At 50.3% G+C, this 128343-nt stretch overlaps 5 protein-coding genes and 1 long non-coding RNA gene across 19 annotated transcripts in view; 3 read left to right on the top strand and 3 right to left on the bottom strand.

Moving 5' to 3' along the window:
* Positions 1–7684, bottom strand: part of PRPF19 (pre-mRNA processing factor 19) — a 9631-nt gene extending 1947 nt beyond the window's left edge. Inside the window, exons 1-15 of the mRNA XM_010986992.3 lie at positions 7448–7684; positions 5600–5749; positions 5351–5427; positions 4467–4608; positions 4310–4383; positions 4131–4193; positions 3215–3256; positions 3013–3087; positions 2610–2685; positions 2344–2453; positions 1771–1926; positions 1474–1543; positions 1155–1240; positions 739–909; positions 506–611 (exon numbers count right to left, since the gene is read on the bottom strand). Coding sequence (XP_010985294.1) covers positions 506–611; positions 739–909; positions 1155–1240; positions 1474–1543; positions 1771–1926; positions 2344–2453; positions 2610–2685; positions 3013–3087; positions 3215–3256; positions 4131–4193; positions 4310–4383; positions 4467–4608; positions 5351–5427; positions 5600–5749; positions 7448–7466 — 1417 coding nt within the window. The 5' untranslated portion in view covers positions 7467–7684. The remainder of the gene's footprint in view (positions 1–505; positions 612–738; positions 910–1154; positions 1241–1473; positions 1544–1770; positions 1927–2343; positions 2454–2609; positions 2686–3012; positions 3088–3214; positions 3257–4130; positions 4194–4309; positions 4384–4466; positions 4609–5350; positions 5428–5599; positions 5750–7447) is intronic.
* A 197-nt stretch (positions 7685–7881) lies between these two features.
* LOC135322643 (uncharacterized) lies at positions 7882–18958 on the bottom strand. The gene is made up of 4 exons (XR_010383331.1): positions 18922–18958; positions 14984–15042; positions 9779–9837; positions 7882–9252 (listed from the first exon to the last, which is right to left on the bottom strand). It is a non-coding gene; the product is annotated as an uncharacterized LOC135322643 (long non-coding RNA).
* On the top strand, positions 16703–23657 carry TMEM109 (transmembrane protein 109). 3 transcript variants are annotated; one of them, XM_031459519.2, is made up of 4 exons: positions 16703–16850; positions 21353–21597; positions 22508–22610; positions 23068–23657. In XM_031459519.2, the coding sequence occupies exons 2-4, from the start codon at positions 21361–21363 to the stop codon at positions 23457–23459; spliced, it is 732 nt and encodes a 243-aa protein (XP_031315379.1). In that variant the 5' UTR covers positions 16703–16850; positions 21353–21360; the 3' UTR covers positions 23460–23657. The 3 variants fall into 3 exon arrangements, with proteins under 3 accessions (XP_031315379.1, XP_010985293.1, XP_031315380.1); XM_010986991.3 differs by having other exon boundaries at positions 16722–16879; XM_031459520.2 differs by lacking the exon at positions 16703–16850 and adding an exon at positions 17614–20721.
* Positions 23658–25606: 1949 nt separating this feature from the next.
* On the top strand, positions 25607–37541 carry TMEM132A (transmembrane protein 132A). Of its 2 annotated transcripts, none has more exons than XM_031459517.2 (11): positions 25607–25948; positions 28397–28611; positions 28824–29042; positions 29775–30106; positions 31411–31560; positions 32578–32773; positions 32858–33001; positions 34062–34264; positions 34968–35244; positions 35653–35844; positions 36263–37541. In XM_031459517.2, exons 1-11 carry the CDS (start codon positions 25849–25851, stop codon positions 37301–37303), a joined length of 3069 nt encoding a protein of 1022 aa, XP_031315377.1. In that variant the 5' UTR covers positions 25607–25848; the 3' UTR covers positions 37304–37541. The 2 variants fall into 2 exon arrangements, with proteins under 2 accessions (XP_031315377.1, XP_031315376.1); XM_031459516.2 differs by having other exon boundaries at positions 32575–32773.
* On the bottom strand, positions 37542–49297 carry SLC15A3 (solute carrier family 15 member 3). Its single transcript, XM_031459518.2, has 8 exons — positions 48719–49297; positions 45243–45532; positions 43188–43335; positions 41719–41829; positions 40840–41008; positions 39217–39375; positions 38246–38401; positions 37542–37756 (listed from the first exon to the last, which is right to left on the bottom strand). The coding sequence occupies exons 1-8, from the start codon at positions 49280–49282 to the stop codon at positions 37602–37604; spliced, it is 1752 nt and encodes a 583-aa protein (XP_031315378.2). The 5' UTR covers positions 49283–49297; the 3' UTR covers positions 37542–37601.
* Positions 49298–60710: 11413 nt separating this feature from the next.
* Positions 60711–105720, top strand: CD6 (CD6 molecule). 11 transcript variants are annotated; one of them, XM_064492296.1, is made up of 14 exons: positions 60713–60948; positions 85961–86029; positions 86914–87264; positions 87869–88180; positions 88891–89193; positions 90395–90460; positions 92973–93113; positions 93454–93552; positions 94616–94738; positions 96542–96613; positions 96835–97089; positions 97379–97480; positions 104192–104311; positions 105484–105720. In XM_064492296.1, exons 1-13 carry the CDS (start codon positions 60888–60890, stop codon positions 104266–104268), a joined length of 2031 nt encoding a protein of 676 aa, XP_064348366.1. In that variant the 5' UTR covers positions 60713–60887; the 3' UTR covers positions 104269–104311; positions 105484–105720. The 11 variants fall into 11 exon arrangements, with proteins under 11 accessions (XP_064348370.1, XP_064348369.1, XP_064348371.1 ...); XM_064492295.1 differs by having other exon boundaries at positions 105375–105720; XM_064492298.1 differs by having other exon boundaries at positions 96895–97089; positions 104192–105720.
* Positions 105721–128343: the final 22623 nt, after the last annotated feature.

Here is a 128343-nt window from a genome sequence, read left to right as displayed (position 1 = left end):
TGTAAAATAATGGCATACTCGCATGTAACTTACACACATTCTCCCATACACTTTAAGTTACCCCTAGATAACTTACAAAATCTTACAGAATGTAAATTCTATGTAGAGTTGTAAATACAATGTAAACGTTATATAAATAGTTGCCAGTGTGCGGCCAATTCATGGTTTGCTTTTCTGGATTTTTTTCTCCCCCAGATATTTTTGATCCACAGTTGGTTGAGTCTGTTGGGGACCGACTGTACTATCATCATTCTCCAGAGAGTTAAGTAACTTGCCCAGTGTCATAGAGCTTCAAGTGGTAAAGCTTGTATTCAAAGTCAGGCAGTCAGATCCTTGACATCACCCTGAGTTCATCTTCTTAGCCACTAAACTCTGCCACCTCAGGTAGTGATTAAAAGCTGCAAATTTGCACCTACCCCTAGAAATTCCTAACCCAGTGAGATTCTCCCACTTTCCTCTGGGCCAGGGCACCTGGAGACCTCAGGATCCCAGGGCCAGCCTCTACCTGTAAAGTGAAGAATCTCCGTCCACTGTTTGCAGATGTAGATCTGGACGTCTGTGCCCCCAAGGGCCAGGTAAGTACCGCTCTGGTCAAAGATCAGTGACTTCACCTGCCAGAGTCAGGAGAGGGCACATGAGAGCAGAGACTAGGGGTGCTGGGCAGTTTAGAGTAATTCCATGAATAGACAAATGAGGAGGAGAGGCAATCGAGAGAGATGGGGGGAGGGAGGGGCGCACCTCAAAGTTGTTATCCAGCTGCAATGTCTTAAAGTTCTTAAGTTTGCGCAGATCCCAGAGCTTGACAGAGGAGTCGTCGGCCGCTGTAGCCAGGTAGTAGCCATTCTCGGAGAAGGCAATGCTGGTGATGGGGCCCGAGTGGCCAGGGAAGTTGGCCACATTGGTGCGCTCCTACAGTGGGGGGCGGGGAGTCAAATGTCACCCACTGGTCATGAGGAAGGACAACCAGCAGGAATAGCAGGGATGGACAGCCCAGCCCAGGGCCCCCAGAACACACCTATCACCATGTCACACACACATGGCCACCGTCTCTTCACTCTTGGGATACCCCGGGGCCCGGTGCCACAAGCACTTAGCCACATGGCAGTCACAAGAGTGCCCGCTCTGGGTCACAGATGGAGGCTGCCAAGTCCTACCTTCAAGTCCCAGATCTTGATCTGAGAGTCCATAGTTCCTGTTCCGAAAATGAGTCCATCGGGGTGGAACTGCGCACAGGTGAGAGCTGTGGAGTAGAGGGGTGGACACGTGGTCAGAGCCCACAGGGGAAGACTGAGCTCAGCCAAGGCAGGCTCCTTCTCCTCGCACTGCTCACCGTGCCCAGCACAGGGCCTGGCTCTCAGCAGGTGCTGGCAGCAAGTGCATTTTTAGAAGAACAAATGAGCCAACGACTAAATAAAACATAAAAATTAACGATATGCGGCAAATGAAGAGCCCAGTGCCTGGGAGGCAACTTACAGCAGCCAGAGGTCTCATCGGTCACCTTGGTGAGCACACGCCCTGTCTGGATGTCAGAGAAGGCCCAGTACTGAAAAGACAGAGACAACAGAGCCAGTAAGACAGTGGGCCCCAGGTTCTGGCAGCCCCGCAGGAAGGCAGGCCCCGGTTAGGCAGACCCCGCTAGGCTAGCCTTTCTTGGCAGAGGAAACACTCTCCCCCAGATTCTGGGGAACCAGCTGGGTCTGGTAAGATGTTCCCTCCTCCCAATGTCTGAGCTTCCCCGGGGCCTCTTCAGGGCCCCGGCTGGGACCACACCTGGTCATCAGAGGAGCTCAGGAGATAGTCACCAGTGGCGTGGAGGCTGAGGCCGGTCACCGCACTCTCATGGGCCCGAACAACCTGTACACAAGAGGCATTCGGGACCGACCAAATCCTGATAGTGGCATCTGGGGAGGCAGAAAACACCAGCTCCTAAAAGAAAAGCAAAGATGCAGGTTATCAGAGCCAAAGAACCATCCTACAAAAGGGGACTAGGGACAACTGCTCCTCTTCTCAGTCCCACCCTGCCTGGAACCACCCATCCACTCAAAAATGCCTAAGAGGATAAATGCTATCAGAATGAGAAATCAAACAGCATTTGGCCAAGAAGAGGCCCCGCCATCTAGTGGTAAAAAGGATAACTGCAGCAGAGGGAAACATCCCAAGCGGTTTCCAGGACCAGAGAAAAAGGTGGCTAGCGCAATTGAGAAACTAGAGAGTCAGTGCGGTTTCTCAGGCCCACATAACTTCACCAAGGAGACAGGAGGGGTGGGAGACTGGTTCTGGGACCCTAAACCACTGCTACAGGGCTCAGGAATGAGGGGCTGAGGGTACGAGGAGACCCCTTACCTGCGAAGGGTGAAACACCACACTGGTGACTTTCTTGGTATGGCCTTTGAGGGTGGCCAGGATTTGCTCAGAACTCTTGTCAAAGACAACAACATTTTTATCCGCCCCACCTGGAGAGAACCAAAGTGAGATCCAAAAATAAGTCAGGCCCCCCAGGTCCCTCTGCTGGAGAAGATCCTTTTGTTTCCAGGCTCACAGAGGACAGGAGCATGCACTTTCCTCGCTGCCCTCCCTGCCCCGGCCTGCAGGGCCAAGCCGGCTCTCACCAGTGAGGATCTTGTTGGTGTCAGATGGGCAGAGGTCCAGGGCGAGGATCCCGGGAATGCTGGCACTGTGCAAGCCCTGTGCAGAGAGTGCCACGTTAAATCCTGTCACGGCTGAATCAAGGCCACCACAAAGCCACATGAACCCCCCAGCCCTGGCCTCGGCAAACAAGGGTGACTTCTGTTCCGCATCCGCTGCGCTTGGCTTTCTGCCTGGATGCAGTAACCCCCTCACTGCACTATCAGGAAAGCCAGAGCTGGGCAGGAAGAGAAGCCCTGACAAGTCAGCAGCCAAGGCTAGAAACGGGGCCAGAGGCCCTGGACGGCACCCCGTGCTGGCCCCCTCCACCACAGAAACAGCCGGGGAGGGCCCTGTCTCCAAGTCAGCGGGGGCCCGGCCACTCACCACATGAGATGCCACCTGACGGTATTTGCTGAGCTCTTCTGGCTTCACCAGCTCCTCAGGCACCGTCTTCCCTCTCTGAGAAAAAGAAAGAGACCCCCATGAAAAGGGGCAGTGAGTGCAGGGTTCAGCCATCTCCCTTCCTCCTAAGGGGCTGACCACCTCCCCCAGGCCCACTCTCGCCCCCGGCTCTAGGAGGACTCACCTTCTTACGCTCCGTGGTGAGCACAGTGGCCTTGTCTTGCAGCTGAGGAAAGAGCCGGGAACAGGCTCAATGTCAGACAAATTATTTTGCCAGGAAAACAGCCCGGGGGCTGCCGGTCACACTCTGCTCTCACAAGCATCACCAAGGACTCATCACCTGCCAGGCGCTGTGCTCAAGGCTAATGTGCGTATCTCGCTTTACTTTCACTCCAACCTTATGAGGTGGGTGTTGATGACCTCATTTCAGGGGAGGAAACTGAGAAGTGAAGTCACTCGCCCAAGGTCACAGAGGAGATAAATGGCAGCGCTCCCAGACCGTGGCCGCGCCGCTGAGATCCCAGATGCGTGCGGACGACCTCAACTGCTCGGAAGAGACACAAACTAGCCATTCCCACTAAGGAGGATGCTGTGACTACAACAGAGCGCCAGCCCTGGGCTCAGGGGCCAGCTCCACCTCCTGTGAGCTGGGCCTCTGAGTCTGAGTCTCAGGTTCTTTACAGATTCTTCATCTGTAAAATGTGAACAATGACTCCTGCCCTGTCTCCCTCAGCAGAAAAACCATGAAAACGTGTAACAAAACGTTCTAGTGTCTGCAAAGAACCCTCATGAGAGCTGCAAGTTGTTGCACTTCACAGAATTAAAATCCTTAAAATCCCCACAAGTTTATAAAGTAGGTACTATTATCCTCACTCTACAAGCCAGGGAATTAAGACACAGGATTGGCTGAGCCCACCCAAGGTCATAAAGCTCAGCAGTGGTGACATGAGAACACAAACCCAGGCAGTCTGGTCCAAGTCTGTGCTCTGCACCACGGCTCCACCTCCAAGTGGATACGACCAGCATTCCTACTGGACTCAAGGCAGGTAGTGAAAGGGGAGGGCCCATCAGCCCTCCAGCCGAGTGAGAGAGCGACGTACCTTCTGAATAATCTCGGGGGTCATTCCCACGAGCTCGCCCAAATCCATTGGCTCGCCTGCACCCTGAAGGGAAGGAAGGGGAAGGTGAGAGGAGCACAGAATGCCGGAGACTCTCACAGAAGGGCAACAGGCGCCTCCTCACACAAACGGGCGGCTGGCAGGGCCAGGGGGACACTCACCACAACGCTCGGCTGGGAGCTTGGCACAGCCTGGGGCACGATGAGACCAGCCTGTGGTTTCAGGGTCGCCAGAGCTGCACGAGAAAGGGACATTAGAAACGGGGTGCTGTAAAACAGGCCCAGCCCGGAGTGAGGGATGGCAGGGGAGAGGCTGGACCTTCTCGAGCAGCAGTGACTTCCTTGGTGAGACGGGCAATGACCCGGCAGGCGGCATCGTGCTGGTACAGGGCATGGGACAGCTCCTGGCGAGTGGTCTGCAGCTGCTGGCGCAGGGTGAAGCTGTGGAGCATGACTGCATCCTGGGAGAGGGAGACACTGCTGTGAGGGCCGGGAGGAGGAGGGAGCACCCAGCAAGAGAGTCAGCCCTTGATAAGAGGAGGCTGCCTCCCATCCCATGGCCTAGACCAGTATCCATGACCCGGGATGCAATACAGACACTCCCGGGCTCCCAGCCGGCACCAAACACTGGGCACACAGACGAGAGTGGGAGCCAGCTCCTTCCCTTCCCCATCCTCTCGAATTTGCCAGTGAATCTCAGGAGTTATGCGGTCACCTCACCAAAAGGGAATACAAATGCTACTGTTGCTGTTCACTGGTGGCCCTGGATGTGTCAGGCACTGGCCAGCCAGGCCCCGGATGTACTCATCCCTTCACATTTCAGAGCACCCACTAGGCATGGGCACTGCTCTCGATGCTGGGGCTGTACCGATGAGTAACACAAGGCCCTGACCCCATGAAGCTTATACTCTAATCTTACTCAAATTCTCCCCAAACCCTGATTGACAGGCACTAACGTGTGTCCTCCAGTTGGGAAAATCAAGACTCAGATGCAAGCACCCTGCCCAGGGTGACATGGCAAGCGGGCATCGGAGCTAAGTGTGCAACCGGGATCTGTGTGGCTTCAACCACCAGGCTCCTCTTCTGCCCTCACCCACCCCGCAGAACAGAAAACAATGCTCCATCCTTCTCAACCCCACATCCTGGTCCAATGACCCACTCTTTTCAAGTGGGGAAAACACCACTTCTCTTCCAGGGACTCACCCACTCATCCTGCAAGGCTTTTAGGATGGCTGGGATGCTGGTGGCTGAGGGAGGCTTGGGCCGGATTGGGTGAGCAACTGCCAAGAGAGGGAAAGTGGGTCTGAAAAACCATAACCTGGGGTGTGCTACCCCTCCCCACTCTTCCCCTCCACCTGCACTAACAGACCACCGCCTCCTCCCCTGGTGCACTGGCCCCCCTCTCCGGCTCTGAGCTAGGAGCGCCTCAGACTGCAGCCAGCCAGTGGGCACCTTTGATGTCAATGAGCTGCTCCTCGGACAGAGGCTGGTTGTTGATGGGGTCTGTGCCGTTCTCTGCAATGTACTTCTCAATGAGCCGCCGCTCATAGACATGATTAGAGACTGGGGACACACATGGGTGCTCTGGCACTTCATTGGAGACTGCGGAGAAAAGGCAGGCAGTCAGCTTGGCGGGTGAAAGGGACCTTGGGCCAAGGAGATGTTTCCCTGCCTACTGGCCTCAACAAGACCACGCGTCCCTACACTAACAGGAATCAAGACATGACACTAAGCCAGTTTTGGACTGTACCCAGAACGTTGTCCAGCAACCTAACTAGCTTCTCCATCAGTCTCCCATCAGTCCATCAACAAATAATTATTGCACAACTACCATCCACCGGGCGCTTGAGAGCGGTCAGTAATCCTTGCCCATCTCATTTCTGAATGAAGGTGCTTAGGCACCCATTATACTGGACGACAGGGAGATACACACGAAGCCACTCAAATCTCGGGCTAGAGCCTAGATGGATTCTCAGACCAAGAAATTACAAAGCAATATAACAAATGCTGTAATAACAAAAAGCATTTACACAGTGTTTACTAGATGCCAAGCACGACTATAAACACTTCCGCAGATTAACTCATCCTCACAACCACCCTCAACAGAGCTATCGTTTATACCCCTTGAGGACAGGGATTATAGCTGGTCTCTGACTTCCAGAACAATGCAGATGCCCAGCAGGCAGTCAGTAAACATCTAACAGATGAGCGAATGAGAGGAAGGATGGTGCTGGGGAACACGTAAAAGGGGTTCCTCAAGACTGAAAGGAAACAGTAAATGTGAAAATACTCTGCACATTGTAATTTCTTTAAATGTGAAAAGTTCTTTTTTCTAGCCACGTTCTCTTCCCTCCTTCTTCTCTTTGTTTGGATTTATGGAGAGGTTCTCAGAAGACTAAAGGGCTTGAGAGTTAGGAAGCAAGGAGAGAAAAAGCTGAGAAATTAATAACCTGATGAACAATGAGAATGGAAAACATCTCCATGCCTCAATGAAACACCAAAAGGAAAGACAGTACAAGGCATTTGAAAAAAGCATGGATTCAGGGTCAGAGAACCTGGCTCCATCACCCAGCTTCGCCAGTTAATTAGCTATTCTGTTTGACAAAAGCCACATTTTCCTTGGGCATTACATCCTTATCTGTAAAATCGGACCTTTATTTCTGCTTTGGAGCATTCTTGTGAGGATATAATGAGATCACAGACTTGCAAGTGCACTGTAAACCAATAAAAGCTTTATAAATGTGCGCTGTTTTTACTAGTCCTACAGCGTGAGGCTGGGAGCCAGAGACCTGGCTTTCAGCCCTGTCACTGCCTCCAACTCACTGTGTGACCTTCGCAAATTACAGAAGCTCTGCCGACCCGAGCAGGGCCTCAGACAACATCCAGTGCCAAGGCCTTCATTTTGCAGATGGGTAAACAGAGGCCCGCATCCTCCTGCCAGATCACAAAGCCAACTGGGGGAGGATCCTGCACAAGCCTTCGGGCTTCCCGATTCCTACACCAGAGCTGTTTCCCCTGCATCAGCTCTCTCTATGCAGGCCTCAGTTCCACTGCGCAAAAGAGATGGATGGCCTCAGTGCCTGCGACAATACGTTTGAGGCTTTAGGTAAACTATGAAGCGCTGCGCAAATGCACCCCACGCTTGAGGAGGAAGACCCCCGGGCTGACAGGCAGCCCCCCTGCCTCCCAGGAGCCCTGTTTTCACCTCCGCCCCCACCCTTGCGCCGCAGCGGCTCGTAGATCCTCCTGCTCGGCTCTCCGGCCTCCTGCGACCCGCGATCGGCCTTAGCCCATACTCACTAGAGCAGATCAGGGACATGGCGCCGTCGCTACGCTCCGAGGCGTCTCACACCGAGCTCCGGGATCGGCTTCTCAGCCCCCTCGGGCCACTTCCGGTTCCTCGCTGCTTCCGGGACGCTCCGCGGCGAGCGGGGAGCGACCCCGCCGAGCGAAGCCCGCCTAGCGCTTCACGTGGAACCACGGCTGGTCGCGCGCCTCAGCCTCCAGCACTTAACGGAAACTGCCCTTTCCCAGAATGCAACCGTGCAGGAAAGGGAGCGCCAGGTCATACTCGGCTATTTCCGGGCCCACTCGGTTCCTTCCGTAACGCGCCCCTGGAGGAGGAGAGGAGGCCCGAAACTACATTTCCCATGATGCAGTGGGCCTTTTTAAAAAGCCAATCAATTCGGCAACACACTTGAGAACAGAGCTTGTTGGGGCCGTGGGATCGTAGTCTTCCAAACTTTGGCGTGCGAGAATCTCTTAAAATGCATCTTCCTGGGGTCTGCTTAAGAGAGCCTGCGTTTTCAGTGCGTGCCCCACGTGATTCCCGGGCAAGCGTTTCTCGGACTACCCTTAGAAAGACCCAGTGAAGAAGCCGTGGATGCAGATGGGTGAAGAAAACTAACGCTGGCCAAGCAACTGTTCTGGTCCTACCTTTTCTACCAATTTGCTCTGTGATTTTGGCCGAGTCATCAACTTCTCTTCGGCCACACTGGCATTTCAGGTCCTCAAACTTACCCTCTCTGGCTGGTTCCAGTGCTTTTGCCTGGAATACTTTCGTCAACTCGGACTGTCCCTCCTTCCCTTCCCGCCTATCCCCTCCAAAGGAAACTTCAGTCTCACCTTAAATGGTACTTCCTCTGGAGTCTTGTTCTTGACTTCTGAATTTTAGTCCGCACAGCACTCTGTAATTCTCCTCTGAACCATTCTGAATAACTATAATCATTTAATTATGTACAAGTAAATGTTTGATGTCTGGATACTCCGCTAGACTGTAAACTCCGAGATGACAGGGATCATCATTGTTGTGGTCACTGTTGCTTCGCAGAGTCTAACGCAGTGCCTGACACATAGCGGGAAAGTCATAACTATTGGTTGAACGACAGACTGCCTGCCAGGCCAGGCAGCTTAAGTACTTGGATGTGGTAGGAAATAAAGTGGAACCATTTAGATGGGACCTTGAACCAGAGTTGGTTAGACTTGACTGGGCTAGCAGTGGAACAGCAGTTCAGCTGTGAAGTGATAACCATGTTTCTAGAAGATTCCTCTGGAAGACATTTACTGAATGGGTTGGGAGGGGACAGACTGGAGGGAGAGGGACACAAAAATTTATTTATTGGACAAATCTTTGTTGAGTGCCCACTGTGGCCAGTCAGGAGGCACTGTACTTGGCATTGGGGATAGGACTCTGAGTGAAACAGAGTTGTCCCTATGTGGGGGAGCTTATGGCTGTGATGGAAGAATGGAGGAAAGGGGGAGTCTCTTCAAGGCTTTTGAGTTTTAAAAGCCAGCTCTTCAGGGAATAGAAAGGATTCAGGGCAATTGATTTTGGAGTAAATATTACAGGTGAGAACTTGATCTCAGATTACTCACCACTCCTCCCAATCTCAGCCTCCCCACAGAGGAGATAAAGATTATCTAAGGCTGGGAAGGGACACGTTGGGGAAGGGATATATACATGCATAGCTGTCAGTGGGTCCTTGAGACAGGAACTCTATGTCCTGCTTCCCCAGGCCAGGGCTGCTGTTACTTGGGAAGCAAGGCAACATATTGGGCAAATAATCCAGAAGAAGCTCCATTTCCCATATAGATTTAGTTGCAACCTATGTGGACAAGAGACAGACAATTAAGAAGGACAATGCAGCTCAAAGAGGTTTAGATGAATTCTTCTCGTTCCCCCCTCCAACTCTATGTTAATTTTCCAAAAGGTGTGTACAACCTGAGAAACAAGGATAGAAAGAACCCTGAACTGTCTGAGGATGTTTCTACCACTCAGCTGGAAGAGAGTTGAAAAGAAATTAACTTGTCATAGGAAAAAAAAAAAAAGAAAAGTTACATTTCTTGCATGGGAAAGTCCACGACATGAGGTTGGTAGTTCTACAAATAAGAAACGATCTCACAAGCACATGTGAGGTTCCAACTGTGCAACTGTTAGAAAGGCTGGAAGGTGAGGCCCAGGATGCTGCTAGAGCCCGTTCTGGAAGAAAGAGACCCTTAGCCAAGGCAGGAAGTGATAAGGGGCCAGAGGAAGATGGGTATGTCTGGGAAACATCTGAAGGAAAGAAACAACTTGACATGATGGCAGACTGGTGGCTACTCATGTGTAGTCTGTGTGAAACAAGGACTCACCATATGGTCCTCCAAGGATGAAGTCATTAGCCACTACAGTCGCTGCCCTACAGCACACCCTGAAAAGAATTCAGAATGAAGAACGGGATGAGCCACTCTGTGCTTTGGCAAAACAGGTCCTTACATAGTTAGATATAACAGGAAAAAAATTTAATGAACCCCAACTTTCCACTGAGACGTATGCTGGATCGCTGATGCTTCTTAGCCAAAATCACAGGTACACTGGCCTCTCCCCAAACCTCTTCTGAGCAGTTTCTCAGACTATCTGAGAGGCTGTCTCCTGGGCTAGAGTCCTCAGTAAGACACTGCATAAAACTCAACTCATAACTCTTATGTTGTGCACTTTTTTTCAATTGACAGTTTTGGTGACCATGAAAGGACCCAGAGCAACCTCTCTCCTTTGCCTGAACTCTAATAGGATCCAGAACCATGGTACCAGCAAGGGCCCCTTGTGCCTGTCTGCCTCCTTGGTGTGCCCAGATGAATTTAGGTGAGTCACTCCTGGTCTTGCTCTAGCATCTTGGTTGACAATCCTGAGTTTTATTCAGAGATTGTTAAACTCCTCACTATGAGGAGCAAGTTACCCTTGAACTTAGGATTCAAGAACAGGTGCCTTTATTTCCCAGTTGACAGACACTGGGAAGATTTTGCTCAGTTGAAAGACAGTGAGGAGATTGGGACTGGGTGATTAGGGAGGAGGCTGACCTGATATCTTTCCTCAAATCGGCTTCACAGACTTTAACAGAATTTGTTAAAGAATTTATTTCACAAAAATAACTAAATTTCCTTGACAATTGCATTGTAATCACGTCTTTAACCATGCCTTTTAAAGTCTTTTTTCATTTATAGACAGCTAGTGTTTTGCTCTGATGCTTTTTGAAAAGTACAGGTTTCTGATAAGTTTCAGATTATACTTCTAAACTGGGTAAGAAATTAAAGAATTCTGTTGGAAAAACTGATGTCTTTATAAAACTAACAGAGTATCAATATCAACAAGTATAACTTTTTATCTGAAATGTTTTTGGCTTTTAATCTTCGTTTTCCAGATATAAGGAAACCTTTTCCCTTAAGCTGTGACTTACAGCAATTTGGTAAATTATACCTTTGTAAGCAGAATTGAAATGTTTATCTTTTCTCTCTACCTGATACCTTCAGAATTTGTAAACTCTTTGTGAGTATTCTTAGTCTCACGGCAATATAGTTATTCGTGTAAGTTCAGTAAGAAACTGTTCCCCTTGAGCCCTCCTACACTGTTAGTGGGAATATAGTTTGGTGCAGCCATTATGGAAAACAGTATGGAGATTCCTCAAAAGACTAAAAATGGAGTTACCATATGATCCAGCAATCCCACTCCTGGGCATATATCAGGAGGAAACTCTAATTCGAAAAGATACATGTACGCCAATGTTCATGGCAGCACTATATACAATAGCCAAGTCATGGAACCAACCTAAATGTCCATCAACAGATGACTGGATAAAGAAGTTGTGGTACATTTATACAATAGAATACTACTCAGCCATAAGAAAAGAATAAAATAATGCCATTTGCAGCAACATGGATGGATCTGGAGATTGTCATTCTAAGTGAAGTAGGCCAGAAAGAGAAAGTAAAATATCATATGATATCACTCATACGTGGAATCTAAAAAAAGAAAAAAGAAGACTAATGAACTCATCTACAAAACAGAAACAGACTCACAGACATAGTAAACAATCTTATGGTTACCAGGGGAAAGGAGGGTGGGAAGGGATAAATTTAGGAGTTGGAGATTTGCAAATATTAACTACTATATATAAAATAGATTTAAAAAAATTTCTTCTGTATAGCACAGGGAACTGTATTCAATATCTTGTAATGACCTTTAATGAAAAAAAGTATGGAAATGAATATATGTATATATATGTATGACTGGGACATTATATTGTACACCAGAAATTGATACCTTGTAACCAACTATACTTCAATTTTAAAAAGACAAAAAAACAAATAAACAAAAAGAATCTGTTCCCCTTATAACAGCGTACAATTGGGAATAGTAGTTATACTATCAAGGCTTTGACTGGAATGTCGTATTTGACAGAGACATACACAGACTCAGATATGGCCAGACAGCTTTAAGGAACTAAGACTGACTTTATGGAGCTATAAGCCCCTTGAAAAAATAGTCTGATACCTTGTATACAGGGTTCCCAGCAGCCTTAACAGATGAATAAAGAAAGCCACCTCCTAAAGGACCTAAACAGACATTTCTCCAGTGAAGATATACAGATGGCCAATAGGCACATGAAAAGGTGCTCAGTATCACTAATTATCAGAGAAATGCAAACCTAAACTGCAATGAGGTATCATCTCACACCAGTCAGAATGGCCATCATTTAACAGTCCACAAGTGACAAACGCTGGAGAGAGTGTGGAGAAAAGGAAAGCCTCCTACACTGTTGGTGAGATTGTAAATTAGTGCTGCCACTATGGAAAACAGTATGGAGATTCCTTAAAAAACTAAAAATAGTTTTAGTTACTGAATGAGAAAACTAATTCAAAAAGATACAGACACCCCAATGTTCATAGCAGCACTATTTACAGTAACCAAATCATGGAAATAACCTAAATGTCCATCAATAGATGACTGGATAAAGAAGATGTGGTCTATATATACAATGAAATATTACTCAGCCATAAAAAAGAATGAAATAATGCCAATTGCAGCAACTTAGATGGTCCTAGAGATTATCATATTAAGTGAGGTAAGTCAGACAGAGAAAGACAAATAGCATTTGATGTCATTTATTTGTGGAATCTAAAAAAAAAAAAGGCACAAATGAACTTATTTACAAAACAGGAACAGACTCACAGACATAGAAAACAAACTTAGGGTTACCAAAGGGGAAAGGGGGACGAAGGGATAAATTAGGAGTTTGGAATGAACTACTATATATAAAATTGATAAACAGCAAGTTCCAACTGTGTAGAACAGGGAACTATATTAAATTGCTTGTAATAACCTATAATGAGAAAGAATATGAAAAAGAATATATATGTATGTATAACTGAATTATTATGCTGTACACCAGAAACTAAGACAACATTGTAAATCCACTATACTTCAATTTAAAAAAAAAAGAAAAGAAAGCCACTTCCTGGCAGATGCAAAAACCTCAAGATATTTTCGACTTCAAGAAGAGAGTAATTCATCCAAATTTATAGGTATTCAAGACAGAATCTGATGGCAAATCCTTGGCATGCATTTCCTGGCCTTGAGAGGACTTTTAAAGTTCAGTTTGAGAATTCTTATGAAAAGTCCCAGCAAAGTCAATTTAAAAGAGCGTATATGATCTATTACACTTATATGAATAATGAAGCCAAGTTTATTGAAACCAGACTTATTCTGCAAACAAATTAGTCTTAATTTTGGCTATATTTGGTAGAGATGAGGGTGGTTTTGGAGAGAAGAATTAGGTTTCAGTAATACACCTTTGTGGATATTAAGTTCTAGTGTTGTTAATTATCTTTGAGTTTTGGTATTTACTGCCTAAGACTCACTTCCTAGATGGTCCCTTTTACTATGTTGCATTATTGTAAAGCTTAATTGAATTATTAAAAGGACATTCTAAGCTAGTTTCTGAAGCTTATCATAGTAATCTGTCTTGGGATAAAGATCAGATGCCCCATGACCTGCAACCAGGGGATTACGCATACTGGAAAAGACATCATTTAAAGGACTCTCTCCAACCTAAATCAAAGGATACTTATCAGGTACTCTTAACTAGATCCTGTGAAGTGAAACTGAAGGGAACTCTGACTCTTGGATTCATATCTCCCACTTTAAAAGGCCCTCCTGTACCAAACTGGTCTATGGAGAGGACTGCTGACCTAAAATCACCTTAAAACAACACTCAGAGGAGAAACTACAACTGCACCAGGATGAGGAGAAGGTGACATCAAAAAAAATTTAAAATAAAAGAATAAATTTAAAAAATTTGTTAAGGGGAGGGTAATAGCTCAGTGGTAGAGCACATGCTTAGCATGCATGAGGTCCTGGGTTCAAACCCCAGTACCTCCACCGGAAAAAAAAAAAAAAGAAAGAAAGAAAGAAGAAGATGACATCAGAAGTAGACAGCTATCCCAAGATACTGGGCCTGACCTGTGTGATTATTTATAATGTTTTCTTGATTTCAATTGCAAGTACAAATCCTGTGCAGTTTAAAAGTCAATCCAATTGTCAAGTTATGGTCAATTAGTCATGCCCAGTATTTCTGGTTTACCTTGGTGGATTTCTCCACTCCAAGACTTTGATTGGGTAGCCCTTAGGAAATTTATTCTAGAAGAAAGAAGTTATATAGTTCTGTTCAGGCCATTACTGAAATTACTAAATGGGACCCCCCCCCTCACTTGGCTAATCAATCATACCTGCTCTGACTCTGGTCATAAATAAAAATTTTCTTTAAAGTTTACTCCATCAGAACAATGAGCTAAATTTCAGTCAAAAACCATAACTTCTTGCTTATTCGGCGAGATCCTCCCTCAGTTATGGATGGTTATATATGGTTAACACCAGGCTATGGTCATTTTAGTTTAAAGGCCCCATTATGTTGGGAATAATTAAATTATACTAGGAATAATCAGCCTAATTACATTAGGAAATTGGGCTGAGTGTCTTATGAATAATGCCAATATATCATTACCCTTAAAGACAGCAATTGACTAGGTCAGATGACTGGGGATATATTGGGCTGCACCAAATGGAAGTTCTTGGTTTAACTTCTTCCTTATGACCTTATTCATGCTTCTAGGTGTCTTACTGGCATTCTGCCTCTTCTATGACATTGTCATTTCTTTCATTACCCAGCATGTCACTGAGCCTCTGACAAAAATAATGTTGACTAAACAACTTGAAACCATTGATCAAATATATAATTCTATATAAGATTAAAATGATTGTAATAGTGTAATTCTAGACATGGGAGGAAGCAACAAGAGGGAATCATTTCCTGGACCAGCAAGATAGGTGGTCCAGAGACTTTTATGGCTACCTAACAGGAAGTCCAGCAATAGCGCACTGAGTGGCATATCAACGAAATCCTCACCTGACCTAGGAATAAGCCTTACTAGCACCATGTGACAAACTACTTACAAAAGGCCTCCCAAACCTTGGTCAAATTTATGACCACAAGGGGGCAGTGTAAAACAAGGAATGTCACTCACCATCCAGTTCCACAAGTCAATAAATCAAGCCACTGGCAGCTGCTGATATGCAATATACCCTGAAAGGAATTCAGAATGAACAGGATAAATCACTCTGTGCTTTGGGAAAACGGGTAAAACGAGCCCTTAGATAATTATATATAACAGGAAACATTTTTATGAACACTGATTCTTTCATCTTCCCATACTTAGAAAAGCACTAGGATCATTAACTGAGATATCTGTTCCTCTTGACTAGCAGTAACCTTCTTCTGAGATGTATGCTGGATTGCTGATACTTCTTAGCCAAAATCACGGATATACCGGCCTCTCCCCCTACCTCTTCTGAGTAGTCCCTCAGAGCTATCTAAGAGGCTGTCTCTGGACTATAGTTCTCAGTAAGACACTGCACAAAACTCAATTCACAGCTCTTACGTAGTGTGTTTTTCTTTCAGTCAACATCTTGGAAGAAGGCAGAATTAGAAAACTGATAACAGCAGGGAGAAAAAAAAGGAGTTCTGTTTTACAGTTTTGAGTTTCAGAAACTGTTTTAACATCAAGAGGGAGCTTGCTTATGGTACCCAATGGGATAAAGCATTTGGACAGCAACCATGTTTTTAAAATAAATGTTCACTCTCCTCTCGTCATTGAATCTCTTGTTGTGCAGTGGAGTGGTATTTTTAGGACCTTCTAATACTTCATAGAGTCAAACAATAAAATTCAGTCTAGCAAATTTCCAAGATCTTATTGGCTATAAAAGATTCATCAATCAGGCAGCATCCCATCTCCAAAGGGCTACAGTAGGGAAAGGCTTTTAAGGCAGGACATGGGACTGAGAAACAGAAAAAAAAGATTATTTCGGGCACAGGTAATCTATCTATGGGGAACATAAGGGGTCAGTGTATCAGATTATGTCATCTTCCTTTGGGGGCTAGAGAGAGCCCATATGACAGGTTGCCTCATTGGTGCTGACCAAAAAATCTCCTGACTGACTGGTTAAGTCTACATTTCTAGGGGAGACTGAAACTTCATTTAGGTTAGGTATTAAGCCCGGGTTTGAGGGCTTGTCCTAGCATAATTAACCCCATTTCAAACCTATGGTTTTCTTTTTAACAACATTGAAGTTGAAACAAGAATATCCAGAGAGCTGAAGCGATTTGCCTAGAATCACAAAGCAGGCAAAAAAAAAATCACTTCATTCCAAATCTGTTGTTCAAATGTCCTTCATAACGCCGCCTTTTTGCTACAAATGGGCTCTGGGAGTTGGTACCTTTATTTCTCTAAAACTGAGAGAACATTTGGGAGCCATCTGCAGGGTTTGAATGTAGAAATGCCCTCAGAGGGAGAGGATGCATTTTCTCACTTTTGCGCCTCTTACTGCTTTTCTAACAACCTTTCCCTTTGTGCCTTTTTAGCGCGAAAAGTTTCTCAGAACAGGTGCATTCAGGAGCCTCTCCCTTAGAACTACATTTCCCACAATGCCTCAGGAGAGACCACATAGCTGAGAACTACATTGCCCGAAATGCCAAGGGTTTTTTTTTTTTTAGAGGCAGATAAGCTTCCCCTCTGAATTCAAAGATCCAGTTTACCCACTCTATAGCCCAGATATAGTCACTTCTTTCCTTTTTCCTGCCAGAAAATTCCGTTCCCAGCTCGAACTTCGACCCCATTCTCTGGATGGGAACGCATGGGGCAAAACATAGTCCTAGAATAGGGCGCATGCGCTGACCGGCACCGGGCTTGGGCCCGAAGGGAGGCAGGCAGGTCCCCGGGCTCATCCCGCCTTGCGCGTGCGCAGACGATACACCAACGCCCCAGTGTGGAGGCGCGGGTTTAGTGGCGCGTTTTAGTGAAGTCGCACGTGAAGGGCAGCGGGGGCCGTAGCCCGGTGAGTGCGAGCCGAGACCAGGACTCGAGGTCAGCATGCGGGACCGGGAGGTGACAGCCGCTGCAGGCGGGAGCAGGGCGGAACCGGGAGGCCTGGCGAGCAGCAGTGGGGAGGGGTCCGACGTCGCGCGGTGGGGGAAACCAACTGGGGAAACCAACTGGGGATCCGACTCACCGTTGCTAAGCAACAGGGGGCGTCGTTACTAGGTAACACGGGAGGCACGCGTTTCCGGGGAGAAGAGCGTTCCGATAGCTGCTCCGAGGTCCGGCCGAGACCTGGCGGCTGTCAGGCTGGGGGGCGAGGCTAGTGCTGAGCCCCTCACCCCTGACTCTTGCCTACGGCCTAGCATCCCACGGCCTCGCTCCGAGCCCTTTGGGATACTCCCAACCCCCGGGCCGCAGCGCGTCCCTTGCCGGCGACGCCACAAAGCAGGGCTTGGCAGGGGACACGCTGTTCGAAATAGCACATACATGCCACTGACACCCTGTCTCAGAGAGACTGGGTCCTGGAGAGGGCGCGGTGCGCCTGGGAAGCTGCCCCTTTGCCTGTCGCCCTGCCCCCAAACAGTTGCCGGGCAGCAGCTGTCCGGGGCTTAGCGGGGGCTGCCCTCACCTGCCAGGACGCTGACTTCATTCTCAGTGGCAGCTTCGCCCGGTCTAGGAGCTTCCTTTCAACTCAGCTGTGCTTTTCGGTGGCCGCTACATATTTGGATCAACTTAAAAATAGCCTCCTCTCCGCATCTCTCCATGGCTCTGCATTGCTACCGTCACCGCTTCTTGGCGGGCTTCTAATACTCACTTATTAGTCATTGTTCTGTGCTAGGCGCTGGGCTTCCAAGAAAAGTTAGCTGTGAAGTCTGAAGGGGAGGAGGTACTCAAAGTAATGGCGGAAGCAGGCATATAAACTGCTAAATTATGCGACAGTGTAATAAGAGATATCTTGGCAATTTGTGTACTGCAATGCTTCTGTAGATGTTTACAGAGTTCTTGCAGAAACATGTTAACTCCTTGCAATAACTCTTAACCTCGCTTGACCCCGTTTTACATTCGAGGAGACGAAAACTCAGGTTAAGTAATAGGCATAAGGTAGTGCTTGTAGTGTGTGACAGAGATGAGCCTGGGACAGAAGGAAGTCTAGCGTCCTTTGTGCACTGCTACACTTTGGGGGTTTTGCCTACAGTAGACTTCCGTGCTGCTGATCATTTGTGGCAGTTGTCTGGTTATGCATCAGAAATCTCTGAGGAGCTCTAGAAACCAAAGCCTGAACCCATCTATGGGAGAGTATGAGTAAGGCAGCCCCGCAAGGAGGCAGACACCTTTGCTTGAAAAGACTCTACGGGCTGAGAACCGGTGCTCCCTAGGGACAGCTCCAGCAATGATGGAGAAATCAGGGCCGGCAGAGGGCACTAAGTCAGCTGCCCCTCCTGCCATGTAGTGATTCATAGTGTGGAAGGAAGCTAATGGGAGGAAGAAGACTTGGCAGGGGATGTGTGGACCGCCACACCCTGCCTGCCCTCAGCAAACCACAGCTAAACATATGCTGCCTTCTCATACCGTAGTTCAGTGAAGCAGTTTCCTCAGCTCAGCAGGGTTCTCCTGGCCCTGCCTGAGCCATATTGCAGCTGTCTGAACAGAAGTGGCAGGTCTAGTCCCATATTTTTGCTGGCCTCATACGTCTTGGTGCAAACCCATGACGTGTAAGCCCAGCAGGTGTTTCATCCTCTGGGGTGTGATCCCGTTGCAGGGTCTAGGTGTTCTCTCACTTTGAGTTGGTTGACTTGGAGCAGGACTTTAAGCACCTTGAGGACAGGGACCATATCTTACTAAGGCAGTGTGAGGATGTGGAACGAACCACAGGGTAAGGTTTAGATCCTGGCTTCTGGAGTCAAGTCCCAGTTCTGCTGTGTGAACCTAAACAAGTCACTTGATCTCTGAGCCATAGTTTTCTGAGCAATATGTGTAGAGTAGCAGGACCTTATAAGATTGTTATAAGAGTTAAATGCAGTGGTGAGATAACAAGCACTTAATTATAAAACAACACACACTATACATACCACACACACTATACATACCACACACACAGTTTATCATGGTTGTGTGCCTCCTGTTTGGCTGCGGTCTAGCATTACAGGAGATGAAGATGGTTAAGACATACTTCTGCTCAGAGCTCAAGACTGCTTCAGCTCTTGACTGCCATGGCTTCTCTTTATTCCAAGTATTTGATTGGGCCAAAGTGAGGAGGCATCATGGCCATGGGTCAGATTCTTGCTGAAGAAGAAAGGAGAAGGAATGCTGTGAACGCAGTCTGAAGAAGGGGACCAGACAGCTATCTGCACTCTTACATGCAAATGGCCCACTCCAGACTCCTGTTCGATTTGGTTTCTGGTACCCTTCAGAAGGTCAGCTGGCGGGGCAATGCCAGCCTCATCGTGGAGTTTATTTCATGGTCCTCCAGCTCCTTTCAGCTGGAACATAGGGACGCCTGAAAGTTGAGGATGGCACAGAACCCAGGAGGCTGCCATGGAGGGAGCAGCTCACATCATCCTGACCTTCTAGAACTGAGGAGATGACATCTGATCCCTCCTGGTGGAGGCCCTTGGATATAGAATCCAACCCAGGATAGCAGCCCTGTTCTTTCAGTCCGCAGTCATGACCCAGATAGACCAGGAACTGACCTGAGTGATCCTCATCTCCGACCACTGGTGGCAGGGACCGTCTGTTTCCTGATTTGTGCCAAGAAGAATAGAAGGCTTCCCCGTTTGAGGTTGTTGTATATGAACTGCATGTTTGGCAGCCCTGCTTGATCCTCCAGGTCTCAGGAGGGACTTACAGCAGCTGTTTCTGGGCCAAAAGTTGCCCTGAAAGTGATATTTTTATAACCTCTTCTTGGACCCTCCTCCTTCCCACTAAACAAGAATGAGAATATCTTCTCTTCCATCTCGTCCATCCTGACAGCTCCAGATTTCTGGCCAACTCCCTGAGTGCCCTGGTAACTGCACAAACTTCGAAAACCTGGTTGCTTCTGCCTCGGGGGCATGGCCTAGCCTCTGCTCATCAGGGCTGAATCATGGAAACTCCCTGGAGCCACAGGTTCATTTCTGAGCCTGGAAGAGAACAGGGGATTTGCTGGTAGGGTTTGACTTTTCTCAAGCATGGTGGCAAGTAGAAGTTGGAACTGAAAACGTTTTTCTTGGCTGCATCCACACATATTTCAATGAGTTGGTACTTGTTGGGTCTTAACCTGCCTATAGCATCACGTTACAGACGAGATCAGAGCACAAAATACAAAGTGGCTAAGTGAATTGTCACCAGTAATTCATAGAGTTGACTGGTAGATGCCAAGACTATTTTACTACTTTGGCTCATGAATAAGCCTATTGTTTGACTTTCCAAATCACTTCTGAGACTTAAGTTGGAGAGGATACAGCACGGTGGTGTGTGTGAGGGGATCTGATGTCAGATGCCCCTGGATTCAAATCCTGGCTTCCCCACTAACTACTTATCCTTCCTCGGTTTCTTCATCAGTGAAGAGGGGGATAATAACAGTACCTACCTGCTGGGTTGTTGTTGGATTAAATGTAATTGGTGGTGCATGGTTAACTTTTTATTAATCATAATATCTTGACTTCGGAGTTGTGCTTTCACTCTGCCTACGTTGGGGGCTGGGGAGTTGAGGTCATTCTGTGTCAGGGGGGTTCAACTTTGCCCAGTGGAATCCCTTGGGGAGCCTTTGCAGATCTAGGATCAGGCCACACCAGACGGTGACATCAGAACCTCTGGGCTTGGGACAGAGGCCTCAGTACTTGGTGTAGCTTCCAGGTGATTCCAGTGAGCAACTGCAGTTGACACCCGCTGTGTTACCTTCACCACCGGTGAGTGTGCGATTTGGAAGCAGAACCTTAGGTTCAAATCCTGGCCTTTCTACTTAGCCCAGCAACCTTGGGCAAATGCTTAACTCCTAAGTCTCAGCTTCTTCTCCTCTGTATCGGTAGTGGCAGGAGGCTAACACCCACCTCACATGAGAGCAGATGGCCTGTGTGCAGTATGTTCTTATTTGAGCATGTAACTGATCACTTTTCCTTATGTCATTTATTTGTGTGCTGTTTTTCAATTTTTTGAAAAAATCAGCTTTATCTTCAGTAGTCTGTAATCTCCTTGGGAACAGAACCTTATGGTCTTTTTTTTTTTTTAATGCCCAAAGCACCTAAGATGCAGAGATAGGCCTTCAGAGTTTAGAACTGGAATAAGCCTTAGAGAGATCTTGTCATCCACTTAAGGCCCGGAATGATACTTGCTGGTTAATTAATATGCAGGTGGTAAAGAATGTGAAAGAGGAACCTGTGAATCAGATCGTTGTGCCCAGCTTAAGTCGAAAGTCCCAGTTCTGCCTTTCTCAGCGAACAGGGTGGGGTGGAGGAGGGAGATGGGGCATGTCATGCCTGGGACAGTGGGTGTCTCTGCTCATTCGGGCTCTCTGCTCACCCTGAGCTTCTCTCCCGGCAGACCCAGCCATGGCAGGCACAGGGAGCAGTTTGCCATGGGGCAAGCATCTGTTCAAAGTCATCCTGGTGGTCCTCGTGGCCTTCCTCCTCCTCCACTCAGCATCATCCCAGTCCCATCGAGACTTTGTGTCATCAGACCAGCAGAAGAGGGAGGTCCCAGTTGATCTCCTGAGCCAGATAGGTCTATCTGTGCGGGGAACACTGGATGCCTGGATTGGCCCAGAAACCACCCACCTGATTTCTGAGGTAAGGAAGGCATTCCCTGCCGTGATTCCATGAACTGAGGAAAGAGGAGATGTCCATGGCCACTGTCTTGGCTCCACATCCTCTGTGTGTCGTAATCCCTGGGGCAGAGAGCCCCAGATTCCACAGGATGAAGCCAGACAGTTCCTGCCTTTTGCACTCCCTTTGTTTGATTCCTACCCAACGGCCTTTAGCTCCACCCCCAGTTTTCCCTTTTTCCTGCCCTTCCCTGCCAGAAAGGCTAGGAAATGAGCCATCTTTATAAACCTGTGTCACGGGTGACTGCAGAGTGTGACTTTGGTCTAAATCTGACCCGAAATCTAAAATTGGCAAACTGGCAAGACCTGAGTCCATTCCTTCACCTGGAGAGGTCGGGGTGGGGATGACACAGGGCCTTAAGGCCGGGCTGTCTCTTCCACCTAATGGATCCCAAGCTTGTCGCATACCTTTGATAGGTCGTACTAAACAAGTCACTTGTAAAATCTGTAATACAGAAGAGCTGATTGTCTCCTTTTCCATGGAAAGATCCTAGCCCTTTACAGGTCTTACTTCACACACCTTCATGATTCCCTGGGAGAGTCGGAGTGCCCCAGTTTTATGGGGTGACTACTCCAGGGACTTGATGAGCACCCCCATGCCCATGTTCCCCTGCAACTACCACCGCAGTATTCCTGCCAATCAGTTGAATTAGGGCCCAGATGTCCTGGGTTCCATTTCAGAAAGGAGAAATGGCCTGGTGTCCAAGCCTGTGCACTAGAAAGTGGCTGTGGAAGGGACCCCTCAGTCAGGCCCAGGCAGGCAAACCTCTGGCAAGAGGCGGGGTGGGGGAGATGTTCGTGGGAGGTGCTGGTGAGGCTCGAAGGAGGGGTGATCATGACTTCTGGACTCATCTCCTGCCTGGCTCTTCCTGCAGACCTTGGCCCAGGTGATGTGGGCCGTCTCATCCGCCATCTCTGTGGCCTTCTTCGCTCTGTCTGGGATCGCCGCACAGCTGCTGAGTGCCTTGGGGCTCGAAGGTGAGTGGCAGAGAACTGGTTAGGTCAGCTGGAGCTCAGCCTGTCTCTTCTTGTTTAGGGGAGTTTATCTTTTCAGGGTCTAGACTTTTTCCCCAGGAACACCTCCCGGGTTCCCCCAGAGGCCAGCATAAGAGCAGGCTAATATTGTCACCACCTGCCGGGTCATTGTTTGCTTCACGCCAGGTGAAGCATGATGCTCAGACATAGCACCTCATCTGTCACCCACAGCCCAGAGAATTACTCCCATTTCATAGATGCAACAGGCTTGACCAAGAGAAGTAACGTCCTCCCAGCCAGCGGGAACTGGAGCTGAGGTCCAAGCTCATGTCTCTGACCCTATGAAAGAGGATTTTCCCTTTGCAGAGGGGTTTAGCTCCTCCCCTTTTTGGGGTTCTTGACCACCCCCCTCCCCTCACCACTCCAGGCTGGCTGATTCTGTGACTCTCTCCCCTTCCAGGAGATCACCTCACCCAGGGCCTGAAGCTCAGCCCGGGCCAGGTCCAGACCTTCCTGCTGTGGGGAGCAGGGGCCCTGGTGGCCTATTGGCTGCTGTCCCTGCTCCTCGGCTTGGTCTTGGCCTTGCTGGGGCGAATCCTGTGGGGCCTGAAGCTGGTCCTCTTCCTGGCTGCCTTTGTGGCCCTGGTGAGGTCGGTACCCGACCCGTCCACCCGGGCCTTGCTCCTCCTGGCCTTGCTCACCCTCTACGCCCTGCTGAGCCGCCTCACTGGCACCCGGGCCTCGGGCGCCCAGCTGGAGGCCAAGGTGCGGGGGCTGGAGCGCCAGGTGGAGGAGCTGCGCTGGCGGCAGAGGCGAGTGGCCAAAGGGCCCCGAAGTGTGGAGGAGGAGTGAGGAGGACGCTGGACACCGCCACCTTCATCGTACCAAAGAGCTGAGCTGCTTCTGGGTTTCACAGCCCTCCTCCAGCCCCCTGCCCCTCCCTTGCCCTGTCTCTGAACCTTCCGAACCTTGATCTGGGCACCACACCCCTTAGCCGAGAGAGAGGAAGACCATTCTGCTGGTCCTCAGGGGCCCTGTCTTCTGAGGTTCTCTGCCTGGGGTTGGTTCTCTTAACCCTCTCTCTGCTCCCAGCCTGTCTTAGCCAGGGCCGGTTGGGGGGCCTCCTTGCCAGCTTCTGCACCTGCTCTCAGCGAACATCACTGCTGTTGGCCTCCCGTGACTCAGTTACCACCTTGCCTTCCTCCTGATGCCCTGGCGCTCCTGTCCTTCTCGGGCTCTTCCTTTGCTAAGTCCCCAGCTTCCTTCCCATTTGTCTTCTTCCAGCTCAGTCTTCCAGCCAGACCACGGTCCCTCAAGGCATGCTCCTGTTCCTTCATTGCCCTGTGTGGGGAAGAAGCGGGGCAGATGGGGCTTGAGGGGAAGGGAAATGGGGGAGTTCCCCTGAGGGGCTGGGGCTGGGATGTACATGAGTCTGTTACAAGTGCCTTAATCCGAGCCAGTGGGGCCTTTTGCCTGCCCGCTGCCGTACTGTATGTAGGAAGGTGCACTGTGGCTGCTTTGTGTCCAGAGGAGAGTGGTTCCTCTCAGAATCTTGATTCCCCTTCAGCCAAAGCAAAAGATGACTGCTTCATAGGCTTGTGCCTGCAAGTAGGACCCTGCAGTGGCCACCAGATCCCCTGTGGGGACTTCAGAGACCCTGAAGGAGGAAAGAGGGGTCATCTCCTTGTCTGTACCATGCCAGGCGGCTCTCCATCTCTCTCTCTCCATCACTGCCACCAAGGAGTTGCTGATCAGCGGCCGCCAGCAGCCTGGGAGGAACACAGAACAAACAGTAGAGATGCCCCCACAACCCCTTTCCCGTGTCATGCTCTGGGGGAGCCGGGGGAGCCGAGCCCTCCCCACGGGGCTCTCCTCTGGTGGAGGTGGGCATCCTCCTCTGCCAGACCCAGCACATGATGTGAAGAGTAAAGACATGCCCAGGTCTGTTGAGGTTTGATGTGGAATCACAGCTGCAGTGATATATATTTTTATCAGCGCTTGGTTGGTTTTAAATAAAGTGCACGCTATTTTATTATCTTGTTCTGGATAAAACGTATTTACTCAGTCTGGCTGGCTTTGATTGTTCCCTCTCCAGCTAAACCTGTTTCCGTGGAGCTGCTCCATTCTGCTCCCTGCAGGAGCAGTGGGAAGCTTGTGGAAAGGGAGGGAGCACAGAAGAAGGCTGGTACCAGGTACCCTTCCCTCCAAGAGTGTGAGGAATGAGGAGGGCATGCCCCTGTTACCAAACTTCCAGGAACTGACCAGCTCTGTTGGAATCGTGTGCCTGTGGGGGGAGGTGGAGGGAAGTACCCCTTCCACCCCTGTGTGCAGGAGCCATGAAGGCTGGCCCCCAGCCAGAGAGAGGCCTGCCTGCCCTCCCTGCTTCCCCATCAGACAGGAGTTTCTACACCATGGTTCTCAAGCCAGCCTACAGATAGGAGCAGTCTTTTTGTGGAGTGGCCCAAGCGTGGTTTTCCTTGTTAAGCAGCACCAGGAGAGGCTAATGTGCAGCCAGATGCCCCACTCAGCGCCTCTCCCAACACTGCCTGGCGGGCAAGGCTGGGACCTAGGAGGCAGGCCTTTGGTCAGGAGCAGAAACCAGCCCTCACCCTTTCTAGACCCACATGCTTCTCCCAGGAAGGGGGCTGGACACGAAACTCCCGCTGCTGCACCTGGAGTCCTTCCTCTTTCAGGGCAGGCCTAGACAGTTGTCACCTGGCTCTACTGGCCCCCTTTCATCCCCTTTCCACCTCTCAGCTCGGTGCCCTCTGTCGCTGAATTCTGGTTCTGATTCAAGTGTCAGATCCCTTTATAGGTGAGCCGCTTGTAGGGTGGGGGTGAGGCAGAGGAAGAGGCTTTTTTCTCCTTGGTCGGGAGCTTCCGAGAGGCAGTGAATAGAACACGTCGCCATCCCTCTTGGCAGAGGCGTTCAGTCCCCTGCTGTTCAGTCCCCAGGGAAGCGGCATTCTTCCTGACCTCTAGCACGGGGGCGCTCGGGGGCTCCGGATCCGTAGGGCACTAGGACCCGGTGGGGCGGAGGGCAGCCCGTGTGCCGCGTTCGCTCCCTCCCACCCTCCTGCTCCAGCTCCCGCTCCATTGTCTGGGAACTGCGGCCGCGGGGCGGGCGGACCATCGGGGACCCAGTCGCCTGGGTCGGGCCGGCGCGGAGCTGGCGCGGGAGATGCCCGGCTGACCGCGGCCACCTGAGCCGCCCGCCTAGTCCCCTCCTTCCGTGGGAAGGATGTGCGCCCGGATGGCGGGGCGCGCGGCAGCGGCTCCCCGGGGGCCCTGCGGCCCCTGGCTCTGCCTCCTGGTGGCCCTCGCCCTGGACGTCGTGAGAGGTCAGCGGGAGGGGAGGGCGGGGCGGGGCGAGGGGCAGCTGGGCCCGGGCCGAGGCCGGGCGCGAGGGATGCCCGGGAGCCGGGAACCTGCGAGTTCTCGGATTAAACCCTGAGCGGGGTCGCCCCGCAGCATGCCCTGAGGGTTGGAGAGGTCTCACCCCCACGGGATCGTGCCTCCAGCCACGCGCCTCTGTTGCCTCCCTCACTTGCATAACCAGGCAACTCATTCTCGACCCAGAACTAGCCGGGTCTCCCGGCTCTCACCGCCGTCCCGCCAATCTCGCCGCGAGCTTCCCCTCCAACTGGGACGCTTAACCTGGCTGCCCGCTGACCCGCAAACACCAACTCCCTAATCTGCCGTCCAGAGAGCTGCAGCCCCGTGGCTCCTAGCCTGCTCCTGCCACCATCAACCCAGCTCCCACGGAACGGGAAGCAGCCTCTTTGCCTAGGACCTGCGACATCCACAGCTGCTTTCCCCCTGCCCCACGGAGCTCTCTGACCTTGGAGTCTCCAGGGAATTCCCCATCCGTACCCTCCTGAGTCCTTATGGGGATCACTGGAAGAAGGGGCAGCGCCTCCCCTGTGCCATCCCCCTCCCCATGGGAGTCAGACTGCCCTTGGCATGAGCTGAGGCTGCTAGGTGGATGATTCCACAGAGTGGGGGATAGTGAAGCATTCTCTGCCCCTCCCCTCTGGACAGGAGAGCCGAGCTCTGGCAGATGGGAGTCCGTGGGAGTCAGGCCACAGAGCATCCTGTAATTATTCAGGCAATGGGGTAGGAAGTGGACCAGAAGCCAGGGTCTGCCCCCAGGGAGCCATAGTCACTCACCTGTTACATTTGGGGAGGGGGGGGTGGAGCTTCTCAGCCACATGCTCCTGGGTGGGGAGGGTCTTGAAGGAGGTTGAAACCATCAAGTTCCCCTGCCCAGCAGTGGAGAGAGATCGAACTGGTTCTAGGGCTGCTTTCAGCCACCTGCTCCCCTCCCCAGGGGACCCAGCAGGAGCCCTAATAACCCCTTACACAGGGCGATGAGGAAAGCCTTGTCACATCCATTATGCAGCAGCAATAACCCCTCCTCCAGACAGCGTGCCACCGTTTACAAAGCCCTCCCTCCCCCATCCACTGTGTCACTAAATGCTCATCCTACAGGTGAGGAAGCGGAGGCTCCAGGGTGTTAAATGACTGACCCAAGCTTCATCGAGGGAGAGTTAGGAAGTAAACACAGGTCTCCAGCCTCCCAGAACATCCTCTCCAAGGGTGAGGGATTCTGTTATGAGTAAGACAAGGCTCCTGGCTGATAGACAGCAAGATAACTCATTCAGAGGAGGCAATCAGGGTTGCAAAAGGCAGGGGACTGGTGGGAGGGCAAGCAATCAAGGAGGGTTTCCTTAGGAAGGAGGTGACATTCACTCATGGCCTTAAAGGTGGAGGGAGGCGCCACCTAGCAAAGGAGGGGAGACCCAGTCTAGGGAGCAAGGCCCAAAGCAAGCAGTTGGAAAGCAAGAAGGGTGGAGAGAGGGGTGGAGGGTGGAGGGGTATGGTAGCCTAGTGCTTGCTGCCTGGGCTCTGACTCCCAGCTCCACCACGCTCCTGCTGTGAGACCCCAGGCAAGTCCTTGAACCTCTTAGCTTCATTTCCTACAACCATAAAATGGGATTAATAGTAATAGTAGCTAGTTTTCAGAGCTGTTACAAAACCTGGAAGAGTTCATACAGGTAAAGTGTTTAAAATAGTAGCTTGCATACAGTTAGCTTTCAAAAAATATTAATTATTGTTATTAGACTAATAGTCTGTTGGTACAAACCAAATATGGTCTTAGGGGTCCTTTGCCCTTCTGATTGTTGAATACTCCCCAGGCTCATGTTCCCATGCCCCTCCCTCATCCCAGTCTTGCACTCCAATATGCTGTTGGGATGAAGCGAGTAAGTCTGGGAAACCAGTGCAAGTTGCCATGGTGATGACGTGGAGGGAGGATGGCTGCCCAGCCAAGTCTGGCCAAGGACCTAGGGGCAGAGAAAGGGTCTCTACTTCTACAAAGCTCACCTCGTCACCATCTTTTATCACACAGACCCTGCCTGGGGAGTGCTGAACCCCACAAATGCCTCGGTGTCGAGGCAGGTAGGTAGGGGGCAGGAATGGGGGAGAAGGAGACTTTGAGAGGGTTCTGCAGTTCTGCTGGAGGGAGGAAGGTTTGGGTCTGTGGAAGGCAGAAGAAAGAACAGCTCCAAAGCTGGCAGTCAGTCCTGGATGTAGATTCAAATCCTGGCCCCAGTTACCTCATCTGTGCAATGGGGAGATTCCCCTCCCCCACCACATCCTGGGAGGATGGGACATTTTTAACCCCTTTCTTCCTCCACTGCCCACGACTACCAGCCCTGGGACAAAGCTCAGTTCAGTCCCTGCCTGTTCTGAATCTGTCACCATCTCTACCCCTTCTCCCTCTGCAGTGGCCTGTGACCAGGACCCCTTGGACCCAGTCTACCTGCCAGCAGCCCTGGAGCTCCTGGATGCCCCAGAGCACTTCCGCGTGCAGCAGGTGGGCCACTACCCACCTGCCAACTCCTCTCTGGGCTCCAGATCTGAGACCTTTCTGCTCCTCCAGCCCTGGCCCAGGGCCCAGCCACTTCTCCGGGCCTCCTACCCACCTTTTGCCACCCAGCAGGTAAGGAGGGGTCCCCAGAGTCTCCTGGGCTCTCAGGACTCAGAAATGCAGTCTGCTGGGGTCTCAGGGCCCTTCCCAGCCCTGGCTGTGCTCCCCCTTTTCCAGAGGGGAAAAGGAGGCCCATAAAGTCTCTCCTGCCAGCCTGGGATATGAAGCCTGGAGTCCTGTCTTCCCCAACCACTGCTTTGTTGAGCACCCTCTTCTCCCTCCAGGTGGTCCCTCCTCGGGTCACTGAACCACACCAACGGCCAGTCCCATGGGACGTGCGAGCCGTGTCAGTGGAAGCGGCCGTGACCCCAGCGGAGCCCCACGCCCGCGTCCTCTTCCACCTCAAAGGGCAAGATTGGCCACCAGGACACGGCAGCCTGCCCTGTGCCCGGCTTCACGCCACACACCCGGCAGGCACGGCTCACCGAGCCTGCCGCTTCCAGGTGAGCGGGAGGGCCCACCTGGGCTGGCCCTGTCACCATGCCAGCCACAGGGTGGTCCCGGCATAGGGAAGAGAGGGCTCACCACTCCTGGGAAGTTTGGAGGTCACGGACCACTTGACTCCACTCCTGCTCTGCGAGCTTTCACGGGGTCCTGTGAAAGGGTTATTTAGGGCCCCATAAGGGGTTCAGTCCATTGTGACTTTGGGCAAGTAACTTAATCTCTCTGAAACTCAGTTTCCTCATCAGTAAAATGGGGTAATAATTCTTCCCTTCTATGGAGTTGGAATAAAGAATAATTGAAATGGATGCAAGAATGGCTTTTAGCACAAGGCCAGGCACCAGGGCAGGCCCTCAGTGAGGGTGTATAATATTGTTAGCATTACTTTTATTATTGTAGTTTCCGCTATTTTGGAGTCTTGCCCAGGAGTCCACCGGAGAGAGGTGTTCTGTGGGCTCTGGGATTCTGAGAAGCCTGCGTTGTAGTCAGGGCGGTCCTGGAGCATGTTTAGGGGGAGGCGTTGGGATTGGCTCACTTTGGAATGAGATTATTCCTAAAGAGAAGAGAGGCCAGCGGATGCATTCTGAGACCCAGCCCGTCATGTCACTGGTTGGCTGTGTCACCTGGGATGCATCTCTGGCCCATGCTGGCCTTGCTTTCATGGACCCCTCCAGCTCTGGGGCCTAGGACTCCCCTCCCCCAACACACTGACCATGGCCCTTTTGTGTTTGCAGCCAACCCTGGGCGCCTGCGTGGTGGAGCTGGAGTTCCCCTCACACTGGTTCTCCCAGGGCTCAGCCACGCGGGCCGAGCTGGCCTACACCCTGGAGCCTGCATCCGAGGGCCCTGGGGACTGTGGCCCTGGCGGGGAGGAGGACCCCAGGGAGCAGGCCCTCCCAGTGGGCAGCGTGGAGCTGCACCCAGCAGACCCCCCACAGTACCAAGAGGTGCCCCTGGATGAGGCAGTGACCCTGCGGGTGCCTGACATGCCCGTGCGGCCTGGCCAGCTCTTCAGTGCCACCCTCCTGCTTCGGCACAACTTCACAGCCAGTGTCCTGACCCTGCGGTGAGCAATGGGCCCGGGGTCGGGAGGCGGGGGTCAGAGACAGGAACCTCTGCAGGAAGACCTGGCAGGTGCCTCCTCCTCTTGGACTCCTTACTAGAATCCTTGACGGCTGCAAATCATGGGTCCGCAAACTCCCCTCCAGCCCATGTGCTGTGATTGCCCTGGCAGCTGGCAGGACCCAGCCATTGGGCACAGCCCTTAACTTGCACTCAGAGGTAGGAAGCTCCCCTCCCTCTGGCACTACCCTAAGACTCCTTTGTTCAGTGGGGCTGATGTTGCCTGCCTCACAGGGAGGCACAGCTCCAGGGAGGGGAAACAGGAGAGGGCTTAGAGACTGTAAAGTGCAGTGCCTGGGTATGGTTAATGCTCTGATGCCCCAGGAGAGGTAATTGCCCCAGTCCCATTCATCTGCATCTTCTCCCGATGGACCATGGGTCCTTAGTCTTTGGACAGAGCTGGCTCCTCCCCATAGGAAGGCCCTCCTTTTCCTGCCCATTCTGCAGGGAGTCCCCCTAAAGCAGTCTCCCTCCTCAATCTCACTGACAAAGATTTGCAAAGTATGACTTGTCTGTCCCATAATCAGGTTTGTGTATGTCCCATCCCTCTCTCTCGCAGGTGTCCGTCCCTTCTCTCTGTCTCTCATGCCCTCCTATGCTCTCTTGTACTATTGTTAGATCTTTCCTAGACATTTAAAATACCCCAAGCCCTGTGTCTCCACTCTGGAGCTTCAGAGAGGAGCAAGGCCCAGTCCCCTCCAGTGGTATAGAGCAGGGCTGGATGGGCAGGGACTGGATTATATGCTCTAATGAAACTATGAAGTGCTGCAGGGGCTTGGGTTGAGGGGTGGAGGAAGGGGAAATTCATTCTGCTGCAGGGAAAGCTTTCTAAGGGAGATGGTGTTTGTGTCACTGGAGACTTGACGAATGAGCGGGTGAAGAAAGGCAGGGCAGACCAGGCTGAAAGCACAGCCTGAGCAAAGGCTTAGAGGCAAAAGTGGCATCATGTATGTGTACTCTGGGTACCACTGAAGCTACGACTGCATGGAGAGATGTCACAGCTGAAGAAGAAACTGGACCAGACCCTAGAGGGCCTCTAATGCCAGGCTGAGACTTGACCTTGTGGGCAGTGGGGAGTCAGGTAGAGCTGTTTGGCATGACCTGTGTTGAGATGGGGTCCTTCTGGGTTGGAGGATGGCAAGTAGGTCATTCAGACCAGAGCCCCTTGTCTTCCCCCACCTGCTCCCACTGATCCAGTCCGCACTTCAGCACCCCCTCAACAAACTGGACCTGTGTCCTCTCCCCTAGAATCAAGGTAAAGAAGGGGCTGCATGTGACGGCTGCCCGCCCTGCCCAACCCACACTTTGGGCTGCCAAGCTGGACCGCTTCAAGGGCTCCAAGCATCACACCACCCTCATCACCTGTCACCGTGCCGGGCCCTCGGGGCCAGACTCCAGGTAGGTACTTCCCTCCTCCAAGGGGCAGAGTGGAGAGGGTTGGTCCCAGAGGTCTAGTGGGCAGATTTCTGGTGCCCAAGGGGAGGGGGCTGCCATGCCCATGTAGGCTGACCCAAGAGGGAGCAGCACAAAGCAGACACATCTTTCGTTCATTCACTCAGCTCTTGTTTATCAGTTATCAGCCACATGCCAGGTATGGTGAGTGTGAGTCCCATTCCAGGTGATAGTGACCTGTCCTGGCCATCCAGTCACAGCCCTCACTGCCACTACCCTGCCTCCCACCACCAAACAGGTCCTTCTTTCTGGGTAACTAATATTCCCCCAAAAGCCTAGTTGCAGTTCTCAGCACTTATGAACGCTTCTTATTCATGCCCTGGGTCTTGGCAAGGCCATGGGTTTTGTAGCCCCTGTTTGAATCCTGGTTCTGATACTTTTTGGATAAATAACTTAGGCAAGCCACTTAACCACCCCACCCCCCGCCTCCCTACCACCAGAGCCTCTGTTTCCTTACTTGTCAATGGGGATAATAATGCACCCCTTAAGGTTTGTGAAATAAGATACTGCATAGCAAGCATCCAGGCCAGCTTCTGGCACATAGTAGGTGCTTGATCTAAAGAAACTGCAAGGTTATTATTCAGGGTCAAGTGCCAGTCCTGGGGCTTGGAAGCGAATCTTCCTCCTTGGTAAAAATTGACATCAGGTGCTTTATGTGGAAGGCAGAGAGGTCTGAATGGAGCAGGGTCTAGGAAGGCACGAAAGCCAGCAGGCATCCAAGATGTGGTAATAGGCCAAGAGCCAATAAGAACTTTGGCTCTGGAGCCAGGATGCTTCGGTTTGATCCCAGTCCTGCCACCTTTCACGGTGTGACCTTGGGCAAGTTATATAACCTCTGTGCCTCAGTTTCCTCATCTGTAAAATGGGGATAATCATAGGACATACCACATGAATTCAGGATGTGCTCACAACAGTGGCTGGCCGCCTAGCCCGCTCTCAGATTTTCTCTCTTCTGGCCAGCAGCCCCCTTGAACTGTCCGAGTTCCTGTGGGTGGACTTTTTGGTGGAGAATGGCACTAGTGGGGGCGTGTCAGTCACTCGCCCTGTCACATGGCAGCTGGAGTACCCAGGCCAGGCCCCTGAAGCAGAAAAGGACAAAATGGTGTGGGAGATCCTGGTGTCGGAGCGGGACATAAGAGCCCTCATCCCACTGGCCAAGGTAAGGGGTCCCCACCTCTACCTGGCCTGGCTGGGGGCCAAGTGGGGTGAGGAGCTTGGGGCTGAGTGCCTATTGCACCCCCAGGCCGAGGAGCTGGTGAACACGGCACCATTGACTGGAGTGCCACGGCGGGTCCCCGTGCGCCTTGTCACCGTGGACAGTGGGGGAGCTTTGGTGGAGGTGACAGAGCACATCGGCTGCGAGTCAGCCAACACACAGGTGCTGCAGGTGAGTGGCATGTGCCATCCGTGTGTGACTATGCATTTGTGCATGTGTGATGCACACACAGCTTTCCTTCCCCATTCAGGTCCCCAAGAGAACAGCTGCCTCTTGAGGCCAGTAACCTCACAAGGGGAACCACAGCTTTTATCCCCACCACCTCTCTCCAGAGTCAAGTGGGAGCTGTGTGACCCCAGCAGCCCCCAATTCAATCTGCACTGGCAGATGAACTGATGTGGAAGAGTTAAGAGCATGTACTTTGGGATGGGAAAGTCTTCGTCTGAAACCAGTCTTTGTTATCAGCTAGCATGTGATTGCGAACAAGTATCTTAACCTCTCTGTGCCTCAGTCTCCTACGCTTCAAAATGGGAATATATTTTAGGGACGTTGTCAGAATGAAAAGCACTCTAAGTCAGTATCCAGCAGACAGCAGGAGCTGAAACAGCGGCAGCTACTGCCGTTATCATAATCGGGCAATAAAATCATTATAGAATGCTAAAAAAGAGTGAACTATTATTGAAGCCCTGTAATGACCCATGAGGTAAAAAAAAAAAAAAAAAAAAAAAAAAGAGGGCAGGGCAACTTTCCCTATTTAGAAGGGAAGCCCAGAGCTTGAGTTTCCTAAATCCTGGCTGCCCAAATGGAAGTGTCTTTTGCTACCTGGACCAGCATTTTGCTTCTGGGTACATGGTTCTCTGGTGGATGAGGCTGCCTTGCCCTCAGCCTCTGCCTACTCACTTGTAGCTGGTGGCTCTAGCATCAAAGCCAGAGGCCAGCATGAATGAGGAGCCAAAGGTGTAGATTCAAACCCTCTTCTGCAGAGGGTGTGTGTGTGTTTGGGGGGGGGGTGGATTCTGTTATCTGCAAATAGCCAGTTTCCCCAGCTGAGCCCCAGGTGAACTCAGGGAAGTCCTGGTTCCTCCTCAGGGAGCGGATATTGGCTGCCTGGTGAAATCTTAATCCAAGGACATGCATTATAGTAAAATATAGAGTGAATTTCAGCTGTACCCCTCTGGTCCACACCTGTCTGCCCTGGCTTAGCCCATCCCCTACCTTCTGCTTCCCACAGGTGTCAGAGGCCTGTGATGCTGTGTTTGTGGCTGGCAAGGAGAGCCGGGGCGCTCGAGGGTTGCGGGTGGACTTCTGGTGGCGCCGGCTGCGGGCCTCACTGCGGCTGACCGTGTGGGCCCCGCTGCTGCCCCTGCGCATTGAGCTGACCGACACCACCCTCGAGCAGGTCCGAGGCTGGAGGGTACCTGGCCCAGCGGAAGGGTGAGTAGAGGCCTGAGGAAACTGGCAGGCCTTGGCGAAGTCACTCTGGGATTGAGGGAGGGTGCAGGGGACACAGCCAGAAGCCCGAGCTGGGGTCTTCACCGAGCCTCTGACCGCTATTTGTGACTGCCGAGCTCCCTTCCCCCACCTCCTGCCCTGCCTCATTTCTCTATAGTACGTATCACTTTCTAATATACCACCTGATCGGATTAATCTTGTTTGCGGTCCACCTACCCTGTCCGCACTCCTCCCCTAGGATGTAAGCCCTCGAAGGCAGGGGTTTTGTCTGTTTTGTTCACTGCTGTGTCCTCTGAGCCTAAGATGCTAGCTAGCTCAGTAAACATTGAGGGGATCCTACCAGAGCCCCAGGGTGAGGTGGCCTCAGGCCTCTGTAATCTGACCCTCCAAAGAGTGAGCACTCGTAGATCTATCTCCCCCGTAAGAGGGTCTCCTCACCTCCCCCTTGGCCAGAGTTCCAATAAGGAGCAAGAGGAGGGCAAGAGTGGCTTGATGGATAGGCACAGGCACCAATCAGGAACCGAACTGGGGCGCGGCGTCTGCAGGTGGAAGGGCCTGGCCACAGAGGTGCGGCTGTGGGCGGAGCGTGAAGAACGTGCTCCCATTAGGAGTGTGGGTGGGGCCCCGGCGGGCTGGGGGCGGAGCCCGCACTGACGCCCCGCCCCCGGGCCGCCCCTCACCGCAGGGCGCCGGAGCCCGAGGCTACGGGCGCGGAGGAGGCCGAGCGGCGCGCCCGCGGCTGCCGCCTGCAGTACCAGCGCGCCGGCGTGCGCTTCCTCGTCCCCTTCGCCGCCCACCCGCTGGACAGCGGCCGCCGCCTCACCCACCTGCTCGGCCCTGACTGGCTGCTGGACGTGTCCCACCTCGTAGCGCCCCACGCCCGCGTGCAGGACCCGCGCGTGGCCTCGCTGGAGGGAGGCCGCGTCCTGGTGGGCCGGGAGCCCGGTGTTACCTCCATTGAGGTGAGCAGATGCCCTGAGAAGAGTGTGGGTGCCTCCCAGCATGCTCGTGGGCAGGTGCGAAGAATGTCGGAGGGGCCCGGGCTGTACCTGGGGTGGTATGAGCTCAGTGGGATTAGGGATTGGGTGAGACTTTGGTGGCTCGTGTAATGGGCGAAGTCCTCAAAGTAAGAAGGACTGAGGTTGGGTATGTGAGAGACTCTTGAGAGAGGAAGGAACTGTCCCCTCGGTGTGGCATGGGGGTCCAGGTGTGTATAAGGTGTGTGGTTGGGGTGCAGTGGGTGGGAAGGCAGCCTGTTTGGATGCTGGGAGTACAAACCAGATCCCTTTGTGGGGGTGCTGGGCTCTCAGAGCAGAGAAGCTGTCTGTGTATGAGGCCCCCCTCAACTTCCAGCTCCCTCTCACCCTCAGGTGCGTTCCCCGCTGTCTGACTCCATCCTGGGGGAGCAGGCGCTGGCCGTGACGGACGACAAGGTCTCAGTGCTGGAGCTGCGGGTGCAGCCGGTGATGGGCATCTCACTGGCCCTGAGCCGGGGCACTGCCCACCCCGGGGAGGTCACAGCCACGTGCTGGGCACAGTCAGCCCTTCCCGCCCCAAAGCAGGTGACAGCTGTGGGTTAGGGGGAGGAGGTCAACATCTCCAGCTGGGGACTGATAACAGAGGGATGGGAGGTACCTCCACCCTTCACCTTAGGGTTTTCAGAATGAGGACGGACTCCCTGTAAGTAAGGTAGTGAGCTCTCTGCAGCTGGAGAGGATCAAGCAGTGGCTGGCTGAAATGTGGCAGTGGGAGGTTGATTAGATGGCTCTAACTGAGGCCCCTCCCGATGACTCAGACCCCAGGGCTGAGTGGCAGACAGGTGATTGACACACGTCCCCTCTCTCCCTGTGTTTTGTCCCTCTGCCTGTGTCTGTTTTCTCTCTGGTCTCTCCTCCGTGTGGCCTGTCTCTGTGGGAGTGGTCTCTGTGTGCATGCGTGCGTGCCCTCGCGTGTCTCTGCCTGTGTCCGTGTGCCCCACAGGAGGTGGCCCTTTCCCTGTGGCTGTCCTTCTCTGACCATACCCTGGCCCCTGCTGAGCTCTACGACCACCATGACCTGGGACTGTCCGTCTCGGCCGAGGAACCCGGTGCTGTCCTGCCAGCCGAGGAGCGGGGTGCCCAACTCGGGGTGGTGGTGAGTGGGGCAGGTGCTGAGGGGCTGCCCCTGCATGTGGCTCTGCACCCGCCTGAGCCCTGCCGCCGGGGCCGCCACCGTGTGCCCCTGGCCTCTGGCACCGCGTGGCTAGGGCTGCCCCCTGCTCCCACCCCTGCCCCTGCCCTCCCATCCAGCCCTGCTCGGAGCTCACCAGCCCCGGAGGCCAGTGTGGGTGGAGAACGGCAGGCAGCAGGCAGCTTGGGGGGCAGCAGAGATGTGAGGGGCAAGTTTGAGCAGGCAGAGGAGGAGGCCAGAAAGGAGGAGGCAGACGCTAGGGAGGAGGAGGAGGAACAGGAGGAGATGGTTCCTGCCCCACAGCGGGTCACCGACCTAGAGCTGGGCATGTACGCCCTGCTGGGCATCTTCTGTCTGGCCATCCTCATCTTCCTGGTCAATGGTGTGGTCTTCGTGCTGCGCTACCAGCGCAAAGAGCCTCCTGACAGTGCCACCGACCCTGCCTCCCCCCAGCCCCACAACTGGGTCTGGCTGGGCACTGACCAGGAGGAACTGAGCCGCCAGCTGGACCGGCAGTCCCCTGGCCTGCCCAAAGGGGAGGGAAGCTGCCCCTGCGAGAGTGGGGGAGGAGGGGAGGCCCCCACCCCAGCCCAGGCACCTGCTGGGGGCACCACCAGCTCTTTGAGCACCTTGGCCAGGAAGGAAGCTGGGGGGCGGCGGAAGCGCGTAGAGTTTGTGACGTTCGCACCAGCACCCCCAGTCCAGCTGCCTGAGGAGCCCGTGGGGGCCCCTGCTGTGCAGTCCATCCTGGTGGCGGGCGAGGAGGACATCCGCTGGGTGTGTGAGGACATGGGGCTGAAAGACCCCGAGGAGCTGCGCAGCTACATGGAGAGGATCCGGGGCAGCTCCTGACCCTCCCGGCCTCGCCTGGCCCGGCGCTGTCAGCTTCCAGCCCGGTAGCCTCCTGCTCCTCCTCCAGTGCTTGTTAATCTGAGTCCTTTGCCTGGCTCCTCGCAGGGAGTCCCCCCAGGCCCCCTCCACCCAGCCCTTTGTCATGGACCGCAGTTGTGAGGAAGGGCTCATGGCCCTTACTTATGAGACCCATTTCATCCTGATGTTGGGTACGGAATAAACTGAAAAGGAAACCCTAGCGGACTGCTGCAGTCTATGTTGGGGGGAGAGAAGTGAGGGACTAGGGTCGGGGGTGTGTTCAGCCACTGTCCCTCTTGGGACAGCTTTGGGAGGCTCGGCTCTGGGCCGCCCTCTCATAGCGACCAGTGATCCCAATAAACAGGATGGTCGTGGCAGCCTGAATGCCAGCCAGCAGGAAGAAGTAGAGGTCCATTCGGCATTTGTTGATGTTCCCTGGGGAAAGGAGGGGTTGGCATTTGGGTCAGGGCAGGGCTCCCCTGGGGATGGCAGCTGAAGCCAGAGTGGGCAGTGGAGGGGATCTGAAAACACTGGGCAGATGGCCCTCTGGCATCTGGCTGCTCTGGGTGTCCCCTGTGGCGTCTACAATGCCCTGTTAGCTGGTTCTTCTTTGAGGGGCTTAAAACATTAAGGACCACAGAGAAAGGTGACCCTTCAACCAGAATGGCAGAGTTCCAGAAGCAGGCAGGCCCCTTGGAGGTCTGCTGCATTCAGTGATCCCTTTTTGATGGTCAGGGTAATCGAGGCCCAGGAGGGGAGGCCACGCTGTGGGCAGTGGGCCAAGTTTGGGCTCAAACTCTGTTCTCCTGAGTCTAGTGTGCCACTTCCTTCTGCCTAGGGTCAAGCACACAGCAGTTGCCACCACCTTTCCTTTCCCAGCCTCCCTCCACCTATGTCCCATTCCCAGGAGGCCCCCACACTCACCAGAGTCCTGGGGGCAGTGCAGCCAGCCTCCCGGCAGTGACAGCAGTGCCACCAGGCTGGAGCCCAACAGCGAGCCCACTCCCGACAGGCAGAAGAAGATGCCCATGATGGCACCCTGCATGGAGCGTGGGGCCTCTGAGTACGCAAACTCCAAGCCTGCAGAGGGAGGGAGGAAAACCCAAGGGGCCAGTGGAGGAGCAGAAAGCGGGCTCAGGCCCCACAACGCTCACCCCACCCCCACCAAGCCTCCACCCTGGCCTCCCTGAATGACTGCTGTGATGACGACACCCAAGCACCAATAACCCTCTGCCCTGCTCATCCCCTCATCTGAACACCTCCACCTGGATGCTCCACATTGCTCTGTCTCCCCTGTTCTCCTTTCTCCCCGGTCTCCCATTTCAGTGATGGCACCACTGAGCCAGCCCTGTCTTCACTGTAACCCCCACTCTCTCTGCCTTCCTTCAACATCATCACCATATCATTGTGATTCAACCTCGGAAATCTGCTCCCAACGTCTTTCCCCGGCTCTGTTCCCTCTACCCTGGGCCAAATGAACAAAGGGAGGACAGAGGGGACCCCGACTACCTAGGGGCCTTGGAGAGAGCCTCATGGAGGAGACAGCATTTAGACTGGGAATTGAAGGGGAAGTGGGAGTTCACTTCTGATCAGAGGCAGGGGGAACACCAAGGTCAAAGACACAGAGGGTGGGAAACACAGCAGCAGGGGGGCTGTGTGAGAAGTTGGTATGGGAAGTGTCTCATTCACCTCCAGAGCCCCCATGTCTGTCACGGTGCCTGGCACAAACCAGATGCTGACAAGTCCCAACTGGGTGAATGCAGCCCTGCTCAGAAAACCCTGCCTTTCTCCATTCAGACAAGCTCCAGAGGCTGTGCCCGTGAGACCTCTGACATTAAGGCACCACCAGGCAGAGCCCATCACTGGTATGAGAGCTGGGGAGGGGTCCAAGGTACCTGGGATGCTGGCAAAGATCTCACTGATCCCGATGAGCAGGTACTGAGGGATCTGCCACCAGATGGACAGTGGTGCTGCATAGTATATGTTCTGCCCGATCTGCTGGGACACCGTCTGGTTGTGACTGATGTATTCTAAACGCTCCATCTCCAGGACTCCTGGTGAGGGAGAGAGGGAGACTACAGCCAGGCCCACTCTAGGCAGCTTTGCCCATGACAGAGCTTGACATGTAGTGGATATTCACTAAGTAGCCAGTGATTGACTAGGCAGCAGGTAAAGAAAAGAACAGTGGCCCTCCAACCCTTCCCTTTTTGCCTTGGCTGCTAGGAAGCTCAGAACTAGGTTTTGCACTCTATAACAATAACAACTCTCATTAATTGAGAACCTGTTATGAGCTAGGTATTTAATATGCATTCTTGCAAATGCAAAAGAGAAATCTGGATTAAACAACCAGCCCAGAGTCACACAGCTGATAAGTAGTTGGGGCTGGATTTGCACCCCAGTGTGTCTGGTTTCAAAGCTGGCCCAGTTTCCATGATATCACATGACTCCTCTACTGCAGCATCAAGTAGTACAGGAGGCTTTCTAACCTGACTTTCAAGTTTATTTTCTCTCTTTCCCCTTCATTGCTTAGGAGACAGCTGTGCGCTAGTGGAATGAACACTGAATATGGAATTAGGTGATTTGGGTTCCAATCCTGAGCCTGCCACTGGCTAGCTGTGTGACCTTGGGCCAATCACTTAGCCTCTTTGAGACTCAGTTCGCTTATGCAACAGGAGGGAATAAAAATCCCAGGACCATCGTGAGAATGAAATAGGGTGAAACGCACTAAAGCACGTAGCTGAAAAAGAATCTAGTTTGCTTTTTCATCCTTGTAACACAGTACTGTTTATTGACCTTCATTTCCTCTGGCTCCTCCCTGTGATCCAGGCACAGTGCTGGATGCTTTACCGGATTCATCTCATTTAATCCTCACAACAATCTTGCTAGACCACATTCCACGAGGACTGAGCCCGGGCCCTGCACAGGGTCTGAATGAATTTCTCTCCCCATGTTAAAGCTCAGAGACTCGAAGTAACTTCAGGATCATTAAGTCATGTAGTGAAAAGGGCCGAGGTTTGTGCAGTAGCATCATACAAAGCCTCTTTACCAGACCCCTTTCTTGTAAGTGGATTCAAATCCTTTTCAAATGTTAGAAGGAAGAGAATAAATAATATGTACTCTTCTGAAAAAAGCCCCCAAACCAGTAAGTGGCTGTGTGTCTTTGGAAAACAAATTCGACACATTACTGAGCACCTATGTGCGTTATTCGTAGCAGTGAATAGCCAAAAAGAAACAAACAGCCTGCCTTCATGGAGCTTACATCCCACTGGGGAGAATCTTTTCCTCTCTTGGCCTGAGTTTTCTCATCTGTCAAAATGAGGTGGGGGCTGGCTGGACTCAAGGAGGAGGGTCTCCTTCAGCTCACACATTCCCAGAAGCCAAGACTGGCACCCATGGGTGGAGGGTGTACTTGCCCCAGGCCCATGGCTTCAGCATCAGCCTGGAGTGGAGCCAGCCTTCCCCTGGCCATAGACAAAGGCCAGCCCCCTCCCCAAGGCCCTCCACTCCGGCCCACACACCTGCCACAATGACGGAGGTGAAACCAAAGAACATCCCCAGTGCCATCTTCTGCAGAGCCGAGGGAAGCAGCTTGCACCGTAGCAGTAAAGGGTCGAGCAGGTGGTCCTTTACTGGCACCAGAATCAGCAAGACCACGACGTTGGCCAGGAGGAGCCAGGCTTCTGGGATCTGGGCAAGAAGGGACCAAGAGAGGCAGGCTGGCAGAGCAGAAGGTGCTCTGGGCTGGAGACCTGGACTCCATCCAGACTGTCCCTGGGTGACCCAGCATCAGTCCTTTCTCCTCTCCGGAATGCAAACTCTTAAGCCATGTAACTAGGGGCCAGATTGGATCGGGGTGGCAAATAAGTTTCCTCTAACATCTATCAATTGGTAGTGGCTGCCTGGAACATTCCAGGGCTCAGCATGAAAAAATGTCATGATTGATTAGTGATGTCTGCCATGGGCAAGGAAGGGAGGTCTAGTAGCAAGTATGTCATTTATCTGCCAGCTCTGAAGATCTTTGATTTTAAGAGTCTCTGAAATGCCAGGGATCTGGTCAGGAAAGTCTTGGTGAAAGGTATCAGTCTGGGCATCCAGGTATCCCAGAGAGGGAGGGAGCCAGGTCGAGTTGAGGAACACCCTGCATGTGCCTGATCTGAGGGTGGGGTGCAAGCTGGGCAGTGGGACCCACTTCAGAGCAGCAGCGGGTGGGAGCAAAGCTAGCCTGAATTCTTTCAAGGAGTTGAGCTTTGTGGCAGGATGTCTGGGCCTCCAGGTGCTTTTCCTGTATCCTGAGGATGCCCTGCGGCTGGGGGTGGTGGTGAGGGTGGCAGCTTCATTTCCTCCTTTTCTCAGAGGAAGCCCCCAGCCTGTGGATTGAACACGCACATTTCTCTCACCTTGTAGCTGCTGCCCTGGGCTCTCAGAGCCACAGAGCTGTTGGCAGGGTAGTTTGGGAAGATGTTCGGGATGTGGAGGTGAAGACCTTGCAGGACATAGGTGGACTGCATCTGCCGAGAGAGAGACAGAGGCGAGGCTGGAACAGATCTGGCCCCTCGCCTCCACCCCAGGAGGCTCCCAGCGCCCAGTCAGGCATTTCCAGCAGTAGCACAGGGCAGCTGGGCAGCTGTCCCCTCTCCCAGCCTCCTCCCTCCGCAGGAGTTTCCTCCACTCTGCTCCCAGGCCTGAGGACTGTGCGGGCAACTTTACTCCAGAGCCCAGCACAGCTGCTCTGGCTCATATTCGTGTCTCTAGGGCCTGGCACGGAGTAGGCGTGGATAAATGTTTGTTGACAAGGGGAAGATAATGACATGGCTGTCCCTGCGGAGAGCTCTCATCTGACACTGAGGCCAAGCTGAGTCCCACAGGTTGACATCTGGGAACTGTATAGGCACTGACCCACCAGAATGGCCCTGAAGGGCTGGGGGCAGGGGAGGGCACTTGGGCTACTAGGGGCAGCAGCTGTTTGCCAACTGGTATGAAAGGATGTCGTTATTCTGACAACTGGTATGACTGGGGATCAGCCATAAATACACATTCTGCCCCCTATGTCCCTGTCCCATCATGGATACCTTCTGCTTCTGTGCCACCCCCACTCCCCTCTCCCAGTAGCTGGCTGGCCTTGCATAACCCCCATCTCCTGCAGCTTGAAACCAGGTCCCTATGATGGGGGTGCGGGAGGCAGTGACCTTGTGGTCTAGGGATTAGAGGCTGGGGTTAGGCTGCTGCCCACCCCACACACGCACACCCACACACATACACCCCAATAACCTTCCCCTTGGGGAGCGGGGGGAAGCAGTGGTTCTCAAACCAGGCTGCCTGTCAGCATCATCTGAGAGGTTTATTACACTACAGACTCCCCCCAGCAAGTCCCTTTCAGTCATCTCGGGTGGGACTTGGGAATCTGTATTTTTTAAAATCTCTGCAGGTGACTCTGAGGCACAGCCAGGGTGGGGAACCGCTTTTGTAAAGCTCAATGCACCGAGCTTGCCCCTAAATTGCTGGAGGCCCTCGGGCAACTGACACACCTTCTCTGAGCCTCTGTTGCCAAGTTGGAGAATCTGAATGTTGCAGAGCTGTTCGAGCCTCTCGTCTAACATGAGGAAACCGAGGCCCAGAGAGATGGGGTGATGTATCCAAGTCACTGGGCCTCAGCCTGGTCTCCAGAGTTCCCTGTGCTATACCACCTGGGCGGTTAATTACTGGGATGGCTTTGCCCCAGGCCCCACTCCAGCTGCTATGTAGCAGCTGTTCACTTGGTGAACCCCTCCCCACTTGTCATATGCCCTGGGCTTCTACGATGGGAGATGAGACCAGTGAGGGGACTGGAGAAACAGTCCCCCCAGAGTGAAAGGGCAGGGGTGGTCACCTGGAAGTACACCATCCAGTAGGGCACCAAGGTCACCATGACAGGCAAGATCTTCACCAGCACCTGGAAGTTGGCGATGTCCTCTTGGGGGGAAGGGCCAGGCTGCTGAGACCTCTGGTCAGGCAGCAGATGGGCGCCTGGAGAGTCTCTGTGGGGCCGTAGAGGCAGCAGATAAAACAGCAGCTGTCATCACTGCCACCACGGCCACCTTTCCACCTCCACCATTATCCCCTACTTCAATCCCACTCCCCTGTCACCAGTTATCAGAGCCGTCACCTCCCCAATCACCGCCCTCACCTCCTCCACTCCACCATTACATCGCCTTCGTCATCATCACTATCATCACCAATGCCAGCATCCCCACCACCATCACTTAGTAAGGTGATCCCCGTCACCAAAGCCATCCGCTGCATGGAGTTTTCACTACCATCACCATCAGTTTTTCAGTGCTGGCACTGCCACTGTCAATACTATCCCTATCATCTCTGTAGCAAAGGCATCGATCAAGACCCATTCCATCCTAGAGCTGTGGCCCCTTAGGTCCTGGGGGGAAGTAAGACCAGAGACTGTGGCCAGCAGAGTCTTGGGGGATTTTTTGGCTTGGAGTGCCAGTTTGCCATGGGAACCCGGGAAGCCCCCATCCATGCCTGATTCAGAGAGAGAAGCTGTCCCAATTTGAGATACCCAAATTCCCCCAGTGCTGGCTCCAAGTTCATCCTCCTCAGGAGGCAGCATGGTAGCCCTCTCCCTACAGAACAAGAAATGGAGAGGGAGGGATGGAGGCAACATAATTAGGAGACAGGAAAGATCAACCTTTATCCTTTATCCTTTACCCTTTGTCCTTTGTCCTTTGTCCTTTGTCCTAAGAGGCTTCTAATCCCTTCTTGCCCAAGAGCCTTGCCTCATCTTTTGAGATTCCAAAAAGGACGATACCGGTGTGGTTTTTTTTCCAAAGATGGCCAGCATCAGCTTCTCCCCTCCCAGTATGTGACGCCACTCCTCTGCTAACAGGTGGGGTTTATTTGCCCTGCCCTTGAATCTGGGCTGGCCTGTGGCTGTGCTGACCAAGAGAGTGAGGAAGAAGTGATGCTCTGGCACTACCAAACCTCCAAAGGGCCTTAAGGGACCAACAGCCTCCACTTTCTGCCCTTTGGAACATTCCCTCTTGGAATGCTCCCTCCCTTCACAGCCCGGACACCCTGCTGTAAGGAGCTCCAGCCACCTGGGGGTGAGCCAACTTCGACTGCCACCCAGATAAGTGAGCCGAACAGGGTGCTCTAGCCTTTTCAAGTCCCCAAATGATTGCAGCCCCTCTGTAACATCACAAGAAGCAGAACTGCTCAGCTGAGCCCCTCACCTACAGAATCGTGAGAGATCATTAAAAAAAAAAAAAGTGGTTGCTTAGACCACTAAATTCTGGGGTGGTTTGCTAGGCAGCAATGGGCCATTAAAACAAAACCCTACAGAAATACACCAGGTTAGATCTAGATCCCACTGACAGGAACTGTAACTGGGCCCAAGGTCTGGGGGCAGGTTTGCTTAGCGTAAGTAGTCAATTAACTTAGGGAAGAGAGGGGCAAAAGGAAGTCATTACGCACATGCAAGGGCATTCAGAACCTTCCTCCCTTCGATGCCAGCTAATGGGAAAGGGAGCTAGTCTGGCTGACTTCTTAGACTTTCTTATACTTAATATGGAGATAGTGTAGAATTCTATCCCAGCAAGCTCCACTGGTGCCATCATTTCCATAATCCAGCTGCCTCACCATTACCAGCATCTGTCATCACCGGAGCTAACAACACCATCATCCCTATCTTCATCACCGCCATCACTATCAAGACCATTAACGTCCTCATACTTTCCACAGTTAGTCCACTGCCACCTTGACCTCCGTCCCCATCCTCAGTCACAGCAGGCAGTGCTGGCCCAGTGGAGAGCTGGTCATCATACAGGGCCACCACCGGACCTGATCCAGAATGTCTTTAAACTGGACTGTACCTCCCCAGGAGAAGCTTCTCCAGGCTCAGTGGCCCCTTCACCCCGACCCCCCTCCTTACCTAGCAGAGTGTCGGTGCCACAGCCGGGGACAGCAGTTTTGGAGAGCAAGTTTAAGCATGGAAGACACTTGGCTGCCTGTGGGGGGCTTGGTAACAAAGCTTGGGGTGGCAAAGAGGAAGATGAAGAAGGCCAGGCCCACACAGCCCACAGGGATGCAGTAGCCCACCAGGAAGCTGATGTTCTGTTGGATAAAAGCCACCACCAGCAGCGACAGCACCGCACCCAGGTTGATGCTCCAATAAAACCAGTTGAAGAAGCGCTGGTTGGCATGGCGACCGAGATCCATCACCTGGCAGGCAGGGGTAAGAGTGAGGGCCAAGGAGGTGCGGGAACACCCTGCCACGATGTGCTCTCCGTACCTGCACCCTCTCTCCCACAGAGACACTTCTTGGGTCAGCGTGTGGGCATCCTAGCACTTTCTTAATCCCTGATCACTAAATAAATCCCTGATCACTTAATAAATATTTGTTGAATGAATGAATAGATCCTTCTTTCAGAAGTCACTTGTAAATGATCAGGACATTTTGACACAGCTGTTTCTTCATGCCTTTGACACACATTGCTTTGTTATTGTCACTAAGTAGCACACACAACAGATGTCTCTGATGCCATTTTGTTCATTTCTAGTTGATTTATCCCTTTGTCTTTGAGCAACCTACAGCATGTGTCACCTTCATAAGCAGAAAAAAAGCCAGGAAAGAGCTCAGGTCTGTTGCACATTATTAAATATGATTTGTGCATGTTACTGAAAAAACAGGTAGAAGTGCAATTGAGAGTTTCCTCTGCAATTTGGAGATACAGAGCTTTCTATTGTGCCCCACCCCAACTTGCCTCCCAGTCAAACAAATTTGGCGTAATCAGGGAAAGCAGAAGTAGTCCCGGACACAGCCGGGGTCTGGCCTGATGAAAATTAAAAAAATTCAGCGCCCCCCCCCCCAGCAAGGGCAGAAGGGCTGAAAATCTTTACCCAGGATTTGGATCGATCTGCAACAGCCAGGCCCCAGGCCCCCTTTCCGGTCTGCTGACTTGGGTCAGCTGCACTGACTGCCCCACCTCTCCCACACCCTGATCCCAGATTCTGAATCAGCAAGTCTGGGCAGGGCCTGGGCATCTGCACTTTTAAAAAGCAGTGAGGTCTGGAGGTCACTTCTCTGGACAAATGACTCTGTACCCACCACCCTTTCAATAACTCCCCAAACCTCAGACCCCATTGCTTTCCTTCCACCCAGAGATACACGTACCCATTAGCTAAGAAGATTTTGTCAAGCTTCATTGACTGCACCGGGGAAAAGGTTAGTAGATATTTTGTTCCTTTTCCAAATGTAAACTTATAGTCCCTACAGATGTGTTTAAAACTGCATCCTCTTGGAGATTCTGAGGGGTCCTCTTGGCAACAGGGAGGGAGGGGCCTGAACACTCACTGAGAATCCTTGCTGTCGACTTTCAAGCAGAAAATTGAATAAGTCCCATTATGAGCAGCCACTCCATTTATTAATTGGATGTAAATGAATATGACAATTGCAACTCTAAGGGGAAGACCAGACAGCCCGTTCAGGATATAAATGAGTTCTCGCCAAATGAGCGGCCACGTTGTTGAGAGTGATGGATGGCCCTTTCTGAAATCAGCAAGTGTGTTGAACACCCAGCTCCTGGGTGTAGCTGTCTGCCAGATGGTGCCAACCCCTCCCACCCATGCTCATCGTCCGACTGCCGTCCGGAATTCCACCGCAGCCCCCTCAGTGCTCTGGTGTGCCCACTCCTTACCCCCATCCACCCTCTACACTGTAGCCAGAGCTATTTTTTTAACAGCATCTTCATCCAGTGATGTCCATCCCTGCCTCAAGGCATTTTAGTGTTTCTGTACTGTCCCAGGGATCAGGCCCAAACCCCTAAGGCAGCCTTCCAGCCTGGCCTCACCCTGCTTCGCCTGAAATCCATGCTCAGTAAACAGCAGGGTGCAGGGAAGCTGTTATCAGTGTGATGCCACCAGAGGTCGGCCCAGTGGTCCTCTGAGAGGCCAATTCTGCCACCAAGAGGAGGGAGAGACAGGAGGCAGTAGATGGCTGAGGCCCTCTGGAGGTCAGTGAGGTCAAGGGCACAGGTTAAGAGCACCTGGGGGTGTGGTGGGATATCAATGAAAGAGCAGAATTAAGGGAAGATGAGAGATTCACACTGGCAGATGTTAGGGATCTCTTGGTCTGAAGGAAAATCAATGTTGGCTGAGAAATAAACAGGGCTGTCCTGGGGGCACCAAGCTCCCCATCGTCAAAGGGATCCAAACAGGCCAGGTGAGCAACTCCTTGGCAAGGATACTAGAGACTGTTGGATACTGGATGCAAAGATTCCCTGAAAAATGTCCCCTTTATACTTGTAATACTTACGATTAAGGAACATTTGAAAACAGAGACAATTAGGAAAACAGTACTAGTCCAGGGACCTGAATACTCTACCGTTAGAATTTTTTCCACCTTCCCCCCTGCAACTCTGTACCCATCACCCTTTCAATAACTCCCCAAACCTCAGACCCCATTGCTTTCCTTCCACCCAGAGATACACGTACCCATTAGCTAAGAAGATTTTGTCAAGCTTCATTGACTGCACTGGGGAAAAGGTAAATAGGTATCTTGTTCCTTTTCCAAGTGTAAACTTACAGTCCCTACAGATGTGTTTAAAACTGCATCCTCTTGGAGATGAACCTGGTCTTTTCACGCGGCTGTGATCATGTTCTGTGTGCAATTCTGCATTGCTTTTGCTCATTAACATCATATGTGGTTTTTTAAAAATCATGTTACATATTATTTAAATTCCTGTCTAATATCCCACTGAGTCGAGCTATCAAAACAGAGCCATGTTGTTAGGTGTTTACTCATTCATGTAGCAAATATCTATCTATTGAATTTCTCCTCTGTGCCATGCTCTGGCCACACGGTACAGAGAGAGGCTCAGAAGTGAAGCTACTGGCCCAGTCTGGCTGGTGAGTGGCAGAGCTGGGATCTGAACAACCTCTGGCCCAGCTGGCAGGAAGAGGCTTGCTCCCACCCTAGCCCCCAGATCCCCAAAGCTCATAAAGATGAGGCTCCGGCTGGGGCCGGAAGTCCAGCTTCATTTACGCTGCTCTTTGACCCGCTCTCTATGAGACCTTGGACTGGTTGATTAATGTCCTGAAACCTCAGTGTCCTCATCTGTAAAATGGACATAATAACACTACCTACCTCCTAAGTAGTTAAGAGGATGAAATGAGTTGAAACACTGAAAGTGGCACGTACAGAAGGCTAACTATGGTTATGACCACTGGTGCCATCCTTATTGTTGGAGTTAGCACCCCCTCTTCATTGAAATAAGGAAACTGGATTCGGGAGAGGGGAAGTGGTTGTCCGAGGTCACGCTGACAGCCGGAACCTCCTGACTCCCAGGCCATCCCCTTCCTTCCTCACGCCCTGGGCCTTCCGAAGGGGCGGGCCCTCCTGCCACTCACCTGGTCGGCTCCGAAAGAGGTGAGGTTGCTCCGGACGGAGCTGGCGGCCAGACCGAGCAGCAGCAGCGCGGCGTAGAGGGTGGGCGCGCAGTAGGGGCTGGGCGAGGTGTGCAGGCAGTCCGGCGGGTGGCAGGAGGGCTCCAGCGGCAAGGCGGGCCTCTCGCCGCAGAAGGAGCGGCGGCCGTCAGGGAAGGCGGTGGCGGCCAGCAGGCCGGTGGCGGCCAGGTAGAGCAGCAGGCTGAGCGCGATGGCTTGGTAGCGGCCCAGGTACACGTCGGCCAGCCAGCCGCCCACGGGCGCCAGCAGGTAGGACGCGCCCAGGAAGACGAGAGCGGCGCGGGACGCCTGCTCGCCGGCCCACTGCAGGTCGGCGCTGTTGAGGTAGAGCACGAGGTTGCCCGCGACGCCGAAGAAGGCAGCGCGCTCCAGCGTCTCCACCAGCAGCACCGCGGCCGCCGCCGCCCGCCACCACCGACGGGGCCTCCGCGGCCCGCGCGCCAGCAGCGGCCGGCGCTCCCTGGGCGCGGGCTCGCGGGGCTCCCCCGGGACGCGCGGCCCGGGCATCCTGGGCCTCCGCTGCGCTTCTCTGACCCCGACTCCCGAGCCCTCCGCACCCCCCTCCACCACCAACCCCCAGCCCTACTCTTCTCCTCCCCTCCCCCAAATGGCTGCCCTCCTTTCTCACCCCTTTAAGTCCCCCTTCTTGTCCCTTTCCCCTCTGCTCCCCTGCCCCCTCTGCCTGACTTTCTCGGCCCCTTCGGCCTCTGATGCTACCCAGATTCTACCTCCCACTCCCTAATTCTCAACTCTCTCCTTTCCCTGCCTCCCACCCCTAACTCTTCCACCTTCCTCCACCCGGACTCTGTCTTCTTCTCCTCTCTGTCCTCACTGCTCACCCTTCCTCTCCCCACTTCTCTGCCCCTCCCCCCCTTTCCTGTTGGTCTCCCTGGTTGGTCGCCTTTTCTTAACCCAGGTGACACCTGGCCAGCTCTGGGGAGAGGGGTCCTGCCACATGGGCTCCCTCTGCCCCCTGCTGCCTCCTCCACCTCCTCCCTCTCCAGCGACTGCCTCCCCTGCCGCCCCTGGTGTCCCTCTGGCTCCTGGTTGTGGCTCAGCCTCTGTCCACCTCTCTGCTTCTTGAGAAACTCTGGGAGTCCCTAGCTTCCCCTTTCACTGCCTCTGTGGCCGGGGCTGCGTCACATGGTGCCGTGGAGTGTTTAGGAGAAACGAAAGCCCGGGTCACAGGGTCTCTGCCCGCTCAGCTTTCTAAAACCCTCCCCTCTCCTCCCACCCATTGCTCTTGCCCCAATCTCTGCCTGCCTTCCTGGAGGCTGGAGGAATATTTTCCACCTTTCACTTTCATTTCTCCCTAGATCCTACTTTTGCTTGCATCCTCTTCTAATCGCCATCCAAATCTGGAATGATAGAACTGGAAAGGATATACGCAACATTTTGTCCTACCCACCCACTTAGTGGATGCACACCGAGGCCCAGTGGAGTAGGGAGGAGGGGAGGCTGGGGGGTGACTGGTTCATGGTAACTGAACTAGGGGTAAACCACTGCCTGGGCACCTGAGTGACAGAGGAAGCTCTCAAATGCAATTCAGATTGTGCAACACTATTGTTGGGAAGGAAGTGGGGGCACCTTCCAGAAGCTTGTGGCACCATAGAGGGCCCACAAGGGAGTCGAGATTGAAGGAGACTGACCTCAGACTAAATCAAAATGAAGCCTCAGCCCTCCCCTCCTTGGGGCGCCGCAGTGCCCGTGGATTAAGAGCCAGCCCTCACCTTGATCTCCAAGCCCCAAGGGATCTGGCCCCTGGCCTCCTCCATCCACTCAAGTCCAGCCACACTGGCCTCCTCCTGTTCCCTCCCGTGCTGAGCCCCCTTCCTGCCTCTGGACCTTGGTCTCTACTGTTTCCTCTGCCAGAACTTCTCTTCCTCCAGATCTTTGCATGACTGGCCTCTTCCCTGTATTTTGGTTTCAGCTGGAATGTCTCCTCTTCATGAAGACCTTCCCTGATCATCCCATCTAAGTGGTTGCCTACTGGATTTTCAGCATCCTCTTTCTGCCACCTTGTCCTTTTTCAATGTCTTCAAGCACATGATGCTCATTCAATTACTGGTTATGTCCTCCAGCAGAGAAGTTCCATTGGGTCAAGGACCTCGTCTATTTATTTTTAAAAGATTTTATTTATTTTTTAAGAGCAGCTTTAGGTTTATAACAAAATCAAGAGGGTGGTATGCAGACTCAGCTGCCTCTGCTACTCCTCGGTGGAAGTTCAGGATCACTGGGGTGTGGGGACAAAGTGCATGTCACATTCAAACTCTGTCCTCTCTTGGCGAGGTCACTAGGGTGGCAGATGTCACCTTGCCAAGAAGCCATCTCAGAGGGCTGAGCCTTGCAATGAGAGTGTATACATGTGCCGGTGACCTTCGGGGGTGGTGGATAATAGGAAAGGTCCTGGAAACAATGTGGATGGCAGGAAAAAAGCAGGAGAGGAACACATCAAAGAGAACAGAAGTGCAGTTTCTTCCTTGTTGTCCAGTCTGCGCCCCCGAAGTGTGTGGGGACCAGGAACTGGAGGCCTAGGGAAAGTCCTGGGGCCAAGTACCCCCTGCCCCCCGCCCTGTCCCCAGTCTAGGGCAGCAGTGGCCCTGCAGATGCCTCAGTTGGAGGCTGCTGAAAGGAGCCTTTTTACTGTACACATTGAGCTGCCACTACTGGAGAACATGAGAAAGGCGGAGACTGCCCTGTCAGCAGGCTGGGGATGTCTGGTGCATGTGGCTTCTCCCAGGTCCTGCTGGCAGCCCTCTGCCAGGCCAGGTGAAAGATGCCAGGTTGTGAGAGGTCCTAAAGTGGGATTCACCGAAACTCTTAGACCCCAACCCACCTTCTAAAACTAAAACTAAACCAGATCTAACTTCTAATTTCCAGGTCCCGTTTCTTGGTAACACCCAGCGTTGTTCTGCTACATCGCACACAGGTGATACAGTCACTGGTGAGCATCATATATACGCAGCCTCACTGCAACTCTGTAACGATGGCCAGGATGCCGCCCCCGCAGCGGGGCAAGCTTATCTCCCAGGCTGATGCAAGGCCTGCTGCACATGCAGGACAATTTGAGTCTCTCTTGTGCCTGGCCAACCAGCTCCCTGAACCTGTAGGGGATCCTGGGTTTGAGGACAGGTGCATGGAACAAAAAATAGAGCTGAGTGAAAGTGGAGTGAGGAGAGGCAGAGCAGAGAGGAGGACATGACAGCCCAGGGCAATTTCTAGACAGCTGTCCTTCCCTTCCTGGACCTCTGCGGTGGCACCTTCCAGTTCATGGTCAGCCCTGAGGTCAGAGTGCTTGAAACCCTGCAAGGGCTCCCCCCACCCCCTGCCAACTCCTGAGCCTCAGCTCTTATAGCTCCCTCTCCATGCCCCCTGCCCCTGCTCTGCCCTCAGCTTCCAGTCCTGTCCCTCATTGGGAACTTGGCACCTGCTGCCCACACCCCTGCCCCCCTAGCCTAGAACCTCCCATGACTAATGAATCCTGGTCCCTTGGGACTTGCCTGAGATGTCACCGCTTCCAAGAAGTATCCCCTGATTTCCCAAGGTTGGGTTAGCCCTCAGAGCCCTCTGCAGTGACTCGTGTCATAACCGCTTGCTTACTTGCCCGTTTGTCCCACTGGACTAGAGACTTGGGGACAGGGATTGTGTCTTCTTCATCTCTGTGTTCCAGGGCCTGGCACCCTGCCTGGCACATCATAGGCACATCCTTTCCAAGAGAATAAACTTGGGGGTTGGACACCTGAGCAGGGGCCCTGTCTTGATCAGTTAAGGGCTATGTGATCTTCAGCAAGCTACTTAACCACTTAAGTTTCTTCATCAGAAAAAATGGAGGAGATTAATACTTGTTACCTTGCAGGGCTTTTTTGTGAGCATCAAACTGAGCTAACCCAGCACTGTGGCTGGTGTACAGTAAGATCTCAGGAAATACCCGCACCTTAATGAACTAATAAATACATTAAATAAATGTTTAGAGATTGTTTATTATGTGCTGGGCATTGTTAAAGGGGCTGAAGATACAACAGTGAACAAAATGGACACAAATCTTTGCCCTCATTGAGCTGACATGTTGGAAGAGACAGACAACAAACAAATGAATAGACTAGAGGAGAGAATAAAATAAAAGCGAGTAGGATGTACTTAGCATCACATATAATAAAGTCTATAATTAAAAATAAAGTTGGATAAAGAGATGGAGATGACTGTGGAGGCGTCTTAGGTTGAGTATAATAGAATAACAACTTATTATAAATCAGGATTTCTCAACTATGACACTGTTGACAGTTTGGCACAGATAATTCTTGTTTGTTTTTTTTTTTTAAGTGAAAGCAAATTTATTTAGAGAGATACACATTCCATAGACAGAGTGCAGTCTGTCTCTCACAAGGAAAAACAGCTTAGGAGCTGCACACTCCATAGGCAGAATGTGGGCCACCTCAGAAAGGTGAGAGGGAGAGAGACAGAGAGGTGTGGGGTGTTTAAAGTAAACGTAGATACGCGCTCCATAGGCAGAGCGCAGGCCGTCTCAGAAGGTGAGCGCAACAGAGCGTGGGTGGCTGGATAATTCTTTGTCGCAGGGCTGTCCTGTGCAGTGTTGGGCATTCAGCAATATCATAATGTCTATTAACAAGATGCTAGCTGCATCCCTTCCTGTCAGGTGTGACAACCAAAATGTCACCAGAAGTTACCAAATGTCCCTGGGGGGTAAAATCATCCCTGGTTGAGAGCTACTGCTGTAAATAAACGTCTGCTGTGAGAGGATGTAGTGGGCTGAATGGTGCCCGCCTCCTAAGGATCTGTCCACGTCCTAGTCCCTGGAACCTATGACTGTTATCTGACAGGGCAAACGATGTGATTAAATTAAAAATCTTGAGTGGAGGAGCTTATCCTGGATAATCTCAGTGAGCTCTAGTGCCCTCACATGCTTATAAGAGAAAAGTGAGGACAAGCGCTCACAAGTACTGGTGGGGATGTGGAGAACGGAAGCCCTCACGCACTGCTGGTGGGAAAGTAAATTGGTGCCGTCACAATGGAAAACAGTATGGAGGATTCTCAAAAAGTAAAAAATAGAGCTGTTTGATGATCCAGCAATCCCACTCCTGGGTATCCATCCAAAGGAAATGCACTCACTATCTCAAAGAGGTATCTGCACCCCCGTGTTCACCGCAGCATTATTCACAATAGCCAAGACGTGGAAACAGCCTAACTGTTCTTTGATGGGTGAATGGATAAGGAAAATGTGGTATATGTTTACAGTGAGTATTACTCCATAAAAAAGAAGGAAATGCTGCCATTTGCAACAAAGGATAGACCTCGAGGGCGTTGTGCTAAGCAAAGTAAGTCAGCCAGAGAAAGATAAGTGCTGTACGATTGCACTTATATGTGGAATCTGAAAAAAACAGAATTCATAGAAACCAAGCACAGATTGGTGGTTGCCAGAAGCAGGAGCTGGGGAGTCGGGGGAATGGGTGGAGGTGGTCAATTAAAAAGAGAGAGAGAGAAAGGCAGAAAGGCAGAGGGAGGGGAGGCGGACCCATGCAGCAGAGAAGGCTCTGTGAAGATAGCGGCAAAGATTGGAGCTATGCTACAACAAGCAGGGATGCCGTGGAACCCCTGTTGTCACAAGGAGGTAGAAAAGGCAAGGGACAGCTTCTTCCCTAGGGCCTCTGGAGGAACTGTGGCCCTGCAGATACCTGGATGTCAGATTTCTGCCTTCCAGCACTGTGAGCAAATAAATTTCTGTTGTTTAGTTGGTTTTTTTTTTTAGGGAAATAATAATTTTTTATTACCAGAAAGAATTTTGCACATTGTCTTGGTAACATTGTGTCTTTTTAGAAAATGGACATCTGGTAGGGAGGGTATAGCTCAGTGGTAGCAGGCATGGTTAGCAATCACGAAGTCCTGGGTTCAATCCCCAGTACTTCCATTTAAAAAAAAAATTGGACTTCTCCAAAAACAAATGAAAATACATTTCTCAGGTGACCAAAACCGAAAACCATTATTTCCATATTTCATTGATCAAAATAAAAGATACAATTAAAGAAAAATATTTTACATTAAAATCTTGGCTTTGTATGTTTTTTAGAAGGAAAATACTTGGGGGTGGAAATTAGCAGTGATTTCTGTGTTCGTTTTTATTTCTCAAACCCTTAGGCCATGCAATACATATGAAAATGGAATTATAAACACATCTATGTCCAGAAAAGTCACTCTATTCCATAGCGTATTAGAACAGCACATTGACATTATTTGTATCATATTCTTTTATCTTAAATTTTGCAATATATATTTTTTAAAAACATAAGCCACAGGAAACCAGTATGGAACAGTATGACTTCAGTGAGTGTGGTTTCACTATTAAACATTATAATCCAAGATTCACACTCCCACAGGGGAATTGACAAAGAGGCCCTTGACATGGATGAGGGTGACCCCATTTGCAGATCACACAAAACTGGAAGGATTAGTAAAAACTCTGGCCAGGGGGCTCCAGACACCTGAAGCTGTCCACAGGGCAGCTCTACGTGGGTTAAGTGGGCAGCTTTGAATGCCAGCCTCTCTTCTTGGGGCCCCAAGCTCAATGAGAAAGGGCCCGGGTGACATGGCTTGGCAGCAGCAGAGCAACAACAAAAAAGCCTTGGGGATTTTCATCAGTGGCAAATTCAGGATGAGTCAACATTGTTTGGGGATCCCGCTTGGCCAGAGCAGAATAGTGGTTGTCAGGGTGATGAGATTATAGTGATTTTGTTGTCTCTTTTCTTAATTTTCCAGAGTTCCTCTAATGTGGTTCTAAGGCTTTGATTATTACACAAAGGTCAAATTTGGTACTGAGGTTATCACTCTGCTTGACTCTAGGCTGATCAGGCCCAATATGAGACATTGAGTTCAGGGGTACCACATTTTTTTTAGTAGGGGGAAGTAAAGATTGGTGAAGCCCTTTTATTTTTATTTTAAACGTTTTTATTGTTGTTGTTGTTGTTGTTTTTAACGCCTTTATTGTGGTATGGTTCCTGTAGAGTAAACAGCACATATTTCAAATGTACAATTTGATGAATTTTGATAGATGTACACACCAGTGACACCACTACCACAAACAAGATAGCTAACACTTCCATCACTCCCCAAGAGGTGCAGTTTTTGAAGGGGTACCACATTTAAAGGTTCCCTGTAAACTGATTAGGAGCAGGAAAGGTGGGGAAGTCCTGCCTGTGGGAGAGGGCAGACAATGGGGCAACGTGTCCCTGCTGTCAAACCTCCACTCCTGCAGAGCCAGCAGTTCTCAAAGTGAGGTCCGTGGAACTCTAATGGGTTCCTGAGACCCTTTCAGGAATTTCTGAGGTCAAAACACTTTTATTTTCATAAAATATATTAAGACATAACTTGCCTTTCTACTGACCTATCTTGTCTGGTACAAATGCAATGATGGATAAAACTGAGGGCCGTAGCATGAATCAAAGCTGAGGCATTAAATTCTGCTAGGAGCCATTGAATTCTTCACCCCCGTGCACTCAGAGTGAAAAACAGAAAAAAAAATTTTTGCTAGTTTTACGTAAGAATATCCCCAATGAAGCAGTTAAAATGATTAATGTTATTAAATCACAATTCTTGTGTACACCAATTTGGAACATTCTATGCGACAGAATGAGACGTAGGCATAAAGTGCCTTGTTAGATATTGCAGGGCAGTGCCCGCTTCCAGGAAGAGCGATTCTGCTGTTGTTGGATCTGCCAGTCGAACTACATATCTGTTTGCTTGTTTGATTTTTTTTTAAATACAGAACACCATCTTAACTTGAAATGATGATGATTCAGACTTAAGCATTTGTGCAGACAATGTTTTGAAAATTAATGAAGTGAACCTGACTGTATTTGTTGCCAGTGATGAAACCCTGAAGCTTTAGAGTAAGAACTGCAATTTTAGAAGACTTGTACTTGCACCATGACCTTGACAGCCTCCCAGTACTTAAATGGGATTGGAGAGGAGAGTAATGAATGGGATTTTTTTTTTGATGCTATCTAATGAAATATGTCAGCATTTGGAAGATCTATGTAACTCTGTGAACCAGTATGCTCCAGAATGACTGGTGCATGTTATTGCAAAATCATGCATGGATGAAAGATCTATTCAAAGTGCAAGACAGACCAATGGATTTTAATTTAACAGTACATTCAAGTCCACTGATACGATTTCAGATTCCATATTACAACTAACCTTTAGAAACCATCACATGTCAAGTTCTGCAGTAGTATCAGAGAAGACTATCTAAAATTACCTAAAAAGGCTATAAAAATATTCCTTCTTTTTCCAGCTGCATATCATGAAGCCAGATGTTTTCCCATGTACTTCAATCAAAAAAGCATAACTCAGCAGATTGAATGAAGAAGCAGATACGAGAATCCAAATGTCTTCTATAAAGTAGAGAGATTTGTAAATGTGTAATACAATGCTACTCTTCCCAATAATTTTTTGTTTGAAATAGATATTAATTTTTCATACAAAGTATTAGGTTGACATGTAATGAATTTATTGTTGCTTTTTTTTGAATGAATTACATAAATATTTTAACTTTCTCAATTTAATTCCTAATATGGTAAATATGGATAGATATAAGCCACATAAACAAAAAGGTCTTTGAGGTCCTTGATAATTTTCAAGAAAATCAAGAGGTCTCGAAACCAAAAAGGTTGAGAGCTGTTGTCCTGTCTGTGCTGAAAGATGGGAGATGAATCCCACAAAGATTTAGGTGGCTGCCATAGTGAGGAAGATTTGGGGAACCCGAAGGTCAGGGCACATTGCCCCCAGGGTCAAGAACAAGATTTGCACCTTGCATCCCCTACCACTCAGAATAGCACAGTACATGGTGGGCCTCTTTGGATTTTGGAACATATATCACCTTTGGGGATTCTGTTCTTTTTTTTTTTTTAATTGAAGTCTGGTCAATTACAATGTGTCAATTTCTGGTATAAAGCATAATGTTTCAGTCAAACATATACATACATATATTCGTTTTCATATTCTTTTTCACTAAAGGTTATTACATGATATTGAATACAGTTCCCTGTGCTATACAGAAGAAATCTGGTTTTTTAATCTATTTTTATATATAGTAGTTGATATCTGCAAATCTCCAACTCCCAAATCTATCCCTTCCCACCCTCTCCCTGGTAACCAAAAGACTGTTTACTAGTTCTGCAAGTCTGTTTCTGTTTTGTAGATGAGTTCATTAGTGTCTTCTTTTTCCTTTTTTTTAGATTCCACATATGAGTGATATCATATGGTAATTTTCTTTTTCCTCCTGGCTTACTTCACTTAGAATGATGGCCTCCAGATCTATCTATGTTGCTGCAAATGATATTATTTTATTCTTTTCTTATTGCTGATTAGTATTCCATTGTATAAATACACTACAACTTCTTTATCCAGTCATCTGTTGATGGACACTTAGGTTGCTTCCATGTTTTGGCTACTGTATACAGTGCTGCTATGAACACTGTGGGTGCATGCATCTCTGTTAGGACTACATATCATGTAGTTTGGCGGGGCTGCCCATTCTGAGTGGGGCTCAGAACAAGAGAAACTCCTGTAGCAAGTCTAGGCAGTGGTGCAAGATACTGTGCCCTGCTGGCCACAAGACCCAGACTGTTTAGCCTCCAAAATTCCATTATCCAATCCTTATAATAAATCATACACACACACACACACACGTATATATAACTAGTTCTGTTTCTCTGAAGAACCTTAACTAATACACTTGTGTCTTGCATTTTATAATTTTTTTCCCTGAACAGAGGTACTAGGGATTGAACCCAGGACCTCATGCATGCCAAACAAGCACCCTGCCACTGAGCTGTATACCCTCCATGCTGATTTTTTTTTTTTTTTTCATGTGAACTCATGTTTCTGGGAACCTTTTCTGTGGGGATTCTTTGAGGCTTGAGTTTAAGGTGAGTTACTCCAGAGAGGATTGTCCCATTTGTTTCTGTCAAGTGCCTAAGGAACTACCATCTACTTTTCTTTAAATTTGTTTGTTAGTTTATGTTTATTGTGTTGTGGCCACATAAGGGCTGTGAATGCCACCTCCAGGCCCATTTAGGGGTGGACGGGTGGTTAGGAGAATTCAGGGCTGATGCTCCTTTTTCTTCCACTCAGAGTCCAGGCTGAGCCTAGCAAGTTCTGCATCAGCTCCCCCTGCACAAGTTTTTCTGTCCTAGGTCATCCACTGAGGGTGCTGTTTTTCATTACTTAGCATTAGATGGGAGGTTCCTGATTCTGCTGGTCACGTTGCTCCAGCTCTAGGTTTTGTCCTACTCAGCTGAAGTTCTTGGCCACCTGGGATCAGCAGGTACTGCAGGGCACCCTCTGCTTCCATTCTCAATGGTCTCTTTGGATTTGTGCTTTCTTGTCATTTTTGGCCTCTGATAATTAGCCTTAACTTCTTGCCACCTCCACTAGGCATTTCTAAAAATGTTTTAAAATATTTTGATCCAGCTTTTTTTTGTGTGTGTGGGTGGTTGCTTCAGGAGAACTTTTCAGCACTTGCTGTCTCCTGTATCACCGGGAACGGAAGTCTAGCCATCTCTCTTGTTCCATCAAACATGTGACTCCCAGGGCGCTGCTCGTCCACAGGAGACCTCCCATTGTGTTCCTCTTACTCTGGCCTGCAGTTGATCACCTGAGTTTGTGAACCACCTGTTCCTTGAGGGCAGGGATGTGGTTTCCCTCTTCATCCAGAGTTCCCCACATGGAGGTCTCTCTGTCAGTTGAATGGAACTGAAAATGAAAACTAGAGGCACCCGCATCTGCTGCCTGTGCTACCAGAACCTTCCACAAGAGGGCAGCCTCAGCTGGTGCCAGAGGTCGGTCCACCTGGCCGGGCTGGGCAGGGTTGGGGCGGGCAGGGATTCCCTGTGGAATCTTCAGTTTCAGATGTCCCCTCCCCATTCCACAGGTGGGGAGATGATGACAAGTAAGGATGAGGGAAGTGTCAAGCCAGGCCAGGTGAATCTGAGATGAGGTCATAAGGGGACAGACCACGATGGACCCAATCTTCTCTGGACTCAACTTCTTCAAGGGTTCCGCTTGGACAACCCAATCAAATTATCTGTTCCTTCGTTCACTCAACAACAATTATTTAGCACCTGCTGTGCCCGACAGGGGGCACAGTGGTGAGTGCAACACACTTGGTCCCTGCCTCCTTCCCAGTATCCACTGCAGCTCAACCAGACCACTCAGTTTCTCAAACAGCCCTGGGCTACCTGCCTCTGCCCCTGCGAAGCCTCTGCCCTTTGTTCCTGCTGCGTCTTCTGGCCCTGTGGCCTCCCCTCATGGCTGTCTGTTGAAATCCTGCTCATCCTTCTGGGCCCGGCTCCTGTGCCTGCCTCCCACAGAGGAATGAACCCAGCCCAGGATCCCACAGCGGGGGGACTGGAGCATCTGTGTCATCTCTAGGGGTGGCTCCAGACTGAAGTAGGAGGTGGGGGACAAACCGTCTCTCAGGGCCTTCTCGATTTACGACTCCCTACGGGGAGGCGGACGCTTTTCCTCTAGAATCTACAAGACCCCGCCCTCCTTCTTCCCAGCCATCCTAGCACCTGTGAATGAGGGAAACCTTGGGATACCATCCTATAAGAGCCAGATTCCATGGACTAGGACAGAAATGGGTCGCTCATTCACTCTTCCCATATTGACTGGGCATCTATTTATTGTGTACCAGGTCTCCAGAAATGAGGCGTGCCCCTCCGCTTCCCTCTTCTGTGGACACCCTTGGGCTCCTGTGTGTGCGTGTGTGTGCGTGTGTGTGTGTGTGTGTCTCACTCTGTGATTCCAGGGGTCCAGCCAGGCTCGGCGGGCCCACGGCAGAGGCAGCTGGGCTCTCCTCAGCTGTATTACCAGCCTAGCTTCCTGGAAACCAAAACCACAAGCAGAGCACAGAGGCGTGAGACACTCACAGGCTGGGTTTGGCCGCATGCGTGCAAAGGAGAACTCTCTCCGGCAGAGAAAGAGAGACAAACAGGAGCAGTCGAGGGCAGAGCAGGCCAAGGGGCACTGGGCCGCCTGTCCACCTGCTGGCCCTAGGATGGTGCCTCCCACTGGCAGGCACACATAGCGGTCAGAGATGGCACCAGACATGAGGCTCCTCTTCTTGGTCGCTGGATGGCTGACGGCAGCCCTCTCAGGTACCCCCTCCGCATCTCCTGGGATCTGCCCTCTTGGCCCCATTCCTGGTGGTTCTCTCAGGCTCACCTTTCCAGAGCCTTTTAGCCAAGACCATACTCTGGTCCCAAAGTGGTCCCCGCTGGGCCAACAGCAGTCAGGGCCCAGAGAGGGTATAGGAACCACCACAAGGGGCTGAAGCTGTGCCTGGATGGTGCTAAGAGGACTCCAGAGGGTCAGACAACGCGGGCAGTCTGCGGGGTGTCTTACCAATGGGTTCCCAGGGTCTGAGATGCCTTCCACCCACAGGCTCAGGAACCACCCCCCACCCCATTGCTATTTCTTGCCAACTGTCAGGAAGTTAGCCTCGCAGAGAGGTAGGACCACTGACGATTGTGTTTTCAACCCCAAAGTTGAGGCTCTGGGTTCACCAGGCTTATACCACTCATGGCAGAGCTGAACTGAAACAGAACTCCCAAGGGAAGTTGCGGACAGCTGGCCGCTGGTGGCTCCAGCCTAGTCAGCTGGGGAAGTTTAGGGCACAAATGAACAGAAAGGTTTTTGAGGACCAGATAGAGTCTTCCTGATCCTGAGCCGCCCCTGGGTACCAGGGCCCATCAGGGTGCCGGGCGGTCTGGAGCTGTGCTCGCCAGATGCTTGTGGGTTCCTGCAGATTGTGGGGTCCAGGTGGTGGGGTCTGGGCAGGAGATCTTGCTGCTCTGGGCCCTCATGTCTAGGGGCTAGAAAGACCGGTGTGGAAAGAGAATTCTGGGCTGGAGAGTCTGGGTCCACCTGGCAGTGGAGATGCCAAGTGCTTTCAGTTTGTTGTGAGGGAGACCGAGGAAGGCCCTGTTGGGAGGGGCACTGAGCTCACCAGGAGGACTGGGAGCATTCAGGGAGCTACAGGGGTCCTCTTCTCACCGCCTCTATTGAGAGGCACATGCTTCGAGCCTCCTGCCTCACACTGGTCCAGGGAAAGCCATTTAGCTCTGGGAGTGGGAATGGGTGTGCCATTGGCCCCGTGTGGGACCCCGGGAGAGAGGCTTTGCATCTGTCACACTACCGGGAGCACATGGCTCTCAGCTACTTTCTGCTCCTGAGCAGAAACAGACAGATAATCAGAAAGCGGGCCCTTCACTCTGCATCTCCACCCTCTGCTCTCCGTGGGGCCGGGCCGCAGCCTCAGCTCAGAACTAAGTCTGAGTCTGAGAGGTCTGCTGGCTGGCCCCCGGGCCTGGGGATCTGGCTTTGACCGGTGCCTAAAAGGAGGTGGGAACCCGAGCCTGGGCGGAGGAGGTGCCCCTGGGGCCAAGTTCCCTAACCTTTACCTTGTCTCTGCCGGACTCACTCCACTCCCAAGATAGTAACTTACTTCGTGTTTTCAAAACGGCATGGAGAGGCACTTGACTCACGTGTTACTGATCCAAGTTTAGTTTTGAAAGGAAAATTGATGTCATGATTGCAAATGGAAAACTGACATCATTTGCCACAAATAAAAGAGAAATGGAGTCCTAAAAATAAATGGAGGTAAAAACCAATTTCTCTTACGTGTTAGCAAAAAGTTAAAAGAATGTAACGGCCCTTAGCCTGAAGGCTTCACCTGCCCTCTCAGTTAAAGGGGAGATGAGGGGGTGAGAAACACATCCTGCCTCCAAATTGCTAGTTTCTTCTTGATTTTTCAGGGAACCGAAAGCCCTAGGAGTGGGGATAGTTTCTTTGTGATGCGATTTAATAGCATTAAATACAGCCCCCTTGGGCCCTCCTAAGGGTGCCGGGTGGCACATGTCCTGGTGCTGAGAAATGTGGCCGGGCAGAAGAGGCTCCAGGCAGAAGGGAACTTGAGAAAGAAAAGGAAAGAAAGAAAAACAGTGGGGAAGAGGGAGGAAGGGGAACTGGGAGAGCGAGGCCCATGAGGAAGTTCCAAGGCCTTCATGCGAGGGCTCGAGGGACCAGGCTGTGCCCTGGGACCACAGGCCTGCGGGGTCTGGGCCTCCCGGTGCTGGGCGCTCTCAGCGTTCGGCAGGCCTCCCATCTCCTGATCCATTTGCAGTCCCAGCTCCATCCTGGGCCTCACCCAGCTATTTCTCTGGCCAAGCTGGCCTTAGTTTGTGCTGTTGAATGACCAGACCTGGGATGGGGACCTAGAGAACCATGCTTCCCAATTCTCTGTTCCCCGGGGTCCTGGGTCCAGGACCAGATTGTCCACCTATCTTTCAGTTCTGCCTCAGTTTCCTGATCAGTCAAGTGGGGATGAAGAGGCAGAGAGAATGAACTAGAAGCCCCTGACTGTTGTTGGGGTAGGTCGGGGGGGATTATGAGACCAGTGGATGGCCACGGCCCTGCCTCTATTTCACCTACTGGCTGTGCTCCTTCTCCTCTCTGGACCTCAGTTTCAGTGGGATGGGGTGCTCTGGGCGGATGGTCCTCAAGGGCTGGCTCAGATCTGACATTCTGCGTTTGATGCGGTAACCAAGGACCAGGCCATTCCCACCAGGGCATGGGCCGAGGTCGCTGACTCGAATTTGATCTGGATTGTGGTTGGTGAGGTCCTCAAGGGCCGCTGCTGTGTACTGAAAAGGCTCTTTGTTTTTTTGTTTTTTGTTTTTTGTTTTTTTTTTAAAAAAAAGGTTTCTTAAATTACCAAAGTTCAAAAAATCTATTTTCCCCTTACCTTGTAAGTTTAATATACAAATCTCATTTATAAATCCAGTCATGTTTAACAATGGCTCTCAGGGGTCTTTGATTAATATTTCAGCAAGTTGGGTTGAACGGTATAAGCCTCCTTAAATCATAAATACCACTTACAAATGTAGCTGATTAAATTCCTTTAGATCTGTGATGTCCCATCTAGCAGCCACTAGCATGTACCATTTGGAATGTGGTCGTCCAAACGGAGATGTGTTAGGAATGAGAAATACACGGCAGATTGTAAGATGTGTTCCAAAAAAGAATGTAAAATATCTCGTTAATAACTTTTATATGACTTACCTGTTGAAATGATAGTATTTTGGATAGGTTGGGTTAAGTAAATGTTATTATTACAATTAAATTTGCCTACTCCTTTTTACTTTTTGAAAATGTGGCTACTGGAAAATTTAAAATGACGTGTATAGCTTGTGTTACATTTATATTGGATGGCACTGCCTTTGATATTCTAAACTGCACTTACAAATTTGATGAATTTCTTACAAATGTTTCAAATACCTTTAAGAAGCGCAACTTTCCCAAGGATTTCAAAGAATGCTTGTAAAAAAACTAACTTACAAACAAAGTGATTATCAAGTTCTCTTAAGTAGTCTGCTCTTGTTTACAGACATTATCAAATTCACTTAGATTTTCAACTTAAAATCTCAAGTCAGTTACTTGATCACAAACATGAGAAACCCTAGTGGCCAAAATTCTTCAACATGAAAATACAGGACTTTATACACCGACACACAGAAATTGATCCAACTTAAACTTAGCAAAAAAGGAACAAATTCTCTGAGGTTTTGTTTATTTCATCACCTCTTTTTCTTTTTTTAAAATTCAAATCTTCCTGGGCTTAAAAGCCCCTTACCACGGAGAAGAGAGTTGTACCGTTGCAGGTAACGTAGCTTATCCTGAGCAGGTGGAGTTTCCATCTCAGTAAACAGAGATGAGGACAGCTTTTTTGATGTTTTGGTAAAATATAAAATATATTCTCTTGAGCATCTGACAGCTAGCCCACTGCGCCCTCTGACTGGGCTGGTCCCGGGACCTACAATTCAACCTTCACAAACTGCATCCTTTCTGTCTCCCTGCAACCCAGGGGGTTTTTACACTTGATTGGATTAAATTAAACAAATGTGTTTACTATTCTTTTTTTTTTTCCCACTTTCTTCCTGCCTGGCAAGACTCTAACTCACAGATAGATGAGTGATATCTGACAGGCATTTGCGTATTTTCCTAGCTTAGTCTGGTTCTCTGGTCACAGGTCAGTGACTGGTGGGAGCAGTTGGCATGGCCATTGCCGTGGTGGTAATGTGAAACAAGGCAGCTCCTAGGGCGTTGGGGTTGGCACATTTAGCCAAACGTAGGTGATTCCAGAGGGATCTAGAATGAGGGAGAAATACTGCCCACGGCCTCCTTCATTCAGTCTGCATTTATCAAGGCCGGCTCCGGGCCAGCCTCACCTCTTATATAAATTCTTAGGAATTAAATTGGGCCCCCAAGTGTCAGATTCTGAGGATAAAGAATCAGTTTTTCCCTGGGACAAGGAGGAGGAAGCAGGTGGCCCCAACTGAGGCTTCAGGGCAGGGGCCTGGAGGAGAAGATCACCTCCGTCCCCCTGCCTGGACGCCAACTAATGCCCATGGCAGGTGCCCAGTCCTGCACTGAGCAAACCCTGGTGGGGCTGGAATCCCCAGGTCCCTTGCCTTCCCCAGTCACAGTGTCCTTCAGACCCTCCATCCCACCCTCGGCACTGGTCACAGCCCCCCCCCCCCAAATGGCTGGATCTGGGCAAGGTGAGTCCCCAGAGCAGTACTTCCTGGGGTCCCTCATTCCTGTCCCTTCCTGCTGTTTGCTAAAGCTGCCGATCCCACCAGACAACTTGCTTAGTATTCTTCACTGATATTTTAAAGTGTAAATACGTTTATTTTTAGAAAAAACTTTATATTGCTGCCTTCAAGAAGAAGCCATGGCACATTACCTGAATGGTAGTCATAGTGAAAAGAAACATAATGGAAATAACAACAGTACTCCGTTCTGGCCAGATGTGTGGTACGTGACCATGTAAATGTGAGCTTACACAGCGAGAACAAAGATCTCCTACATGTGAAGACAGGATTTAGTGGTTAACAGAATGCTGTTTGCACTAGAAACCCCTTTGCCCACCCAGCAACCCCATCGTATAGGTGAGGAAACCTGGGTTTAGCGAGGCCGAGACCAGTCTGAAGTCTGTAGCTAGGAGGTGCCGGCGTTGAGCTGAGGGTTCCTGACCGGCAGCTCCACGCTCTTTCCACAGGAAAAAGTGGTCCCCTGGCTGGCTGCCCTTGGGGCTCCCTCCCTGTATGAGGCATCTCCCTAGATGCTGTACCCCACAGGCCTGCAGCCTCACTGCACTTCCAGGGACAGCCCCGAGGAGCCTCTGGGGTCCTGGGGTCCCCTGGAAGACTTGTCAGGGACAGATGGGAGCAAATGGGCTGCCTCCCTCACCACGGCCCAGCCTCCATGGGTTTGCTGTGCACTTACCCTGCACCCCCAGGCCAGGAATGAAGGAAGGGAAGTGAAAGAGACACCGTGAGCCGCAGGAAAGCCTGCATGGCAGGGGGCTCCATCTCTTCACATTTATTTAGCACCTGCAGTGCGCCAGGCCCTGTGCTGCCCCTGAGATGTGCGAGATGAAGGTTTTCTCTTGAACATGTTAAATGTGAGGAAGGTGGTGAAAACTACAAGGGTCACCTTGGGATAGATGGGCCAACAGGTGTGATCCGATGACAGCCATAACGCCCATCTGCTGCAGGGGACTTACATCCTCCAAGCACCAGCTATGTTTATCCTGTCCTACCCTGACATGGGGGCAATCACCTCCATTTAATAGGTGGGGAAATTGAGGGTCCAAAGGTTATGTATTTTGCCCCAGGCTGGTGGTTGATGCTGAGTTTAAATTCATGCCTGTAGATCCCCAAAACCCTGGTTCTCCATCCCTGCGCTGAACTGTCTCAGGGCGCTGGGAGTCAGAACAGGGAGCACTTGAGCTTCCCAGAGAGGGGGACATCGCTGTCCCAGAGGGGCTGGGCCTGGAGGACAAGGAGGCTTTTGCATACAAAAGAAAGATGGCAAAAACAGCCTAGGCACAAAGGCCTTTTATTTTATTTTTTTTTTAATAATATAGTGAGCACATGCCAAAACTGGTGAGACAGTTGTGTTGTGCCAACATCAGCTTCCGGTTTGGGTAATTTGCTTAGTTACGTCATATGTGTCCATCAGCGGGAGCTGGAAGATGGGTGCGCGGGACTTCTCTGTGCTATTCTTGCAACTTTTTGTGAGTCTATAAATTCAAAATAAAAACTTAAAGGAACAAAAAGTCATTCCAGGCAGAAGGACTCATTCAAGCAGAAGTCTGGGGAGCGAGGGAAACCCTCATAGGAGCTGGCTGCAGGGAGCTGCTGACTGACCCCCCGTGCTGGCCCCTGAGGGTGGTGGGGCCCAAGTTCCCAAAGGACCTGAGCTCCAGGCTCTTTCCTTTCTGCTGATTCATCCAGATTTCTGTGTTGTGAGGATGCAATGAGGATGCCAGGCACAGGGACCAGCCGCACAAACCGTACATTTTCATTAGCCAGGCCAACTGGGCAGTACTTTGTAAATTCATAAACCTGTCTCGTCCTCATCACGGTCCTATGAAGCATGAGTTATTGCCCCCATTTTACTGATCAAGTGACTGAGGCTTGGAGAGGTGAAGTGACTTTTCCTACACGGCCCAGTGAATAGACTGTTGGAAGATAAACAGAGGCATATTAACATTTTTAAACTGAACAAAAATCGATTGGAATCAGCAGCATGCAATCTAGCAGCTAGAAAGGACAGATATAAAAGGAGAATCTCATAGGCAGAAGGGAGTGGGAACAAGGAAGTTACAGGAAGCAAAAGAGCAGGTTGTTTATTGCAAAGTTACTTTCCTTTAGGGGATGGGATGGCAGGCATCTATCAGGCAAGTTACCTCACTAGTGCTGATCAGACGGTTCCTGATCCGCTGCGTTAAGATTCCACTTCTGGTGCAAGGAGAGAGGTTATAGCTCAGTGGTAGAGCACATGCTTAGCATGTATGAGGTCCTGGGTTCAATCCCCAGCACCTCCATTAAAAAAAACAATAAATAAGTAGTCCGAATTACCCTCCTCCACAAAAAAAAAAAAAAAAAAGATTCCATTTCTGGGGGAGTCAAACCCATAATTAAGCCACCAATTGGTGATGTGGGACTTAGCATAAGCAACTCCATTTGGAACCTGCTGTCTTGCTTTTAACAAGACTCCCAGCTAACTGATAGGTGCCATATCTTTAACTTGATTTTATGACTCCAAACGCATGATGTCTCCCAGCCCTGGAATATAAGCAGGCTTTGGGACCCCACCCACCTCAAGATTTCTATAGGAAAGGTTCCCCGTTCTCTGGGGAGGGGGGTGGTTTCACCTCTCCTGCCATCACCTGGACTGTCATGGAACCTGGATGAAAAAAAAATCCTTAAAGGCACTTGTGTGCATCAGAAGCCTTTTCCTGGCCGAGTTTCCACCCTGAGCCTCAGTTTCCCGTGCCGTAAAGTAGGGTCTGTGGCAGCCTCCAGAGCACAGGGCTGGGACAAGGCTCCATGAAATGTTGGCTGTGAAGTACCTGGGGGAAATGTGGGGCTCCTTGGGGCGCTAAAGAGCTGCATGGCCACAACTACTGTTGGGCCCTGGGCCAGGGGAGGAGTTCGTGGGGACAGAGGGGAGGGCGGATTTCCGCCCACCATTTTGCAGACTCTCATGGCCCAGCTGCCTCTGCCTGAATGTGACAGCTGAGAGAGCCTCCAAGAGGCCAGCGTGGAAGGAGAGGCAGGGCTGATGGGTTGAGAGGAGGCTGTGGGGCCCTTGGGAGATGCTGGATTGGGGTACCATCATGAGAAAGTAACCCCTTTACTTTTCCCTGCAAGGGGGTGCCCCCAGATCTCCACTGTGTGTTAGGGGGTGGCAGGGCACATTAGCAGTTCAGCCTATAAGTTTCCAGGCCACCCCTGACCACTCCATCATGACCCTGAGCTGGGCTGGGCTCTCCAGGCAGAGCCCAGGGAGTCTGTGCATGGGGCTGGGGGCCAGGGCTGTGTGGGGACATGGGCTGTGTGAGTGAGGGGGCTCCTCAGAGCTGAGAGCTTCTCATGGTGTCTTGGGGATCCCATCCGAGTGCTCCACTTCCAATCTGGAAGTCACTTACTGAGCCCTGAGCCAGGGAGGACGCAGAGCACAGCCTCTGTGTGCTCAGCTATGTGCAAAACCAAGCAGGGCTCTGTCCATCTTGCAGAAACACAAAACGATGATCAGAAAGCTGGAACCAGAGGCACTTTCTGGTCACCAGCCAACGCATCCCCACTAGTTGCCTCTTCCTAAGTGGGGCGGGGGGAAGGATTTTATCTATATTTCAGAACAACTTTTTGCTAAGGTGTTTATCTCTTCCGGGAGGGTGCCTGGGAGCTGGGCTGGGGCTGGAGCGGAGGTGGAGACGCATGCCCTGGACGGGGCGTTCTGCTCAGGGAGACTGCCTTCCTCTCCTTCTTACTAAATTAAATGCACTTGCCAAATGAATTGAGCTCCTTGGAGAGATGTGCTGCACGCTCCAGACAGGATTCTAGAAATATCATGACGGTATCTGAGCTGGGAGACTCTGTCCCCAGAGGGCTGCCAGTCTTCTACTCCCATTTGTCAGAGGAGGAGACTGAGGTTCAGAGTGGGGAGTGATGCACCCAAGGTAACGGAGCAGGGGTGAGAAGCCCGATCTGCAGGCTTTGCCCAGGGCCCCTTTCCCACATCACCCAGAGGGCGTGGCACGGACCCCGTGCACACAGATGTGTCCTCTGCTCCCCACTTCGATGTGGAGACAGCAGGGGAGGGCTGTGGTCCAACGTGGTCTGAGGTTGATAACCAACCCTGGGCTGAGATGTCGGCTTCGTTAGGTGAGGAGTCGGCTTCCTGCAGCCACTCCGCCTGCACCATCTCAGTGGCTCCCCCACTCCTCAGCCTCTGCCTTCTTTTTTGCTCAGTTTTTTTTTTTAACATTTACTTCAGCCCTATTTCAGACTTCCTAAGAAGTTGCAAAAATAATACAAAGATTTTCCATATGCTCTTTACTCAGATTCCTTAACAGTGAATCTTTTTCCACAATTACTTTATCTCTTTCTCAATTTTTCTATTACATATCTCCCAAAACATTTGAGAGTAGGTTGTTAACATCAAGTCTCTTTCTTCTAAATACTTTAATGTGTCTTAAAAAAAAAAATAAGGGCAGTCTCTTACCTAACCACACTACACTTATCAAAATCAGGTCATTAACATTGCTAGGAAAATAAGCGACAGAAATTTTTCAGACTTTGCCAGTTGTTCCAAAACAATTTGCCCTAGAGGCAGAGAAACATTCCACTGCATGTGTTGCATTTGATTCTCAGTTCTCCTTATTCTCCTTTATTCCAGAACAGTTTTTAGATTTTTCTTTCTCTTTCATGTTATTGATCATTTTGAAGCGCACAGGCCAGTTACGTTGTAAAAATGTTCCTCATCAGGGTTTGTCTGATGATTCCTCACGGTTAGTTAGTCGGGAATGTCACAGACGTGACGCTGTGTCCTTCTCACGTGTGGTATCAGCTTGTCCCAAGACCGGTGCTGTCTAACTTTGATTGCTTGGCTAAGGTGATGTCTGCTGGGTAAAGTACTCTTCTCGTTTGTAATAAATATGCATCTTGTGGGCAGATTCTTTGACAATATCTAAATATTTTGGCCCCCCTCCAAACTTTTACCCACTAGTTGTAACATTGTGGATGATACTGGGCTGAATCAGTTATTATCATGGTAGTTTCCTGATGGTGATGTTGTAACACCATCATTCAGTTACCAGTATAGTTGCTGACTTGGCTTTCTCTGCTGGCTCAGTGGGTGGGAACCATTTGGCTCATTGTCTTGAACACTGGTGCTGATGAGGCCAAGTGTGAGCCCTCAGGCTGAGCCTCTGACGGCCGCCGCCCTCTTGCCTTGGCTCCCAGTGGAGCCTGGCCCCGTTCCTCCCTGATCCCCAAGCCAGTCCTCTCTCCACCTTCTCAGCTTCTGTCACTCATTTGTTGAGCTCCCGCTACATGCTGGGCACTGTTTTCAGCCACTGACATTGTGGGACAAAGCCCCAGACTTCAAAGAGCTTATATTCTAATGAAAAAATAAATACAGGAATAAACACATTTTCAAAATAACATCATTTCAGAGAGGAATCTGTGCAACAAGGGAGAGAGAGCAAGGGAGGGAAGACTGAGAGTGACTGGAACAGGGGTCCAGGTAGAGCCTCTGAGGGCATGTGAGCAGAGGTCTGATTGATGGGATGAGCTGGGCATGCCAAGACCAGGGAACAGAGGGCATGGCAGGTGCAAAGGCCCTGAGGCAGGAGTGGGGTTGGCACACTGGAACAGAATACAGAGGGAGGGGGAGAGTGAAGGAGATAGAGACGGAGATGTTAGCATGTGTCAGGGAAAACAGACCACGTAAGGGCTTGGAGCTAATCTAAAGGAAATGGGAAATCATCGGAGAGTTTTAAGTATAAGCTGATCTGATACAGCTGTTAAGCAAATATTTTTTTACAATCCACTCCATATATAAACTTAAGAAGGTTTGTTTAAACCTAGAGTTCTTCTAGGTTTCATATAACTCAAACCAATATGACTTCAGTAAATTGGATACATCCATCTGAACAAATAAGACACTCAAAACCACCATGTCACTCACTAGCCTGGTGAGCAAACCGAAACCAGCTCTCTCCTTGTGGAAAAGCGTTAGGTGTTAAAGGCTGAGCAGCACCACGGTAAGACTTGTCAGCTCAAGGACTGAAGAATTGGAGAAGGAATAATTTGCTTACTGTGTGATTCAATACTGTTTCATTTTGAATCTTAGATTGGCCTGGTTTGGGAAATACTGCGTAACTAGAGGAAGGACCGGGTGGGTGAAGGCAGTGGGGACAGCTGGGGCTGTGTTGTGAGGGAGGGACGCACAGTCTGGCCAGCAACCTAAGATCAGGGGCCGTCGGAGGCGGCAGGGCCCCCTCCCGCTCTGGCAGTCAGACCCCACCTGGCCCGATTCACCCATTTTACTGTGGAGAAACTGAGGTCCCCCCAACGCTGCAGGGACTCGCCCCAGGTCACAATAATGGCTGGTCTCTGTTCCTCCAGCTCTCAGTGCAGCTCCTACCCGGTTCCAGCTGAACATTCAGACACAGTGTAAACATTAGTCATCCTTATTGTAAAAATGTTATCACAGCCACATGAAAAGAAAGCTCACCCATCACAGTCATGCAACACGACCTTTCTTTCTTGAAGGAAGGAGTTTGCAAGTCTCTGGAGCGTCATGGGCGTTTGGTCTCATCAGCACGGAGGTGGGTGGGCTGAGGGGCACCGTGTTGTTTTTGGCCAACATCTGTCAGGGCAGCTGAGATGATGTGGATTCTAGGCTCTTGGAGAGCAGCATTTAATTCCAGGCTCCACTACCTCCTGTGTGACCTCAGGCCAGTTCCCGAACCTCTCTAAGGGAAAATGGGTCCGACCTGAATGTCAGCTCCTCCATTCTTGTGCTCCAGACAGACTCTAAATTACTCCCTGAAGAGCCTTAGAGATAATTTCCCAACACCTGCATCTGTGGGGGCTGGCTCATTTCCAGCCATGTCAGCATCGCCACGAAACCCAGTCCCACAGAGCTCTTGGGGGCTTGCCGACTCCGGCTGTCTGGAAGCGAAGGAGGACACAGCCATCAGTCCTGCGGCTTTCCCTTCTCCCGATCCCAGGATGCCCTAGAAGCAGCTGTGGGCTCTTGCCAGTTCCTGCCTCCTAGAGGTGACCTTTGTTGCCGGTACGTGTGTGACTTCGTTTTCCAGGGGCCATAACACAGTACCGCAGAGGGGTGCGTGAACAACAGAAATGTATTGTCTCACACTTCTGGAGGCTAGATTTCAAGAGGAGGGTGGGTTCCTGCTGAGGGCTGGGAGGGACAGTCTGCTGCACACCTCTCTCTTAGCATCTGGCGGTTTGCTGGCCATCTTTAGCATTTCTTGGCTTCGAGAAACAAATCCTAATCTCTACCTTCCTATGTGCAGACGTCTGGGTCCAAATTTCTCCTTTCTATGAGGACACCGGTCATCTTGGATTAGGGCCCACCCTAGTGACCTCGTTTTAACTCTCTAAAGACCCAATCACCAAATAAGGTTGCCTCCGGAAGTACACATATCTTTTTGGGTAGGACGCATTTCAGTGCATAGCAGTGTGTGCGATGTCTCAGGAGTAGGCTTTCTGGGTCACAACTATAGAAATGTTTTCTAAAGTGCTTGTGGCAACTTTGCTCCCCCCAGCAATGTGCAGAGTCCTGGCTGATCCGCCTTTGCACCCACACTCACTATTACTTCTTTTTTTTTTTTTTTCAATATTCCTTTAATTGGTTAGATTCCCAAGGCAATCATCTTTCTTTTCTTTTCTTTTTTTCTTTAATGGAGGCACTGGGGGTTGAACCTAGGACCTCGTGCATGCTAAGCATGCACTCTACCACTGAGCTATAGCCTTCTCCCAACATACTTCTTTTTTTTTTTTCTGAGTAACAATATTGTATTAGTTTCCAGTGTACAGCATAATGATTCAGTTACACATATATACACACATATGCTTTTTCGTATTCTTTTCAATTACAGGTTACTACACGCTGGGTACTTTTCATATGTTCAAGGGTCTTGCATGTTTCCTCTTCTGCAAAGTTTCTCTTCCTGCCTTTTGTCCATTTTGTTTTAAATTGGGCTTGCCTTTTCCTCGGTGATTAACAGAAGCCTCCTTTTCTGAGGAGGCTTTTCACTAGGGGAAGCGAGGAGAGAGGAAGAGAAAGGGGAGATTAGTGCAACTTTTTGGCCTTAAATTTGGAGAACTCATTCACACAGCTCTTCCTTCAGGGGAAAGACAGGCAACCATTTCAGGTCTTCAGTCTCCTTTTGGACTCTCTGGGGCCAGGTGCAATTCTTTTTTTTCTTTCTCTCTTTCTTTTTTTTCTTTCTTTCTTTTTTTTTTTTTTTTTTGAGGAGGTACTGGGACTTGAACCCAGGACCTCATACATGCTAAGTATGTGCTATACCACTGAGCTATACCCTCCTCCCATCTGCAATTCAGAATCTAGAATGTTTGGATGTTAGAGAGGTGACATGGTACATATATTGGATATTATATAATGTCTCAGTGGGGGCCTGGTCAGCCGCCATAATCAAGTACCTTAACATTTCTGTAGCAAAATACATGATTTTTCACCCCACACAGAGTATATACAGACCATGAACAGCCCCGCATCATTTCGGGTCAGGAATGCCACCAACAGAGTTATGAAAAACCCAGGGACACCTGGGGCTTCGGGATTGCAGCAAAGGATTGTGCAAGCATGTTGCCAAATAGCGACTGAGTGGCCCTGTGATGATCCCTTTCTCTTAATCTCCCAACAGCCCCAGGAGGTTACTACTTGCGTCACCACTTATGTGGACAAAGGTCACTGAGGATATTAGACGTTAAGAGATAATATAACTGAATCACTATGCTGCACACCAGAAACTAACACATTGTAAATCAACTCTACTTCAGTTAAAAAATAAAAGTTAAAAAAAAAAGAAATAAAAAAGAAATCCAGATCTTTGGTATTAAGAGGAAGAGATAGAATTCAAACCCACACCCATCTGACTCCAAAGCTCATGTGCTTTCAACTCTGCCATGCTGCCCCCAACCCTATGGAGGTGTCTTCCCAACCTCTCTGCTGCGCAGGATTCTGGAGTTTAGAAACAGAGTCACCAACCAGAGGAATGGATCAAGAGGGCAGGATGCAGCTGGGAGCGAGTAGTGGAAGCTCCGTTGGCTGAGTCAGACCCTCACCCCAAATCAGTGGGTGTTGATTGCCAGAGCCTGGAACGCCCACCTCAATCCTCTGCAAAACTCCCCAAGGGTCCATCATACTTTGGCCTTGAGCAAACATTCAACTGGCTTCCTACTTGCCTCAATTTGAAGGCCTCTTTAGACATCGTGGGGAGTGGCACTGACTAGAGTTCTTACCCATCAGTGGGATTCAGAGGCTGGGACAGCAACAGTGTCTTCCAAGTATTTAAGTCTGGGTTCAAGCACCTTCACAAGGAAAGGTGGGAAAGCCTCATGGTGCCAGGCCACCAGCGGGGAGAAAGGGTGGCATAGAAAGTGGTAGGTCACTGCCCCACGTGCTCTCTCCTCCAAGTCCACTCGCCTCCTGGAAAGGTATCAGTGAGGTCTCCCAGATTGTTCAGCAAAGGCTTGGCTATCTCCTGCTCTGCATCACATGCTCATCCCTGAGAACTCCTACTCATTTGCTAAGACCCCTCCCAATTGTCCCCACTCTTTGGAGTCAAAGTTATTCCCTCCCATTTCTACTTTTCCAGAGCACTTTGCTCTGACCCCTAGGGTGGCATTTCTACCTGATCACGATCATCTGTGAGAACATTGGTGTCCACCACCGAGGCGTGGGGCCTGGCATGGAGCCCGGCCAACATCGAGGAGTGAAGGAAGGAATGAATAGCACCTCCCTGACTAAGGGTTAAGAGAGGCGGGAACATTAAAGGATTTTGAGCCACCTCAGAAGTGCCCTAGACATGACTTGTGGAGGGACATGTGAGGTGAGCGTATGACCGGAGAGCTAAGAATGTGGGCTTGAATTTAGAATTCAACTTGAAGTTGAATTCTGGCTCCACCTCTCAGAAACTGTGGCTTAGGGCAAGTCATCTCAAGTTTCCCTTCTAGAAAACTGAGACTTCAGTGGGCCCAGTGGAGAGTAATAGGAGAGCACATGCTGGATGTCAAGCAGGGACACACAGTAGGCATTCTGGGAACCCAAGTTTATTTCCTGAACTTAAACTCAGGGGTCTGGTTGGCCATGTGGCTGTGGGTCACCGCTAACGACAAAGTGGGTGGTGGGAGCGGAGGGGACTTTTGTAGCATGGGGTTGATAAGCACAACTGCTGAGCCACAGTTGGTCCCAGGAGACACTCTGGTCCCAGCCTAACATGCTTGGAAAAGGCTGTGTTTGCTTCCTAGGACAGGTGCCGGTGACTTCCTACAGCTTCTAGACGTCTGACGTCAAGGGGGGCCTTCTCTTCAGGGGGCTTTCGGCCACCTCAGGAAGGCGTCAGCCTCAGCCCTGAGAGCTGTGGGGATGTTCACCCCTTGCCTACACTTAAGCCTCATTCACCCAGAAACTGCTGCTCCAGCAACTCTCGGAGACGTTGAACCAGAATCTCTCCTGAGAGCCGGTGGGTGGGGACGGGCCCCCTGGAAAACCCTGCGTGGCCCAGCAGAGTTTCAGCTGCCACTGAAACCCAGAAACCCAGCCCTGCGCTCCACACAGAGGGCCGAGCTCTGGGCATCTTATTGGTGAATTTCACATACTTTACCCACCAGGCCCTGTCCTGCCTCTGAGCCTTTGCTGGTGCCATACCCCCTACCCACAATGCCCTCGGCCTCTTCTCACTTGTGGGAAGGAAGAGTGAATCTGGGGAACAAACTTGGATTTGCACTCTGGCTCTGTCAACTCCAAGTTCTGTGACTCTTGGCTGGTAACCACTTCTCTGAGCCTGTTTGTCAGGAAAACGCGCTCCATAAGAGCACCTTCTCACAGGGTTGTTGTGAGGGTTCTGTACGATGAAGTCTATAATGCGCTCAGCTCAGAGGAAGGCTCAGTACATGTGGACCTGCTCCCTCTGCCCCAGTGAGACGTTTCTTGACCATCAAGGCCTGCCCCGAGGGTCACCTCCCCTGCAGTGACTTCCTGAACTCTCTCACCTCTGCATACCTCAAGCAACGGTTCAAGCCGCTGTCTGCACTTACCGCAGAGAGATGGGATACAAGTCAGTTCTTAACACCTGGGCCTCCTGGCTGGATGCTGGGCTGAAGAAGGCAGGCCTGGGGCTCCCTCCCCTCCACCTCCCTGCAGCAGGGCCCAGAGAGGGCCTGGCCCCCGGCAAGACTCAGCAAATACTGGTAGAGGTGAAGTGAGTTACAGAAACTTTCCATAGTAATAATGTTAACCAGGATTTGTTGAGCATATACTGTGTGCCCTGAGCTGTTTATCCGTTGGTAATCAAGGCAGCCCAGGAAACCCTCTGTGTGGGCTGAAATCCTGCTTTGCCTCTTATGAGACTTTGTTGTTCTGGAAAGTTCCTCCATGCCTCTTGGACTCTAAATGTCCCCCTTTGTAAAGTGGGGATAATAATAATACCTTCCTCCGAGCATCGTGATGAAGACTAAAGAATTTAAGACTATTAAAAATTTGTGTGAGCACTCAAGAGTCATTGGCGGGGGCATTGATACGATTCAAGCAATTTTTTTCTTTGAAGTTAAAAATAGGTATTTTGTTCCACTCAACTGAGGCAAGACATCCCTGGTTAGGGTTTCAAGGGCACATACATTCATGGGACCACGATTCTTTCCAGGGGAGAAGGAGAGACAGTAGCTACAAGTCTACAGAAAGGTTTTTTCACATGTGCCATCATTGTTTAAAAAAGTGTTGTTATTATTTCCATCACTAAAATGATATATAATGCAAATATTACAGAATTTAGAAAATATAGTAAAAGAAAGGAAAAGACTTACCCATAATGCTACCTTCAAAGATAACTGTTGTTACTACTCTGGTATAGAATCTTCCAGACTTTTTGTTGGACAGAAATACTACAAACACACAGAAGTGCTCTGAGAGTGTTTTGACAACCTCTAGGCATCCCCACCACCCAGGTTTATGACACGTTCACATTTTTGCCATATTTGCTCAGATCTATTTTAATAAGAAAGAAAACCATACAGACACTGTTGAAATATTTCCTTATCCCTCCCTCTCCGGAGCATTCATGCTCCAAAGTGTGATGTGTGTACAATTCTCCTCCATGTTTTTATACTTTTTTTTAAATGGAGGTACTGGGGATTGAACCCACGACCTCATGCATGCTAAGCATGTGCTCTACCACTGAGCTGTACCCAACCCCCGCCCCATGTTTTTATATATTCATTACACAAAAATGTATCAGTGCCCCCTAGTTAGCACACGTGCTGTGTTTTCTAGAAATGATATCATACTGGACATGTTGTTCTGTAATTTATTTTTCTCACTTAGTGTATGTTTTCAAGGTCTGTCCAAGTGGATAGATATAGATCGAGTTCATTCTTCTCACTCAATAACTCAATCTAGAAATATAGCCCAGTAACTTTAATTATTTCCTGCTGGTGAACTGTTGGATTACTTCTAATTTTCTTTGATTATCAACAATGTCACAATGGAAATCCCTATACATGTCTGCATGTGGACATACCAGAGAATATGTATCTAAGGTGTATATATATATATATAGAGAGAGAGAGAGAGAGAGGGAGAGAAAGGTATCATTTTGGAGTCAAGATATCTGAATCTTCAACTTTACTGGCCATTTTTCATTTGCAGGAATATGATCCTTCTGTGTATCTCATTTACCACCTACTGTACGTGTATACACACATACACATCTATCATGTATATACATTTGTACTTGCTGACTGTGCAAGATTTTCTTGGGCACTTACTAGGACCAGGTGTTGGACTTTTGTGTGATCTTACTTCAGGCTCATGAGGTTTTTATACCTGTGAGGTGAGGGAGGCAAGTCGGGCATATGAAGAGATTTGAGCACACGTTCTATGATAAGGAAGAAGCTGGTTCTCAAACCTAGGCTTGTTCAGTTTCAATCCAATGCTCTTTCTGCTTCCCCAAACCTGGTGGATGGTTCTACCCAAATCAGATTCAAGGGTCCCATCTAGGACCTACTGAATGGGAATTCTAGAGGAAGAACCAGACATCCAGCTTCTGCACTCAATGGTCTGAATTCTCACAGGACTTCGAGAAGATGGGGCCTGTGAAAGGCGAGTGTCTCTGGCCTGCTGGGCTTGCTTGGAGTACTTCTTTCCTGGTATCCCTTGGGATTTTTATTGAGCTGCTCATGATCCTTTGTGCTCGGAGGTGTTGCATCTTGCCATCTGGTAGCTGCAAAGAAGGCTTAATTTGTCACAGGAGCCTGAGCAAGCCTCGGGGATGGGACCCCAGAAGCCTCTGCTTGTAGAGGAACTCCTGTTGCCATGGCAACCGCAGTCCACCTCTCATCTCCAGGAACACCGGACACCATGTGTGTAGAGCCAGGGAAGGGAGTAGCGAGTTGTGAGTCTGAGGCAGCTCTGTGAAGCTTCCTAAGAAAGATGAGGAGGCAGGAGGAAAGCGGGCAGCCTTTGGGGAGTTGAACTTGTCCCTTTGCAAAGAAGAAAACTGAGGTACCCTCAGGGCCATCTTTATGCCAGGTATGAACGCATGCATAGTCAATAGCCAGCAGCCCTCCTATGTCCACACAGGAGGAAGCATGTCAAAGCCTCAGGGTAGGGGATAGAATGGCAGCTGCCATGTACCATATCTGCAGCATGCTGCATGTATTATCCACACACCCTTCAAAGCAATCTGATGTGGCCTGTGTATTACGCCCAGTGCCAGGTTAAAGCTGAAGTCTAGCAGGTTTCAGTGAACTTCTCAAGGCCACACAGCTGCTGACAGAGACGGGCAGCACCATCACCCATTGCAGAGATAGGTTCAGATCACTACTCTGTCCATTCCCAAAGTCCCCATTCAAAATCACGAGAAAGGAATTTCCGGAGAGTGGGGACTGTTAAGCAGATGCATTGGTGCTGGAGAGGCTGCGGACTCTCCCGCTCCCTAAATCATCCCATTTACACTTATCTGCCTAATACCTGCTCCGGTCCGCAGCACGTGGTCCAGGTTCAGCAAATGTAAATGGAACTGAATGCAGATCAGCAATAGACTCATCTCACAGCTTTCTGGATAATGTTGCTCACATGCCCTCATTATCTTGAGCAGAAGAGAAAGGGGGGCAGATCCGGAAATCAAACATAACCCAAAGCCAGCGGTGTTCCTTTGAGTTTCCTTTCACTGGAGATTATGATTTGTCTTTTCCCCTGCCTTGGTTTGGTGATGGAAAGGAGGGGAATTCAGTCTGGCATTCAGGGAGGATGTCATGCAGGTGAACCTCCTCTGCCATGTGACATGGTGACAAAAGATAGTTACAAAGTTGGATTTCTCTGGCCTGGGTGACGGGGGTCCTTTGAGGGTGGGACTCTTGAAGTCTTGGCCATCACCTTTCTCTGTTAATCATGGGCTGCCTTAGCTCAAGCTGCTGTAGCAAAACACCATAGACTAGGTGGCTTAAACAACAAACATTTGTTTCTCCCAGTTGTAGAAGCTAAGAAGTCCAAGATCAAGGTGCCAGCAGCTTCGGGGTCTGGTCCAGGTCCTCCTCCTGGTTCTCAGACTGCCGCCTTATTGCTTGTCCTCATTTGTTGGAGAGAGAGGTCTTATGTCTCTTGTTCCTTTCTCCCACGATGAGGGCCCCACCATCGCATCCTCGTCTAATTCTCTCTCAAAGCCCCCACTTCCTCTGGCCGTCACAGTGGGGATGAGGGCTTCAACATATAGACGTTAGGAAAACACCAGCTTTCAGTTCACAGCCTGTGTGTTGAGTTTTCTCTGTGTCCCCAAGCCCTTCCTAGGTATGATGCGAGAGAATGAAAACAAACAAGCAAAAATCCTGTAAAATCAATTAAATAAGCCTAACACACCGAGTTGCTGACTTTCTCTTGGGTACCAAGGAGAGAGAAGTCGGCCCAACCTTCCTGGGCTTGGAAAGTCCCCAGTGGGTGCAGCCGGGTCTCCTCACCGTTGCCGATCACCTCTGGGAGTGAGGACCATGCTGTCCAACCTAGCCCCCAGGAGAGCCTCGGTCTCTGTAGCAAAATAAACTCAGCCCAACGGGGAGTCATAGCCTCTCCAAGTCCCTTCAAAGGCAGGACACAGCTGCTCCCTCTGAATCAAGTCGTAAGTTACTGGTGTGATCAGTGCTATGTTTCTTTCCAATTTTCATGGACTTACAGGTTGTTTTTTCCTTTCCAGTTGTTTTATCAATTGCGCTCCATCAACAACCTCAAGGGACTCTTTTGAAGAAAACCCTTCACTGTAGTCCCAGCATCCTCCCGCTCAGGGCTCCTCCCCCTAAACTCCCTGGGTCTACAAGTCGTGGGCCCTTCTTTTTCAAGTAACCCATTTCTCCTCTGGCCCCAGCATTGAAATAAGGGGGCTCAGGTGGCACTGGGGAGGGAGAGCTGAGCGGGGAGGGTCGGGGCAGCTCAGGGCTGGGCTGCCAGACGACATCCGGTCCTCCTTGTGGGGGCGGATGTCATCCCCGCCCTGGGGCAGGACGCTTTCCTCTTTGCTGCACCTCCTTAGAGTCAGGGGCCCTTTTGGGGAACTGGTCCCTGGGGCTTGAGGGCTGAATTGTGTCACCCTTGCTGGGTGGGCTGTCTAAGTTCAGGGCTGGCTGAGCATCGCAGAGTTGGAAGTAGTTAGGAGAACCACCTAGACAGTCAGAGCTCCCTGCCCTTCGCCCTTGGCGTGATCACTGAAGCAGAAACTGGGATGCTAGATTCCAAACCAGGAAAGTGGGGTGGTTAAGCATGCAGGCTTTGGAACCAGACAGCCTGGGTTCAAATCCCAGCTCTGCCATTTCCTAGCTGAATCCTCTTGGGCAAATTATGAAACTTTGTTGCACCTTAATTCCTCCACTTTGCGGGCTTGTTGTGAGAATGAAATCAGTTAACTCATCTAAAGTATTTCAGAAGGACCTGGTGTGTAAATGGACTGAATAAAATGTCAGCTATATCGCTGAGCATGCCAGGAGGTTTGTGGAGGGCACTTGGCATGTCTTGGGACCTCGCCTTTCCCCATCAGTGCAATGGGAAGAATCACAGTGTCCTTCCTTTATCTCCCTGCATTTTGGACCCAGGATGCCCAAGATGGGTAATGGCTCTCATCAGTGTGGTTAGAAATAGAACACTAGGCACCCACCTGGCTGTCCCCCGGACGTCCACTTGCAGAAGGAATGGCAGCCCAGCACCCACCCACTTACATTCAAGGCCAGGGACCAGTGGATATTTCTGGACAGCTCCCCGAACCAGCTCTGCCTCCTTTGAATGTCTAGGGCCTAACCTAGAGCCTGGGGGGCAGGACTTCCTTGATTCAATTAGCCCTTGTCATTCTCACTCAGGGCACGAAAGGCTGATCCGTGTGAACTCTATCGTGGTGGTCTCCAGGCCAGCAGGTGCACCCTGCTCCCAAAGCTTGGAGGGCACTGCAGTCCCCGGGGGCCTGACCCCAGTCCTGGAGAGGGGCATACCCCACTCCTGCCCCAGAGCAGCAACGGGGTCAGCTGGGAAGACCATTGCACTGGGAGTCCGTGGGCCTCAGTGTACCCATGTGAGGCTTAGAATCGAGTGGGCCTGACTGGCCATTAGACAGCTCATAAAGAAAATAACTACATAATTGCCTGTGGCTAGGGCTACAGTGGAAAAGCCAAAGGTGCCGTGGAGGCTAGAAGAGGCATTGAACTTGGGCTCCTTCTGGGCCTGGGAGACCTTCAGAAGTTCAAAGCCAGGCAGGGGTGGGGCAGGTGCTGGAGGGGAGAGAGAACTGTGTATCTTCTTCCTATTACTTATCATCCCATCATAGGCCCTGACATCCTCAAAAACTCTTTGTACAGATTTATTTATTTACTTCTTTAGGCAAATATTTTGTAACGTGTTGGTATGTTTTTCTAACCGATCCCCAATCCCTTTTAGACAATTCAGTTGTTTCCAGTTTGTTTTGTTTTTTTTTTTTCCTATTAGAAACAACGTGTCCGCAGGCCTTTTGTCTAACAGCACAGCACTGAGGGCCTCTCGCCGGGCACTTGTTGCTCCCATTTTACAGAAGGGCTTCATTTCTAGTATACCTATTTTTACAATTGCCCTCTGTTTTAGGCAAGCAGTACAAAAAGCCCGTTTAGGTTTTTATATTTTCTCGTTTTTTGCATGTTTACCTCTGTACCTTGTCTTATGTAAATGGAATCATACAGATGATTTTTCTAAGTACAGCCTTTTATCTTTTCCTTTCATCTCTCGTTTCCTCTCTCTCTCTCCCTTCTCACTCCTCCCACTGGCGTGACTCACCCCCCAGGACCAGTAACATAATTTGCAGGGCCCTGTGCAATATGAAAATGCAGGACCCCTTGTTCCAAAATCATTAAGAATTTCCATTCGGAGACAGCAGAGCATTAAACCAAGTCTGGGACCCTTCCAAGTGCAGCGTCTTATGATGTACAGGTCACACACCCATGGAGCTGGCTCTTCTCTGTCCTTCCACTGAAGCCCACCTTTTTAATTTACTCATTTTCATAACCTGCCCTGCGTTCCTCCACACTTTCCTCCACGTTCACATAATCATACCAGATCACAGGAGGGGTTTTTTGGGGCCATCGTTTTACAAAAGTTGTATCCTATTATATTTCCTTCTCCGCATCTTGCTTCTTTACTCAACACAGCATGGGAATCCCTCCAATTGGTATGAGTCTGGTTCATTCTTTATAAAGGCTCCATAAGATGCTATGCTGTAAATGGACCATCTTTATCCAGCAATTTCCCCAACAGATGGGCATTCACTCTCCTTCGAATTGTTGGCTATTCAAAAAAACTGTCATGAATATTTTTACATTCAGACATCTAAGTGTTGTAAAGTGAATTCACAGGACAGGGTAAAGATTCCTTTTCAGATAGATTTATTGCAGCCAAAAAAGTGAATCAAATGTAATGATGTGAAGCACACGGCCAGGCAAGGGCAGTAACAATGCCTAGGAAGTGCCTATCCTGGACTGGGCCTTCCATGAACTGAGGCCTGGATGGAAGGAGGGTAAGAGGTAACTTCTGCTTTTGTTCCTGCAGCACAGAAGTCAAAACACAAAAGCCAGGCTCCCTGGTTGGGATGGGGTATAGGAAAATGCCCGTGACCCAGAAGACAAACCCTTGAGTGGATCTGGCCTCGGCGACAGTTGTCCCTGGAGCTGGTGGCTCCTGCTCGCTGTTTCGTTCAGTCAGTCAATCAACAAACACTGTGTTGGGCACCCTGGGGGACACGGGGCTGACCCAGCCTCTGGCCCTTCCCTCCAGGGTTTTCTGGTCAGACAGAAACATGTGTGTCTTTGTGCATGAGAAATGGTTTCTCAGACCTAGAGAGAGGTGTCCAGAAGTGAGCTAGAGCCCCCCACATATGCACATGCAGTCACAACCACACACACACTTATACACAAAGACATATCACAATCACACACATGCACTGCACCAGCATCCCAATCCTCCCATCTCCCCGGCCTCCCCCGACCCAGCTTACATAGAAATAATGAGGGCTACACCAGAGCATGGGGACCACTGCTGTGGGAGCTGGGATCTGAAATCCTAACTTGGGGGCATCTGAATTCTTGCTCTGAATATAACATTAGCCGCAGAGTTTGTGCTCTGAATTCTGAGACATTTCCCCTTCAGGGGGTCAGGCTGGGCAGCCAACCAGGGAGTTGGTCAGGACAGGCAATTAAAGGCCTGATTATCTCTGTCTGGGTGATGGAGTAGCCCAGCCGGGTGCTTGTAGGAGAGCAGTGTCTGCAGAGTGTGTGTGTATGTGTGCGTGCATGTGTGTTTACTCATGCTTGTGCAGGTGTAAGTCCATGGAATATTCTCAGGTAAGGCTAAGAATGTGCAACAGTCATGCCTGAATCTTCAGCCCCTGTATCAGTCAGGCCAGGCCGGGCTAGGCTGCAATTAACAAGTACATCTCAAAATCTTCATAGCTTAATATTGTAAAGGTTCACTTCTTACACAAAATCAAGTAGGGTCAGCATTCCTCTCCATCTTGCATCTGGAACCCAGGGCCTCTAATCTGGCCACAACAGAGCAGAAAGAGATAGAGGAGGCTTAATGCCTCTCACCTCCCTTGGCCTGACAGTGGGCACCTGTCCTTCTGCCCAGACATCAATGGCCCCAACCTAAGTGCAGGAGAGATGCAGAAGTGTAGAGGAGCTACTTTGTGAGCACCGTGGTCCCAGCCATATCCCTCCTTTTTGTGCTTTTGAAAATTGGAATATCCCTGCCCTGCATGGAGCTGATTCCTTGGAGACAGTTCAAATCCTGGCCCCACCACTTGCTACCTGGATGGCCTCAGGCCACGTATCAGTCAGGGTCCCAAAAGGACACAGATGGCACACTCAAAATTGGAGTTTGAAGGGGTCTTATTTAGAAAAGGTCTATTTAGAAAGGATAATGCAGTAACAAGGAGCTCAGAGCAGCTGAGCTGTCACCCCTCTGGGCCAGAGGAGACAAGACCAGGAAGCGATCATTGAGGCCCAGAAGGAGAAAGTCAAGGAGCGGGGACCCCCGGAGAGGAGCGATGACCTTCAGATGAGGGACATGGCCTGCCCAAAGGATCACACCAGGAAAGAGCCGAGGGGGATAAACACCAAGACTTCACTCTCTTCCCTTCCTCCTCTCTCTGCTGGGGTTCCCCATTGGCTGAGCCCAGCAGAAGCCAAAGGGCCCCAGAAGATGTTGATTTAGTCCAAACAGGTCAGCCTTCCAGGGCAAAATGGATAGAGACTCTGGGGACAAATGGACACTATCTGGCTTAGGCAATTGATTTCTATTCTTTTGGCTTCCCTTTCCTAATTTCTAAAAAATGAAAGCTAATACCTACCTCCTTGTGTCATTGAAGGAAAAAGGAATAATACATGCAATGGCCAGGCATAGAATCGGTCCTCTGTAAACATTAGTTCCTCAGTGTCTGAAAGCACTTTGCAGCCCAATGGTTTCCAGCCCAGGAGGTGTCCATTACCCTAAAGTCTGACATGAATTTCTCCAACAAATTTTCCAAACAAAAAAATATTTTTCTTAATAATTAATCCCATTTCTAGCTTCTTCTATATGTGAGATATTTTACAGGTATTGTCTTCTCTTAGCCTCACAACACTTTCCTAAGTGTTATTGCCAACAAATCGGGACTCTGGCTGAGAGCGCTTAGTAACCCTTCTGTGGTCACTCAGCCAGTAGGTGGACCTGGCCCCAAAGCCACGATCATTCCTTTCTGCTCTTCTCTGATTTCTGAGGATGTGCACACAATTAGTAGATGAAGTGGAGGATGCTGTAGCTCCCAAGCTTGAGAATTTCTCTACCTCGAAGGGAGATAAGTGCACCCAAGGTCAAGGACTGGGTCTTACCAGAGGCCCCATATGGCCACAGAAGGCTCCAGAAAGTGCCCCCAGCCCTGCAAGCCACCTCTGTGCCCTCCACGCCTGAGCTCACTCACCCATCACGGCTGTTGCTGGTTAATTGCAGGTCACCCATCTCCGTCCCCCTCTGACCAGCGTGATACCAGCAGCACAGAGAGCCCGCCTTTGGAGCCAGGTGAGGAGACAGTCTTCCTGGGGTCCACAGTCAGCTTTCTGAGACCAAGCAGGTGGTCTTCTGGGGTGATGGGAAAGGGAAATGGGTTTTTATGGTACCGAGGAGGCTCCCAAACTCCAGACAACACTTCTCCTTCTTGACCCAATGCCAGAAGCTCCACTGCTAGATTCACTTTGAGATCTTTGAGCTACCAGCTTTGAGAGGCCACTGATAAAAATTTACATACACGTGGGCAAAATGTCCAGCGAGCATTTTAAGAGGATTTGTTGAGAATAAGCTAAAGAACTCTTGGTGGAGGTGGTGGGGTTCCACCAGGTGGGTATTTTATTAACTCAACAGATATTTAAGAGCCAAGCTGCGCCCTAGCACTAGAGATGCCGTCCTGGGGGAAAATAGGAGGTGGCTCCCCAAGGAGGGGCTCTGGGGCAGGGGGCACCAACATCCACTGAAGTAGTGCATCCTCAAACCCATTACCAACCCCATATCCAACCTCCAAGTTTCCGAGGTCTCGATGCTACCTCCACGGTAGCACCCTGAGAAAAACAGAGGGGCCTGAGAGGGGAAGTATGCCCTCTTTCACACAAGGGTGCCTCTGGAGGCAGAGGCAAGAGAGAAGAGTTTGTAGGGACTGGACACCCAAGCCTAACCCATCCTAACCTCTAGTCACCTTTAGCCCTACCTTCTCCTGACTCTAAGGAGGACCAGAGGTTCCAGGCATGAGCCAGCCCAGCTCCATTTTGCAGACTAGAACATATGGTCCAAGGTCATGCAGCAGCAAATCAGGAGCGGAGGCTTTGGCAGCTGCCCGCCCCACTCTCATCCCTGGGATCGGCAGAATCCGAATCTGCATCCGCTGAGGCTCAGCTGGTGTCTGGTGCTTCCAGGGGAGCGACTTGGGGTCCGCCTGGTGAACGGAAGCAGCCGCTGTAGCGGGACGGTGGAGGTCAGGCTCAGGTCGTCCTGGGAGCCCGCCTGCGGCGCGCTCTGGAGCCGCACGGCCGCGGAGGCCTTGTGCAGCTTGCTGGACTGCGGAGGGGCGCAGGGGCCGGAACCACCCTTCCTGCCGACTCCGGAGCTGCCACCTGGTCCAGCCGCAGGCAACGCCAGCGGGGCCCCGAACGCCACGCGGGCCGTGGCGCCCGCCATCCTGTGCAGCGGTGCCAAGTGGCAGCTCTGCACCGTGGCGGAGCACCCGTGCAGCAGCGACGGGAGGCCGGCCCAGGTCACCTGTACAGGTACGAGCGGACAAACCCGCGCCCGCCGCCGGGCCCTGCCTGTCTGACCTCCCAGGCCTTCCCTCCTGTCCCCAGCTCTGGTTGGACCTAAGCCTCGCCCTCCAGACTACTACCCCTACCCACCACCAACGCAAATGCAACTGGTCCCCACACTGAAGGGCTGCAGCGCCCCTAAGCCACCCCCGGTACATAAATACTTCAGGTTCCCAGGGTCCCTTAGAGCTCCCCAGTCCCTAGACCTGCTCCTCAGGCCCCGCCCGCCAGATCCCTAAGCCCCACCCACTGGTCGGAGGCTCTGCCTACCACAGCCCTGAGAGGATTCCTCAGTTCCCCCCGCCAGGGTACTAGCCCCTCCCACCGGCTCCAAGCCCCGCCCACAGGTATCTGGCACCTTCCCTGGTCCCTAGTGCTGACCAGGTCCTCATCGCTGCCCCCAGGTCACCAGCCCTGACAGAGTTCCCCAGTCTTGCCCACTCAGTTATCAGCCACTCTTACTGGGTCCACAACCTCAGGCATAACTCTCCTGCCCGGTCCTGACCATTCTCCTGCCCCCTCCCTTCTCCTTCTTTCTCCCCCATCCACAAACTCCTTCTCCCATCCCCAGAAAATCGCGATTTGAGATTAGTGGGTGGTGGCAGCTCGTGCGCGGGCCGCGTGGAGATGCTGGAGCACGGCCAGTGGGGTTCGGTGTGTGACGACACGTGGGACCTGGAGGATGCCCACGTGGTTTGCCGGCAGCTGAGCTGCGGCTGGGCAGTCGAGGCCCTGCCCGGCTTGCACTTCGCCCCTGGCCAAGGACCCATCCACCGCGACCAAGTGAACTGCTCCGGGTCAGAGGACTACCTTTGGGACTGCCTGGGGCTGCCGGGAAACGGCTACTGTGGCCACAAGGAGGACGCTGGCGTGGTGTGCTCAGGTAGGTCAGTGGGTGACGCTGAATCACGATGATTCAGCACTTACTGTAGGCCTACTGGGCGCCAGGCCTGCCGTGAGTGCTGGAGAGATGGTCCCTGCCCGTGGGAGGTCACAGTCCGAGAAGGACGATGAGATTCAGACAAATCCAGGAGAGATAAATGCCTAAGAAAGGAAGTCAGGTGGAGTTAAGAGGCAGCAGGCAATCCAGAGCCAGAGGGTTAAGGCTGCCCACTTCCTGGAGTAGGTGGCATTTGAGGTCAGGCTCTTTCTGAGTGGGAGTTGGTCACCAGGTTCAGAGCAGCAAGGGGAGATGCAGGTGGGGAGGTTGGGAGGAGGTTGTCAGCAGTTCAAATGAGGACAGGAAGCTCTGGTCCAGCCAGTGCTTCTCTTAATGTGCCCAGGAATGGGAGGGAGGCAGGTCTTGTTCAGTGTATGTTCCGATTCAGTAAGTCTGAGGCAGGGCTTGACGTTTTGCATTTCTAACAAGATCCCAGGTGATACTGAAGCTGCTGGTCCGAGGACCACACTTTGAGCTGCAGGGTCAGCCAGAGCAGATGCTCAGATGAGAGGGGGATGCAGAGGCGGGAGGGAGAGGACACAAGAGCTGGACGTGATTGGCTGTGGGGATTTTGCATTTTGGGGTCGGGGCTAGTGGGGGTTTCCCCCAAAGGATCCTGACCTGACTCTGCACCCCTCCTACCCACCCTGCAGAGCACCAGTCCTGGCGCCTGACCGGGGGCGCTGATGCCTGCGAGGGGCAGGTGGAGGTATACTTCCGAGGGGTCTGGAACACAGTATGTGACAGCACGTGGTACTCACCGGAGGCCAAGGTGCTCTGCCAGGATTTGGGCTGTGGGACTGTGGCCCAGGTGCCCAAGGGGCTGCCCCACTCCCTGGCGGGCAAGATGTACTACTCATGCGAGGGATGGGAGCCCACCCTCTCCAACTGCTCCTGGCGGTACAACAACTCCAACCTCTGCAGCCAATCGCAGGCAGCCAGGGTCCTCTGCTCAGGTATCCCTCCTCCCCTCCCCCCTGCTCCCCCGATCCCCAGATCTGGACTAGGAATGCCACCTGAATCCACAGCCTAAGAACTCACAGGCCAAGGACCACAGCTTGAGCTAGGTCAGGAATGGCAAATACTGGCATAAGAGGGACCATTGCCCTTACCATGGCCAGCAGACATTGCTAATTAATCGGGGCATTCTTTTCCCCAGATCAGCCCCAGAATCATGAGTCAAATCTTTATTGAGGCGTTGTTATATGCTAAGCAGTGTTTCCTGTTGACTGGAACTGGCTCAGAAGATGAAACCAATTTGCAATCCCAGGGCTGATGATCATCGTAAAAATAACATTAGGAGACACTAATAGTATCAGTGACGGTGTCTGGAGCCCTAATCAGATGCCAGGCATTGCTGGGCACTCACTATATATTTCATTTGAGCTTCACATCTGCTCTATGAATTGGGTTTGACTGGGTTTCACCAAATCTAAGATGGCACTGATTATAAGTCACGCTATTATTATTTTATGTACCATAAGGGACAAAAATGCTGCCAAAATAAACTCTTGACATGCCATCAATTGTAATAATGGATGTCATGATCCCGATTTCAGAGGTGTTAAAATGTGAGAGAGCATTAGACCTGAACAGAGTGTTAGCGATGCTTTAGAATTCAGGTACACCAGGCTTTCAATTCCAGCTCTGCTGATTACCAGCTGGGAGGCTTTTGTCTCATGAATATGTGGATGCTGACACGAGGCACTTCACAGGGTAGCCAGGAAACCAGATAATATTCACCAAGGGATGTTGGAAGCCCCATCCCTTACCTGTCAAATGATTATGATTATGATGAGAATGTCAGCTTCCCACCTCCTGAGGCAGGTGTGACGAACAAACCCAGTAATGGATAGAAAAGGGAAATATTTGTGGGCTATAGCAGAATGTATCTATAACATATACTATATAACAGCAAGAAGGGCTAATTCTTTTATTAACCCTTTATTCTAACCAAAAACCTCCCCAGCAATTCACCCATGAGATCCTCCTTCTGTGGGGTGTGGGAAAAGCAGGTTTCCTCAGCCAGGAGCCCCAATAGGAATGCACCCCCAGTTCCAGGCCACTTGTCTGTCCTGTCCAGTTTCTAGCACAAGGTCTTGCCACAGCAGGTGCTCAGGCACGTGTGCTGAGTGAATAAGCGGTGCTTTCTGACAGGTGCTCGGAGTCTGCTCAATCTGTCTACTCCCGAAGTCCCTGCAAGTTTTCAGCCAGTCACTGTGGGTGAGTGTCTCTGGGGACACAGTTTTTCAGAGGCTTTGGTGCATGAGTGCATTTGCGTGTACCAGTGCGTGTGTACGTGTGCGTGCATGTGTCTGTGGGAGGGGTCTGATGTTTTGTCCCCCATCCCCCGCCTTCAGACAATGGCCTTGCCTCCCCCTACCGCCCCTGGGGCTCTCTGGGCGCTTTGTGCTTCTCCACCTCCCCTGCCTATGTGATGTCAGCTTCACAGCTCCCTTAATCGTGGTATTTCATGGACCGGAGTCCCCTCCCCACTCTCCATGAGCTCTGGTCCGGTTGGGCAGGAGGATGGAGCTGGAGAGAGCCAGAGCTGTTCTGTTACTGGCCAGGTGGTGGGAACGCCGAGGGTAACAGCCATTGTGTTTATAAAGCTTGGGGCACTGGCCCAGCACTTTATAGTCATGATTTCCCAACCCTTTTATCCTCCCGGCAGGCAGCCGTGTGAGGGAGGTCTTCCCATAACCCTTACACAGAGGAAGAAGCTTACAGGCTCAGAGGGAAGTGACCACCAGCGAGTGTTGGCTGGAATTTGCATGCAAGGCTCTGAACTCCAGATCCACGCTTGGTCTGTCTGCTGGTTGTGTGGAGCCTGGCCGTCTTTGTGGTAGACTCGTGGTGCCCAGCTCCCAGCTGGGCCACTGCCTCACTGCATGATGCTGGGCAGCTCTCATCCTCTCTAAGCCTCAGATCCCTTGACTATGAAAGGGGGGTGATAATCCTAGCACTTTCCTCCCAGCGTTGTTGTGAGTCTCCTGTGAATTCACTTTTATAAAGCCCTTAGAGCAGGGCTTTGTACACAGTAAGCACTGTCTGGGCTTCAGTGATTCTTATTTATTAATTATTTGGTCCAGGCAAGGAGCCCCTTGGCAACCCTGGGACACCCACAGGGACCTGCCCAGATTCACAGGCTGTACGCCTCCTGGCTCCCTTCTTATAGAGGATGGATGGCTTGGGGGCGGAACAGAGGGGGACGAAGTCCTGCCAGAGAACCTGGCAATGGATGAGGTCCCAGAGAGGGAATGAAATGCTGGGGACCACGCAGTCTGTGGGGTAAGATCTCGCCAGGACCCACACCCCGTCGCCTCGAATGTGCTCTCTTCCTGAGGTCAGGGCGGGGAGCCACACCATCCTCAGAAGAGCAAAGAGAGACCCAGTGTCCAAGGATCACACTCCAGCCTTTGGCCCAGCAGCCCCTCCCTTGGGCCCTGATCCCCTGGTCTCCCCTGAGCCCCCGCAGCCCGGCCTCTCCCTTGCACTTGCTTCCTGCTGCTAAATCCAGTTCCTACCCTGGCCCAAACTACCACATATGCAAACAGAAAGGAAGAGGGAAAAAAATCAAGACAGGGAGGCAGTAATCTCCCAGGGGGAGCAGACACTGCCCCTAGCTGGGGAGTAAGGCTGATCTCATCCCCCCAGCCCCCCGTGATGCAGTCACCACCCTTCACCCAGCCCTGTGGTCCGCACACCCCAGGCCTTCTGCATTGAGCAGGAGGTGGTAAGCACTCCAAGCACTGGCTTCATTGCAGCCTCCACCCATTTTCTGCTTTGGGTTCTTTTAAGTAGGGGTGCAGGTTCATATCCAAGTGCCCTCTCCCAAAAAAAAAAGAAACAGAAAAAGAAAAGAAAAGAAAAAGTGGGGAGGGTATAGCTCAGTGGTAGGGTGCATGCCTAGCATACAGGAAGTCCTGGGTCAATCCCCAGTATCTCCAAATAAATAAATAAACAAACAAACAAACAAACAAACCTAATTACTGCACCCCCCCAAAAAAAAAGTTAAAAAAAATCCCAACCAAAATTTAAAAAAAGAGAAGAAAAAAAGAAAAAGAAAGCAGGCTTGGGGCCAAGAGGGTGGGGGAGGCAGGAAGTCCCACCAGGGCTGCAGAGCTGGGAGGTCCGGAATTGTGGCCCTCCCCACTGCCCTCGGGGAGTGCATGTCTGGTAGGAAGGGTGCGTCTGGGGCACAGAAAGAAGATCTAGCTCTCCTGTTGTCTGCTCCCTTCCAGTGGTGGCCCAGAGTCACCCTCCCTGGGGATCCAGCCTTGGTCTTCCCCATAGAGAATCAGGTGCCCCTTGTAGGGCCCCACACATGTCCATACCGTCATCAGCAGGCATCTCACCGAGTTGGATTACGTTGGCTTGTTGACCTTCCCTCAAGGCCTGTGACACAGCTGTCATATTTGTCCCCCCAGAGTGTAGTGCCTGGCACACAGTGGGTGCTCAATAATTGCTGAGCAGAAAGCGATCCCTGTGAGCTGGTGGCCAGGAGAAATTTTCATTCAGTCAATCATCCATTCAATATGCATTTCTCAGGCACCTACTGTATACCAAGCACCTAAAAGCAGATGGGAAAATTTGAAAAAAAAAAAAAAAAAGGGAGCAGGAGGATAGGTCCAAGGGGAAGTGGTCAGATGCAGAGAGGATGGAGAAGCGAGAAAGGCAAAGAGAAGTCTACGTCCATTCCCCTTTCTTCCTGATATGGGGGTCTTGCTTCCAGAATCTTCTGTGACAGTGAAAATGAAGGACTGGGAATCTCGAGAGCTAATGCTCCTCATCACCTGCATCGTTCTGGGAATTCTCCTCCTTGTCTCACTCATTTCCATAGCCATCATCCTCTTGAGAATTAAAGGAAAATACGGTAAGTGCAGAGTCCTGGGAGCCACGGGAAAGATCCAGGGATGAGAAGAAGCAGGTCTCAGGCGCGGTCCTCCCAGAGGGGTGTAAGCCATGGGGGACCTCAGCAGGAGTGGCAGTGATCCATCAATGGCCACCCAGCCCTGGCCCCAAGAAGCACCTCCTGATGGGAAGGATTTTCCCAGTATGCCCAGCAGAAGTGCTCCAAGGGAGGACCCGATTGGTGTGTGTGTGTTTTTGAGGGTGGGGGAGGTGAGGAAGGAGGTGTCTCCATAAGAACAGGACTGGGTAGACTGGGAGGGAACAAAAAATGACTCCTAGAATCTCTGCCTCCCCTCCCTCAGCCCTCCCTGCTACAGTGAACCACCAGCACCTACCTACCACCACCCCAGTAGGGATCGAAAGCTATCAAGGGGTCCCCATCACCATTGCCAAAGAAGAAGGTAGGATGTCTCCCACCCTGGGCGTGGGGAGGGCTGGGGAGGACAGGAAAGGGATCCTTGCTGGAGGGTCCGTACTGCTGAGGTCAAAGCGGTGCCCCAGCTGGAGATGAGACCTGGCCAGCCCACTAGCAGCTGCGGGACCTTGAGCAGGTCCAGTCTCAGTCTGGGCCTTGGTGGTACATGACCTTCCAGTGCTCATTTTAGAACTCTAGCCTTTTGAATTCTGGACCAAAACAGGCCCGGGGCATTTTGGACCTTGGTTCTCAAAAGAAAGCTCTGCTCTTCTAATCAGCCAGTGGGTTTGTAATATCACTGCCTCTTCCAACGGCCTGCCCAGTCAGCCTCCCTGCAAAGCCCCATCGACATGTTCCTGGAATATAATTTTATTTCATATTTTCCAAGTGAAACAAATGGGACCAGTCATCCATCTTTTACACCTCTTGAGATTCTTGTGAAGGAGTTCAAGTTTAATCAGGTCACTTTATGAATATATTAGATCACCTTTATTTGAAAGTGTTCAATGACACAAAAACCAATATAAAACTCAGCCAAATATTATAAAGATTCTTTGCACCCAGGAACCATATATTTGAGAAGAGAATCTGAACACGGAACCTAGCACAACGGTAGGCCCAGGGCAGCCGCTCACTGAATATTATGGTCTAGAGTTAAGAACCACACTGTCTGTGTCTCGGGGCAATGTGAGAATCTCTCTGTGCCTCAGTCTCCTCAGCTGTAAAATGGGGACACTCATGTAGCTACCTCACAGAGTTGTTATGAGTACTAAATGAGATAATACTTGTAAATGTTAGAACAGTGCCTGGCATGTAGTGGCTGCTATGGAAGTGTTAAATAAATAAATACATGTTATTTTGTTCCCCGTGTTTGAAATGGATGGGGAATGTTTAGAAAACCCAGGCCCGGCGGTCTTGTACAAGGTGGGCTGCCTGATACTCTCCCTGCCCCAGTGTCTCTGGTCCCCACCATCCATGCTCTCTGCCACCTGTCTCTGCGCCTTTCTGCCCCCTGCCTTGCCACGCCCCCCACTCTGTTCTCTCCCCAGTTCCCAAGCTGCCCATCCAGGTCCAGGCCCTGCCCCCTGAAGACTCGAACTCCAGCTCGGACTCAGACTATGAGCACTATGACTTCAGCACCCAGCCTCCCGTGGCCCTGACCACCTTCTACAGTGAGTGCCCGGGCCTGGCCTCCTGAGGGCCCACCTGCCCGAACCAGGGAGAGGGCCCAGCCGCCTGGGAGCCCTGCAGTGGGTTCCTCCCAGTGGTCCCTGCAGGACAAGGGCGGCACCTCCTAGACTGACTCTCAGTGGTCCTGCATGGAAGTTTTCTAAGTGCTTTGTGACCCTGGAGACATCTCAATGTCCCGTGTCTCAAGGCACTTTCCCCTTGGACCGCCTTTTCTTCCATGTTTGTCTGTGGCCATGCAGGTTTTTATTTTTTTTCTTAATTGAAGAATAGTCAGTTACAGTGTGTCGATTTCTGGGGACTGCATGATGTTTCAGTTACACATATACATGCATATGTTCGTTTTCATACGCTTTTTCATTATAGGTTACCACAGGATACTGACTTTAGTTCCCTGTGCCATACAGAAGAAATCTGTTTTTTATCTATTTTATATATAGTAGTTAGTATTTCATGCAGGGTCTTAAAATCAGTCCCTTCACAGTCTCCTAAAAGTGGTTGCATCAGTGTAAGATTCTAGGGACTCCAGCTCCGATGGCTTCTCGCACGCTCACACCCACTTTGTGTCCCATCCTGTCCCATCCACCTCACCTCCTCCCCCACCTCCACCGTGAGCCCAGCCCACACCTCTTAGCCGGCTTCTCCAGCTCTGCTCTCTGCCTGCTGGGAATATAGGACCAGGAAAGTCAATGCCTTAGGCAGGGCCCACACAATGCCGGGAGGTCGAGCCAGAGCAGAGAATCTCAAGTCTATTGTGGAATCCCTTGGGATCTCATCAAAACTTCCCTGAGCCCCACCCAGGACCTACCTTATTAGCTAGGATGAGAGTTTAGCTGTATGTCACTCCAAATGATAGTGTCTGGAGAAGTTGGAGGGGACCCAGGCTCCTTTTTCCTACTCTCCAGTCCTAAGGTGTTGTCCTGTCCACATGGTCCAGAATGGTTCACCATCATGTCCGCATTCTAGGCAGCACCCGCCAGAACATAAACCCACAGCTGCAAGAGAGGCACAGAGATGAAGCCTCTGTCCTGGGCAGCTGTGTGTCCAGATGAAGGCCAGGTCTCCTCCTACATGCGGAGAGCAGATGTGGGGACAGCAGCCGTCTGATCCAGGGCCTCTGGGGCCCGTACAGATGCTTCTACTCTGTGGGGCCGTGGACCAGCATTTGGGAGTCACAGAGATGAGATTAGAACCTGAGATTCTGAGCCCAGGCATGTAACGTGCAAGACTAAGAGTCCAAAATCCTATGACACTGAGACTCAAAGTCAGCAGTCCCAGGTTTGGAAGAGCAGAATCCCAGATTCCAGACACTCAAGTCCTTAAAACACTTTGACTCTGCATCTCTCTGACTCTGAAATGGAGGTACCACAGAGCCTGGGATGCAAAGACTCCAGACTATCGGCTTCCCCTCTGGGATGTCTCCTCAAGCGGCAACATCTGCCCTTTTCCTGATGCCCGGGCACAAGGAGACAACCCAGGACTCTTAATATTTCCTTAAGTAGCAGTAGGGGCAGCTGCAGGCGGGCAGGCACAGGACACTAGGTTCTCCAGCCAGAAGTAGCCTTCCCGGTTCTGGTTTCAGACTGAGGTTCAGGGTCTGCCTGGACTAGGACGTGAGCCCGGGATCTGATGAAAACCCCCTCTGTACACCAGGGTTGTCCTCCCACCCTGTTCAGCCTCAGGGGCACCCTCCTGAGTCCCACGAAACACCAGCCTCTGCCCCAGCATCCCTGGCAAGGAGGCGGAACCATCTCTACCTCCTCCCTCACCACCACCTCTGCTTGTAGATTCCCAGCGGTACCGCTTCACAGACGAGGAGGTCCAGCAGAACAGGTTCCAGATGCCCCCCCTGGAGGAAGGTGAGTCAGGCTAGGGAGGGATGTTGAGGGAGTGATTAGGATGCCAGCTCTGCCTCCAGACTTAGCAGCTCACTCACCTTCAGAAGCATCAGCACAACCTTCCTCCACAGCTCCTTTCTGACTTTAACAATTCCCATCGGCAGTAAGTTCTTCCTCAAGTCTAACTTAAAGCCCTCTTGCTGCATGGCTTCTACTTTATCACCATTCTCTTTCGGGCCCAGGATTTGAAGAGATGCACACCTCCCAGGTCTCACCTGCCAACCCTGAACACTGCATTGCAGAAGCCCCCTCTCTGGGCCCTCAGCACCACCCGAGGAACAGCAGCCACTCCAGCACGTCCTCAGGGGAGGAGTACTGCAATAGCCCCAGCAGCAGGCTACCTCCGTGGGACTCTCAGGTGTTTCCTTCAGAGAGGAACCCCCTCCTGGAGCAGCCCCCGAACTTGGAGCTGGCAGGCTCCCAGGCGACTTTTTCAGGTAAGGTGGGCCCAGGAGGACTGTGTGCCTGCTCCGACCTCCCATCCTGTAGCCAATCTGGCTGGAGGAAGCGTAAAGCTGGGAGCCCCAAGCCAGGCTGAGTTCAGGATTCTAGTCCTAACTCCACAGCCGCTTGCTGTGTGATCTTGGACAAATCTCCCTTCTCTGGGCCTTCATTTCCCCAGTGGTCAAGGGAAGGACTTGACTAAGTCTGGAGGGCCTCCCAGCCCTGGCATTTTGGGAACTGACTGTCTCCTGGCAGAGGGTGACTGGCTCTGGGGGTTTCCAGCAGGGCCCCCGCCTGATGACAGCTCCAGCACCTCCTCCGGAGAGTGGTACCAGAACTTCCAACCGCCACCCCAGCCCCCTTCTGAGCAGTTTGGATGTCCAGGTGCCAGTGGAAAGGGAGGGGGTCCTGGGAAGGGACACAGAGAGGGACTGGAGGGTGGATGAGTAGGGCAGCCTGGATACATCAACACATCAGCTCAAGGGGAAAAGAAAAGAGGTAAAAGGTTGTGGTTTGTGGGGGGGTTGTTTTTTGTTTGTTTGTTTTTGAGGAGATAGGGAAAATAGATGTGGTTGGGACAGAGATTCAAAAAAAGTGCCTTGAGAGGAAGTGAGCTCCCCATTAGGTGAGGAATTCAAGGAGAGGCAGCCAGATAGCCCCTTGGGTGAGGTTGTAGTGGCAGAGGGGCTCCAGCCCTCAGGGACTACAGCCCTGAACTACACAGATAAGGCTGTGCCCTCAGGACTGACATTCTAGTGAGGGAATGGCCTTGAACAAGGTGATAAGATGAAGATGGTCTCACACAGCACCACAGGGAGAGGGATGTGGACCCAGATCCTCCCAGCTCTGTCCCCGCTCAGCAGGGGCAATGCTGGACCTCTCTCTGACCAGAGTGTCCTGGCCACACAGGGTCCCATAATCCCCAGTCTAACTGCTCCTCCTCCGAAGACTATGATGACATCGGAGCAGCCTAGCCTGGGCCCTGCCAGGCTCTGTGCACTCCCACCCTCCGGACTCTGCTCTGCCTGTGCCCCCTGCCCCAGCCCCGTCTGCCCAGATCATCCCTCAGGGGCTGAGAGTCCTTCCCTGGAGACACAAGAGGAAAGTCCACACCTTGTACACTCAGCCTCCATCCATCGACAGCCTGCAGCACAGCCCTCCCCCGGGCCCAGGCGGCAGCCCCCGGCCGGAGGGGCTGCCTCTGAGGGGTGGCGAGCTCTGCCTCAGGAACGAACAAGGATCTGGGCCACTTCTCAGCAGGCCACGTGGAGGGGTTGGACTGGATGATTCCTGAGGCCCCTTCCAACCCTCAGGTGTCTGGGGCTTTGATTCCCTTCACCTCTGACAGCTCAGGGCCCAGAGGTCCCAGGAGGGGCAGGGAGGCCCCCGGTGCAGGGGCTGTTGTGCTGCTGTGGCTCTGACAGGTAGGGGCTGGGGCTGGGGGGCCGCCTGCTGGCCAGGCTTTGCTCAGGTTGGTAACTGCACCTGGCAGGGAGTCCGGCCTTCCTGGGCTCAGCTGGCTGACGGCGAGCAGGACGACTGCCCCTTCCCCGCCCCGAATTCCTGGAGCAGGGACCTGAGGGCAGCCCTGCCTCTAGAGACCCTCGGAGCCCACAAGGGGCACAGCCCTGTTCTGCAGTGACCGTCCTTGGCCAGCAGATCCTTATTCTGAGCTTCGTACGGTTTACAAAGATGGTCCCATCCAGACCCTCCAACCCACAGATTCAGAGTGGGGTCCAGTCTCCGTGGCGGCTGAAGCACAGAGCTGTCTTCCAGGAGGGGCCCCAAGTCCCCATCTGTCTGGTTGGATTGACGGGAGCCTCCCCGGTGAACACATAAGTATCAATGTCACTCCTAGAGCCGTAAACGTGTCCAGGCAGCCTCCAGAGAGAGGCCTGAGGGCCCAGGGCTGGCTTCTGGTGTCCTGCTCTGAGTGTCTCGAGATTAAACTAATTGTTGAATGAAACTGGGGTGTGGCGAGATAAGTCTTTGAACTCAGAGAACCCAGGCTCTGCTTGTGCACGTGCGCGAGTTGGGTGGGAGCAGCTCTAACCATCGAGGTGGAAATGTCAGGACAAATTGAAAACCTACTGTGACCCGGCTATGTGACAGCTGCTGGGGATGCAGGCACAAGACGACACGGGACCTGTCCTCCCGGAGGAGATGGACAGACGCCTGTGAGTTCAGCACCGCCCCCTCCCTGATCTGCCCACCAGCCCTGGCTCAGCAGGCCAGATGTTTTGACCTGGGCCTCCTAAAACTTCCGAGATGGGCAGGGGGAATGGATTTTATGCTCAGAGCCGCCTGGCAAAGGCACTGATCCCAGGCCCAGGAGGAGCTGGTGATGAGGCTGAGGGATACGGAGGGGAATGTGGAGTGGATCTTAGAGATGAACCCTCCCCTGGCTCAGAGGCTGGGGTTTTCACCCAGCTGCAATGCTGAGGAGCAGCACTGCCTGTGGGAAGAGGGCTGGGGGTCAGGCTCCCTCTGAGCCCTCCTAGGGCAGGGGGTGGTGGAGGAGGCTGCTCCATGGATCCTGCCCTGAGGGACTGAGCCTGGCAGCCTTCCTTCACCTGTCCCAGAGGTGCGGAGAAAGCTGGCACTGCCCAGGGCAACCGTCAGAGGATGTGGTTGCTGTAGTGACGGGCCCCCCCTCCTCGGGCCCTCAGAACCTTCCCAGGTTTTCCTCCTAAGGGAGGAGCAAGGGCTAGGGTGGGCAGGGACAGATTCCCAGGGTGGTTTGTGAAAGCCTTTTTTTGTCAGACAGCCTGGGTTCCAATCCCAGCTCCACCCTGTTCTGGCTGTGTGGCCTCCGGCAAGCCACTTGAAGTTTGTCTGCAAAGTGCGCAAGGCAGTAGTAGGTACCGCAGAGGTTGTGGTAAGGATTAGAAATTTGGCAATGTTCCCCGTCATGGACAGGCTAATCAGTAGAGGTGAGAGATCTCCATAAAAGGAGAAAGGGGAGGACTAGACAGTTAGCAATTCATGGGGTCTTGGCTCGCTGGTGCTGGAGGAGGCATGGGGAAAACCTTTCCCACTCTCATTTTACAGATGGGGACACTGAGGCCTGGCAGGGGAAAGGACTTGTCCAAGGTCACCCAAGGAGTTAGTAGCCAAGTCACAATCTGGCCCTACCCAACCCCACCCGGCCACCCAGGGCTCAGGGAGATGGTGATACCCTCTGAGTTCTCCCTCATTTCACACCAGAGCCACCTCCCCATCCCTGGCTGCCTCCTTCTCTCACACACACACCAGTGGGAGAGAAATTGGGGAAACTCTGAGACACATCTCCCTTGGTCCCTCCCAGCCCGGACCAGCCTGGGGGCACCAGGGTCACAAATGGCAGGAGACCTGAGGACTGGTGTCCAGAAACACAGTGCCTCCTGCCAGAGCCGTCTTCCTGGGCTGGCTGATGGGAGTTACTCCCAGGGAAGACCTTCCCCCATCTCTACGCCTCCAGGGCACTCAGACCGTTCCTTACAGAGCCACATCTGTGCTGGGACTGGAAAGGCTGAGATGAGTGACACCCCGCTTTGACCTGAAGGGGCAGGGAGCCTAACAGGGGAGTCACAATCATAAACAGGTGTGCTTATCTGCCACTCTTTAGAGAGCTTGCATTATGTACGCCTCAAGAATCTGGGAGAGGAAACACAATGATGTGAAATGAATGTGGCAGCTGAATCCCAATTTCAGAAACACTGATGGGGGAGGGGCTATATCTGAAGTGGAGGTGCTCCAGGAATTTTCTGGCTCTGCAGGGGCAGTGAATGATGTACAGGGAACGTATGGGGCCCAGGAGAGCCGCTGACCCTGCTGGAGGGAGGCCATCCTGGAAGGGTTCCTGGGGAGGTGATGCCCAAGCTGAGTGGTAAAGGATAGGTAGGAGTTAGCTATAGGAGTGGAGAGGGATGAGCATTCCAAGTCAAAGGAAAAGCATAAACAAAGAGAAAACAAGAAACCAGGTGGCTTTCGAGGTAAAGGGTGGCCCATCCTGAGAAGAGAAGAGGCTGAGGACAGCCCATTCTCACACCAACTCTATTTCACAGGTGAGAAAACTGGGGCCCAGAGAGGTTAACTAAGATGCCCAAGTCACACAGCTAAAAAGCAGCTGCACTAGGTTTTTGGTATGTGCCATCCGGCTTCAGCATCTTGAGTGTTAGCCATAGCACTTCAGGTGGAAACCATTTCCTGTCCCTGTGCACACTGGAGCTACACTGCTGGGTACAGAGCTCTGAGATCTGGAGGCACCAGCCTGTCTGCACCTGCTGGCTGCTGGGATGCTAAACTCAGGGATGGAATAACTCTCTGCTGGGCACCCGTATGCGGCGAGGCTGTACCCTGGCCCCAGGGCACAGAGAGGAATGAAACCTGGCCCTTCCTTGAGAGAGACAGACACAAAGACCAGTAACTGCCAGTATATCCCATGGGTGTGGTGGTGGTGATGACGATGACAGTGGGTGGCATTTACTATCTGCCAGGAGTCTATTATTGCTTATAATCCTCATAAAAGCTCTCCAAGAAGAGCTATCCTCCCTAATTTATAAATAAGGAAACTGAGGCCCAAAGAGGTTAAGTGACTAGCCAGAGGTCACACAGCTTGGCAGACAGTAGAAAAAAATTTTCTATGTATCTCCAAAGCCCCAGTGTGAAACCACCGCACTGCACGGTGGGGGAGCATCACAGGCATATTTAAACCACGCGAGCTTAAGCGCATCTACTCAGCAGCAAGAGAGAAAGAAAAAGAACAACTGAGCCCACTGTCCTCCTCGGTGAACAACACCCGGGGGGGACGAGAGAGGTGGGAGCTGGGACCCCCTGTTCCCCCAGACCCTGAGAACCATTCATGGAGTGGGCGTCTTACCACGCTGGATGGGATGTTAGTTATTAATGAGTCACATTTTTTCATATGTGATGGTCTGAAACACAAGTCCATTGCTTCTGGACCAGATCTGGTTGATCTGACGTTGGAGGGAGAAGATTCTAGGTTGGAAGCAGCACAGGACAGACTCAAATACAAGAGACTCCCTAAGGGATTTTGCATTTTCTCTCCCTCCCTTCCTTCCTTCCACCCTTCCTTCCTTCCACCCTTCCTTCCTTCTTTTAAATAGTAAATATATTCATGTGATTCAAAACTCTATGCATATCATTAAAATCTTGTTACCCACCCATCTACTATCGCCCCTCCCTTCCCCCTCCCCAAGTAAACACTGTCATTTCTCCAATGAAAACACCAGCAAATAGGAATACCTCTTGCTTCCCCTGCCCCTTCTTGTACCAAAAAAAGGGGCATTCTATCCACACTCCTAGGCAACTTGCTTCTTTTCACTCCTCAAGGGATTTTCAAAAGGAATATTGAGCATATCCGGCCCGTGTGCTACCCAAGCACATAACCTGTGCCTCATTCAGATTCCAGCACATCCTTACACAGGGCTGTGTGGGCAGAGGGGAAGAAGCCACCAACCCTGCCAGGGGTGGTTGGGGAAAGCATGACAAAGAAGGAGCAAATGAGTAGGCTATTGAAGGATGCACAGGAGTTTGCTGGACGGAGAAGAGAGTGAAGGACATTCCCAGCGGCGACATGTGTGTGTGTGGTGCATACTGGCTGAGGCCTGGGGAGCAGGGAGGGCACAGGTGGGAAAGGCCACTGGGGAGCATCTCAGACAGTCTCTGTAACTTGTCCAGGAGTTTGGTCATTGTCCTAGTAGCACTGGGGGGTCATGAGGAATTTTTAAGGCAAGGAATGATCTGATGAGCTGGATGCTCTAGGAAGATCACTGCTGTGAGGCGGAGGTGAGTTTGAGTTGGGAGGTGGCCACCGAGCATTGGTGGCCAGGACCAGGGGAAGGTGAAGGATTCTAAGATTTGGAGAGTGATTGCATCCATGGGAGGTGATTCCCAACACGGCAGCCTCCAGCCACAATGGTAAACAGTGACATAAATAACAGCTTCCACCCCGGAGAACTTACTATGAGTCGAGCACCGTTCTGGGCACATTCTAAGTACGGACTCAACACAGCCAGTGAGATCTTAGTATTAATCTCATCTTATGGTTGAAAAAACTGAAGCTCGGGATGATTCTGAGTTTTCCCAGGGCTGCCAGCTTGTCATAGAGTGGCCGGGCCCCGCTGCCATTTCACGTGGCCTCCTAAAATGGTCAAATCCACACTAAAGGCTCATTTCTGTGCTTATGGATCAGAATGCCTGGCCAAGCAGCATACCATTCTTCTGGCCCCAAAGTTGATTTGCATCCTCCAGACACCTGGGACAGCCCAGGGATGAGGCCAGGAGGAGGCCTGGGTGGGATTTTCCCACCAGAGGTCCCCAGCTCTGGTCTGCTCTCTGGGCTGCATCAGCGTGGCTCCAAGGCACTGAGACCACTCTCAGGGGCACAGACTCAGGCTTCCCAGCCCTGGCCAGGCATCACCGGCTGGTACCCAACCTTTTCCACTGGAAACCTCCATCTGCCAAGCCACCACTCAGCTCCCCATCCCTCCCTATCACCCCATCTGTGGTTTCCACTTCCGCCCCTTCCTGAGACCCTCTTGGTGGTTCTGGAGACAGGCAGAGGGGGCCGGAGTTCTGTGTGGCTCCTTGGCGTGGATGCCTCTTGGCTGAGGGCCCAGGCCCCCGTCTCGACTCCATGAAGATGGGATGGAGTCTCCAAAGTGGGGAGGAGCCGGGGAGACCCATCAAGGAAGGGATGAGTTCAAAGCAGCCTCAGTGGAAAGTTCATCTCCCACCACATCCTTCAGCTGTTTACCAGTTTGACGGGGTTCTGCATCCTGACATGAAAAGAGGCTCACCCCGCAGCACCAGCATCGAGGAAGGACCAAAATAGCAACAGAGGAAGACAAAGAAGAGAGAGACAAAGGGAGAGGAGAGAGAGCGTGTCATGAGACACAGGAGGATAAGAGGAGGCAACGCCGTTCTGAGCAGACAATGGAACAGACAGCAAAGCCCAACCATGCTGCCATCATCCTTTGTCTGTGCTTCCTCCGAGCCGGGTGCTGTCCTGCATCCCTCACGTGTGTGGCCCCACTTAATCCTGACACCCTCCCAGGGCAGTGAGATATCCTAGTTTCCACTGTTTTCCAGGTACGAAAAGTGAAGCCCAGAGGAGTCATGGAACTAATTCAAGGTCACCCAGCTGGGACCCAGGAGCCAGACTCTGAGCCCATCACAGGCAGGAAGAGGAACAGGGAAGAAAATGGGAAGGTAGAGGCTGGAGAGAGAACAGGGAGGGTAGGATGGAGCCGAGAGAGGATGAGGACGCATCATTTCTTGGGGAAGGGTTGTCCCCCAAGAGGACGGAAGCCCATCCTGGCTGAAGGCAGATGCCCCTTCCTGGCTCCATCCCCATGCCAGCTCACCACACTCACCCTTCAAATGCAGAAGGAGGGAAAGTCGCCCCCCTGGGCCCTGGCTCTGCCTGGGATTCACTTTCCTTCTGGGCGACCAGTTCTCAAGCACCCTCTCTGCCTGTGGGGTCTCCTGCCCTCCCTGCCACGCCGAGTGGAGCCAGCCCTTCCACTACACTCTCACAGCGGGGAGAGAAAGATCACCCACGACCCCACTCACGAACACATTCTCCCCCACGGGCCCCCAGGAGGCACACTGCTCTCCCTCCCTCCAGAATAGCCAAGCATTCAGCAATCAGGGTCCAATTCCTTCTGTGGCCTCCTCTCCGGGGTGCGGCCATCCCTCCCCTGGGCCTCCCTCAGACTCCCCAGCCCAGCACCAAGGCCAGTGGAGGTGGTTCTCATCTGAGGAAGAGATGCTAAAACACCTGGGGGTCAGGAGCGCCCCCCACCAACTCTTCTGCACAACCTGGACTCGGAGACACCCTGTGACATGTGACTGTGACGTCACCCTCTTGGTGCCCCGACTTCCTGCAGTTTGCAGTTTCTGGCTCTCACCCTCATTGCTTCATGTTCTCGGGAATGTGAGGAGTGGCTGGGTGCACCCTGCGGTTAGCAGGAGGGAGTCAGTGTGCACTAGAGGCCCACAGCCCCCCCAAGACTTAGGTCCAGCCCCCTCCGCAGGACCACCCGGCTCGTGGCCGCACTCACCCTCTGGCCAGAACAACCTATCCCTTGAGAAGGCCCTTGTAGAGTCCTGGCCTTCTGTTCCCAGGTTGCCTACCTGGAGGGTAGGGCCAGAGACAGCCCAGTCACCTTGCATCTCTGGCTGCGGGGATCCCCCCCGGGTGTGGGGTGATGGCCCGCTGCATCAACCTGGGGCCCTGCCCAGTAAAGGTCCTGAGATTCCCCACCTCCAGTTCCAGGAAACTCACCTCCTCTCTTGCCACACATGAGTCTTCCAGCTGCCTTGTGGGGCTCTCTTCTCCATTCCTGACTTGACGGCCTGCTCTCTCCTGACCCACACAGCTGCGATTGGCATGCACCGTGGACCCACACGGCAGTCCTTTCTCCCAGCCGCTCGCCAGCACCCAGGAGGGAGCCCAGCACCCAGTGATCCCTTTCCCCCAAGGGTGGGCTCCCGCCCAGAGTCTGGAACAGCCTTTGTCTCACACCTTATCCACCATCCTTCACCCAGCGTGCCAGGCCTGACCATCCCAGTGGGATGAGGGCCCTGGGGCAGAATAAAGTTGATTTACTCCAACACTTCTCAGACTTCAGTTTTCTGTGTGTCTACATGGATTTTGCTTTAGCTATGGACCATTTGTTCTCTTGCTTACTTCATAGTTTTTCTTTAAATGGATTCATGTTTTATTAACTTAAATTTATTTTTCAAGAAATCTTAGCCCTTTTACAAAACATCTAGCCTGAGCTTTTTAAAAATGCTAATATCACTAAATACAAAGACTCAAGAACTACTTCAGATTAAGGGAGCTACAGAGACACAGCAACCAAATGCAAGGCATGATCTGGAAGTTTCTTTTGCTATAAAGGACATTATTGAGACAGTGAAACAGGGGTTGAGGTCTGTAAATTAAATAACAGTATTGTTTCAGTGTTAAGTGTACTGTAGTTATGTAAGGAAATATTCTTGCTTTTAGGAAATACAAACTGAAGTGATAAAGTATTTTGGAGCAAAGGCAAAACCTATTTTTAAATGGTTCAGAAAAAAAAATCCATTTTGTGTATGTGCTTGTGTGTGTGTGTGTGTGGGTGGGTGGGGGTGGAGTAGGTAGGGGGGAGACAGAGAGAGACAGTAAGACGTTAACACTAGGGGAATCTGGATGAAAGGTATCCAGGAATTCTTTGTATGATTCTTGCAACTTTTCTCTAAGTCTGAAATTGGATTAAAATTTTAAACACATTTTTTTGTGTGTGGTGGGGAGGTGCTGAGATTTATTTATTTTCTGAGGAGGTACATGGGGAGTGACCCCAGGACCTTGTACATGCTAAGCACACGCTCTACCACTTGAGCTATATTGTCCCCCTAAAACACACTTAAAAGAAACTTTATTAAAAAAAAAAAAAGAAAAAACTTTATTGTTTCTGTTTTAAACAGGAAACCAGTATCACTTGCTACAAATTGGAGGTAATTCTAAAATAAAGTAATACTGTTACTCTTGCCAGATGCATTGATCTGCTGAGTCCAAGCCTGAGACCTGCCTGGTCGTGGTTATCATACGCGGGGACGGGCGAGGTTGGGAGGTGAAACGTTCTGCTTGATATCAGAGAAAGGCTGGCATGGAGTTCAGAAGGGCATCGCTTTCTCACCATGGGCTGGTGTGGTATTTGGAGTCCTGCCCCGTGGCTGTGAACTCGGGGACGTTCATTTCATGACATTTTAACGGACACCCTGGGGGCCAGGACCGTTCTGGAGCCCTGGCACTTAGAAAGGACCGGGTCCCTGCCCTCTGGAGGCTCACAAGCTGGGCAGAGACAGTTACAAGGGGGCTGGGATGGAAGTGTGACCAAGCAGAGCTCCTGTCTTGGATTCCTAACATTCCTGGGCTCCCAGGAGTCCAGAGGTGGCGACCTGGGGCTGGCTATCGGGTGCCCCGCTGGAAGCAGACATGTGGCAGGGATGGCTCAGGGCTGGTGAAAACAGGAGAGCCTCATCAGGGTGTGAGAAGGAAGGTGGCAGGACCCAGCCCACAGTCCATCACACCTAGGAAGATGCAGCCAACTCAGCCCCTAGCAGAGTCTGCTCTCATTCCTCTTGGTCCCCATGCACGGCCTGCTCCCTGATCCAATTACAAGCGAGGTGTCTCCCCATTTTTCTTATGGCATATTTCATTTTTTTAAATTAACTTTTTATTTTAGAATAGTTTAGATTTACAGAAAAATTGCATCAATAGTACAGAACTCTGTATCCCACACTCAGCTTCCCTTCTCATTAAAACCTTATATTCGCAGGACAAAGGTATCACAATCAGTGAGCCGACGTTGACACGATGTTATTATTAATGAAGATCTGCATGCTGTTCAGGTTTGTTTGTTACCTAATGTCCTTTGTCTGTTCCAGGATACCACATTACGTGTAATCATCATGTTTCCTTAGACTCCTCTTAGCCATCACAGGTTCCCAGACTTTTAAAATTATTATTATTAATGAAGTATAGTCAGTTTACAGTGTTGTGTTAGTTTCTGGTGTATAGCATAGTGATTCAGTTACACATATATATATTCCTTTTCATGTTCTTTTTCATTATAGGCCATTACAAGGTATTGAATATAGTTCCCCATGCTATACAGAAGACCTTGTTGTTTATCCATTTTATATATAGTAGTTAGTATCTGCAAGTCTCAGACTCCCAGTTTATCCCTCCACCACCCACCTTTACCCACTGGTAACCACAAGTTTGTTCTCTGTGTCTGTGAGTCTGTCACTCTTCTGCAAATAAGTTCATTTGTCTCATTTTTTTTTTTTTTTTTAGATTCCACATATAAGTGATATAATATTTTTCTTTCTCTTTCTGGATTATTTCACTTTGTATGACAATCTCTAGGTCCATCCACGTTGCTGCAAATGGCATTATTTCATCCTTTCTCATGGATGAGCAGTATTCCATTGCATAAATATACCACAACTTCTTTATCCAGTCATCTGTCAATGGACATTTAGGTGCTTTCCATGTCTTGGCTACTGTAAATATTGCTGCCATGTACATTGGGGTGCATGCATCTTTCCAAATTAGAATGTCCTCTGCCCAGGTTTGTTTTTGATAACGATGCCATTGTTGAGACTACTGGTCAGGAACTTCATAAAATGACCCTCAGTTGTGGTTTGTTGTCTTTCTCATACTTGGACTGGGGTTATGGGTTTGGGGGAAGAAGACCACAGAGGCAAAGGGCCCTTTGCCTCCCATCCCATCAGTGGTCATCGTGACTTTGATCACGGCTGATGTTGACCTTGATCACGAGGCTGAGGCAGGGCTTGCCAGGTTTCTCCATGAGGACTTCTTCTCTCCCCACCTTTCCACACTGTACTCTTTGTAAGGAAGTCTCCCCGCACACCCACACTTAAAGAATAGGGAGTCATGCTCCACCCACTTGAAGATGAAGTACCTATGTAAACTATGTGGGGTTTTTCTGCAAGGGAAATTTATCTGTTTTCTTCTATTTATTCAATCATTTCTTTATACCCACGTGGGTTCTTGGGTTTTTACTTTGGGCTCTAATGCAACACGGCTGTATCTCATTGTCAGCTCTCTCCATTGGCTCGGGGACCACTTCACCGACCCCACCATGGGTTCTTTGTCTGTTGAGCACACCCTCACTTTCTGGCACTCAAAGATGCTCCAGACTCATCTGGTATAATCCCCGCACCAGTCCTAGAATCAGCCATCCCTCCGAGCAGCCGTGGTTCCTCTTGCTGGAGAGTGACATTAGAAACCAAGATACGTGCTGGATATTAGATGTTCTTGCTGCTGCTGGAGCATAGATGTCTCTATGCCCTCTCAGTTGACAGAGCGAGGAAATGTGTGTGTGTACGAAACTGTATATACAAACCGACAAATACGTCCACTTGTAGCCAGCTGTATGAGTGTGGAGGTAAACCTAAGCTCATACGAATCCGGTACCACGTGGGTCATCCCAGCCTCCTCGTGTTTACCCACAACCTCCCACTCCAATAGGGAGAAATCTGGCCCCAACATCCACCATCCAATTACCTAATTCTTTGAGTCTATGTATTGTGTTTCCTTCTTAGATTTTTCATTTTTTTCCCCATCAAATTTATTATAAGTTCCTCAAGGGCAAGGCCTGAGTTTTTTTTCCCCTATCCTCACTGATCCCCAGCCTGCAACCAATGTCCTAGCGGAATGTCCTTTTAAAAACCCAATAAACTAAGCAGGGAGGGATAGCTCAGTGGTATAGCACGTGCTTAGCATGCACGAGGTCCTGGGTTCAATCCCCATTGCCTCCATTAAAAAAAAAAAACTAAAAAATAAATAAATAAACCCAATTACCTCCCCTCCCCTGCCAAAAGAGCAAAAACAAAAACAAATGAAAAACAATAAACTAGTATTTTATGAATGTCCTGTAGGTCATTTCTCTGCCCATCTCTAGGGACACAAAGATGGGTAGGATGTGGTGCTGACTCTCCAGTCGCTTCCAGTGCCAATAAATACTTGTTGAACAGTAAATGAAAGATCTCAGCACCTGCCTGGAATGAATGAGACTTACACACCCCAAGGAGAAGACCACATAGAGAGGAGAGGCAGGCTGGAATGGCAGCTCCATGCGGGCAGGATTTTTGCCTACTTTGTTCATTGCTGTATCCCCAGGACCCAGGACAGACTCTGGCATGCAGTAGCTGCTCAATAAATGCTTGGGGGAGGGAGGGAGGTGGGAGGGAGGGACCGCCCTCAACTTTTGTCCGAGTGCCTCTCAGGCCCCACGCACTTTTGCTCCTGGTACACAGACACCTCTAAACGTCCCCTCTGGAGCTGAGCCTGAGTCACTCCCATCAGTGGGCGAAAGAGCTTTCGAGCTACCACCGCCTGCCACCCAGCTTCCTAGCTGTGTGGGCCTGCGTCATTCTTTTGACACTTTATAAAGTGTTATTCTGTCAAGATGAATGGAAAATGAAAACACAGACAGGCTAGTTGTAGTGAGAGAAGAGCGGGTCTCACTAATCTAAGACAGTTGAGGCCAAGTGGAAAACCATCTGGGCCCCTTGCTCTGGGAAGACCCATGAAAGGTGTCCTGAGCCACCCCCTTGGCTACTGTGGCGTGGTTTTTCCCCATCGCAGGGAAGGGATGGAATAAAGATGTCCTGCCCGGCCTTTGGCCCTTGCAGAAATCAACCCAGCAGCCTTCACGCAGCATCAGAAGGTCTTTGGTTCACCATCTATCTCTCTGTTTGAGAAGTCTTGCTCGTTCCCCTGACATGTGTTTCTAGAAATAAGTTGTGCAACAACCTGAACATTTGTGTCCTCAAAACGTCTTTTAAAAGTTGTAAATGGGTGTCACCGTCATCATTCATTTCTGCCCCAATTTAGAACAGGGAGAGGACTCCTGCTCCCAATACCCCAGCACAACCCCCCATCACACTGTGACCCCCACTACTGTCAGAGTCGCCTAGGTCTTCTGAGGGTCCCAGCCCTGACCCAGGTTGCCTGGTCCCACCCGAGGGATGAGGAGACCCCTCGCTCAGGCTCGGAGCCCTGTGTGGGGTGTCAGCAACCTCCCTGAACACCAAGTCCCTCAGCATATTACTTCTTTTTTTTTTTTCAAGGAGGTACTGGGGATTGAACCCAGGACCTCGTGCATCCTAAGCATGCACTCTACCACTCAGCTATGCCCTCCCTCCACTATTACCACTTAATTAAGCAAGACAAAAAAATGAAGCACAGTTAGAAAGCAAGTCTGCGGGGCACGGTGGTGGGAATTGTAACATATTTCGAGAGCAGAGGGAAATCATTCTTGTACTATGCAGGGTGTAGAACGAATGTTCCTCCGCATTCATTTGTTTCGTTTTCATTCCGTCTGCAAATCTTTATCCTGCTCCTGCTCCAAGGGCCATCCTTCTGCGTGTGGCTCCGTGTACTTTACCTGCCAGATTGCACTTAATCCTAACTGCCCTATGTGGCAGCTACCGTTAATGCCTCGTTTCTACGGATGGAAAATAAAAGCCTGGGAACGACCCATGACTAGCAGCAGAACGAATTCAAACCCGATCGTGGGGTCCAAGGCCTTGCTTTGCCCCACTGACACCTTGGGCTCCCGGAACCAGGTCCCCCACCAGCGGCTGCAGCCCTTTCCAGGGGACGGCCTCACGCGGGTCACAGCACCCACAGCAGGGAGAGAGGATGGAACCGCCTCACACATCGATTCAAGGACATCGAATTCTCCTGTAAGGGGGAAACGCCCACACGAAGACCGGAAAGCAGTCTTGTGTGTCATGCAACCAGGTTATCGACACCATCTCAGCAGCCGCCCCCTCCCCGGGGTCCCCATCGGTGGGACCAGAGCATCTCCGTCTGAGAGGCTTCCTTAGGTGGGGGGAGGGAGAGGGCTGCCAGACGGGCCTCTGGCAACACCTGCAAGGGCAAAATGAGATGGCCAGTCAGCACCTTGCCCAGGTCAGTCTAGTCCCCTCTTGCAGAAGCAACGAGAAACAGAGCAGTGCGCAGAGGCTCAAACCCGCCAGATCACCGGCCCCAACTTCACCTCTCTGGTCATCAGGAAACACTGTTTCCAAGTCAGGAAAGGAGGGACAGTCATAAGGACTTCTCCACACATGCGACCATCCTCCCACTTTGGAGATGAGGAAGTCGACGCTCCAGTGATGCACCCACAGGCGGCACCATCAGCGCCAGGGCTGAGGCAGGAGACCCAGATCCCAAGTCCAAAATTTAGGTTTTCCCCTCTTAAATTCTCAAACCAGCAACCATTTGGAGCCCTAATTGGACCTACAGATGTGATTTTTGAGGCCAGCTTGGTATTTTTAATTTTTTGGAAATAAGTGGCCAACATTTGAAAATCAGGAAATTTCACGTAGAATTCCAGATTTCTGATTTCTTTTGAAAAATTGGAAACTCCGGCCACACCAGGCCTGGAATTTCAACAGCCGGCTACAGTCAGCTGGGGCTAGGGCATGAGAGGTGGCCCTCTGAGATGGGGCAGGGTGCTGCCACCCAGGCTGGGACCCTGTTGGCACTGAGCGCACCACCCCCACCCTCACCCCTCACTGCCCCTCCCTCCACAAAAGCTGCATGGCCACATTTGACATGCGGGGAAGGAGAGCGTGGTTGGTGCCCCGGCCAAAGGAAGCGGGGAGAAGGCAGAGGGCTCCCTGAATGCCCAGCCCTCCCCTCCTTCTGTTTTTGCACCTTGAGACCCCGGGCAACAGCTCACTGGGGTGGGTGGGGGTTAGCACAGCATCCTTCCTGGGGACCTGGAGCAGCAGGGCCTGCCTGGCGTGGCCTGTTTGCTGCTCTGCTCCCATGGCTCCCTGAAAGCCCTACTCCAGAGGGGAACTTCCCACAGAGAGAGACAGAGCCCGTCCTGCCGCCCAGCCTGGCACCAGAGGAGGGGCTGGCTTGAGCTCAGTGTTGTTTCGAGTCTGTTCTGGGCCTGGCCTTCCCAGAGGCTTCTACAGGGTCTGGGGAGTTTGTGGGCTTGGAATGGACCAAGATTGGCCTCTAGGGAAGGGGGTGGGTGTTTGGACAAATTGATTTGGACAAACCTTCGTCTGTTCACCACAAACACTGAAATCCCAGCGTGCTTTAAAAACCCTTTCATCAACATTACCACCATCAACCCATGGCCACTGCCTTGGCATTTTATCTCTTTGGTTTGAGGCCTCTTCAGGTATCATTTGTAAAGGCACTCACCCCTGGGAGGTATCAGCCATTAACACTTGAGTATGAATTGCTCTTTCAGACTCTTGAATTTTTAGAGCTGGGAGAGAACTCAGACACCACTTTGTTCAAGCAGCACATTTTGTTTGTTTCAGATGAGAAGCCTCAGGCTTGAAGAGGTGAAATAATTTATCCACAGTTAGGAGCTGAGCTGGAGTCACCGTGAGGCTTTCCTGAGCCCGTGATCTAGGGTAGTGGTTGGCAAACTTTTTCTGTAAATGGTCAGACAGTAAATTTTTCAGAGTTTGCTGGCCACACGGTTTCTGCCACAACTACTCCACTCTGCCGAGGGGCGGGAGCGCGGCCACAGACAAGCCGTAGATGAACATGTGTGGTTGTGTTCCCATTAGATTCTATTTATAGACGCTAAAAAATGTGAATTTCATGTAACTTTTAACGTATCACGAAATAGTCTTCGTTTTACTATTTTTTCAATCCCTTAAAAAATGTAAAAACCATTCTTAGTGCGCAGGTCATACAAAAAAAAAGCGCCAGGCCAGATTTAGCCCAAGGGTGGGAGTCTGCTCACCCCGATCCCAGACCACAGGAGTGCTTTCAACAGAGCTGTAGCACAGCCCCTTACAAGTTTTAAAGTTATTTTCTAAAATGTTTCGCCCAAAGTCTGATGAAGCAGGATGTGATTCATATTTCATATTCAATGTCACGTTCTAAATAAATACTGACATTTTAAAAGAAAACTGTTACAGTGTCCTTTTAAATGAACCTAGTGGAAAAGGACTTTGATATCCACCATTATCCTTTTTTTTTTCAATTTTTTAATTGTGGTAACATACATACATCATAAAATTTACCGTCTTAGCCATTAAGTGTACAGTTCAGTGGTATTAAGTATGTTCAAAACGCCATGCCACCATCACTGCCATCCGTCTCCTTAGTTCTTTTCATCTTGTAAAACTGAAACTCTATACCCATTAAATGACAATTCCCCATCCCTCTCCCCACAGGCTCTGGAAACCACCACTGTACTTTCTGGCTCTATTTTAACTACTCTAAATATCTCATATAAGTGGCATCATACAGCATTTATCTTTTTGTGTCTGGCTTATTTCACTCAGCAGAATGTCCTCAAGGTTCAACTGTGTCATAGCATGCGTCAGAATCTCCTTCCTTTTTGGGGGTGGGGGGCAGGTGGTAATTAGGTTTATTTATTTGTTTGTTTGTTTGTTAGTTAATGGAGGCAGTGGGGATTGAGCCCAGGACCTCGTGCATGCTAAGTAGGCACCCTACCACTGAGCTATACCCTCCCCGCTCTCCTTCCTTTTAAAAGTTGGATAGTATTCTATCATATGGACAGACCACGTTCTGCATATCTGCTCATAGCCATCAACGGATTGCTTCTACATTTTTGTTATTGAGATAATGTTGCTGTGATAATGGGGGTTGAAGGGTGGCAGAATATGCCACCCCCAAACGTGCTGCTTTAGCGTAAGAATTCTTTTGAGTTGAAGGCACTTGAAAAACAGCAAATATAAGGAAAACACTGTGATCTCCCTTCTTCTTCAAAGCAGGAGATGAAATTTTCACATGAAAGATGTATTCCTTGTTCCAGAAGGAAAGTAACATTCTCACCACATCAAGGACAAGAAGCTGAGACCAAGAGAATTCTTTTTTTTTTTTTTAATTGAAATGTAGTTGATTTACAACATTGTGTTAGTTTCTGGTGTACAGCACAGTGATTCAGTTATACATGTTATATATACTTTTTCATTATAGGTTATTACAAGTTATTGAATATAGTTCCCTGTGCTCTACAGTAGGACCTTGTTGTTTAGAACCCAAGAGAATCCTAGACGAAGAGACCTTGTTAAAATAATTCTTTCCTTCCTTCAGTCTGCCATATAGTTTATTACTTTTCCACAATTACCTCTCTTTGTTCAAACTATTATAAAAGCATATAAGTTCCATCATTTCTTTGGATCTTCACTCCTTATGGAAACTCCTCTCTCTCTGGGAGGGCAGAAACCCAACTTCCACAGCTGCCAGTTAGCAGGCACAGCCAGCCTAGTCACACTGACACTGACCGACCCTCTTACCCGCCGTGGGTAATTTTTCACTTCCCAGGCCCTCCCTGAGCCCCTCCGAGCTCCCTCATTCTCTCATTGAATCACCCCAGTCATCCTTGTGCAAATCCAAGGTGACCTCAGTCAACACTGGACCATCCTCCTTAATGCAGGAGTTACCACCAAATACAATCTGTCAGTATCACCACCAGTGCCCGGCTTAGTTAACAGTTAATAGTGTACTTACACCCTCCCCCGCAGAACCACTGATCAGCTACAGCGATCAACACCGATCAATTATTCTTCGAGGGACCTGAGTCCAGACGGGACCTGAGATCACTTCTCTGGGGTGCTCAGGGCACTTGCTGACCCTGGACGTTGTGCCCTGCCCATCCAGCCCAGATCAGACTGTGGGTTTCACTGGTCATCACCGCAGCTCCCATGAGAGCCCCCTTTCCTGGGAGCACCCTCCTCCTCCCAGTAGGACAGACTGAAGTCCTTCTAGGCTGAGGAAAGTGTCTCCGGTTCTGGAGGGGGAGAGACAGGACCCTGACATTTTGGGACCTGGACCAAGCCTTAGAGACCCTTAAAGATCATCTAGTGTGGGGATCTCATTGGACAGCAAAGGTGGAAGCCGAGGGGATCAGGTGACTTCCCTGAGGCCAGGGAGCTAGCAGAGCCCATCATTACTTCCATTCAAACAGCCCTGACAGTCATAAATGGTGCTGCGTGGCCCCATAAATTTTGCCTCACTGACGGAGGGTGAGCCCGCATCCCTCACATTGCAGACATCAGTTTACCTCACCAGATCCTCAGAGCCGGTGGCGGAAGGCCCAAGAGACAGTTGTGAGCAGGTGTGGGAAGCCAGCATCACCCTGTATGTGGGAAAAATTCAAATTAAGACTTCTCTTCTTCTGAAATGTGACTATCCTTCCCCAGTGAAGATACAAGGCTGCCTTGTGGTAGATTTCAGAAATTCTGAGGCTGGGAACCCTTCCCAGGGCTGCAGGAAATGCAGCAAATGTTCAGTGACAGTCCTGCCGAGCAGGGACACGGACTGCCTGACCCCAGGGACCCCAGCAGCAGCCTCGGTTTCTAGCCTGTGGATTTCCTTCAAGGCCTCTGGAGCAACAAGGCATAATTTGGGTGCAAGGGATCGGGTCCCACGGGCCCTGGAGGGGGAGTGGTAGCAGAAGCTTCTGAGCTGAAGAAAGCTGGTTACAGATACCTACCCACTCTATTGAAAGCTCAAGAGAAAAAGAAAGAGGGAAACACCTTTAGGCACATCAGAGATGGTGTCCTATGTGGGGAGGGGCCCGGGCTGCCGGGAAATAGCCGCAGGATTTTGTGTGATGATACTTGTGAGAAAGGAAAAACAGTCTAAAATGCTATCAAACAGAAATTGCTTCATCAGCCACAACAGAGCCCACCGTGGAGAGCTCGCTGGACAACGAGGTGTAGCTAGATTTACTGGTCTGGAAAGATGACCTCAGCATATTATCAAATTACAAAATGAATTTTTAGAAAATTTTTAGAAAAGCGTTTGCAAGAAGATCTCATGTATGTACTATATCACACACACACCTCCCACATGAGTATCCAAAGATATCTGGAAAGTTAGGTAACAGAATCAGGGCCAGTGTCATGGGTATAGGACCCGGGCAGGACCCCACACTCAGAAGGGCCCCGTGCACAGAATAAACTCAATTAAAAAATTTTTGCAGAGAAAATATTTTCATACAGCAAAATGTACCCATTTTAAGTGGTTCAGTTGAGTTTTGACAAACGTAACCACCATTTGTCATGTAACCACCACCAGAACCAAGATACAGAACGTCTCCAGCACCCCAGAAAGTTCCCACCTGCATGCCCCTCCTCCAGCCCCAGGCAAGCACCGATGGGCTTTGCGATGCTGTAGCTTACTGTCATTTCCAGAATTCTATACAAACGGAATTGTGTTGCATGCACTTGTGTTTCTGCCTTCTCCTCTCGGTGCCATATTTGGAGGTTCATCGTGTTGCCATATTACTGGCTGATGGTCCTTTTCTATTATTGTGACATATGGACACACTCCGTCTGTCTCTACCTGTTGATGGACATTTGGGTCGTTTCCAGCTGGGGGCTTTTATGAGCGGTGCTGCTGTGAAGTTTTGCTCACAAGCTGTGCCTGGACATATGCTTTCATTTCTCTGGGGTGAACACGTAGAAGTGAAATTCTCATCGTGTATGGTAGATGCATGTTTACCTGGATAGGAAATTGTCAAACCGTTTTCCAAAGTGGTTGTGCTGTGCTTACGTTCCTACCAGTTAAACTTATTTTCAAACATGTTAAAATTTCAAATACTAGGCTCCACACGTTTCTCTTCAACCCCCAGGGCAGCAAATACATTACAGAGTGTCCCAAACGTCTGGAAACACTCATGAAATTGTGATTATTTATTGCACTTTTTTCCAGATTAACAATTAGATCTATTGCTTCAGATTTAGAGGTATTTTATGCAGAAAAAAATGTCTAGAGGTTGAAGAGAACAGACTGGAAATGTAACTCACAATGGTTTAAAATAAGTTTAGCCTGTTTCCTGAGTTTGGGGACACCCCAAAGCAAAAATGACTAGAGGAGTCACCTAAACATTTCAAGCGTTTTATACTAATGGTTGTGGTTTACTTCCTGGCCAAAAAAAAAGCTACACTTATTTGTTGTAGAAAATTTAGAAAATACAAACAAGAATAAAAATATAGTTCAAAACCTGAATCCCTGTAATGCTATTAAGTATTCCCTCCTAAGAGTTTTGCTAGGTGGTCGTGCGTGTTGATGATGTTAACTGTACTTTTCATCTTATGTTAACTTCCTAAAACAGCTCCTTATTTACAAAAGCGTTACTTCTTCATAGCAAAAATTTACAAATAAAATATTGGTGGTAAAAATGAAAGAAGAGGCTCCTCCACAAAGTCAACAACATGCTGTTCGTCTTTCTGAACTTGTTTCACATCTGTTCAGTCCTTTAAATATATACATGTATAGAAACGTTGTGGGCTCTTTAAATACGTATAATATTTTTTCTAATAAAGTTGGAGAGTGTTTTTTAACTTTTGTTTCTTGCTATTCTGTTTCACAAATTAAACAGGCAAACTTCTGGAGAATTTCTCCCTTAGGTAAATAAAGAGACATACAAGGATAGCAACAGTAGCACTAGTTAGAGCTGCAAACAATTAGAAACCACCTAGCTGCTAATTAACTTGAAAGTGGACTCATGAATATAGATTATTAATTCAATGGAATATTTAAGACAATGAAAATCAATGATCTAGACTACAGGTTTCCACATGGATATTTTTTCCCAGTGAATCTTATATTCCAATATTATTTAGTTCTTTAAATCTTGTGTATTTTATGGATTTTTTTTAATTGAAGTTTACAATGTTGTCAGTTTACAATGTTGCATCAATTTCTGGTGCACAGCATAGTGTTTCAGTCATATATATACATATGTATATTCATTTTCACATTCTTTTTCATTATAGGTTACTACAAGATATTGAATATAGTTCCCTGTGCTAGACAGTATGAATGTGCTGTTTATCTATTGTATATATAGTAGTTAGTATCTGCAAATCTCAAACTCCCAACTGACCTCTTCCCCTCCTCTTTCCTCCTTTAACCATGTTTGTCTTCTATGTCTATAAACACATATAATTTAAACAATCACTGGCTTTTACAACCTACTTTCTAACCTAGTAATATGTCATTAAATATTCTTAGAAAACAAGGTTTCTGATGTCTATGTAATGGTCCATGTATAAATAATGCACCTTAAGTTATTAAAGTATTGCTCGAATGTTCAACACTTTAAGTCTGTTCGTGTATGTGTGTGTGATGTTGTTGTGATAAATATCCTTGTCAGTTTAACCTCGGCTACATCTCTGATTCACTGCTTAGGATAAAGTCCTAGAGCCAGAATTTCTAGATCGAATTACACTCTTTTTTAATCATTAAGAAAACTACTATCAAATTATCTCCAAAATGTTTTAACCAACTTACCCTTCAGTGGATCAAAACTCAGCTGCACTGTTCTAAAATGTTTACGTGAGAGTGAAATGCTTGAAAAATTATTTCTCATTGTCAAATTAATCTGCCTGCTCATGATTATTAGGGAGGTAGGGTTTTTAATATGCTTATTGGCTATTTCTTTTCTTTTGTAAATTGCTTCTGTTTTCACCTATTTTTCCACTAGGGTCTTAATTTTTTTTTTAACAGAAACATAAAAGTACTTAATATATTTATGAATTCCTAGCATTTATAGCAGTGCCCCAATCAATGAAAGCACTCAATAAATGCAAAATGAATAAATAGGGGTATTAACCCCTCTTCCTAGGTGCTGCAAATATAATAGCTCAAATTTTTGCTCATGATGCTTTTTGGTTTACGGAAATCTACTTCTACTTTCCTTTTGTAGCTTCCCCTCATTATTTTGTGTTTAGTAAGTTTTTCTTTCATCCTTAAATCAGATAAACACTGGCCTATATTATCTCCTAGCTCTATTTTTACGAAGCACTGAGAGTTTACTATCTGGAAGGGCAAGCTTTCTTTCACTACTCCTATTTTTCAAAAAGTTCTTGGTAATTTTCACTAGTTTACCCTTTAAGTGAATTTTAAAATTATTTAAATCCACCCTCCCTTCCTCCACCACACACCAATACCATATGGGTTTAGGGAGAATTGCCTTTAACCTTGAAGTTACAACACTCGGTCTTTCTGCCCAGTACTTGGGGCTGCCTTTGCACCGAATCTCCCTTCATGTCCCTTGGATGTTTGTTGGCTTGAGTTGGAAGGGATGCAACAGGTTGTGAAGTCAAATTTCCATCATGCCCACGGCATCCCAGAGCTTTGCACTGACTTCCTAATTTTTAGCCTGAAAGACCTCTAATAGCTCTAAGATGATTACTTAGCTTAGTAAATATTTTTAAAAGACAGTCACCGCACTGATAAGATTAAGGTCAAACAGGCACTCTCCCATACTTTTGGTTGGAATGTAAATTGAAAGATTGTTTTGGGGGGAAATATGTACTGAGGCTGTCCCAATGCCTGTGCTTTTTTTGATCAGGAGAGCCACATTTAGGAACTGCTAAGAATATAGTGTGGACAAATATACATGCACAAGGATGTCCTTTACCACATGTTATGAGGAAAAAATGAACTAGATGTCCAATAGCTGGGAAAACCAATTCATAAATTCTGGTATGCAGACCAGATGGAATTTTATGCAGTTTTCAGAAGTGATTCTTTTCATAAATCCCAGCAACATATACAGCAAATAAACAATTGCCTGTGATACTCTGGATGGTAGGAGTGGATGAGATTTTTTTTTTTCTTCTTTCTAGTTCTAAAAATCATTTTCCAGGTTTTCTACTGTGAACATGTATTTCCTTGATCATTTTTAAAACTTGTTTTAAAAGAGCAATTAGCAGTTTTCAAAATTAGTATATCTTTTTATTATAACAAATCCACACTCATTGAAAAAAGAAACACTAAATGCTGCACAAAACTTATAAAAGAAAGTAAAAATAATCTAAAATCCTACCACCTGGAGATAATCACCTCTTACACTTCGTTGTTCAATAATACAAATACACACACAGACACACACTCAACGCTTTCTTGCATTGATGAGTGGCTTCTTTCACTCATCAATATGTCACGGACATCCTTACATATCAATAAATGTCCATCTACCTCATTCTATTTTAATGGTCTGCATTAAAATATTTCCATCCATACATCTGGCTGTATGGATGTACCATTATTTATTTAACCAATCCCCCACTGATGCACACCAAGATGGTTTGCAAATTTCACTTAGTAATTAACCCATCCGTCAGTGTGCTGGACCGGGAGTCAGCCTCCAGGCTAGTTGTCATATCTACTGTGAATTCACTATCCCCCTTTGTAAGATGAGAACGTGGGGGACACCAGGAGAACCCTGGGGAAGCCTCCAGCTGCTGCCTTCCCTGATTTCTTAAGGTGGCAGCCAGTTTAGAATAGGAAGTGTTTGGTGTAATTTAGAATGAATGGCACAGCTAAGACTAGCGTTCTTCCCTCAGATGCTATCGTGAAAGCCCTCAAATACCCACCAGGCTTAAACGGCACCTATTTCCCAGCCTGGAGGGTGACTTCCAATGTCACCTCAGGCTGTAAACACACTGGAATGCAGCTCTGTCCTCAGCCAGGCCAGCGTTCCTGGAAGAAGTACAACTTTGCAGTTAACGTTCTTTCACTCAGTATCTAGTTCTCTTTTTCTATGCACTGCTCTCAGAGTCCTGCCTTTTTTCTTTCCCGTGTCTTTCCTTGAACCTCAAACCCATTAGGATGTCTTGGGTTCCATTTGCTCTATAGCAAATCTCTCAATACACCTGCTGGCAACATCCTGCCTTCCACAAAGGCTCCTAAAATGGGCCTCTTGTTAGCAAAGAGCTTTTGATGTTGGGTAGCAAGTGGGCTTCAACTGGGCGTCATACGAGCCCCAACCAAATGGCAGCAAAAGCAAACTTAACTGAGCACCTCCCGTGTGCCAGGCACTGTTCTAAGCACCTTTCATGCATCGCTTCATTTCAGAGCACTGGGCAGATCCTGAAGGCAGTTAGGGAAAACCCACACCAAGAAACCCAGCTTTAAACAGTGTCTCTGAATCTAGAAACCAGGCTTAGCAAGGCCTAGTTCTCCATCTGACACATAAATCCCTGCTGTGACAATAATTACATCTAGCATTTATAAATACCTTTCACAGGCGCTAATTGCTTTGGTCCCTGCAGAACTGCTTTTACTGAACTGTGCTTTGGGCAGAACTTCAGGCCTTAAGGGATTTCATAAGGAACAGCCTCATGAAGCTTGCTGTGTATTGTTCATATGGATGCTGAGAATGCCTTTCAAGACAATAGAGAGGATCCTCAGGCCGTTGGGTTTACTTTCTTCTTTGCTTTGGCCACCAGGAAGCTCAGAAGCAAACCAATGCCCCACCACCTACTAAATGGACAGACTTTTTCATATGATGTGGACAACTTTCCTACCAAATTCACCTTATTTCCTATTATTATTTTCCTATCATACAGATTTTTTCGTATTATTTTTTAATCCTCTTCCTTTTCATGCACTGCTGCCTCATATTCTTGGTGGAATGAAAAGAGGTATAAATAAACGGTGGAAGTTAGAGACAGGACAAAGGACTTGCCCCCTGACTCCCAGCCCCTTCCCCACATTTGATGACTGGGTCACCAGAGGAGGAAAGTCACCTTGAGGAGCTGATCTGAGTTGCCCCCGTCCCTGCAACTTCAGAACAAAAGACATCATTGGCCCTTTCCACCACTTCCAACCATCAAAGCAGATCTGTACTCCCTGCTCCCCAGGTAAAGGTGACAACGTCAGTAAATTAAAATTGCCCTTGAACAAAAACTCTAATTTAGAAAGATACACGCACCCCAATGTTCATAGCAGCATTATTTACAATAGCCAAGTTATGAAAGCAATCTAAGTGTCCAACAGATGACTGGATAAAGAAAATGTGAAATATATATATATTTATCTATACGGATAGAATGGATCTATATACAAAACAGAGACAGACTCACAGACATAGAAAACAAATTTACGGTTACTAAGGGGAGAGGGAGGCAGGGGAGGGACAAATTAAGAGTATGGGATTAGCAGATACACACTACTATGCATGAAATAGATGAGCAACAAGGATGTACTGTGCAACACAGGGAACAATACTCAATATCTTGTAATAATCGATAGTGAAAAATAATCTGAAAATATATGTATGTAACCAAATCACTTTGCTGTATACCTGACACTAACACAATCTTGTAAATCAATTATACTTCAATTTAAAAAAAGTGAAGCACCTAAAAATAAATAAACAGAACAAAACAAAACAAAGTAAAATTACCCTTGAAAGGCCATCTTCTGTGGATCAGAACTCTAAACAAGTGGCCTACCAGACTCCAAGGTGATGGAGACAAAAAACAAAACAAAAGAAACAAACCCCTCCCCCACTCACAGCCCCCAGGCTCCCGCACAGGCAGGAGCTGGAAATTCACCACAGGTGCACATCTGCATCTGCTGCAGAAACATCACCTTCCTTCCGGTCATTCAGCGCTTGTGCTCCCTGTCTCTCCACCTGGTGCGCCTCCCCAGCCCCCACGTAAGGCCCAGGAAGCCCTCCCCAGCCTCCCCACCCCACCCCCATGAAGCTTTCCTGACCCAGCCAGGCCCTGGGCCCCCTGTCTTTCCTCCACTGCATTTCCACCTATTGCAAGCTCAGCACAGTTTGGCAGGTAATTGCGTCCAGTCTCCCTGCCACCGTCCCCTCGACCAGCAGGCCGGGCCTCAGCTGGAACAGAGCGAGCTGCCTGCTCTTCAACCGCTAACCTGGTTTCAAGTGACTTCACAGAAAGCTACCTGCTTGTCTGCACACACCCTCTCCTCTTTAAGTTTCAGCCCAAACTGTCATTAAGACCTGGCCTTGGCAGAGGGATGGTAAATTCTCCACGCCACAGTGTCTGTGCGGTTCCAATGAAGATGAACCCCAATGCCCAGCCTAGCATCGCAAAACCAGGCTTCTAAAGCGACACTCCTAAATACCACGTGTACAGCAACATACATTTCCTCACGCCACCGACATTTACGGCGCGCGTACCTCTGGTACCTCAGACCCGGCGTTAGTTACTTCGCCTGCCTCGGCCTCTCATTTCTTACCTGGTGAGATGGATAACCACGGTGCCCACCTCACGCCACAAAGTAACTGTTTACTCCCCCTCCCTGCATGTTTCCTCATCTCCCCGGGCTGTTGTGATTCAAAGTGAGCTACGGCCTGGAAGGTGCTTAGAACAGTCCTTGCATACTGCAAAGGCCTGCCACTAAAAACGACCCAGTTATCATCGTGGTCCCCATCAGTCTTGTGACCACATGGTGATCTCTGTGGGTACCCCCGGCTCAGTGCCTGGCATACAGTAAGTGCTCAGTAAATCTTAGCTGTTCATGCTCTGTGGTTATCACTGCTTCTTTCAAAGCCCTTGACATCTATTTTTCACATACTCTCACAGCACGTTCGGCTGAATTCTGTTTTCTTTGTAAAAACCCATCACCGCAGTTTCATCACTGTGGGAAGAAGACCTTTTCTAGTCTTTTTTTTTTTTATATTGTAATGACACAATGCTTTGTGATGGAAAAATCATTAGTTTAGTTTGACTTTCTTTGTTTTCTTTTTTTAAACGAATTGACTGATCTTTTTTTCCTGGATTCTTCTAAGTTTTAAAACGGCACAAATGAGACACCCACTGGCTGCCCCCCTCTGTGTCCCCCACAGACCACTGGGCCCTGAGCATGGCTCCCCCTGGTCCTGCTCCGTGTGACTCTTCCCCACGTGGCCTCACGGGGTTCTGCCTGGTGTCACCTCATGTCACATTCCAGGACTGTCCTGGGCAGCTCTACCAACTCCAGACCTATCGGTCTGGACGGCTGCCTAATGGCTGCTTCATCTGAGGGGCTTTGGGGTCCTTCCCTTAGTCACATCTTAAGTGTCCCATCAGTTTCCTACCCAACAGATAAGTCCACAGAGGACATTTTGACACACAGATCTTTCTCCTTTAAATCATGTTCTCAAAGTTAGTATCTTTAATAAAATAAGAAATATATTCACATTTTTCTTGATTTAAATTTAATATACATTTGAAGGAGATTGAAGCACACCAAAATAGGCCACTTTGGTATAAGGATTGTTTTGAGATGAAAGCAATTAGCCCTCTGCCCTCCTCTTTTCTACCCAAAAGCAGGACACACATTTCCCTTTGTAAAGATCACATAAATTCCCATTTGTACAGGCGTCTCTCTTTCCAGGAAGAGGAGGATGATTCTAATCATTGGCGATAACTCTTATTAGTGGAGAAGGCACCAACTTGAGTCTGCATAATAAACTTACTAAATAACCTTTATCTTCCATTAGTTTCCCTCATATACTTACCTTCCCACCATGTACCTCAGAAGCCTTAGAAGCTCAACCCCCTCCCTTCCTTTGTCTGGTTTGTTCTCCACAATTTATCACCCATTGTTAAAATAGTATATAAGTTCCCAAGTCTAACCCCTTCTTTGGGTTTTCACTTCTTTCCTGTGAAGAAATATATGAGAAATAAACCTTTTCTCCTGTTAATGTCTTTTATCAGTTTGATTCGCAGGCCCCAAGCACTGAACCTAAGAGGATAAAGGAAAAGTTTGTTTTTTGGTTTTTTACCTCCCCTATATAGTGCTATGTTGACATTTTAGAAAATGCACAAACATTAAAAAAATTTTTTTAATCTGTCCATAGGCAACCACTCCACTCAAAAAAATCAATGCTCCCATTTATGCATCATTTTTTCCGAGTCTTCCCATCCCCTTTCTGCATTGACACATACGAGGTGTATATCTAGAGAACAGGGAAGCATATGTCACTAAAAACAACGTAAAGAGGAGGGAAGCCAGAGATACAGAGACTGGTTCTGTCCTGGCCACTTCACCCCCTCTCCATGCCACCTTGGCCATGTCATCTAACCTTCCTCAGCCTCATTTCCTCCTCTGTGAAATGGGGAGGAGAGGAGCATCTGCCTCACAAGGTGGTTGTGAGGATGCAGGAAGGCGAAACCAGCAAGTGTTGTCGGCAGCCCCCAGGACACGGTGAGTGCCCGCTGAGTGGGAACGAGTTAACAACAGACGTTCATTTGAGCAAATAAATATTAGCAACAAATATTTTTTAAATTATATGTCTACATTATATATTTAGTATTTTATAAGTTAAAAACACAAAGTAATAAATTACAACTTCAAATATATGCTGTAGCTGTGACGGCACCGTAAATGCAAGTGTCTAGCTTGAGTGTCACTTCACATCCTATGGACAGTGTTTCCCATCGTTACAAACTGTTATGTGGGCTTTCATGGCTGCCTAGGACTCACTCCGCAGCGCCTTTCAATTTAACAGAACTGCTCATCTCAATGCCAGAAAGGCACAGCCAGGCTAGGAGAATCCTTGTGATTCCTCGTTCCAGCCCCCCAAAAGTCCATTTTCTTTCTTTTTTGGGGGGGGGGGTGGGTAATTAGCTTTATTAAAGAGTCCATTTTTCCACCCTGGCTCCCCTCGGCTTCATTCAGATCTCTATAAAAGTGGCTTTCTGTGCATTTGATCCTGTGATGGATAATCACCAGCCGAAATGAATAAATCATCTCTGGAGGAAATTCAAGAGCAAGCATTTCAACCCCAGGTGCTTGGACAGAACTATTTCTCTCCCCCTCGGGGCCTGGGGCACCCACAGTTGTGGTTTCCTGGGGACTGGGAAGGAGCCAGACAAATGAGAAGCCAGGGGCTGCCCCTGTTCCCCAGGTGTGGACACTGAGGTTCAGAAAAGTGAAGTACCTGGGCCAGGGTCACAGGGATGGTGACAGAGCCGGGATCTCACCAGGTCTGGCTGAGTCCCTGTCCGCACCCTCCTCCCACCCCTTTGTCCCTCAGAAGAGATGAGTGTCCTCCCAAGAGAGCAGCTCAGAGACAGGAGCTCAGCACAGCCGATGTGCAGAGGTCAGGGGTATGGGAACCCCCATCACACTCACACTTCCATTCCTGGCCAGGGTTCCCCCATGGGGCTGAAGGGCCCACTCATATATGTGAACCTGAACCCCATGCTGGACCCATATGGTCTAGGGATGGCTCCGGGCAGGCACTTATTTCTATCCGACCTTGCCTCCCTGGAGCAAGCCTTCTAAACCTTCTAAAGACAAAGGGAGCCCAGTCTTTGCCCCCCGCCACGACCACAGGGAGCAGGGCTGGGTGGTGGACCCATAGATGGGGACCCTGCCTTGCCCCGACCTCCCCAGCTGTGGCCTGACCCTTGGACTTTGGAGGGGTCCTGCCCCGGGGTCCGGAGACCTGGGTAGGTGATGTTCCAGCAAAGGTGCTATGAGCAGTCAGTCCCGAGAATGGCCAGCACTGTTTCCCGAACTCCGTGGAAAGAGAAACAGAGACCAGAAAATGCCATCTGTGTGCCCTGGAGCAGCTTGTTTCTGGAGCTAGTTGCTCAGCACCTGAGAGCTTAGCGTCACACTGTGACTCTAATTTTTTAAATTAAGAGTCACTGCGGTGTTTCAGTGTACCCCCAGCTCTCCTACCTGGGGGAGCCAGCTCAAACCCAAACCACACATCACTGCCCTCCTTCCCGCTGCAGGAAACCAGCCCCCATCTCTTAGGAGAGAGTGAGCCACTGCTCGCTGGAAATTGATTTCCAGGCCCAGCAGCCTCGGGAAGTTCTTCCCTCTGGACTGGCGGGAGGTGGCTGCCCTTCCCCAGGGAACGCTGGAGAAGGAGGAGGGACTTGCAAAGGCAAATGGGAAAGCAGCTGCACAGGCTAGTAGCTGAAGCCAGAGTTTAGAGGACCATGGAGTGCACCTGGAATTGGGTTGATGGGGTTTGAGTCTGCCTCCGACGCTTCCTAGCAGGTTAACTAGCAAGACTTTTCAGCTGTAACATAAGGACACTGACAACTCTCAGCACTCGGTGTCTTCAGCTATGAGATGGCACAAGTCATGGTACAAGAACGCGGTGGCAAGACTGAAAACAAACCAAACATCCGTCAGCGGGTGAATGGATACACAAAAGGGGTATATGCGTACAATGGAACACTGCCCCGCAGTAAGAAAGAATGAAATACTGACACCTGCGACAGCACGGATGAATCTCAAAAACATTAAAAAGAAGCCAGGCGTCAAAGACTACAAAGCATCTGACTCCATTTATATGAAACTTGCAGGAAAGGCAAATCTATCGCGACAGAAAGCAGATTGGCAGTTGCCTGGAGCTGGGGTTGAAAGGGACAGTGACTGCACGTGGGCCCAGAGGTTCTTCTGGGAAGATGCGAACATCATAAAACTGGATTGTGGTGATGGCTGCACACTTTGTAAACGTACTGAAGAGTATTAAATTGTACAATTAAAACAAGTGACTTTTATGCTACTTAATGATACTCCAATAAAGTTGTTTTTTTTTAAAGTACCCAGTGAAGAGTGTCTCTTCTAAGGATCAATTCAGATACTCTGGATACAAAGTGTTTGGAAAACTGTGATGTGCTATGACACTGCCAGTCCCAATCGTTACTAAGGCGACAGCAGAGAGTGGGTGTAACCACACCAACAGACCCGGAATCAACTCTCATCCTCACAACCGGGGCCCCTGCTCCCTCATCTCTAGAATGGAGGTCATAACAGCCTCACAGGCTGAGGTGAAGATGAACCGAGCTAAACACGCAAGGTGCTTAGGACTCGCCTTGCAAGTGGCCATGTGCTCGGTAACCACAACTCTTAGCATCCTCATCTTCGCTATTACTATCCCAGGAGCTCAGAGCAGAGCCCCCAGACCAAGAACAGG

This window comes from Camelus dromedarius, chromosome 12 (genome assembly GCF_036321535.1).
Source record: "Camelus dromedarius isolate mCamDro1 chromosome 12, mCamDro1.pat, whole genome shotgun sequence".
Classification (NCBI taxonomy): Eukaryota; Metazoa; Chordata; class Mammalia; order Artiodactyla; family Camelidae; genus Camelus; species Camelus dromedarius.
This window is presented reverse-complemented; position numbering and strand designations above follow the sequence as displayed.

Bases quoted from the DNA above. Each gene is read 5' to 3' on its own strand.
- SLC15A3 (XM_031459518.2), bottom strand. From the start codon at position 49,282: ATGCCCGGGCCGCGCGTCCCGGGGGAGCCCCGCGAGCCCGCGCCCAGG. The intron at 45,533-48,718 runs GTGAGTGGCAGG...CCTGCCTGCCAG, and splicing joins CCTCTTTCGGAGCCGACCAG to GTGATGGATCTCGGTCGCCA. The intron at 38,402-39,216 runs GTACCTTGGACC...CTCCCTCTGCAG, and splicing joins GATCTTTGCCAGCATCCCAG to GCTTGGAGTTTGCGTACTCA.
- TMEM132A (XM_031459516.2), top strand. From the start codon at position 25,849: ATGTGCGCCCGGATGGCGGGGCGCGCGGCAGCGGCTCCCCGGGGGCCC. The intron at 29,043-29,774 runs GTGAGCGGGAGG...TTGTGTTTGCAG, and splicing joins ACCGAGCCTGCCGCTTCCAG to CCAACCCTGGGCGCCTGCGT. The intron at 33,002-34,061 runs GTGAGTGGCATG...TGCTTCCCACAG, and splicing joins CCAACACACAGGTGCTGCAG to GTGTCAGAGGCCTGTGATGC.
- TMEM109 (XM_031459519.2), top strand. From the start codon at position 21,361: ATGGCAGGCACAGGGAGCAGTTTGCCATGGGGCAAGCATCTGTTCAAA. The intron at 21,598-22,507 runs GTAAGGAAGGCA...CTCTTCCTGCAG, and splicing joins CCACCCACCTGATTTCTGAG to ACCTTGGCCCAGGTGATGTG. The intron at 22,611-23,067 runs GTGAGTGGCAGA...CTCCCCTTCCAG, and splicing joins GAGTGCCTTGGGGCTCGAAG to GAGATCACCTCACCCAGGGC.
- CD6 (XM_064492296.1), top strand. From the start codon at position 60,888: ATGGCACCAGACATGAGGCTCCTCTTCTTGGTCGCTGGATGGCTGACG. The intron at 87,265-87,868 runs GTACGAGCGGAC...TCCCATCCCCAG, and splicing joins GGCCCAGGTCACCTGTACAG to AAAATCGCGATTTGAGATTA. The intron at 88,181-88,890 runs GTAGGTCAGTGG...CCCACCCTGCAG, and splicing joins CGCTGGCGTGGTGTGCTCAG to AGCACCAGTCCTGGCGCCTG.